Raw genomic sequence first — 144,179 nt, forward strand, 5'->3', positions numbered from 1 at the left:
AAAGAACTCTGTAAGAGCAGTGTCTCCAGAGCTTAGTAAATGAGCAGAAGGTCTGCTGACTTCCATCATCCAATCATGTGCAAGCAAAAGTGCTGTTTTTTTTTTAATTTTCTTTACATGTGATTGAGTACTCTTTGCAAAGTGAATCTTTACTTAATTTACTAAGCTCTGGAGCGACTACACTTGCAGAGTGCAACTGTACTTTGAAAAGTGCACAGTCTATTTGCATCTAGTAAATCAACGCCATAGTGTTTTGCTTTTAGGCCAAAAATTTCAATTTTGGTCTCATCTGGCCAGAGCACAAACAGCAAACTTTGGGACTTCTTATGGATTTCTTTCAACAACGGCTTTCTTCTTGTCACTCTTCCATAAATGCCAGATTTGTGGAGTGCACAACTAATAGATGTCCTGTGGACAGATTCTCCCACCTGAGTTGTGGATCTCTGCAGCTCCTCCAGAGTTACCATGGACCTCTTGGCTGCTTCTCTGATTAATGCTCTCCTTGCCCGGCCTGTCAGTTTAGGTGGATGGCCATGTCTTGGTAGGTTTGCAGTTGTGCCATACTCTTTCCATTTTCAGGATGATGGATTGAACAGTGCTCCATGAGATGTTCAAAGCTTGGGATATTTTTTTTTATAACCTAACCCTGCTTTAAACTTCTCCACAACTTTATCCCTGACCTGTCTGGTGTGTTGCTTGGCCTTTTTGATGCTGTTTGTTCACTAAGGTTCTCTTATGCCTCGTTTCCACTGAGCGGATCGGTTCGGTACGGTACGCTATTTTGGGTGTTTCCATTATGAAAGCGGCCCATACAACCGAACCGTACCGTTCCATTCAGGGTCCTGCTTCAGATGTGGGGCCATAGAAAATGGAACGGTTCGGTTAGGGCGGAGCTACGATAAATTCCACTGATTGGCTGACAGAAAACCCTCTGCTGTGCTATGCTGAGGCATTTTTTCTAAACCCTGTATGGCCCCTTGTGGTCCCACTTGCAGTGGAAACGCTCACCAGAATAGACCGGACCATTCTAGGCCTATCTGTACCGACCCGAACCGATCCGCTCAGTGGCAACGAGGCATAACATACCTCTGAGGGCTTCACAGAACAGCTGTATTTATACTAAGAATAAATTATACACAGGTGGACTCTATTTACTAATTAGGTGACTTCTGAAGGCAATTGGTTCCATTAGACTTTAGTTAGGGGTATCAGAGTAAAGGGAGCTGAATACAAATGCACGCCACACTTTTCAGATATTTATTTGTAAAATATTTTGAACACCTCTATCATTTTCCTTCCACTTCACAATTTGTGTTGGTCTATCACATAAAATCCCAAAAATGTAAAAATGTGGAAAATTTCAAGGGGTATGCATCCTTTTTCAAGGCACTGTATATAGCGCCATCAATTTACTCATATTATACACCTATTGCACTGACACCAGTCCCTTCCCTCAAGGAGCTTATAATATAAGATCCCTAACTAACATTCATACATACACATACTGGGGCCAATTGTAGACAGGATCCAATTAACCTACCAGCATATCTTTGTAGTGTGGGAGGAAACCGGAGTACCCGGAGGAAACCAACGCAGGCACAGGGAGAACACGCAAACTCCAGGCACGGAGTGCTGTGGTTGGAATACAAACCAACGATCCTAGTGCTGCCATTTTTTTTTTCACACAATTAGAGCTACAGCTAATCACAAGGTACAGAGTGCTGTGATTGGCCCAGGTACCATGTGATAGCTGTTGGCCAATCACAGCATCACAATAGTAAGCAAAACAGTCATGAATGGAAGCCATTCTTAACTGTTTTGTTTACATTGATTCCTATGACCAATCATGCGATCATATGATACCCTGCCCGCTCACAATGACTGGACCCCAAGCGCTGAGATTGTGCCAGTGCGCGTGTGCTCAGCGACGTACCGATACGTCGCTGAGCCTGCAGCTGCCCCCTGCCACAGTAAATGTACTGTGGAGAGCTGGCAAGTGGTTAAAATCACACATTACCATTTTTTTTCTAATGCAGCCTTGTGGCATGTTATAATGAAGTACATTAGCTTAGTTAGCCTTACACTGGTGGAATTTTGTTCAAAAATTTTCATCTTAAGAATGTTTGTTTGATTCGTAATTGTTAATGGATTTAAATTGACCGCAGGAAGGATGGCCGATCACATGACTGCTTTGATTGCTTGTGATTGGCTGTCACAGTGGTCACATGATTTGGAGTCGGCGGGACCAGGTCCTGATCATGTAACCACTGTGACAGCTTATCAGGAACATGCAGAGCTGTATTCTGAATAGACAAGCTCTCTGCTAATCTCCCTCTAGACACCCTCCCTGACATAAATTTTTAGCTCGTGTTATCTCATGTGTCGGAGAACTTATCAAAAGTGACTCTGCTGAATTTCGGTTTTGCCTGAAAAATAAATTTAGTTACTCCCGAAATTAGTTTTTATTTATTTTGTTTCGTTAAAAAATGCATTCGTACGAAATTCTGAATCAATTAAGGTCAAATCTGTCAATTGAAGGCTTATGGTATCTGTCGGATGTTCCAAGAAGATTAGACGAAGCAGCTAAACTGTGCGACGCAGCGATCGTACATTTCTGGTGGAATGCTCCGCCCACAAGCTATAGTAGTATTAGAATGTTGTTCGACTAGTAATAATTATAATTATTAATTATTACTAGTCAAACAATATTAGAAATTTTCGATAGCCTATGGGTGAAGCATTTGACGTAAATGTGCGCTCGTGGCGATTATGTTTTAAGCTGCTTCATCGAATCTTCATGTCTCTATAATGTCGAATCTTTTCTCTCTATGTTGAATAATCTTGGACTAATAGAGTTCGGTTAGGCACATTCGACCACAGGTCCGATTGACACAGATCACTATTGTCACCGTCATGTCGAATCTATCTGTATCGAACTGTTGTCGCAACTATACGAAAATATAATGGATACGAAAATAAAGCATTTTTTTATTTCGTATCTTTCGGATTTCGGATTCTGCTCGTTTGTTATTGTTTAGTTAACCACTTATGGACCGCCGTAAGCTGATATACGTCCAAAGTTTGAAGAGGAATATTGTTGTTGTGGCAGCAGCTAGCTCCCATAACCCCGGTATCCTCTTGTTCAGCCGGCGGTCCGCTTTCCAATAAGAGTGGTTTCTGCGGCGGATTCGCTCCCGTGCCCTCCGCCACTTACCGGAGCCATCAGCAGCAGCGGACGCGATCGGATGTTACCCCTTGCTGGGTATCGAGACGAGTGAGGGGAAGATGGCCCCCACCCGTCTCCATAACATTGCAGGGCGAAAGCGACGTCAAAACGTCACTTCCGCCCATAGCTCTTAAAGGGCCATTTAAAAAAAAAATTTTTTTTAATGAAATTTTTTTATTTTTTTTTTTTATTGGATTTTAGTGTAAATATGAGAGCTGAGGTCTTTTTGACCTCAGCTCTCATATTTAAGAGGTCCTGTCATCTTTTTTTTCTGTTTACATTCCTTGTAATAGGAATAAAAGTGACACAATTTTTATTTATTTTTTTTTCAAAAACACTGTAAAAAGAAAAAAGAAAAGATAAAATAAATAAGAAAAAACTTTTTTTTTAAACACGCCCCGCTGAGCTCGCGTGCAGAAGCGAACACATTAGTGAGTAGCGCCCGCATAGGAAAACGGTGTTCAAACCACACATGTGAGGTATCGCCGCAATCGGTAGAGTGAGAGCAATAATTCTAGCCCTAGACCGCCTATGTAACTCAAAACATGCAACCTGTAGAATTTTTTAAACGTCGCCTATGGAGATTTTTAAGGGTAAAAGTTTGTCGCCATTCCACAAGCGGGCGCAAATTTGAAGCGTAACATGCTGGGTATCAATTTACTCGGCATAACATTATCTTTCACAATATAAAAAAAATGGACTAACTTTACTGTTGTCTTATTTTTTAATTCAAAAAAGTGTATTTTTTCCAAAGAAAGTGCAATTGTAAGACCGCTGCGTAAAAACGGTGTGACAGAAAGTATTGCAATGACCGCCATTTTATTCTCTAGGGTGTTAATTAATTTTCTAACAAAAAAACCTGTGTAACTATGTACTTGTATAAAACACATCTCAAAAAGAGGCTCGGTCCTTAAGTGGTTAAAACGAACACGAAAATCCCCGAAATTTGGACAAAAATGCATTCAGACGATAACGAATGCAGATGTCTACTGATAACAGAGGAATGGAGCAGCAGAGAGAAATGACACTTAGATCTTTGGAGAAAGACAAGTAAACACTACAGATATATGTGCTTGGGCCAAATTTCATGAATGGTTTACAACCATTTTAAGGGACTTTGAGTACTATACTGGCCCATAATATGAAGGAACTCTTCTCAGAGACCAAGATGTTATATTTTTGGTAATCTGTTGGAATACTCTTGTGTTTCTGTGTTTGTTTGCATTGTGGTGCCAGGGAGTAGTCTGACATAAAAACGGTCATTCTCCTTCCTTTTTCGTACCTGTGGTCATAGGCCTTATTCAAGTTACTGGTTGCTACTATTCATTTTATTGAAACTCTATATGCATAGTTATCCTGTTTATGTGTGCTGAGAGTTTAATACTAACTGCATTTTTTTTGCCTAAGCCATATTCAGTTGATTTGTCTGATTGATTATGCCGCGTACACACGGTCGGAATTTCCGACAACAAATGTTCGAGGTGAGCTTGTTGTCGGAACTTCCGACTGTGTGTAGGCTCCATCGGACATTTTCTGTCGGAATTTCCGACAACAAAAATTTGAGAGCTGGATTTCAAATTTTCCGACAACAAAATCCGTTGTCGTAAATTCCGAGCGTGTGTACACAATTCCGACGCACAAAATTCCACGCATGCTCGGAATGAAGCAGAAGAGTCACACTGGCTATTGAACTTCATTTTCCTCGGCTCGTCGTACGTCTTGTTCGTCACCGCGTTCTTGACATTCGGAATTTATGACAACATTTGTGTGACCGTGTGTATGCAAGACAAGTTTGAGCCAACATCCGTCGGAAAAAAATCCAGGATTTTGTTGTCGGAAAGTCCAATCGTGTGTTTGTGGCATAAGTAGAATACTTGATTACTGTGTCACAGTCTGATGTCTGTATAATTTCATTGTCATTCAGAAATGTCTGAACCCAGGGTGTCAGAGGTGTCGGGAGACTTGCAAGGTGAGGGCAATCTTTGGGGTCAATCATCTTCAAGTGGCCCTTACAGGGGGTGGCGCTACATAAATAATTCCTGGTGTCCAGCTTTTAAAATAGCAAGTCAGTGAATAAAAGCTGTTGACCTGTTACTATAAGCAACATCACCTAACTTTAACCACTTCCTGCCCAGCCTATAACAGAATGACGGCCGGATGGTGGTTCAGTTATCATATGACGTCTTTCAGGATAACAAGCCGGCGCGTGTCAATGGGGGTGCGCAGTGTGGCGATCGGTGGTTTGTCACTCTGACACACCGCATCTCCGACCGTGTTAAGGAGCCTCTGACGGAGGCTCTTTACCACATGATCAGCTGTGACCAATCACAGCAGATCACAGCGTGAACCAGGAAGTGCTGGTAATCGGCTTTTCCTCAGTTCCCACAGACAGGGAGAGCCGATCGGCAGCTCTCCTGTTGGGGGGGGAGCTGATAATCAGCACATTGATTATCAGCGCAACCTCCATCAAAGGTGCCCATCAGCTGCAAATCAGTGCCCATCAGCTGCCAGTCAGTGCCCACCCAAATCGCCAATCAGTGCCCATCAAAGTGCCAATCAGTGCCCCATCAGTAACGCCTGTCAGTGCCTTTCAGATGCCCATCAGTAATACCTGTCAGTACCTCCTCATCGGTGCTGCCTATCAGTGCCATCTATCAGTGCCGCCTATTAGTGCCATCTATTAGTGCCCATCAGTGCTACCTATCAGTGCCCATCAGTGCCACCTGTCATTGCCCATCAGTGCCGCCTATCAGTGCCCATCAGTGCTGCATATCAGTGCCCATCAGTGCTGCATATCAGTGTACCCTCACGGTGCCCATTAGTGCTGCATATCAGTGTCCTCTATCAGTGCACATCAATTCTAAATATTAGTGCCTCCTCATCAGTGCCCATCAGTGCCACCTTATCAGTGCCACCTCATTAGTGCCCATTAGTGCCGCCTCATCAGTGCCCATTAGTGCAGCCTCATCAGTGCCCGTCAGTGAAGGAGAAAAATAAATTTTATAAAGGAATCTAACAAAAACTGTTTTTTTTTTCAAAATTTTTTAGCTTGTTTAGCAAAAAAATTAAAAACCTAGAGGTGATCACATACCACCAAAATAAAGCTCTATTTGTGAGAAGAAAATTATAAAATTTAGTTTGGGTACAGCGCTGTATGGCTGCGCAATTGTCATTCAAAGAGTGACAGCGCTGAAAGCTGAAAATTATCCTGGGCAAGAAGGGGGGAAAAGTGCTTGGTATTCAAGTGGTTAATATACTATATGGAAATAAGAAAGTCCTGGGTAGATTCTGATAAAGAAAGTCAGGAACAATATAGACACTTACTGCAAGTTAAACTGTACATTTATATATACAGAAACCTACATCAAATGCAAAACAGGGGCATTTGTCAACCATGAGCACATTCAATAAGATTTGCCCCTATTCATTAATGTCACTTCCAATACCTCCGGCTTACACTCTCCTATTACCATGTATTCACAGCTACAGCGTATCTCGTGATCCCTCTAAACAAAAGGCCCAAACTGCAAATCTGCTGCACGCTTGGTTTCCGTTAATTACGATTCTCCAAGTCAAGGTTATAAGCATCTGCTGATATTATGCTGAAGCCTAAGGGAGTCCAGGAGAAGGGGATTGGGGACCAAACTGCATCCATCTCATTTGCATCCTCATAATTGGAATCCTTTGTGGAGCACTGTGAATCTTGGCTGTTCCGAGCGAGCCACATGCAAGATATGAACATTCAATGAATAAGTAATGTCAGGACTCTAGTCATTCTTATTGTGTCTGCTGTATTTCCCTAATCATTAGAAAACAGTGACATTTCATCCGAAATCAGGAAACGGCCAAGAGTGATGAGTGTGCTGGCCCCTTCCCAGAATTCTTTGTTTTTAAAGTTTGGTGTTGGGGGGTCGATTGTTCTTCTAAATACATTAGATAGTATACTACATCTGTACACTGTGCTGTATGCTACAGATTCCACACCACCCCTCGCTGCATTCTGCTGTACATTCTCTACTTGGCACAGCTATACCCACTATTGTCTACTGTCCTCATTTAGATTTGCCAGATACAAGGATGTGTTCATCCATAAAGACATGGACAAGCAAGTTTGGGGTAGAGGAACTTGAATGGCCTGCACAGAGTCCTGAGCTCAACCTGATAGAACACCTTTGACATAAATTAGAGCGAAGACTGAAAGCCAGGCTTTCTCGGTCAACATCAGTGCCTGACCTCACAAATGTGCTTCTGGAAGAATGGTCAAACATTCCCATAGACACACTCCTAAACCTTGAGGACAGCCGGTGTGCATGTAAAGGCAGGTGTCCCAATACTTTTGACAATATAGTGTAACTGTCCTGTTTGTTCAATGCAATTGAAGTTTTTTTATAGACATGCTTACGTAGGTATCACATTAATATTTCAATTGTATTTTTTATGGTAACAAGGGGCATAACATAGGCAGGCTAAATTGTAATCAAGACTTGAAAGAATGCAACATGTAATAAAAACAGTATTAAAGTGGTTGTAAACCCATTATAACCACTTTAACCTACAGGTAAGCCTAGATTAAAGCTTACCTGTAGATGCAAGAAATGTCTCCCAAACCTAAAAGATTTAGGAGATATTTGCAGAAATAGCAGCACCGATGTCTACGGCGCATGCGCCGTAGACATCGGGCACACTGAGCGTGCCGTTTCTAATGGTGATCATGCCGTTAGTGGCGGCACCAGCGCGCATGCGCGGGAGTGACGTCATCGCGGCTCCGGCCAGTCACAGCACCGGAACTGCGATACCTAGGAGTCACTCCAGGATACATGGCGGCGTTGGAGGAGGCGAACGAGGGCCGATGCAGGGGCTTCGATCTGAGGTAAGTAATTCATAATGAGCTAGTATGCTATGCATACTAGCTCATTATGCCTTTGTCTTGCGGGGTGTATTTTTTTTTTTTTTTCAGAGGCTTTACTTCCTCTTTAATGCAGTGTGCACAGTGAGTGCAGTGTGCAATACTTAGGCAAACATACAAAATAGAATACAATTATATACAGATTTTACAATTTCCTTAACATTATGTACTTTGATAAATAAAAATCTGATGGAAATTTGAGCTCTTCCCCCGCTCTATCCAAAAATATAAAAGTTGGCTGCCATTAAGCCTCATCATCATCACAATAAACTTCAGTGAAAAGGCCTAAAATACAGAGCCTTCATCGCACTCCACACCTAGAATTGTGCTCCAACTATTACATTCTAATTGAACATTCATATACTGTATGTTGTCACCTATTATAGCTACTAATGCTTTTCTGAGCAAAGTGAAAAATGACCGTCTTAAAGTAATTTAGCCTGCTTTATTATTTAAAAGCTGTAATATCGCTCATTTGCGATAAGTGTGTAATTTGCACTGAGCTGTTAAACAGGGGATGGGAAATGGTCAAATAAAACGTGTGGTTTTTTACCAGCCCCCCTCACACGGGCCAAACAAGCAATTAGGCAAGGCCGGGTTATGAGGCCATAAAGTTGACAAAGCAATGACTCGTCCAAGATGAATTACATCCCGAATATCTGAAGGAAGTAGCAGAGGAAATAAGGAGAAGAAAACAGCCTCAATAATTTGCTGTTAGATCTTTGCAGGCCAGGAGACTTGTAACAAAGGCCCTTCTGAAAACGACCACGTAATGGAGCTGGGCCGTCAGCTGAGGAAGTCTCCCTTCAAACCATTATTTGCATTGTGGTGTGACAAAGCGTTGATTATTTTGCCAACCGGGTGGCTTCCTGATAACTTCTGGGTCACAACAATTCTGAGTGGAGAAGCCATTTGTTTATCTAAAGGACCCATTTCTAAGAGCCCTCCGCAGATTGTTCAGCCACTGTCTATCAACACCATTATTCTATGTGGCCACTGGGGAGCATGGGAAAAAATGGTGAGCCTTTAAGATGGAAAATGGGTTCAAAAGTTCAAAAATAATATTGCAATTACTAAAACAAATTTGTCAGCGTGCTTCCAGACGTCCGTGGTTAGTATCCGAGTCAAGTTAAAAATATTGATACAAGGGCTGTCCCGAAATGAATGGAAAATTGGGCATACCTTTTTTTTATTAACTTACATAGGTCTTCCTCTATAGTCATTTCTGCTTCTTTCTTCTTCCATCTTTCTTCTTCCTTCCTTCTTTTTTGATTCGTCTTTTTTCTTTTGACTTCCTTCTTTCTTCTTCTTCCCTCTTTCTTATTCTTCCTCCTTTTTTCTCCTTTCTTCTTCTTTTTCTTCTTTCTTTTTTCTTCATTCTTTCTTCTTCTTTCTTTTTCTTCCTTCTTCTTTCTTTTTCTTTCTTCTTCTTTCTTTATTTCTTCTTTCTTTTTCTTTCTTTTCTTTTTTTCTCGTTCAAAGGTTTTTATTGAAAGATCAACATATGGTAACAAGTATAATGTATCAATTAAAGGTATTTTAGTAGTTACATGTAAAATAAAGAAGCATGTTACGACATTGTATTAATATAATAAACAGATGGTAAAATTAATTTTAGATAAGTTCCCTATTTATTTCAATATTAGCTTACATTAATATTTAGAGGATCATTATCAGTTAATGAAAGAAAATTAGGTCTAATTGTGTCTGAGTTCTTATATGTGTTAAACATTTGAATAAAGCATATGTATCAAACTACTGAGTGTGATATTTTAAATATAATCCATATAACCTGTTGCTGTTAGGTACCTTATGAAATGATAATAAGAAAGAAATAAGGAAGAGAAGAAAAAGAAAGAAAGAAAATAAGGGTACAGAAAGGGGGGGGGGGGGCAGAGGGCGTGGGGTGTTCCGGAGGCATAATCTATTCCTTATAGTTTTATCATTGTTGCATATAAAAATGTTAGTTACCATGACTGGAGTACCTGGTGGTCAAAGTTTATAGGTAAACAATGTGTGATCCATGGTTTCCATAGACCTTCATATCCTTTCAGATTTTCTTTATCTAGGGCTTCTATCTTTGAATGCAACAAATTCATTGTGTGCTTGGTTTCTGCTATGTTTAGTATGGGAGTTTTCCATGCTTTAGTTATTGTCTGTTTCGCAGCCGTCATAAGTTGTATGAATAGCTTCTTTTCTTTTTTTCTTCTGCAGTATTTTTCTTTCTTCTGCTTTCTTTTTCTTTCTTCATCTTTTTTCTTTTTTCTTTTTCTTTCTTTATCTTTCCTCCTATTTCTTTATCTTTCTTCTTTTTTTCTTCTTCTTCTTCCTTTTACTCTCTCTCTTTCCTTCTTTTTTTTTTTTTCTTTCTTCTGTAAAAATGGTTTCCAAGCAAAAGCAGCATGCTGCCATTGAGTTCTTGACAAAGGAGGGGTGCAGGCAGGCCAACAACCACAGAGGGCTACAGAAAGTTTACAAGATATGACACCATTGCCAAGAGTCACCAATGATACGACATTGCTCTTGTCAATGGTGACATCTCCATAAACATTTTGTAGCCTTCTGTGGAATACAGACAACCAGAGCCCTTCTTTTGTCAAGAACTCAATGACGGCATGTTGCTTGTGCTTGGAATCCATTATTTACCTGCAATGATACAAAAAGAAGAAAGGTTACTATAGAGAAAGAGTTACTGTACCAACATGTTAAATTTGAACGACCTATGTAAGTTAATAAGAAAGTAATACCCACTTTTCCATTGCTTTTGGTAAAGCTTTCATATTTGCAGAAATGTGCCCCTAAATTAAAAGACATACATGTACACTGAAAGGGGCTACAATGTAGGAATAATGCTGTCATGCATAGATTTTGGGCAGGGGCCCTCCAGAGGCAGAGGCATGATGGGATTTGTAGTTTCACCACAGCTGGAGGGCCGAAGTTGCCTACCCCTGATCTAGGGTCACATGATAATGCAAAACAGTAGACATGCAATCTGTTTAGTTGTGAATGCAGACTAAATTTTCGTTATTCGGAGATTCGGATGTATCCGGATTTCTGAATCACAATAGTAACGATTGTCAACTAATCTGAAAAAAATTATAATGAAATGAAATAACATAACGAAATAACGAATTCAATCAATTTGAAAATGAATTTGAGTTTGAAAATTTCAACAATGATTTTGAAAAATTTGAAAATTAATTTGACCTCAAAATGGAAACATATTGCAATAAATACAGTAGGGAATAAAAACTAAACAGGATGATGATAAGAATGGAAAAGAATAGATTAGATGAGGATAGAACGAACACAGCCATCTTCCGAAATTCAAATTGATTTGAAAATAACTAATATAGTTACCGAATCCAAATATACGAAACAAATTCAAATATATGAAACACATTCCGAAAACTAAGTATTCTAACATAACGAATATGACGAAACAAAATGATTAACTTAACCACTTTCCGCCAGCAAGGACGTCCATGGGCATCCCCCGGTTTCAGTGGTTATTACGGAATGATACAGGCATCATCCTGGTATGTAAATTTTCAGCAGGCGATACTCTCTCTTGCAGAAGTGATCCGAGTAGCTAATTATGGTCCCACCCACATCCTGCTACCGCCTCTCCCGGGCTCTGCTGTACGATTGCGGTGCCTGGGAGTGATGCGGCTGGTGGCGATGGCTGCCCTATACAGGGAGAGAGAGAAGAACTGACGTTGTTGCCCTTTCTCTGTAACCCTGTAAACCGGGAGCAACGTGTTATGTCGTTACTTCCGGTTTTGGCTCTTTGTTTACCTGGCCACCAGCGGCCAGGAAAGCAGCCAATCAGACCGGCCAGTGTCTGATTGGCTGCATGGGAGGCTAGAGGAGAGATCTGGGGTCTATTAGACCCCAGATCTCTCCATAAAGAGGACCTGTCACGGCCCATGCTATCACAAGGGATGTTGTTCATCCCTTGTGATAGCAATAAAGTTCATCCAAAAAAGTGTAAAAAAAAAAATTTTGTATAAAATAGATAATAAAATATAAAAAAATATGTAAAGCGCCCCCATCCCACCGTGCTTACGCACTAATGTAAACGCATACGTTACTCCTGCACGCAGTGGCGGAACTATCGCCATAGTGACACACGCGGGCGCTATGGGGCCCGCAGCCAAGTGGGGTCCGGTGGGGACAGGCGGCTCCGCAGGTGAGAATGGGCGGCTCCGTGGATGAGAATGGGCGGCTCCGCGGGTGAGCTCCAAGGGCTGTCAGGCGGCTCGCTTGGTGAGACGACATCATCTCTCACCGCCCGGCGCCCTCCCTGCATCCCTGCAGTGCAGTTCCCCCTTCACTGTGCAGGCAGCCTCCGGAAGCAGAGAGATGACATTATCTCTCTACTGCCTGACTGATAATCTGCTGCCTGACACAGCAGGAAAGTGACACAGCAAGTGACAATCCGTAATGTGTGCCAAGTGACAATCCATGATGTGGCAAGTGACAATCCGTAACATGTGGCAAGCGACGGGGCAAGTGACAATCCGTAACATGTGGCAGGCGACGGGGCAAGTGACAAACTGTAATGTGTGGCAAGTGACAATCTGTGACGTGGAAAGTGACAATCCGTAATTGTGGCAGGTGACGTGGCAAGTGACAATCTGGGACGTGGCAAGTGACAATCCGTAATGTGTGGCAGGTGACATGGCAAGTGACAATCCGTAATGTGTGGCAAGTGACGTGGCAAGTGACAATCTGGGACCAGGCAAGTGACAATCCGTAATGTGTGGCAGGTGACGTGGCAAGTGACAATCCATAATGTGTGGCAGGTGACGTGGCAAGTGACAATCTGGGATGTGGCAAGTGACAATCCGTAATGTGTGGCAGGTGACGTGGCAAGTGACAATCCGGGACGTGGCAAGTGGACAATCAGCAACATGTGGCAGGTGACATTCTGCAACATGTGACAAGTTACACTCTGCATCTGGTGGTCAGGCAACATGGCAAGTGGACAATATGCAACGTGTGGCAGGTGATATGACAAGTGACATTCTGTGACAAGTTGCATCTGGTGGCAGGCGACGGTGGCAAGTGACACGCTTAGGGCTCCCACTGATTCTGCATTATGGTGAGTTGAACTATTTAATTTTATATAACAGAACAGAAATTGGTTAGAAGGCTGGAGGTCAGCAATGTGTGTTCTTCAGGGGCTGCATACAGTATACTGCATACTTTGTTGTTCAAAATTAATATAAGCTGTTGCCTGGGTACTGTGCCACATGGGTGTGGTAATCTGTTTTTCAATGGCATTAGTTCATTTTATTTGTGGGGGGGTGGGTGGCTGTTTGCAGGGGGGGGGGGCCATACAACAATTTGCTATGGGGCCCTGTGATTTCTAGTTACGCCCCTGCCTGTACGCATATGTAAACGGTGATTGTACTACACATGTGAGGTATTGTCGCGAACGTCAGAGCAAGGGCAATAATTCTAGCACCACACCTCCTGTGCAACTCTAAACTTGTAACCTGTATAGGCATTTAAAATGTCACATATGGAAAATTTTAAGTGCTGTAGTTTGCCGCCATTCCACGGGCAGATGCAATTTTAAAATGTGACATGTTAGGTATCTATTTACTTGGTGTAACATCTTCTTTCACATTATACAAGATGTGGAGGGATACAGCTGCTCCGGCCTCATAAGCCGATAATCTTTATTTAGACCCGGCAGCCTGGTTTCAGAGGCGGATTGGTATACAGCCTCTCTGCTGCTTCTTCAGCCAATGAGAAAGCATTATACTCTCCCCCTTCCTCAGCCCGTCTGATTTGACTTCTAAGCTAAGCTGTATCAGGAGTAGGTGCTGGCAGATCAATAGGAGGGGGACAGGAGAAGAGTGGAGTGAACACAGCCTGCTATGAAGGATGGATTATAAGAGGCAGACGGATCATTTCTCAGCCTCTGCATTGAGCCTGTGAGTCTAAAGAAACACCTTCTGCCAGCAATGAGAGTGTGTGATACAGAAAGTTAGAAGAGCAGCATCATGAAAGGATGTCTGTGTGTTCTATCCCTCCATCCATCCATCTCTCTATCCATCCCTCCATCCCTCCATTTATCCATCTCTCTATCCATCCTTCCAGCCATCCCTCCATCCATCTCTCCGTCCATCCCCCCATCCATCCCTCCTTCCATCCATCCATCCCTCCTTCCATCCCTCCCTCCATCTCTCTATATTCCCTTCCATCCATCCATCCCTCCTTCCATTCATCCATCCATCCCTCCTTCCATCCATCCATCCATCCATCCATCCATCCATCCATCCCTCCCTCCATCTCTCTATATTCCCTTCCATCCATCCATCCCTCCTTCCATTCATCCATCCATCCCTCCTTCCATCCATCCATCCATCCATCCATCCCTCCCTACATCCATCCCTCCCACTATCGATCCCTCTATCCAACTATCCCTCCCTCTATCCAACCACCCCTCCCTCCAACCATCCATCCATCCCTCCCTCCATCCTCCATCCATCCATCCATCCATCCATCCCTCCCTCTATCCCTCTCTCTATCCATCCACCCCCCCCCCCCCCTATTTACCATCCCTCCCTCTATAAAAACCATTCCTCCCTCCATCCATCCATGCCTTTCCTCCATTCATCCAACCATCCCTCCCTCTATCTAGCCATCCATCCAACCATCCCTCTATCCAACCATCCCTCCCTCCATCCCCCCAACCATCCCTCCCTCCATCATCCAACCATCCTTCCCTCCATCCATCCCTCTATCCATCCCTCCCTCCATTCATCCCTCCAACCATCCCTTCCTCATCCATCCCTCCAACCATCCCTTGCTCCATCCATCCATCTATCCCTCCCCCCATTCATCCATCCCTCCCTCCATCCATCCATCCCTCCCTCCCTCCAACCATCCCTTCCTCTATCCACACCATCAGGCCAGGGCTCTTGCACACAGGTGGCTGAGCCCATTCAGTGTAACAGCCTGTCACTGACATGAATAGTTGTGTGCTGCTGTATTACTCTATACAGTGATCATAAACATGAGTACAGCAGCGTACAACTATTCATGTCAGTGTACCTGGGCTTGGGAGGCTTGGGAGGGTTTCATGACAAAAATTCAAGAATCCCAAAACTTTGCAGAAATTTCAGAAGTAGACCTGGATCGAGCCTTCCTCAGACTACAACGTTTGTTGGCGAAAAAAGTCAGAATATTTTGGAACAAAAGATATTTTGAGAAATATACAGAAAACAAAACTGTCCCGTGGGGACTGAGGATTCAAATCTTCCTCAATTTGAGAAAGATCGATGAATCTCTTAGACCCCTTTCACATGTGCGGACAGTATGTCCGTATTTCATCCATCCGTTTTCGGATGAAATACGGACATACATGCATCCCTATGGGATAGCGGGTGTCAGCGGATAAACATCCGCTGACACCGGATATCATCTATCCCCGCTATGGTCCGATTCTTCAGACGGAGGAAAATCCTATTTTTCTATCCGTCTGCAGAGCGAATCGAATGAACATGGACAGGGGAGAGCGGAGACAGTGTGCAGGGACCACCCTGTCATCCGCCGGCTCACCGGGGATCAATGGAGAGATCCCCGCTGAGCAGCGGATGTTCACGGGGTGGATCTGTCCCATGTCAAAGGGGCCTAAAGCAAATGTGGGAACATAATTTGCAGACTTGTTCTTTTGGGATGATCACCATTTTATGCACACAATACAAGCGAGAAATAACCATCCTTGCAGAAATAGTACAGTGATTATTGTCTTATTGTTACTAGTCCTAGTTTTAAAAAAAACAGGAACAAGAATTGAGGGAACACATTGAGGAATATACCATGGATATCATTCGGACAAAGGAGAACAAGTTTGCACGTGACAGCAATGCCCATGCTAATGGGTTTGCTTACAAATGAAATCAGAATGTTAATACTAGACCTTTTATTAGACAAACTAATCAAATGAATACAAAAACTGATGAAGTTGTACCTAATTTATCATCTGCTTCTTCCCTATCCTCTAGTCAATCTACAATATACCGCGATCTATCTGAGGACAGACTCCCTAAAAAACGGAAAGGAAACTCTGATGCTGCTTCTACTGAATCCCTACGGCACCAACTCGGCACTACTCTGCCACGTCAGTCACAACTGGTCCTCTCTAACCAAGCACCTTTACGTTTACCTTCTATATTCCACCCATCACCACGATCCTCACGTGGCCTTCAAATGTTGGCCTCTCAATCTATCACTTCCACTACACCACTCACTCCAGTCTCTGTACCCTCTATGCACTTAGACACCACCATTAAGGTGACTAATTCGGAAATGAATGCTTCCCCCTCAGGTGTTTCACTACCAGTAGATACCAAGTTAGCCCCTATTTTTTTAGGAAAAGGTCAAGATCCTACTCAGACTCAGAGTCTAGACAATCAGTCTTCCAATGTGACAATGATAATACAGAGTTAGAAATTATTAATTTATCTTTTTTTTTTTATTCCATAGTATTTTATTGAAGTGAAAAAAATTAGGAATAGTCGAACATGTATACTACAGTAATTACATGGACCCAAAATAATGTATCTTCTTATTCATTATCTGATGAGGAAATACAAGTACTAAAACTTGGCCTGACATTTTGCCCCAATTCACATATGTAAAAATTACGTTTGATAAAGTATATACATCTCTTTGCTCGAAGGTTGATGTATAAGGTACTATATGTCAAACCCGATTTAAATCCACCATTCCAACATGACTTATTGACAATCCAAGAAAACATGGATGAATGTCGGGCTTTGGAAGACCTGATGGACCTCTGGGAGGAGGGACACGTTGAGGACGACATCCCCTGGTAGACTTTTCCTCCCGGGATATCTGCTGGGAGCGTGGCCTTCCCCCCACCAGTGTCCTTCAGGCCCGAATCCAGAATGTTCCCTTTATTAAATACCAACCCTAATATCTGAGCTTTTGTCCAGCAAACCACCAAAGAGATCGAAGATTTGAATTTGAACTATCACTGATATACCAATCTCTCACGGGCACAAAAACTGGCTATTAAATCTCTACAGAACAATTCCGAAATAATCATTAAACCCGCTGATAAAGGGGGAAACTTAATGATTATGAACATTGCACAATATGAAACCATGTGTAAGAACATCCTAACAAATAAAAAATGGTATCGGCCCATCTCTAGAACAGTATTTGAAAATTTCTGCAACGAATACTGTGCTATAATCTTTAGAGTATATCCACAAGGGATCACTGACAAAAATACCTGGAGTTTTTTAAACACTAAAGATCCAAAAATTCCAACGTTTTATGCCCTACCAAAAATGCATAAGTCCGCCACCCAGCCACCTGGCCGCCCTATAATATCTAGCTGTGCCAGTTTAACCGAAAATGCAAGTTCTTTAATTGACAGCTATCTGTATCCTCATGTTACTTCCTTATTTTCGTATATTAAAAATACTATAGATCTTTTGAAAACAATTGAAGGTATTCACCGCCCCAAAAATACATGGCTTGTGGCATTGGATATAGAGAGTCTGTACAATGCCATTCCTCATGCCAAGGGGGTGGACATTGTGGAGAGTCACTTACGTGAAAGAGGACCTCCCTGTTACAAATACAATCAATGTGTTATTGAACTGCTCAGATTCATGCTCACGCATAATGTATTTATGTTTGGCTTGTCCCATTACCTCCAGGTGCAGGGGGTTGCGATGGGGACTAAATGTACCCCATCGTATGCCAACCTGTATCTGGGGAGATGGGAAAGAGACCTATTTGCTCGTGAAGATCTCCCTGATTTTCTTGCCAACATTAAATCATGGTATCGTTACATCGATGATGTACTTATTTTCTGGTCTGGTACTGAGGCTGAACTTGGGCAGTTCTTACAAGCTAGCTCCATTAATGATTTCAACTTGAACTTTACAATGAATTGCAGTCAAACTAAAATTCGTTTTTTGGACTTGGAAATATCCTTGGATGATGACGGTATTATAAACTCCTCTGTCAGGAATGGTGTCATCTCCGGTTTCACCTGCTGGTGGCACTATTACATTCAGCACCAAAAGGGTGTAATTCCAGTGGCCACCAGCAGGTGTCTCCCTGCCTGGACTTCAGACTTGCCATCAGCACACCTGTCATGGGTCTGCTGGACTATATAGACCCGCCCTGAACTAAGCCTCAGTGCTTCAGAATTCCTCTGCTAAGCCCTTGTCCCTGCCAGTACCTGCTCTTGTTCCAGCCTGTTCCTGTTTGTTCCTGGACCCCGTTTGTGTACCCTGTCCTTGAGTCCTGTTTCCTGTTCCCTGCTCCTTGGTCTGCTTCATCATTCCTGGTTTCTGTCCCTTTGTCGCTTTTGCCCATGCCTTATTTTTATTTCATGTTTATTTCCTTGCTCGTGTATTATATTAGTTAGATAGATAGTTAGGTGGGTTTGGGGGTTTGCTGTGTTTTCACCATTTACTTGTTTTTGGTTTGATTTCACGTGTATCTTTATGATTAATAATAAACATACTTTTTTTATTTATTTACTCGTTTTTTCCCTGATTCCTTGGTGCAGCCCAACGATCTGATCACCTACATTGGATGTTGTGTATAACATCCCCTGACATCCTCCCTTTATAGGAAGCCCTCAGCAGGCAGCACAATTTTACATGCCAGGAGTTCTCATCCTAAGCCTCTCCTAAAAAGTATACCCTACAGGCAATACCTACAAGTTTGAAGGAATTGTAATAAGGAAGAAGATTTTAAAAAAGCCACCAAAGATTTATATTTTAGACTCAAAGATCAAGGCTACAGTGATGTTTGCCTTAAAAAAGCGTACGATAGGGTAACCCAAAAGGACAGAAATTCTCTAATCTTTTCTACCAGATCTCACAAGGAATCTGAATCTGTTAGAATAATCACTCGTTATTCTAATCAACATCAACAGATTAGACAAATTGTTGGAAAATTCTGGCCTCTTTTGTCAGCAGACCCAACTATAAAGAAATATGTAAAAGATTTTCCAGAAATTACATATAGACGAGCACCGTTCCTGAAAAACCATCTTGTTCATAGCCATTTTGATACATCAAGCCCAGTTGAGCCGAAAAGTCTAGGTACTTTTTCATGCGGACATTGTGATGTTTGCCCATTTACAGTATGATCAGTCGTGATTTTAGGCTTCCAGATGGCCGTACCCATTCTATCAAACACAGAGCCACCTGCCAATTGCTGGGGGTGGTCTACCTAGCTAGATGCCTGTGTGGGGGCTTCTATATAAGGAAAACTAAGCACCCATTTTTTAAGCGCATTAGAGACCACATCAAACCCATTCATAAGCGCAAGATGGAGATGGCCATCAGCAGACATGTGGGCACATATCATCATTTCAAATCCAACATGATAAAATGTATGGTTTTGGAACACATACCAATACATGTTAGAGGGGGAAGTGTAGATAAAACCCTGCTACAACTTGAGGCTTTGTGGATTTATAATTTGAAATTTGAAACCTATTTTTTCCGTGTTGCCACAGAGAATCACAGCTCGCTGGACATCCAAGCCTCCCGGACATTCACAAAGGCTCCACCACTATTCCGTTTCCCAGCGGCTTACCATCTCCACCACTGTGACCCAGTCAGCTTCCCATCCCACGGACTGCATCTCGGACCGCCAGGTGACCCCGCACTCTGCACCCTGGACCCCTTACTTACTGTATGTGCATGACACCATTCCCCTTTTGTGAGTAGCCATTTGGCTTATTTTGTCTATTAAATGATTACTAAAATACTACACTGAGTCTGGCGCACCTTGTCCTTTCCTCAATAAAACAGAGAATGGTGACCCTAGTTCTTAGTGGTATTCAGCTACATCTTTGGATCTGATTTATGAAAACTGGAACCAACTCTGTTACTAGTCTGTCTGTCCTGAACAGTCTTTGGGAAACAGCTTGGCGATTAGTCTGCTACTCTTTGCTGTAGTTAAAACACGTCAACTGGTTTGTTTTCATCTGGCAGTCGCAGGGTTAATCAGCTGATTACTTCCATTTTTGGGATTATCATATAATACCAGATGAAGCAGGTGTTTCTGTGTTAATCCTTCTACGTGCCCCCCAAGAGTCTCTGTATTTCCAGCCTGGTGGGATTGTTATCATGTTCTCTGGTGTATTAGCTCATTGTACACCATTTGTTATATTCTGCAGGAAACTCCCCTATTCCCCCCAGTGTTACAATATAAATCCTCATGTATCGTATTTACTAGCCCCCCACCCCCTACAGAAGAGTCTGTCTATACAACTGCTGAATGCCTACATCCACAAATGAAGATAATTCAGAAGAAGATGGCTCCAGTGTTATGAAACAACACAAATCTTAAAAATCCCTATATCGACATATTAGGACGCATTTTCTTTAAATGTAATTAAAGCTCGCCATACTCACCAGATGACACCTTTTTAACCACTTGAGCTCCAGCAGGTTTTATCCCCTTCATGACCAGGGCATTTTTTACTATTCAGCACTGCGCTATTTTAACTGTCCATTGCGCGGTCATGCAACACTGTACCCAAATTAAATTTGTATCTTTTTTTTTTTCACGCAAATAGAGCTTTCTTTTGCTGGTATTTAAACACCACTGGGTTTTTTATTTTTTGCAATATAAACAACAACAAATACCAAAAATTATGAAAAATACTATACTTTCTACTTTAAAACATATCCAATTAAAAATAAAAATAAATCAAATTTCTTCATACATTTGGGCCAAAATGTATTCTGCTACATGTCTTTATTAAAAAAAAAACAAAAGAATCCCAATAAGTGTATATTAATTGGTTTTTGCGAAAGTTATAGCGTCTACAAACTATGGTATACACTATATTGCCAAACGTATTGGGACACCTGCCTTTACACGCACATCTTCATCTCTTCTTGGAAGGCTGTCCACAAGGTTTAGGAGTGTGTCTATGAGAATGTTTGACCGTTCTTACAGAAGCATTTGTGAGGTCAGGCACTGATGTTGGACGAGAAGACCTGGCTCACAGTCTCCGCTCTAATTTATTCCAAAAGTGTTCTATTGGGTTCAGGTCAGGACTCACTGTGCAGGCCAGTCATTTTCTTCCACCCCAAACTCGCTCATTCATGTCTTTATGGACCTTTCTTTGTGCACTGGTGTTGAAACAGGAAGGGGTCATCCCCAAACTGTTCCCACAAAGTTGGGAGCATGAAATTGTCCAAAATGTCTTGGTATGCTGATGCCTTAAAGTTTCCTTCACTGGAACTAAAGGGCCAAACCCAACCCCACACCATAATCCCCCCTCCACCAAATGATTTGGACCAGTGCACAAAGCAAGGTCCATAAAGATATGGATGAGCGAGTTTGGGGTGGGGGAACCTCAACGCGATAGAACACCTTTAGGATGAAATAGAGCGGAGACTGCAAGCCAGGCCTTCTCATCCAACATCAGTGCCTGACCTCACAAAAGCGCTTCTGGAAGAATGTTCAAACATTCCCATAGACACACTCCTAAACCTTGTGGACAACCTTCCCAGAAGAGGTGAAGCTGTTATAGATGCAAAGGGTGGGCCAACTCAATATTGAACCCTATGGACTAAGGCTTCATGTACACAGGACGTTTTAAAACCTCTCCTGAATGATTTAACTTGACAGAAAGTAACCAACATTTAAAAATGTCTGTTCTGCCACGTTTACTTGCCGCGTTTAGAAGCATTTTTTGCATTGCAAATAGTCAAAAATGTATCTCTATTAAAAACGTCTGTAAACGAAATGCAGCTAAACAGGAGTTACCGTGTTACAAGCTGTTACAGGCATTTGGCGTTTCAAAGGCCTCTGAACATCCGTCCTGAATGCATTTTTTTTGCTTTCCGAAAAATGCTCCTAAACGCAACTGCCTAGAAACGACTATAAGCGACCCTGTGTACATGTACTGATAAGATAACATTGAGAAGAGTTCAGGGGCAGCTGAAAAAATGCTCAACTGCTCCTAAACATCTGTTTACCAGCAGCAGTGTACATGAGGCCTAGGACTGAGACACCATTAAACTTCATGTGCACGTAAAGGCAGGCGTCACAATACTTTTGACAATATAGTGTATAATATATATATATATATAATACTTTAAGTGTGAATGAGCCCTAGGGGTGCTGAATGCAACTAAGGGCTCATTCACTAGTGCAGCACAAGTGCTGCTCCTCTGAAAAGCGATCCGAGTATGTGTTGATAGGTGGTAAGGAGGTAATATGTTGCCTTCTCACCACCTGATTTAAACCCATGATTGCCGTGCAATGCACACAATTGCAACACGGTAGTGCTGCAATTAGAGGTTTAAATCAGGTGTGAGCAGGCAACACTGTGCGGTGATCTTTGACTTCTCCCATGTTGTTCAAGTAGATCTTCACCTCTTTAAAGAGGGAGTCCACCTAAAAAAAAAATATTAAAAGCCAGCATCTACAAATACTGCAGCTGCTGACTTTTAATAAATGGCCACTTACCTGTCCCAGGGTCCAGCGATGTCGGCAGCCGACGCGTTGCTGCTTCACTTCCCGGTTCCCTACTGCACATGCGCGGGTCGCGCTGCGCGTCGTAACTGCTCCCCGCTATCTCCTGGGAGCTGTGTGTTTCCCAGGAGACAGCACGGAGGGACAGGAAGAGGCATAGACTCCCGTGGGAGTCTATGCCAGAAGTGGGTGCAAATACCTGTCCTAGACAGGTATCTGCACCCCCCTCCCCCCTGAAAGGTGCCAAATGTGACACCGGAGGGGGGGAGGGTTCCGAAAAGCGGTAGTTCCATTTTTGTGTGGAACTCCGCTTTACGGTTGCCTACCTGTGCCTTAATGCAATAGGCTGCGCACACCTATGCTACCTAATATACCGTATATACTCGAGTATAAGCCAAGTTTTTCAGCACATTTTTTCGTGCTGAAAAAGCCCCCTCGGCTTATACTCGAGTCACTATGCCCATCTGCAGCCTCATGCACCTGATCTCCCGGCGCTGTGACATGCAGTCTAGTCGGCGGCCGTGCAATGTAACAAAGCCCCGCCTTCTCCTCATCCTTATCCATGATAGGCGGAACACTGACTCACTGCTGGGAAACTGAATCAGTGTTCCGTCACGGACGAGGACGAGGAGGAGGCGGGGCTTTGTTACACTGCACGGCCGCCGACTAGACTGCATGTCACAGCGCCGGGATATCAGGTACATGAGGCTGCAGATGCACACAGTGAGGCAGGGAGATGGCACAGTGGGGCATGCAGATGGCACAGTGAGGCATGAAGATGGCACAGTGAGGCATGGAGATGGCACAGTGAGGCATGGAGATGGCACAGTGGGGCATGCAGATGGCACAGTGAGGCATGCAGATGGCAAAGTGGGGCATGCAGATTGCACAGTGAGGCATGAAGATGGCACAGTGGGGCATGCAGATGGCACAGTGAGGCATGAAGATGGCACAGTGAGGCGTGGAGATGGCACAGTGGGGCATGCAGATGGCACGGTGGGGCATGAAGATGGCACAGTGAGGCTGCAAATGGGCACAGTGAGGCTGCAGATGGGCATTGTTGACCCTCTTTTTCACTTACAGTAGCTGCTGCATTTCCCACCCTAGGCTTATACTCAAGTATAGGTTTTCCCAGATTTTTGTGGTAAAATTAGGTGCCTCGGCTTATATTCGGGTCGGCCTATACTTGAGTATATACGGTATCTCACCGACATTCAGATGCCATTGTTACAACACAATCAATGCTATTATTATTATTATTATACAGGATTTATATAGCACCAACAGTTTATGCAGCACTTTACAACTTGAGGGTAGAGAGTACAAATACAATACACTTTAATACAGTAGGAATCAGAGGGCCCTGCTCGTTAGAGCTTACAATCTAAGAGGGAAGGTCAAGAGATACAAGAGATAACTGGGGGGTTGTGCTGGTGGAGAAAATAAATGTACAGTTGATAGATGGGGGCCAGATAGGCTTCTCTGAAGAGATGAGTTTTCAGGGATCGTCTGAAAGTGGACAAAGTAGGAGAAAGTCGAACAGATTGGGGTAGAGCATTCCAAAGGATGGGAGAGGCTCTGAAGAAGTTTTGAAGGTGAGCATGGGATGAGGTGACAAGGGAGTTAGAGAGCAGGAGGTCTTGGGAGGAGCAAAGAGGACAATTAGGTTGGTATTTTGAGACTAGGTTAGTGATGAAGCTGGTGGCCAGGTTGTGGATGGCTTTGTAAGATATTGTTAGTATCTTGAATTTAATTTGTTGGTTGAATGGAGGGAATGGCAGAGGGGTATAGCAGACGCTGAGCCTGCAGGTGGATAAGCCTGGCAGCAGCGTTCATGATGGACTGAAGTGGGGATAACCTATTTAGAGGTAAGCCAATGAGGAGGAAGTTGCAGTAGTCGAGGCGGGAGATGACCAGGGAGTGGTTTAGAAGCTTTATGGTGACATTGGTCAGGAAGGGGCGTATCTTGGAGATGTTGCGGAGGTTGAGGCGGCAAATTTTGGATAGCGATAGGATGTGGGACCGAAAGGTTAGTTCGGAGTCTAGGATTACACCTAGGACCTTGGCGTTGGGGGGACAAGTTGATAGTTGAGCCGTTGATATTGACAAAGAAATCAGGGGAAGTGGCACCTGAGGGAGGAAATATCATGAGATATTCACTTTACCTGTCAGTGGTCATAATGTTATGGCTGTTTGGTGTACATGTGTTATGCAGTTGGCAAGAGGTTAAAAATGAAAAGTGAAAACACATTCAACCTTTCCCAGTACATAAAATTACATTTTTCCGATTGAAGAGGGAGAACTAACAACCTGATCAAACCTAGAGATCCAGAAAGCGGAGAACCCCCTTGTTTCTCTGCCAAAATATTAGCATCACCCACACGCCTACGGAATATACTGCCTTCATTACAGCTTGCACTTAAAAGAAAATTGATATTTACTGTCTAATGTTTGCCAAACCGTGATCTGTACAGGCAAAAATTTTTCATCAGATTTCTCTGATCCCCGCCTTATAAACTTCAAACAAAGGAGGGAATCACACATCAAAAACGTATGTTCAATGGATTATTGTGCGGGATTCCCCCAGAGTATATTAGTGTACAGTAATAAAGACGCTACCTTTGTAGAATGGATTTTTTTTGGAGCCTAATGTGATCGTAGTGAGCGTTGCCTGGCAACATGTTCAGATGGGATCTATTAGACAATGAAGGCTGCACCTCATTTTGGCATCATTTTTAGAGATTGCCGTCCAAAAGTCCCAACTTGCCAAAAATTCTTTCATATAACTGATTTGTCTTGCCCAAAACATAAGACTGTAATTACTGTGATTTAACATTGTATAGCGCTAATGTTTATGCTTTATTTCCTTGGGATGCAGATGCATGGATTAACCCCTTGTCTACCACGGTGCCTTAATAAATGTCCCAGTATTCAAGGGGTTTAATTTTACAGGGTCCTGAAGGTACAGCTCCCCACCCAACGGCTGAAGCCACGGTGGTTCCTGGGCTCTACCATTCCTCCGGTGAGCCTGGGATTGCAGTAGACTCTTCTAACCGGTGGCACCAGTAGATTTTTTCGAACAAAGATTCTATGTATGTTCTATTACTGGACCAATGTAGTTCCAAAATACACAAAAGTTTGTTTGCTTTATCGTTCACTTTTGGAAATATTCAAATGTTAGAACTTTGTTAATTCAAGAAAAGTTTTCCACCCTGCTCCTTCCAATTTTCTCTTCAATCTGGTTGAAAGCAAATATCAATTTGACTGCACTATTAGAAAATCAAATGTTTTTAAAATGAAAGAGTTTGAATGAAATTCCACTAGTGTATGGGCCAGTTTAAAAGCAAGAGGGAGTCAGGGAACATCCCCAATCCCCCCCCCCCCCCCCGCAACGAATGAACCCAGAAATGACATGTATTACGTTACTTCTGGGTTCAGAGGTGTCATTCTTCAGTTACTATAGCTAAGGATGCAAATAATCAAGCACAATCTGACTTCTCCATAAAGAGGACCTGTCACCTGCCCAATTATATCACATAGGAGTCTTCTTAGCAATAAATGTAAAGTAGAACTATATGTAGCAGAATCTCTAACCTTTTCCAGTCTAATGAAAACCTTTGAGGCAACAGACTGCTGACATCCTTTGGGTTGTGAGGCATAGTGGGTGAAAAGGTGGTAAAAGTCATTGGGCGCCAGATACTTCTTGGATGCAAAAGAGGTTTTATTTCTTTTAACAGCCCTTTTATATTTTGCAAGGGAAAGAGGATTGGGGCCAGGACACCCTTAAGTAGTTTCAATTTCAATAGGCAGACTGAGAGGCTTCAATAGGAGGACAGCCGTACAGGGAAAGGCCCCAGCAAGGTGCTACTTCTGCACATGCAGGTTTGCTGTCCCCTATGGCTACAGTACTTAAGAGTTCCTAATTCAAACATAAGAGTTCTCTCAACTTTACTACAACTTCTACTTGTAGTTCTTCAGCCCCTTGAGCTCCTGGTTTCTTACTGGTCCCTCTGATTCACTAACTCTGAATCCCGTGAGCTCCTCAAGGCTTTTGCTGTGGTATCTCCCTCAAGCATCACCTACGCTTCCCTGCTCGGTCGATAGCTTGGCACCTCGGATACCTTCAAGCTTCACCCCTGCTGACCGGCTCGGTCCCTAGCTTGACACACAAGGCTGCTCTGCAAGCGTCACCTCCGTTGGTTGAGTCCTTGACTCACCACCTGAAGTTATCTGATTCTCCACCGTGCCCGTTCGGAGAGAATACTGCTCCGGTACTTGCTTCAGTTACTCACTGTGGTCCCTGGTAAGAGTGGTTGGTCTCTTACTGGCGACAGCTTCTCTTCTACCTCCAACCACGACAGGTTCTCTGTCCGGCAGAAGCTTCACTTTTGCTTGGACTGCAAGCCGCAATCCCAACCCTGCGCTGCCCTCTTACTTCTAGATAGGCCCTCAGACAGCCTGGCAGCCAGATGCCCCGGGATAGGCCCAATCTCCGGCCTAGCAGTCCGGGACAGATGGCACAAGTCCACCCAGATGGCAGTCCGGGTGGCACAGACCATAGATCACCTGACTCCACCCGAATATATAGGCTCTCCCACCAGGCCAAGGGATTCAAGAAAACCCCTGCCCATTGGCTGAGATACCCCACATATTCATAACCTGACCTTGAGTTGTTCTTCTCATATCTAGTACCACCAAGTGCCCGGCCACCTAGTGGTAGAAGCAAAATTGCAACAAGGCCATATTTAGGGAGAAATCAATGGATCTCTAACAATTTAACTATGGTAGCTACCCCTGACAAGGAATTTGGTGAGGAGCTCCCTAACTAAACCCCAGGGCGCTACCTCTAGTCAAAACTTTTTTTAATTTTTGGATACAGTAAGGGAGGGTTATAACTCCTGTAAGGTTTATTTTTGCCATCTGTGTCCCAATGGTGAGATTTACCTTTACTTCCTGTCCCATAGCCAAAATGGGAAGTGAGAGGAAATCCCTGCGATTTAAGGGAATCTCTTGGGGCCTCTCTAGTGTCTCATTGGAAGATTTCCTCTCTATTACTTTTCTGGGGACAACCTAAATTTTGGGATTTTCTTTTACTTTCACTTTTAATGAGAATGGTAAACAGGACAAATAGAGAAGAGGAATCTCCCTAATCGGGACACAGACAGCAATTTAAACCTGACAGGGGTTCTAATCCCTCTCCACTCTATCCAAAATAAAAAAAATAAATAAAAATGATTTGGCTTTAGTTATACCTTAAAGTTTTTCTAAAGCATGAACATTTTTACCTTTATGCATTCCCTGCATTAAAGTGGTTGTTAAGGCACTCTAACATCTTTATACAATCTGGGCTGTCTCCTAATCCTGTGTCCCCCTGTGTGTGTGATTTATAAAAAAAAAATGCAATATATACCTCATTTCAGAGCGCTGCTCTCACGTGACCGGCTGGCTCTCTCCTCTCCCTGTCTTACAGCTGCAGCAGGCAGGGCCGAGATTCCCCTGCTGACATCAGTTGAGAAGGGAGGAGGAGAGGAGGAGAGACCCGGCTGGTGGCGTGAGCACCGAGACGCGCTCCGAAATGAGGTACATACCAGGTGTTACAGGGGCCAAATTACACAACACAAACACTGTGCTGTATAACATGCTTTAAATGGACAGAATGCTTTTTTTTAAGGTAACAAACAATTTAAAGTTAAAAATGTCCCCCTATTTCTATTGCCACCTCATTCCCCTGTATACTTACTTGAGCCCAATCTCGATCCAGCACTGTGACTGTCTGCAACAGCTCTCTTCTCTCTCTCTCTGCTAGCAGAGGCAGCAGTGAGAGCCATTGGCTCTTGCTGCTGTCAATCAAATTCTGTGAGCAGAGAGCAGGGGGTGGGGCTGCAGCAGGCAGGGCCGAGATTCCCCTGCTGACGTCAGTTGAGAGGGGAGGAGGAGAGACCCGGCCGGTGGCGTGAGCGCCAAGACGCGCTCCGAAATGAGGTACATACTGCATTCTTTTCATAAATCACACACACAGGGGGGCACAGGCTTCGGAGACAGCACTGATTCTGGGAGCAGAGAGCAGGGGGTAGGGCTGATACAGATAGCCCCAGCCTGAGATCAAGCCCACAGGTGTTCCACCATAGGAAGCAGATTCCTATGGTGGCGTACTCAGAAGAGGAGGGGCCTAGAGTGCCAGCAGGGGACCTGAGAAGAGAAGGCTCAGGGCCACTCCTTGCAACACTATTGCACAGGGCAGGTAAGTATGACATGTTTACTATTTAATTACAAAAAAACAGCTTTACACTCACTTTAAATAAAGAAAAAAAAAATAAAAAGTGGTAAAAAAATAATAAAATAAATAAAAACAATAAAAAAGAAAATGTAAAAGTCTCCCATCACCCCTGTACACACCCCAATGCAAACAAATGTCAATATTCCAGGGACGTGCAGTCAGGGGAGGCAGGGGAAGCAGAGCCTCACCTGACATGAACATTAAAAAAAAACAAAAAAAAAGCTTTGAGGGTCATAGCTTGGCGAATTTGGGGTGGAAGGTAGCTGAAGTCCTACCCCACCACTGGTCAATTTGAAGCTCCTGCCACCTATAGTTCTGGCGATATGGGGCTGCTTGTGCAGCCTGTCAGAAGCTACATACAGAGCGGACAGTTTAAATACAAGCTGGCACACTCTGTTTGCAGCAGACTGAGAGGATGAGCTCACAGTGCCTCTCACTTCTTGCCAGAGTCACTGAGCTTAATGGACAGTTTGGAGCCGTGAACCAATGGCAAAGCACCATTGGAACAAGCTGTCCAATAAAAATGCTGCAGTGGAGGCTTTCCTCACACTGCAGTGTCATAGAAGGGGGCATGTGTCTTAACTAGAAGGAAAAAGCATGGGTTTATGGGTATAAGGTTTACCCACAATCCCATGTTTTTCTCACACAGTTAAGGGGCCGAATGAGAATCCGCTGCTTGCTGAAAAGGTACTGTTTTAATCAAGCTAAATCATATATTATTATGCTATATGTTATAACATAATCATTTATTATTTATTTATTTACTGTGAAAATACTGGTTGGAAGTTATAACTTCAAACTTCAGTAATTTGTCCTTTAAGCCACCTGCTTGAGTTTTTGAAAATATAGTAAATTACCTTAAAAACAATATATAATAATTATATATATATTATATATTATAATATATATATATTAGCAGACACCCTAGGGAATAAAATGGTGGCCATTGCAACTTATTATGTTGTATTTGCGCAGAAAATTTTCAAACGCGTTTTTTGGGGGAAAATAAAAATATAAGAATATAAAAAAAATCACTAAAGTTAGCCCGATTATTTTTTGTCTAATGTGAAACATGATGTTACACCGAGTAAATAGATACCTAACATGTCATGCTTGCGCACACTTGTGGAATGGCGCCAAACTTCGGTACTTAAAAATCTTCATAGGAGACGCTTTAAACATTTTTACAGGTTACATTTTTAGAGTTACAGAGGAGGTCTATGGCTAGAATTATTGCTCTCGCTCTAACGATCGCAGCGTATGTAACCTGTGTATATCTGGCTCTGATACTAGCCAGTGCCTCACCAGCCACTGACCTCACCGCACGTTCCTGCAATATTCCTATTGCACACATTCCTGGAATAAGCTTGAGAATAATGGGTGCTGAAGCAACAACCAGCTGGAAACTAGAACCATCATAGAAAAGTGTACATATTTGCCAACACACCATGGATCTTCAGATAAAGTCCAATCGTTTTTTATCGAACAATGATCACAGCAAAGAAATGCAATGTTTTGGAGCCATGCAGGACCCCTTCATCAGGCATGTGACCCTAACACATAGAGTAGGGCGTGCACTTCAAAGTAAATATAAATGACACCACACATGTGAGGTATCATCAACATCGGAGTGAGCAGGGCCGTCTTAAGGCAGGGCAAAAGGGGCAGCTGCCCTGGGCCCTGTCATTGTTGTGGGGTCCAAAGCAGCTGCCTCATACTTGCCAACTATCCCAGTCTAAATTCCCTTGTCCTTTGGAGTTTTAGTTCTGTGTTGTGTCCCAATATCTCAGTGTGAAGTGCTGGTACTAATACTGCCCAGCTCTGCCTTATTGTTGTGTACAGGTGACTCACCTGCAGACCCTGTGTTTACATGTAAATAACAGGCATTCATATGTATATAGCGCCGCATTCATAAGTAAATAGCTGCGGCCGGCGGCATTGATATGTAAATAAAGGCGGCATTCATATGTATATCATGCCCCCCTGCAGTGAGGCGATGATGTGCTGTAACCTCTAGCAACCAATCAGTGAGCAGTAATACTGTACAGTAATCTCTAGCAACCAATTAACAAGCAGAAATCATTTGCTGTAACCTCTAGCAACTAATCAGTGAGCCGAAATGTGTGCTGTAACCTCTAGCAACCAGTCAGTAAGCAGTAATGATATGCTGTAACCGCTGGCAACCAATCGCAATTGCTGCCTGATCTGATATAGTAAACTGATTTTAAGTCTAGCTGCTATTTATTCTATGTCTCAGAGCAGATGGAGAGTGAAATTGAATGGGGGGGGGACCAAGAAATTTTTTTTGCCCAGGGTCCAATCAATATTAAAGACGGCCCTGGGAGTGAGAGCAATAATTCTAGAGCCAAGATCCATGGTTTGCATTAAAATTAATTTTAGCATATACATTGCAACACAAAAAATTGCAGTTGCCACTATTTATTTTTTTATTCTCCAAGGTTCTGTTTACATAATTGTTTAGGGGTTTAAATTGATGTTAACGTGTGAAAAAAATTGTAAAAAATTGCCCCGATTGACAAGCGGCTAAACGACAAAGCATGGGACAATATACAGAATTTAATATAATTTCATATTCTTCTTTTTTTGTGTTTCTAAATAATGACTTCATGCTTTGGAATTATAAAGTAACAATATTGTCTCGCTTATACCACCCTTCGGAATATGCAGAATATTGGTCGTGGAGCCAATTTTTGTTTTGATGCCGTGTAGAGTATGAAAATTAGTTCTGCATTTCAAGTTCACTTGGAAGAACCCTTGACTCATCAAAATAAATCATGTAATATTCCGCTTTTCGTTTGGTTTGTTTTTTCATTGTCTGGTTTTAGTTTTAGTTCTGGGGGTTTTTATTGCTCCGGTTTCTTGTTTTGTTTTGTTTTTTTGCTTTCTTTTGAAATATTTTTCCTCCCTTAAAACACTGTGCAAATATATCAAGTATAATGGAAAATGCCCAAAAGTTTCACCAAAATTTCCATTGTTTTTATTCTCGTTAAACTGTTTATTATTGGCTCTTAAAGTGTACTTAAACCCCAACAATGAACTTCTCTTGGTTGCTCCCTTTAGGTCCATTTAGTATACCATTGAAAGCAATGTATTATATCCGTTTGATAAGTGAAAGAATATACCTGTTGATCCTGCCAGAAATCCAGTGCTTACCTATGTCCTTTGCAGTTGTATCTCAAGCATTGTTATCACATATGCAATTCTCCTCTGTAAACTACATAACACCTCCTCCCTATGTTACTGAGATGAGAAGAATGGGAGGAGTCATGTAGCTCTTTGACACTTCCTATCCTAAAGTGATAACTCCTCCATAGATACAGTACAGTGAGTGTGCGTTGTGACCCTAGGACAGAAAGTGTGTTATGGTAAAGGTCACCAGGTAAACAAAAAGAGAACAAAGCTTGAAAAAAATAAAACAAATGTAGCCAACACATCTAAGGACTGGTAAGCTGCAGTATATTACTTTAGATACTCTTTAACCACTTGCCGACCGCTGCATGCCGATATACGTCGGCACAATGGCAGCGGTGGGCAAGTGGGCGTACCTGTACCTCCCCTTTAATTGGCGGGGTTAGCGGGGGCACGCACGCCCGTCACGTACAACGTGACCGTGCCCGCTCTGCACCTCGAGTCAACCCTTTTTAAAGTCAATTAGAGCCTCTGGCTCTAACCACATGCTTCTAAAATAAAAAAAAAAAACCATTGGAATCCAATGCGTCTGCTGCCCTGCTTATAGATTAGGGGCCGGGCGCATGGATTAGGGGGTCCGGTCACCACTGGTGTGCGTGTGCATGTGTCCACAGTATATATGTATATATATGTAAAAGAAAAAAGAATTGCGCTAGGAGATAAGCAAAAACGATGATGATAATAAGTGAAAAAAAACATGAAGGTGGTCCTGCAGCTGAACACTATAACCCCAATACAAGGGCACATAGAAAAAGTTAAAAAAGAGAGCAGAGCAGCACTGGACTAATAACCAAGTGAATAAATGTGTTGTTAAACACGTGTAAAATAGTATGACCAAAAATTATTAATCCATTGAAATTAAACAGCAATGGTGAAAAACAACAAGTGATATTAGCTAGTGAGGAACCATACCATATAAAGTGTATAAATGGTAAAACACAAATGCAAATGATTAGAATAAAGTTCATAAATGTAATAAGAGAAAAAAAGTTCATATGTGTGATAAAGGAAAAATCAAATCCACAGAGAAGCCAAAGCAGAGTTCTAAGTCACGTGGTCCACCGCTAGTATAGCCCGCCACCAGATGATAAAAATTGGAGGCTTACCAGAGAGCCTGCGACCGCCCTTACTCAGGGGGGTCAATACAGGCTTAGTAGTGGAGGGTGGACTCCTGGGGATGTCTCACAGTGGATTCCATGGGTTATCCTGTCGGTCTCCTTCCTAGGCAGCTGATCAGCAGTAGCAGGGGCACCAGTGTAGAGGGAATGCTCCCAGAGGCGCTTCCAATGCTTCTTCCCAAAGAGATCAGGCAAAGATGAACCACAGATCCCAAAAAAAGAAAGGGGGACTCCAATAGTGTAAAGAAACTATAATAGAGTATATGTGAAAAGGCTGGATAATACACGCAGTAGTTGAACAAGTAGAAATAATTCTACAATCTATCGAATCCAAATTGGGCATACGGAGCTGCCTAGGATGAAATTAGAGTCGGGGCTATGTACGTAAATGAAAAATGTCCCACGCCAGAATGAATGGATACTTTGGACTATAAATCTGGTATAATGCATACAAGCATGAAATTGGTCAGCACCAGACAATCCTCAAAGAAAAAGGTCTGATAGATGTAGAAATAGTTCACCTGAGTAGCGTGGCATGTGCGGTCCAGCATGTGTACAGCAGCCGTGTGTGTATATATATATGTATGACCCCGGCACATTGATCTCTCTGCCGGTACAATGAAAGAGAAGTGTGTAAACACTTCTCTTATGGCAGAGTCCAGTAAGAAGGAGATCCTTCCCATGTTCCTGGTGGCACACTGTATGTACCATACCTGTGGGATCTCTCTAGAAGCTGGAAATCAGTACAGTAGTCACCGCTACTACAGTGACCTCCACTAGCTCGCGGGTCCCATGCCGAGCCGCTACCCTCCTGCTTAGTGAACACAGGAGGTTTCTCGCTTGGCATAGGCACCATTCAGAGAACACTTTGCATTTTCCCAATGAATGCAAAGTGTTCTGTTTGGACAATGTGGAAACCATCTCCCCTCTCCACCTAACCCAAGCAAAGAACACTATGCATTGATTGGGAGAATGCACAGTGTTTCCTTAATGGCGCCCTTGCTGAGCAGGCTACCGATCGTCTTCACAATGCAGCAGGACAGCAGGACCCGGAAGCTGGCAGTGATCACCGTAATAATGTTGCCTACTACATTGATTTCCAGCATTCACGGGGATCCCACAGGTATAACACAGACATACTTACATTGGTCCAAACTGGATCAATGTATCATTGTTACCAATGTAACTAAACTAAAATTGCCAAGCCTTGACTTCAGCTTTAAGCAATTCTCAATTAATTAGATATTTCAGACAATGAGCAAGAAGAAAAATTAAGAAGCAATCAATGAACTGATGCTAACTGTGCTACAGTTAGAAAATGCATTCTTTTAAATAATATGTAAACCCAACATGTCATATTCCAGATATGTGTCTGCTGTACCATGTACTTGTATGAAAAAGTATCCTGTCTTTGAACACGCAATTTTGATGCGTTTTTGCATGCAGTTTTCCTGCGTTTTGCATTTTTTTTTTCCTTAATCACTTTAGCCCTGGAAGATTTGCCTGCTTAATGACCAGGCCATTTTTTGCGATACGGCACTGCTTCAATTTAACTGACAATTGCGCGGTCGTGCAATGCTGTACCCAAACAAAATTGACGTCCTTTTTTTCCCAAAAATAGAGCTTTCATTTGGTGGTATTTGATCATCTCTGCGGTTTCTATTTTTTGCACTATAAGCAAAAAAATAGCAACAATTTTGAAAAAACAGAATATTTTGTACTTTTTGCTATAATAAATATCACTATTTTTTAAAAAAAAAAAAAGCTAATTTTTTCCTATGTTCAGGCCAATATGTACTCTTCTACATATTTTTGGTAATAAAAATCGCAATAAGCGTATATTGATTGGACCATTGACATTTATACAGCGATCATTGCTATAAAAATGCACAGATTACTGTGTAAATGTCACTGGCAGGGAAGGGGTTAATGCTAGGGGGCGATCAAGAGGTTAACTGTGTTCCCTCGTGTGTGTTCTAACTGTAGGGGATGTCTGTCTCTCCTCACAGAACAGAGACGTGTGTGTTTACACACACACATCCCTGTTCTTGCTCTTGTGCCTGCGATCACACGTGGCCGGCGGTCATCGCGTCCACCGGCCATGCGCATCGGTTTCCCCGCAGTGCTGCGGGCAGGCACACACGCGCGCCTGCCACCCCCGCTTAAAGGGCCGATGTACAGCTACGATGGCTTGTGGGAACCTGCCGACCTGCCGCGGTATAATGACGGCGGCTGGTCGGCAAGTGGTTAACAAACTGTGAATAGCTGGTTGTTAAGGAGTGGGTGGCTACCACGTCCTTAACAACCGATGAGTCTTCAGCTGTCAGCAGGATTTCCCGCTGACAGCTGAATGTAAAAAAAAGAATTGCCAGCAAAGAAAAAATAAGAAAAAAAACAGCATTGGGGTCCCGCCCCCCATTCAGCTCTGGTATGTTGATGGAGACAAGGGCCTTTTGTATTGTAGTGTCAAAAATTACAGTAGGCAGTTTTTGACAATTCCTTTATTAAAAAAACAAAAACAATGTCCCCCGAAGTAAATCCATCATCAATCATGATGCCCACCGACGACCCAAAAAAAGAAAGAAAAAAAAGCTCAACTCTTACCCTCTGCCAGCCCCGTCTGACCGTTCTTCAATAACTAAGGGTCGGGGTCGCCTGCTGATGTAACCGAGTGAACCTGCCCCTTATGACATCATTGACCCAGCATGCCCCTGGCCAACAATGTCACAAGGGGGCGTTTTCTTTTTTCGTTTTTTTAATAAAGGAATTGTCAAACACTGCCTACTGTAATTTTTTTAAAGAGGAGGGCCCATCAAAAAAAAAAAAATTAAGTATTTGTAGCTGCTGACTTTTAATTGGACACTTACCTGTCCCAGGGTCCAGCGATGCGGGGGATCGAAGCCCTGCTCATCTCCCTCTCCGTTCAGCGGCGCCGGCATTGCAACTGTGGGCGCCGGGCTGTGGCTTCACAGCCTGGCACCCACTGCGCATGCGCGAGCGGCGCCGCTCGCCGTGATTGGCCGCTCAGTCACCTGGGACCTGTAATGGGTCCCAGATGATTGACAGGAGAGAGGGAGCAGAGCTGAGCCCTTCCTGTGCCGAGGGGGAAGTGATGTCACCAGCCCAGGCACTGGAAGAGGCAGACTACGAGGGACCCCCTAGCAACAGGCATTTAGAGGTAAGTAAAATAAATATCCAAATGTGTTTTTTTAGGCACAATCATGACTTTTTTTTTTGTAGGGTGGAACACCACTTTGACTAAACTTTTTTTTTGGTGAATGAGTAGGAGTACTATGTCCCCAATACTCATTTACATGGGGGGGTGGGATCCAGATTCCAAAAGCCTCCCGCCCGCAGACCCCCACATCCACCCGCCAGGGTTGTGGGGAAGAGGCCCTTGTCTCCATCAACATGGGGACAAGGTGCATAGGGAGCAACCCCCCATGTTGAGGGCATGGGGCCTGGTGTGGATTAGGAGGGGGGGAACCCTTTCCTGGCCTGTCAGGCTGAACGCTCTGATCAGGGTCTGATATGGATTTTGGAGGGGACCCCACGCCATTTTTTTTTTAATTTTGGCGTGGGCTACCCGTCAAAATCCATACGAGACGCGAAGGGCCTGGTATGGATTGAGAAGGACCCCACTCTGTTTTTTTTCTTTCTTCTTTGCTGGCAATTCTTTTTTTCCATTCAACTGTCAGCAGGGACCCCTGATGACATCTTATCGGTTGTTAAGATGCAACCAGCTCCTATCAGTGAGGAGGGCCAATGATGACTATGTCACCTGAAAAATGGATCGCAGAGAGACAATGCTGGATTTGATGGGCTGGTGAGTATGTGTCAGGACCTGGGCTCAAACCTGGGATTGCTTCTGTGTCTGGTATTAATTCTTCTCCCTGAGCTATCTGGGATGATGGACAGCTCCCTGCCTGATCTATTGGACAATCCTGCCTGATCCGTTGGAAAAACCTGCCTTGTGTCTTGATTGCTGTTGAACCTTGAACCTACAAAATTCTCTCCTGCACCGACCTTGGCTTGTGACCCAAACACTAATCATAGGTCTAGCTATTCAGACTTTCCTATCTTTTGCAGACCTGAGAACTGAGCTTGTCTGACGTTGTCAACTATTGGTCTCCACTCATTACAGGTATTCTGCTAAAAGTATGTGTTTTGAACAGCACCCAACAATACAGGTAAGAGGGGAAAGAGATACACGGGGAGTTAAGGTTCTCCTTAACCACTTCCTCCCTGGAAGGTTTCACCCCCTTCCTGACCAGAGCATTTTTTGCAAATTGGCACTGGGCTACTTTAACTGGTAATTGCACGTTACAATCATGCAACGCTGTACCCAAACAAAATTTTATGTCTTTTTTTCCCCCACAAATAGAGCTTTCTTTTTGTTGTATTTGATCACCTCTGCGTTTTTTCATTTTTTGCGCTATAAACAAAAATAGATCGATAATTTTGAAAAACATTTTTTTTTTACTTTCTGCTATAAAAAAATATAAGAGAATTTTTTAAATCAAATTTCTTCCAATATCTATTCTGATACATATTTTTGGTAAAAAAATAAATGCCAATAAGCATATATTGATTGGTTTGCGCAAAAGTTATCATGTCTACAAACTACGGGATATTTTTATGGCAGTTTTATTTTTACTAGTAATGGCGGCGATCAGAGATTTTTTTTTTTTTTTGTGCGGGATTGCGGCGGACAAATCTGACACTAAGGGGTTGATTTACTAAAGGCAAATAGGCTGTGCACTTTGCAAACTGCAGTTGCCGTCTGCGCGTGCAGTTGTAGTAAATGAGGTAAGGCTTCACTTTGCAAAGAGTACCCTGGTCCCCAAAAAGTGTCACTAATGCCGCGTACACACGAGTGGAATTTCTGACAGAAAGAGTCCGATGGGAGCTTTTCATCGTATATTCTGACCCTGTGTATGCCCCATCGGACTTTTTCTGTCGAAAATTCAGACGGACTTAGATAGAGAACATGTTCTATATTTTTCCGAAGGAACTAATTACTATCGGAAAAAACGCTCGTCTGTATTCTGTTCCGACGCACCAAAATCGACGCATGCTCTGAAGCAAGTACGAGACGGAAGCTATTGGCTACTGGCTATTGAACTTCCGTTTTCTAGTCCCGTCATACGTGTTTTACGTCACCGCGTTCTGGACGGTCGGAATTTGGTGTGACCATGTGTAGGCAAGACCGCTTGAGCAGAATTCCATCGGAACTCCGTTGGAAAAACCTTCAGAGTTTATTCCGATGGCAAAACAGGTTGTGTGTACAGGGCATTAGGGGTTGATTTTGCTAAAGGGGAAAAGACTGCACTTTGCAAAATGCCATTGCACTCTGCAAGTGCAGTTGCTCCAGAGCTTAGTAAATGAGCAAAATCTCTGCTGACTTCCATCATCCAATCATGTGCAAGGAAAAAAAATGCATTTTCGCTTGCACATGGTTGGATGTCAGCAGAGTTTCTGCTCATTTACTAAGCTCTGGAGCAACTGCACTTGCAGAGTGCAATTGCATTTTGCAAAGTGCAGTCTTTTTCCCTTTAGTAAATCAACCCCTAAGTGACACTTTTTGGGGACCAGTGATACCAATACAATGATCAGTGCTAAACAAATGTACTGTCACTGTACTAACGACACTGGCAGGGAAGGAGTAACATCAGCGGCAATCAAAGGGTTAAATGTGTTTCCTGGGTGTGCTTGCTAACTGTGGGGGGGATGCTTTGACTGGGGGAAGACAGAGATACGTTTTCCTGCTTAGCAGAAACACAAGATTTCCATCTTCCCCTCTGACAGAACGGCGATCTACCTTGTTTACATAGGCAGACCGCCGTTCCGCGTCTCTCAGGAGGGATCGCCGGGTGCCGGCGAACATTGGGTCCGCAGGACCCATTGATTGGCTGATTGGACACAGCGGGAGCAGGTCACCGGCAGCACGTGCGCCCCCCCAGACCCAGAAGAAGGCGTGACATACCTGTATGTTATTTTACGCTAATGGCCCTGCCACAGTAAAAGTACATGGGGCGGTCCGAAAACAGCTGAAGACTATGAGAAACGTTTCATAGTCATGCAAAGGGTGTGTTTAAGACTTTATTATCTGCATCACTAGCAAGTGTTCTCAGATCATCAACTTACCAACCACAATGGGTGAGGCAGGACAGCTATACCTGAATGAAAACCCAAAGCTCTGAGCAGGTAGGCTCTACTCCATCTATTCCTGAAGACTGAATTTTTAATTTCTGTAGCCAATGCATAAGATCATTTTAAAAACTGACTCAAAATACATATTCTTTTTGCTAATTGTTACAATACTATCCTACAGCTGGCTGCCTCCTATTACTGCCTTCAATGGTCTAACTATAAAACAAAAATTCTCCACGGTTTGCTTTTTTATATCACGACAAATGGAATGCGCAGACCTGGGCTTAAACTTTTGATTAAAAACGTCTTAAATATCTGGCCGCTTAAACACGCTATAAAATGCTGGTGGCCTTGCAACTTCCTCTTGATAAATCTTTGCTCATTTTTTTTAATTCCTTTACACAAAGATCCCCCGAAGACCTCCAAATGTTAATGAAAATCATTGTTGGCTTGGTAAGGTTACGATTAGTATGCCATCCACCTACACTCCCAGGGTCCTTTAGAACAGCAGATTCCAGACTGCCTCTCCACTGTCTGATCGCCAAGGAGACCTGTTGACAAAAGATGTTCTGTGGCTCTTAAGGTTTACATCATCGACAGTTATTCTTCCTAAGGTTTCCTCGGTCACATTGTGAGCAGTTTATAATGGCAGGGAAGGCTCAGCTTGCCTCCTTAGTGGAGGACAATAAGCGGCATTTTTTAGGCCACTTAGGAAACAGCTTGGCTGCTGCGATGTGTTCCCAGACTCCTCTGGTTTACTCGCCTGTCTTTTTTCAGGCCTGGTCAGTTTCTACTCGGAAACCCAAATTCAATGAATTTGGTACCCTAAAATAGGTCTACTTACTATAGGCTTATGTTAGAGTATGGCAATATTTGATTTTGTGAGTAATTTTGGTTTCCTGGTCTTCAGTTAAATTGACAGATGCTTGGCCCTCAATACTTGTGAAGTTTCTACTCGCTCTTCAGTGCTCAACAAGAAATGACTTCCCCCTAGGGTGGTCCCATCTTCCTGGGTGTGTGGCTCATTCCCTGAGATATTTAATGGAGGGAGGCGCTATGAATGGAGAGAAAGAATGGAGTATTTTTTTTTTTTCCAGCAGGATCGTTTCCCACTTGGCCATTGAGCCTGTGGAATGAGAAAAACCAAGCTAAAGTGTTACTAAAACCCAGGACCCTGCATTCATTATATCTGGTCTCATACACTGCACATATAGCGGTACCTCCATAGGGGCTGCTGAGTGTTGTGGCCCGTCTGTCACCCTGCCCAGCCAGGCACACAGTTCTCATTCATCCTCAGACAGAAAACCAGTTCTCAAACTTTGTTTGTATTTTTATTGAGGGGAATAAACTTGGATGGGGATGGGATATTCATGAGATGCCCATCTGATTGCAGAAAAATACATGGGACAAACTATATACACCTCCGGTATATACAACTCCTGCACATCACACCAGCACTTCACTTGCTTGCAGATTATCTCTCCTCAACACCTCCAGCACATCATTTGCTTGCACTTTCCTGGACCAGCTAGCACCGATTTGTAGGCCTGACACTGGCTCAACCAGGCCTAAATTGTATGCCTTTTGCAGGCAGGGACCGCTGGCCCCTTTGGTGTAGCAAAATGTAGAAAGTCCCAGTGCTAGCTGTCCATGTGGCTACTGCTCCCAGTACCACATTGTCAAGCCCTGCCAGCTCTCCTGGCTGCAGCTGCCTCTTTCCACTGCCCGTGCCACCACAGTCCACTCCACTGGCTCTGCACCCATCTCAGACTGCTATCTCCCAGCCCTTTCAAGCGTGCCTCCCCAGTCCTCTCCTGACTGTGTGTCACTCATCAGCACTCTTGACTGCGACCTGTTGTTCCTCTCCTGGAGATTTTGCCTGGCAGTGCTCTCCCACTGTCCTCTCTTGCTCCCGTGCCACCTGTCCAGGACACCACCTCATGAAAAGGGTCCTGTCTGCCCCCCCCCCCCCCCCCCCAGACTGGGGGGCTCCCTCAAAGGCCACGACAGCCTAGTACTCCATCTCCAGCTTCCACCCAACAACTCCTCCACAGCTGGGCTGACCCTGGGTATTTAAGGAGGCCTGCCAAGCCAGATTGGGGATAGGTCAGGTCTCCTCAGAACACCCCAAGCAGCTCCATCTCCTTTTCCAGAAAAGGCCAGAACATTCTGTATAGAAGTGGGGGTCTTCGTGATGCTGCCTGTGAGTCACCCAGCTCTACTCTGAGTTATTCCCAACCCAGATCAAAATGCACTCAGTCTTGGCTGCCAGTTAAGCCTGCAAATTTACCTACTCTCATAAAACATGCACTATCCTTCTAGCACACTAGAGGGTGCTACACACAGAACACGGAAATGCAATAATTTTAGTAAATATAAATGGCTAAATACCTTTCCTCATCAACCATATATAGCAGTCTTGTGACTTCTATCAGTGTCTGGTTAAAGCTTGTAGGAGGAGTTCATTCTCATCTGACTGTCCTATGAGGCTGCAGGACTCCTGAACCTCTGTCTGGACAGTGCTGATTGGCCCTGTGCTGATCACATGCACTCTCCCAAGAAGAATTAAAAAAAAAACTCTCTAGCAATACACACCAAACTGAGCATGTGCCCCTTGCCCCCAAGGCTCTGCACTATCCAGAGATAGATTGGGGACAGAGGAAGAAGGGGAGAATCAGAGGAGACAGTATCAAGCAGTCTTTTTACACAATGCAAAGGGTTAACCCCTTAGCTTCCACAGTGAGTATATCTACAGACTGACTTTACTGTTGTGGGTTTAGTAACACTTTAAAGTAAGGAAATCTGAGCAGCACCATGTACAGTCTATCATAAGGCCTCGTTCACTATACGTGCATGAAAACTGAAGGAAAAACTGGTTTTCATGCATGTTTCAGTGAGTTTTTATGCATGTTGATCTCATTTTTCATGCATGTCTTTTATGTGCCCTGTTCACATCACAATGTTGATGTCACATCAGTTCTTTTCCATGCAGAAAACTGCATACACGTTGCAGATTCCTGCTCAGAAAAGTGTTGCATGTGATACTATTGTTGTGGTGTAAACAGGGGACATAGAATACATATGTTTTCTTTATGCCCTTGCAGAATACGTGCAGAAAAACTGACATCTCTGCACATGGTGTGAATGATGTCTATTTCTGTAAAACCCAAGATGGGGTCAGTTGTGTACGTTAAGAACCACATACTTTTTCCATGTCATTTGGATTTTCCTTAGAAAAAATGCTTTGGAATACAACTGCCATGTAATTGGGACTGTCCTTGTTCAAGTTCTGTGCTAGTTAAACTGGAATAAACAGTTATATTGACGACATGCCGGGAATGCTAACTGTCACATTTGCTTGTGCTCTCAACCAAACTGTCAAACCATCAAATGGCTGATGTCATAACTGATCACATGTGCAGCATCATGGCAGTTGCAAATCAAACGGATGCCAAGATGGCAGCTTCCTTGGCTGAAAAGGATAGGAGGGTTTAGTTCCACTTTAATGTAGTAGACATTTGCAACCAAGGTTTTGCATTCTAGTAAAGAAACATAAATTGTGATAAGCCTATGGCGAGAACAACAGTGTGAGAGCCTTACAATACGCTGGACCTGATTGTGGTCTTAAAGCGGAACTTTACCCATAAGAACTTGCTAAAAAGTAATGTTCTTTAGCAAGGAACATACATTCCACATTAATAATTATGCTACCAAAATTAGTGTGTGCTGTAAATTGCCTCCAGCATGGCTCCTGTTTCTTCTTGCTGGAGGCTGCCATTTTGCTGAAGCCCAGAGCCCCTGAAAAGAAGTAAATCATAAAGTGGAACTAAACCCATTGATTTAACAGTTTTAAAATACAGTTACATTCCTAGAATGTCGGGATTGCTTACTGTCCCATTTGCTTGTGTCCTCAACTAAACAGTCAAACCATCCAATGGCTGGTGAATGGTGATCAAACAGAAGGGGCTTCCTTGGCTGTAAAGGATAGGAGGGTTTAATTCTGCTTTAAGGCTGTCAGCAGATCGGCCTCTACAAATTCGTCAGTGCCTAAAAATAGAGAGCAACTCGGCATTTGCAGAGCAGGGTGAGACAGTGTATTACTGGATTTTAAACAGTATAGGCACTTATTTATACTTAGTTCCACCTTAATTAGACTTGGTGAACAGCCAATAACTTGGGAATCTCCAGTTGAAAGTTGATTTGGGGTAAGTGTGCATAGCTCCCAACTGTCCCTGATTTCGAGGGACTGTCCCTGATTTGGAACAAAGTCCCTCTGTCCCTCTTTCCTCCTTATTTGTCCCTCATTTTGGTCTGATTTGTATAGTTGTATATAAAATGCATTTTTTATCTTTCAAAAAGTGTTTCCCAGTGCTAAACCTTTCATACAATTTCTAAATTGTCGCATTTGTAAATTCCAAAAGCCAGTATAAAGGAATAGTAGAGGTAAAAAAAAAGCACTTGTGGGTTAAACCTATAATTTTTTTGTACAATTCTCCTTTAAGGGGGCGTGGCAGGGGTGTGTCCTATGCCTACATTCTTTTGCTAATAGGTGTCCCTCGTTCCCATCTCAGAAAGTTGGGAGGTATGGGTGTGGTGGTGGTTTGGTTGCACAGAAGGTTCCTCCAGTACATCAGCCATGCTGCCTGGGCACCTGTGCCTCTTTGGCCCCAGGTATGGGACATGGGACTGAACTTGGAGCCACGGATGTAGGAAAGGTCTTTCATGTAAAGTAGGGCTGTTAGTGAATAAAATTCTCCTGTTTGATTCATCGATTTTTTTAAAATCGATTAATCGACTAATTTCGATTAATTATAACGCACATACAGATCCAACTACTTTTAGCTGATGTCATGTGTAGCTCCTCCCCCGTACGTGTTACGTTCAATCAGAACTTCCTCAGGGGGGCTGGGCTAAGGCATCACCCTACAGTCTATTTAAATAGCACTGTTGTGCATCCTGGGACCGATGGAGAGCCAGAGACATCCATCACCTGCTGAGACAGCAAAGTGTCGGCTCTTTGGAAAAAAAATGCCCTCATCATAAATGTTTCTTGATTGCTGGATAACCAATCAATGTCAGTTCATCGTCAAATTGACAGCCAGGAAAGCCCTCAGATATGTTGATTTTCATAGCCAAGTCCAGGATTTACATCAATCAAGATCAATCAAATCGCTAGGATCTGTCTTCCTCAATTTATGATTTCACGGACATCAACGTCACCGGACTCCTCCCCCCTTCCCTTCGTTAGCAAACGGAGGCACTTGGGGAAGAGGGGAGGAGTCCGGTGACGTCGATGTCCATGACGTCACCGGATCTCCGACGGAACTCCCTGAAGACACGGAAGCCGGCGGAGAGGTGAGTACGGATCAAAATAATTTTGATCGATCAAAAAAAATTAACGATTAATCGAGGAATTAATCTTTCATTTTCCTAGCCCTAATGTAAAGTGTATCAAGTACCCCGCCTAGGCCTAGGGCCAAAGAAATGGAACCTGAGACAGTGTGTTTGGGAACTGGGGATAGTGCAACATTGTATCTTCAACTCCTCACCCTGCTGTACTGAGGACCATATTCAGAAAATGGCTTAATGCAAATGGCAGGGGGTCTTTAACCACTTGACGACTATGCAGCTTTACTGCTACAGGGAGGCCACTCTGAACATAACCATTTTATATATATAACTACCCTCTTTTCACACTTGTGGTAGTGATTACTGCCCCCCCCCCCCCCTAAAAGAGATCCGTGGTAAAATGCTTTGCAGAGGATAGTGAAAGGAGGTTTGCAAGTGTTCAGGGGGCAATACCGCTGCCTCCTGAAGCCCTCTTCTTTCTTTTCTTTTTTTTTTTTTACACACACAAGGCAGTTGCAGCACAGCCCCATTCATGGGTGCGTTTTACAGGTGTGAAAATAGCCTCACAGTATTAGCAAGGGGGTTGAATTACTAAAATTGAAAAGTGCAAAATCTGGTGCAGCTCTGCACAGAAACCAATCAGCTTCCAGGTTTTATTGTCAAAGCTTAACTGAACAAGCTGCATTTAGAAGCTGATTACCATGCACGGCTGCACCAGATATTGCATTCTCCAGTTTCACACTGAGGCGGTTTTCAGACGCTTTAGTGCTGGAAATAGCCTCTGCTAAGAGCCTGAAAACCACCTCCCATTCATTCAAGTGTGACTTTTCACACTCGGGCGGTGCGCCTGCGGGAAGTTTTAAAAAGTCCTGCATTAAAATTAGAAGAAATTAGATTTAACCTTAAACTACGTAGAGGGTTCTTTACTGTAAGAGCGGTAAGGATGTGGAATTCCCTTCCACAGGCGGTGGTCTCAGCGGGAAGCATCGATAGTTTCAAGAAACTATTAGATAAGCACCTGAATGACCACAACATACAGGGATATACAATGTAATACTGACATATAATCACACACATAGGTTGGACTTGATGGACTTGTGTCTTTTTTTAACCTCACCTACTATATAACTATGTAACTATTGTGCAGCAAGCTTCAGTGGCTCAGCCAATCAGATAGCCAATCTACCATGCACACTTTCAATTAAAATTAAAAAATAAACAATCCTTAAGCCCAGTTACTGTTGACTTACAAATAATGACCACCCCCCCCCCCCCCCCCCCCAAATGTTCTAACACAAAAATAAAGCATTCTATTGCATATACTTAGGATATTATTTATCACTGGAAGGTTTAAATATACAATCTTTGCTTCTTTTACTACTATCAGACACAATCTCCCCTGTACAACTTGCTGACTCCAAGAGAAAAGGAAATTGCAATACTAATTTAGCAACCCTGTTATCTTAGCACACTTTCCTCCTATCACTTTTTATGACCCTGTGCAGGTCAAAACAAGGTGTGGCATTTGTTGGGGGGGGGGGGGGGGGGGGGCGGAAATGTTTAATAAAAAGCCTCCAGGGTCTCTAGCTTCTCCCTAACTCCTAATTCTGGATCATCTCAGTTTTATAAAACAAGTCAAACCATTTAGATTGTAAGCTCCCGCAAGCCGGGCCTCCTGTTTTAAATTATATTGTAATTTTACGGTTTCCAATATTTTGAAAAGCACTGTAAAAACTGTTGGTGCTATATAAATCCTGAATAATGGTGATCATAAAAAGTTTATGTAAACAGTAGGGATGAGCCGAACACCCCCCGGTTCGGTTCGCACCAGAACCCGCGAACGGACCGAAAGTTCGCACGAACGTTAGAACCCCATTGACGTCTATGGGACTCGAACGTTCGAAATCAAAAGTGCTCATTTTAAAGGCTAATTTGCATGGTATTGTCCTAAAAAGGGTTTGGGGACCCGGGTCCTACCCCAGGGGACATGTATCAATGCAAAAAAAACTTTTAAAAACGGCCGTTTTTTCGGGAGCAGTGATTTTAATGATGCTTAAAGTAAAAAAAAAAAAGTGAAATATTCCTTTAAATATCGTACCTGGGGGGTGTCTATAGTATGCCTGTAAAGTGACGCGTGTTTCCCATGTTTAGAACAGTCCCTGCACCAAATGTCATTTTTAAAGGAAAAAATCTCATTTAAAACTGCTTGCGGGTTTAATGTCATGTCGGGTCATGGCAATATGGATGAAAATCAGTGAGACAAACGGCATGGGTACCCCCCAGTCCATTACCAGGCCCTTTGGGTCTTGTATGGATATTAAGGGGAACCCCGCACCCAAATTAAAATAAGGAAAGGTGTGGGGCCACCAGGCCCTATATACTCTGAACAGCAGTATACAGGCGGTGCAAACAAGACAGGGACTGTAGGTTTGTTGTTAAGTAGAATCTGTTTGTAATTTTGAACATTTTTAACGTGTTTAGCTCCAGCCAAAAAATCTTTTCTAAGCTTTTTGGAAAACATAGGGAAGGGTTATCACCCCTGTGACATTTGTTTTGCTGTCTTTCCTCCTCTTCAGAAGATTTCACCTCACTTTTTTGTCCCAATGAAAAATGTTTTTTGAAAATTTGGGTTTTTTTGTGGAACAAGGATTGGAAAGCATCAGTGGAAAGGAGAAATTGTTTTCCCATATTAACTCTTACAGGAGAGAATTTCCCTTCCTAGGGGTAGATTTCATCTCACTTCCTGTTGTCTCCTTCCGTTTGCAAGTAGGAGTCATTTGTAAGTTAGATGTTTGAAAGTAGGGTCCTGCCCTATATACTCAGCAGAAATTTGGGCCTTAGGTGTTGCTGTGGCCACAACACTGTAAGCCCTCACAGGGCCCTGCTGTGAAATATTAGATCAAGAATTGTAATTACATGCCCCTGTTGAACAGGAGCTGAAAAATTAGGCCTTAGGCACTGGTGCTGGTGCCACAACACTGCAACCCCTCACAGACACTCTAGTTGGAACGCAGGAACGAGCCCTGCTGCAAATTATTGCTTCAAAAATTGTAATTACACGCCCCTGTTAGACAGGGGCAGAAAAATTGGGCCTTAGGCACTGGTGCTGGTGCCACAACACTGCAACCCCTCACAGACACTCTAGTTGGAACGCAGGAACGAGCCCTGCTGCAAAGTATTGCATCAAAAATTGTAATTACACGCCCCTGTTAGACAGGGGCAGAAAAATTGGGCCTTAGGCACTGGTGCTGGTGCCACAACACTGCAACCCCTCACAGACACTCTAGTTGGAACGCAGGAACGAGCCCTGCTGCAAAGTATTGCATCAAAAATTGTAATTACACGCCCCTGTTAGACAGGGGCAGAAAAATTGGGCCCTAGGCACTGGTGCTGGTGCCACAACACTGCAACCCCTCACAGACACTCTAGTTGGAATGCAGGAACGAGCCCTGCTGCAAAGTATTACATCAAAAATTGTAATTACACGCCCCTGTTAAACAGGGGCTGAAAAATTGTGCCTTAGGCACTGGTGGTGGCGCCCAGAACCAAAAATGTTCTTACAAGCTATCAGCGTGATGATTGAGGAGGAAGAGGATAATTACTCAGGGATAGTCACTCAGCATCAGCATAGGCAGTCTTTGAAGGGATCTGAGATTTCAAAAAAAATTATTCGGTTACATCAGCATCAGGTGCTTGGTAGCTGGTGGTGATCCAAGACTCATTCATTTTTATGAAGGTCAGCCGATCGACCGAGTCGGTGGACAGACGCACCCTGTGATCGGTTACCACGCCTCCAGCAGCACTGAATGTGCGTTCCGAAAGAACGCTGGATGCAGGACAGGCCAGTAGCTCAATTGCATACTGTGCAAGCTCTGGCCAGTGATCCATCCTCAAGACCCAGTAACCCAGAGGATTTTCGGTGGGAAAGGTGTCCAAGTCTGATCTTGCCCCTAGGTATTCCTGCACCATGTAAAACAGACGCTGGCGATGGTTGCTGGAACCGATCATACCTTGGGGCTGCGGACCAAAAAATTGTCTGAACGCATCGGTCAGACGGCCACCTTCTCCACCGCTCCTTCTTTGACTGACCGAAGCCTCAGCAACACGTTGTCCAGAAACAGGAGTTTGTAACCTCCCAGTCTCTGGGAACGCGTTGCACAGACCTTTCTGCAAGGCCTCCCGAAGATGTTTCATCCTCTGCTCCCTCTGCGATGGCAAGATAAGGTCCGCAACCTTACCCTTGTAACGTGGATCAAGGAGGGTTGCCAGCCAGTATTGGTCCTTCTCCTTGATACCACGAATACGAGGATCCTTACGCAGGCTTTGCAGGATCAGGGAGGCCATGCAGCGTAGGTTTGCTGAGGCATTCGGTCCGGAGTCCTCTGGGTCACTAAGAACGACATGGTCCGCAGCCACCTCCTCCCAGCCACGTACAAGTCCATGTGTTTCTTGGGACTGATCCCTTAAAGACTGCTGCTGATGCTGAGTGCCAGGCTCCACCTCCATACTGACACAATCTTCCTCCTCCTCCTCTTCCTCCTCGTCCTCTTCCTGTGTGATCGGCGGGCACGCAGGAACACTGTCTGGATAAAGGGGGCCTTGAGAGCTAAGGAAGTCCTCCTCTTCCTGCCTCTGTTCTGCCTCAAGTGCCCTGTCCATTATTCCACGCAGCGTGTGCTCCAACAGGTGGACAAGGGGGACAGTGTCACTGATGCATGCACTGTCACTGCTCACCATCCTCGTGGCCTCCTCGAATGGTGACAGGACAGTGCATGCATCCCTGATCATGGCCCACTGGCGTGGGGAAAAAAAACCAAGCTCCCCTGACCCTGTCCTGGTGCCATAGTCGCACAGGTACTCATTGATGGCCCTCTGCTGCGTGTGCAGCCGCTGCAGCATGGCCAACGTTGAGTTCCACCTGGTGGGCATGTCACAGATTAGGCGGTTCTTGGGCAGGTTAAACTCCTTTTGGAGGTCCGTCAGCCGAGCACTGGCATTATATGACCGGCGGAAATGCACACAGACTTTCCTGGCCTGCCTCAGGACATCCTGTAAGCCCGGGTACCTGCCCAAGAACCGCTGCACCACCAAGTTAAGGACGTGAGCCAAACAGGGCACATGGGTCATTTGTCCCTGTCGGAGGGCAGAGAGGAGGTTGGTGCCATTGTCGCAAACCACCATTCCTGCCTTAAGTTGGCGTGGCGTCAACCACCTCTGAACCTGCCCCTGCAGAGCTGACAGAACCTCTGCCCCAGTGTGGCTCCTGTCCCCCAAGCACACCAGCTCAAGCACCGCATGGCATCTTTTGGCCTGCGTACTTGTGTAGCCCCTTGAACGCCTACGGAGCACCGCTGGTTCCGAGGAAGAGGCCATGGAGGAAGAAGAAGAGGAGGGGGTGGAGGAGAGAGGTGTGTCACAATCAGCATTTTGGAGGCGTGGTGGCGGAACAACCTCCAACACTACTGCACCTTGTCCTGCATCCTTCCCAGCTGCCAGCAGAGTCACCCAATGCGCCGTGAAACTTAGGTAACGTCCCTGTCCATGCCTGCTGGACCATGAGTCAGCGGTAATATGCACCTTACCGCTGACCGCCCTGTCCAGCGAGGCATGGACATTGCCTTCCACATGCCGGTAGAGAGCCGGAATCGCCTTCCGTGAGAAAAAGTGGCGTTTGGGTACCTGCCACTGAGGAACCGCACATTCCACAAACTCACGGAAGGGGGCAGAGTCTACCAACTGAAAAGGCAGCAGTTGAAGTGCTAGCAATTTTGCCAAGCTAGCATTCAACCGCTGGGCATGTGGATGGCTGGGAGCAAACTTCTTTCGGCGGTGCAGCAGCTGGGGCAGGGAAATTTGCCTGGTACAATCTGACGTCGGTGTACCAAAAGCAGATTGCCCACAAGTACTTGGCTGTGACACACCTAATTCTACACCTTCATTCCTCTCACTGCAGGTCTCAGAGAGGACTGAAGGTCTAGTGGGGTTGGAAATCTCAGCTGATGAGGAGCAAGGAGAGATCCTCTTTGTTCTTTGGTGTGGGTCTTTTAGATACGCTTGCCAACGAACTGCATGGCAGGTCAACATATGTCTGGTCAAGCATGTGGTACCCAAGCGGGAGATATTTTGGCCACGCGAGATACGCTTGAGACATATGTTGCAAATAGCAGCGGTGCGATCTGATGCACTCGTCTCAAAAAAGGCCCACACCAAAGAACTTTTTGAATAACGCGCAGAGACTGCAGCGCCCTGCACATGTGGAGCTTTGGGGTGTGATGCAGTCAATGTGCTGCCCTTAGGCTGGCCCCTGGAGGGCATCCTGCCTCGTTGGTGATGTGCTGCCGCCTCCTCCTCCTCCTCCTCCTCCTCCTCCTCCTCCTCTCTCCTATCAGGCACCCACGTTGAGTCAGTGACCTCATCATCCCCTCCCTCCTCATCACTGGAGCAAACCTGGCAGTATGCTGCAGCAGGGGGAGCATGACTGCCAGATTGCTGTCCTTCTTGGGCACCCCCTCTGTCCGCGCTCATGTTACTGCCTTCATCGAGCTCAGTATCGTCATCAGAGCCTTCCAAACGCTGGGCATCCTCCTGGAGCATGTACCCAACACTGTGGTCAAACAGTTCGAGGGAATCCTCATGAGGACATGGTGGAGCTAGGGAAGGAGTCACTGATGACATTGAGCTGAGGGAAGAGGCCGCTGCTTTGCCAGACAAAGCACCCTGGGCATGGGTGAGAGAGGATGAGGAGGATGAGGACGGCTTGGTCATCCACTCGACCAAGTCTTCCGCATGTTGCGGCTCAACATGGCCAGCTGCCGAAAAAAAGGCCAAGCGTGTCCCATGGCCACGTGCTGATGAGGATGCACCGTCTCCACGACCAGCACTAGACACAGAGCCTGCTTGCCCTCTCTTATTGGCTTGTGACTGTCTGCCTCTCCTTCTTGGCCTTCCAGACATACTAATGGCCTGTAGCTGCACTAAGCTGGGATAGAACACCTGTAATTTTCTTCAAGTAGCTTTATATACTGTAACCAGACAAGCCTGCCTGTCAGTAGGAAGATAACAGGAACGGATCTAGCTGAACACTGTGAGCAGGACGCACTGTACTAAATGTAAATAGTCTAGCTGCCTGACCGTGGTACTAATAGGATCAAATAGAACACCTGTAATTTTCTTCAGGTAGCTTTATATACTGTAACCAGACAAGCCTGCCTGTCAGTAGGAAGATAACAGGAACGGATCTAGCTGTACACTGTGAGCAGGACGCACTGTACTAAATGTAAATAGTCTAGCTGCCTGACCGTGGTACTAATAGGATCAAATAGAACACCTGTAATTTTCTTCAGGTAGCTTTATATACTGTAACCAGACAAGCCTGCCTGTCAGTAGGAAGATAACAGGAACGGATCTAGCTGAACACTGTGAGCAGGACGCACTGTACTAAATGTAAATAGTCTAGCTGCCTGACCGTGGTACTAATAGGATCAAATAGAACACCTGTAATTTTCTTCAGGTAGCTTTATATACTGTAACCAGACAAGCCTGCCGGTCAGTAGGAATTTAACAGGAACGGATCTAGCTGAACACTGTGAGCAGGACGCACTGCACTAAATGTAAATAGCAGGAACGGATCTAGCTGAACACTGTGAGCAGGACGCACTGCACTAAATGTAAATAGTCTAGAAGATAACAGGAACGGATCTAGCTGAACACTGTGAGCAGGACGCACTGCACTAAATGTAAATAGTCTAGAAGATAACAGGAACGGATCTAGCTGAACACTGTGAGCAGGACGCACTGCACTAAATGTAAATAGCAGGAACGGATCTAGCTGAACACTGTGAGCAGGACGCACTGCACTAAATGTAAATAGTCTAGAAGATAACAGGAACGGATCTAGCTGAACACTGTGAGCAGGACGCACTGCACTAAATGTAAATAGCAGGAACGGCTCTAGCTGAACACTGTGCGCAGGACGCACTGCACTAAATGTAAATAGCAGGAACGGATCTAGCTGAACACTGTGAGCAGGACGCACTGCACTAAATGTAAATAGCAGGAACGGATCTAGCTGAACACTGTGAGCAGGACGCACTGCACTAAATGTAAATAGCAGGAACGGATCTAGCTGAACACTGTGAGCAGGACGCACTGCACTAAATGTAAATAGCAGGAACGGATCTAGCTGAACACTGTGAGCAGGACGCACTGCACTAAATGTAAATTGCAGGAACGGATCTAGCTGAACACTGTGAGCAGGACGCACTGCACTAAATGTAAATAGTCTAGAAGATAACAGGAACGGATCTAGCTGAACACTGTGAGCAGGACGCACTGCACTAAATGTAAATAGCAGGAACGGATCTAGCTGAACACTGTGAGCAGGACGCACTGCACTAAATGTAAATAGCAGGAACGGATCTAGCTGAACACTGTGAGCAGGACGCACTGCACTAAATGTAAATAGCAGGAACGGATCTAGCTGAACACTGTGAGCAGGACGCACTGCACTAAATGTAAATTGCAGGAACGGATCTAGCTGAACACTGTGAGCAGGACGCACTGCACTAAATGTAAATAGTCTAGAAGATAACAGGAACGGATCTAGCTGAACACTGTGAGCAGGACGCACTGCACTAAATGTAAATAGCAGGAACGGATCTAGCTGAACACTGTGAGCAGGACGCACTGCATTAAATGTAAATAGTCTAGATAGAAGATAACAGGAACGGATCTAGCTAAACTGAATACAGTGTATATATATATATGCAACACCTGGGATGCATATATATACACAATACACTGTAAGTGCAGCTAACTGACTGACTGTTCTGCCTAATCTATCTAACTCAAATCAAATGACACTGTCTCTCTCTCTCTCTATCTCTCAGCACACCGGAACACACACTACACAGGGCCGCCGTGCAGGCGGCCTTATATAGTGTGGGGTGTGTACTAAATCCCCTGAGCCATAATTGGCCAAAGCCACCCTGGCTTTGGCCAATTACAGCTCTCTCTACTGACGGCGCTGTGATTGGCCAAGCATGCGGGTCATAGTGCATGCTTGGCCAATCATCAGCCAGCAATGCACTGCGATGCCGCAGTGAATTATGGGCCGTGACGCGCCACACGAATTTAGCGCGAACGGCCCATAACGTTCGCAATTCGGCGAACGATCGAACAGCCGATGTTCGAGTCGAACATGGGTTCGACTCGAACACAAAGCTCATCCCTAGTAAACAGTAACAATAAACTTTTCTTATCTGGTCCTTTTTAGTCTGTTAACCCTTCCCCCCACCGCCTCCTGTCCCTTTAAGTGGATTGGAATGCTAGAAGGTGGAGGCGGGCATTCCAGTGATGTTACTGTTGTGATTGGCTAGCACAGCGGTCACATGATTGAAAGCTCCTGATAGCAAGTATGCATCGGGAGCTTTCCGTGACAGTTTAGTTTCTGTGCTGGGAGCATGCTCTCAGCACAGTAAAATGTATATATATATATATATATACATATACACACACACATATATGCAACTGCTCTGCATTACTGATAACTTCCTGTGTTCTCTTCCTGGGCTGAACTCTTTATCATTTAGTATTGTTTCCAGCTCTCTGTCCAAACTACAGAACCTCTCCTACTATGTTATGAATGAGGAGGGGGAAGTGTTCTGTAGTCCTAACACACTTCCTTTCCTTGACAACCCTGCTCCTCCATAGATACAGTGCTATAGCTCCCAACTGTCCCTGATTTGGAGGGACTGTCCCTGATTTGGAACAAAGTCCCTCTGTTCCTCTTTCCTCCTCATTTGTCCCTCATTTTGGTCTGATCTATATAGATGTATATAAAATGCACTTTTTATCTATCTAAAAATGTTTCCCAGCGCTAAACCTTTCATCTGATTTCTAAATTGCAATAGGAGTGGTAAAAAAAAGCAATTATGGGTTTAACTTTTTTGTATAATTCTCCTTTAAGGGGGTGTGTCCTATGCTTACAAACTTTTGCTAATAGGTGTCCCTCATTCCCATCTCAAAAAGTTGGGAGGTATGCAATACAGTGACAGCGTTGTCACCTTGGGACATAGGGGAGGTTATTTACTAAAGGCAAATCCACTTTGCAGTACAAGTGTACTTGGCAGTGCAGTCGCTGTAGATCTGAGGGGGACATGCAAGGAAAATAAAAGAACAGCATTTTTGCTTGCACATGATTGGATGATAGAAATCAGCAGAGTTTTCCCTCATTTCGATCTTCCCCTCAGATCTACAGTGACTGAACTTCCAAGTGCACTTGTAGTGCAAAGTGGATTTGCCTTTAGTAAATCAACCCAAAAGTGTGTTAGGCCTTGGGTGTCCTTCAAGATTTACTCCACCTTTGTTGAGAAAAAAAACATTCCCCTTTGAGTGATCTATGTACATTGCAGGGATTTTAACAAACTTTTTTTGCAGATGAATGAATGAATGAATGAAAGAAAGATTTGTAGAGCGCTGCAAATGCGAACTGAATCGCCTCAAGGCGAAGATTCTTACCTTTTGCTATTCTGAAGAAATCCCTTGTTTTTTATATACTTTGTTGATAATTTATCTTCCTATGATGACTATATAATACTATTTGGGTTGGTAAAGTCCCACCAAGGGGGGGCTTTTCTTATAAATGTTTTATTTTTTTTACCCTCATGGGCCATGACAGCCTATCAGCCGGATGGCGGGTGACGTCATTTCCAGGGGACAGAGACATCCGGTGGGGTGTAGCAGCATGTGGTTCCGGCTGCTGGAATGAAGGAGGAAGGGGCGGGTCATCTGGCCGGGACTTCCTTCCGCTTCTGAGCGAGGGACACGGGAGAAGCTTCATTTAAGGAGCACACAGGCGGCTGCTGCGACGCTCATGATGGAGGAGACAGAGTCGTCGGCAGTGATGGCCGATGCAGGCGCCCAGGTTCCCGGGCAGGCCCAGGTAGGAGAGGTGCAGAGGCACCTCTTTCCTTTCTTCACTGGGTGTTTTTTTGTCTGGTGTGATGGTTAGAGCCTGCATCTGTCTGCTATGGTGACACATCCATTAGCAGCTCAGCATGGAAGGAGACTCTGGGGCACGTTGGGGAGTCTGCTTTGGGCGCTGTGTTTTAACTCTCTGTTCCAGTAGTATCTTGCTTTAATAAGGGGTATGGGTTTTTTTCTGTCTTATAGAATGCCACCGCCAAGACAGAGAGAACTACAGGAAGAAAATGCCCTTCATGCAAAACCCATTAAGGGACTCATGGGCCAAACTGCTTTGCAGATCTTGCAAGGGAAGAGTCCACACAAGAGTGTAAGGAGCACTTTTCCTCAGTGAGAAAGGAATTAGCAGAGACCCTAGGGACAGTGCATTTCCTTATGTAGAAACAGGGCCAGAGTTCCAGCCAGGAACAGAGCTCCCAGTCCAGTCTTCCTCCTACCACTTCAAGACCAGTTGAAAGTGAGTCAGAGGTGAAAGAGAGTATTTCCTCCTCAACAATTGACTCTGAGGAAGATCAGGGGGAAGAGGAGACAAGAATGTCTATATACAAACTAACGATAAAAGAGGTGGATGACTTACTAAAAGCGGTCTATACCACTTTGGAAATTCAAGAAGAAAAAGCCCAGCTATCATTACATGACAAGATGTATCAGGGGCTAGAGGAGCCTAAACACAGAGTTTTTCCTGTCCATAATGTTCTGACCGAGACAATTAAGAAGGAATGGAAGGATCCAGAAAAAGGACAGTTTTTTTCTAGAGCCCTCCAAAGGAGGTTTCCTTTTGAGGAGAACGAAGCGTTGGTTTGGAATAAAAGACCAAAAATTGATGCCGCCTTTTCCCAAGTGTCTAGATGGACCGATCTGGCATTTGAGGACATGGGCGTACTTAAGGACACCATGGACAAAGGAGCAGATGTGCTATTAAGAAAGCCTGGGACTCGTCCTTATCTAATCTAAATCTAATCCTTATCTAATCTAAAGCCGGCGATGGTAGTAGCCAGAAACATGGAATGCTGGCTGGAACAGTTTAAACGCCATGTGGTAGCAGGCACCTCTAGGAAAGATTTGCTAGAGACCTTCTCTACCCTTTTAAGAGAGGTCAAATACACGGCAGTCGCTTCCATCAGGATGTCGGCCGGATCTTCAGCCCTAGTTAATTCAGCCAGAATGGCTCTTTGGCCTAAAACCTGGTCAGGGGACTCAGCGTCAAAGGTGAAGTTGTGCGGAATTCCCTTTACAGGAGATCTGATGTTTGGGCCAGAATTAGAGCCTGCCTCGATAGAACGGCGGACAAGAAGAAAGCTTTTCCACAGAAAAAGAAAGTGGTGCAGCAAAGGAAGCCCATAAAGAAAAAGATCAGACCCAGAAAAGACCCTGGAACCCTCAAAGGGGGAGAGGCAGAGGAGGGGTGTTCCTCAGCCCCCCCGAACAAACACCAAAAAAGCAATGACGACTGTCTCCCAATAGGCAGGAGGCTGCAGGCCTTCCTACCAGGTTGGGAAAAAGCAACAAAAAGCCCCTTTGTTCTGAATCGAATCAGTCAAGGCTATCGGCTAGAATTTTCACAGACACCCCCAAGCCGTTTCTACATTACAAACCTTCCGAGGGATCAGGAGAAAGCCCTGGCTATGACGTCTGGCCTGAGAGAACTGATGCAACAGGGTGTTGTTTCCCAAGTCCCGAAGGACCAGGAAGGGAGGGGTTTTTACTCCCACATTTTTTTGGTCAAGAAACCATCAGGGAAATTTCTTCTGATTCTCAACCTGAAGATTCTGAACCAGTCTATAAAGTACAAAAAGTTCCGGATGGACACGATTTTGTCTGTGAAGAATTTACTCACCCCTAGCTGTTACATGGCATCCATCGACCTAAGAGATGCTTATCTCCATATACCAATTGCAGCTTCATCGCAGAAATTACTGTGACTAGCAGTCAATTTGGGAAGGGGAGAGATTTGGCACATTCAGTTCAGGACGCTGCCCTTTAGCCTTTCCTCCTCTCCCAGAGTATTCACAACAGTGATGGCAGAGGCTTTGGAGTCCCTGAGACTGAAGGGGATCTCCATAGTGCCTTACCTGGACGGCCTACTACTGTTCGCAGACTCAAAAGATCAGGTAGTGGTCAATCTGCAAGTAACCCAGGGACATCTAAACAACTTAGGTTGGCTTCTGAACCTTCAGAAATCATATCTGGTACCATCTCAACGAGTAAGGTTCCTGGGATATGAAATACCGTATTTTTCCGTGTATAAGACGCTACTTTTTCCTAAAATTGTTGACTGAAAATCGAGCAGCGTCTTATACACGATCAGGTCAGCCTGGGAGAGAGCCGCGCGGGTGCGTAGCTGGTCATAACGGCTTCCTCCAATCACGAGCCAAATGTTAGTGACGTCAGCTGGAGGTGGAGAGTACGCAGATGCAATCCCGTTCGACGTGGAGGCTGCGCAGATGCATCAGGGAGCGGAGCGGAGAGTTTTGACAAGATGTCACAGAATAGTAAAAGTAAGAGATTATCTTATTCTGCAAAATTCAAACTTAGTGTAGTTAGCTATGCAAAAGAGCATGGGAATAGAGCTGCAGAGAGACAGTTTGGACCTCCCCCCACTGAGAGTATGATCAGACAGTGGAGAAAGCAGGAAGAGCAACTCCTTAAGATGCCAAAAAAGAAGAAGGCCTTAAGGGGAAAACCAGCAAAATGGCCAAATTTGGAGCAGAGGCTTAAGACTTGGATTTTAGAGCAGCGCCAGAGTGGCTTATGTGTGTCAACCAAACTTATTCAATGTCAGGCAAGAATGTTTGCAAGCGAAATGAACATTGTTGATTTTACAGGAAAGGCAAAATGGTGCTCCAATTTCATGAGGAGAGAAGGGTTGGCCATGAGAACACGAACAAAGTTAGCTCAGAAAATGCCACCAGTTTATGAGGATAAAATCCAACAGTTTCACTCCTATGTCATACAACTTCGGAAAAAATATGATTTTGAACCAAGTCAGATTGCAAACATGGATGAGGTTCCTCTCAATTTTGATGTGCCTTCCAACAGAACTGTTGATGTGAAAGGAATCAAAACAGTGGCAATTAAAACAAGTGGCCATGAAAAGACACACTATACTGCTGTGCTTTCATGCTGTGCAGATGGTACTAAACTGCCTCCTATGCTTATTTTCAAGAGAAAAACCTATCCTAAAGAGACCATACCACCTGGCATTATTGTGCAAGTTCAAGAGAAGGGATGGATGAATGAAGACATTATGGCCATTTGGTTTGCAAAGGTTTGGTCCAGAAGACCTGGAGGGCTCTTAAAGAAGCCAGCTCTGCTTGTCTTTGATCAATTCCGCGCACATTTAACAGAAAAGACTAAAAGGGTTGCATCAGATTTGCGAACACACCTAGCAGTTATTCCTGGTGGACTTACAGGTCAGCTACAGCCACTAGATGTTTCAATAAACAAGCCTTTTAAAGTACTGATGAGAGAAGAATGGAGTAGATGGATGCAAAAAGCAGATGATAACTTGACACCGGCAGGAAGAGTGAAAAAAACAACCATTACTGAGGTCTGCAATTGGGTCCTAAACTCATGGTATGGCGTCAAACAAGAGGTGATTGTGAAAATATGATTTTGAACCAAGTCAGATTGCAAACATGGATGAGGTTCCTCTCAATTTTGATGTGCCTTCCAACAGAACTGTTGATGTGAAAGGAATCAAAACAGTGGCAATTAAAACAAGTGGCCATGAAAAGACACACTATACTGCTGTGCTTTCATGCTGTGCAGATGGTACTAAACTGCCTCCTATGCTTATTTTCAAGAGAAAAACCTATCCTAAAGAGACCATACCACCTGGCATTATTGTGCAAGTTCAAGAGAAGGGATGGATGAATGAAGACATTATGGCCATTTGGTTTGCAAAGGTTTGGTCCAGAAGACCCGGAGGGCTCTTAAAGAAGCCAGCTCTGCTTGTCTTTGATCAATTCCGAGCACATTTAACAGAAAAGACTAAAAGGGTTGCATCAGATTTGCGAACACACCTAGCAGTTATTCCTGGTGGACTTACAGGTCAGCTACAGCCACTAGATGTTTCAATAAACAAGCCTTTTAAAGTACTGATGAGAGAAGAATGGAGTAGATGGATGCAAAAAGCAGATGATAACTTGACACCGGCAGGAAGAGTGAAAAAAACAACCATTACTGAGGTCTGCAATTGGGTCCTAAACTCATGGTATGGTGTCAAACAAGAGGTGATTGTGAAGTCCTTCAAGAAATGTGGAATCAGCAATGAAATGGACGGAACTGAGGATGATCTCACATATATAGACTCTGAAGAAATTCTGTCTGGAACTAGTGATGAAGAAGAGAACATTGATGCAACAGAGGCTGAATAAAGTGATATGCTGCATAATATACTGGTATGTAAAGTTTACCTGCGGTAATTACTAGATAAAACTGTGTTCTGTTTAAAATATTGATTTCTTAATTTTTGGGTTGGAAAAGTGGGGGGCGTCTCATACATGGGGACGTCTTATACACAGAAAAATACGGTAGATTCAATAGAACAAAGAATCTTCCTCTCACAAGAGAAGATGGAAAAAATGCAGATAGCTCTGAGAACACTTCAAACCAACACAGAGGTTTCAGTAAGGGAAGCCATGCCAGTTCTAGGCCTGTTGACAGCAGCAATCTCTTCAGTGCAGTGGGCCAGGCTTCATGCTCGACGTTTGCAGTCAGACATTCTACTGAATTGGACACACCAGGAGCCTCTGGAAAAGAAGTTCAAAATAGGAACAAAGGCAAAAAGATCACTTTGGTGGTGGAGAGACCAGAGGAACACCTCCAAAGAACTCCCCTGGACTTTTCCGGTAACTCAGAGATTAACGACAGATTTGAGCGGATGGGGGTGGGGAGCTCACCTCGAGGAACAGACAACACAGGGCGTATGGTCCAAGCCAGAGGCAAGAAGGTCCTTAAATTGGAGGGAGTTAAAGGCTATCCATCAAAGCCTCCTATTCCACCAGCGGCTCTAAGGGAACAGCACGCCCAGGTGTTATCAGACAACACGACGGCGGTATTATACCTAACAAAGCAGGGGGGCACAGGGAGCAAGACCCTGATGGAACTAGCTCATCAAATCCTGAGCTGGGCAGAGGACAATTTGGCCTCGTTGTCCGCAGTCCATCCCAAAGGCACAGAAAACACCCTAGCAGACCTTTTCAGCAGGAGGAAAGTAAGGGAAGCGGAATGGTCATTAAACCAAGAGTTATTCGAGACGATTACTGAAAGTTGGGGCCTTCCTCAGGCAGACCTCTTTGCAAACCAAATAAATGCAAAAACATCAGCCTTCTTTTCCCTTCGGAGATAGGATCAAGCACTCGGAGTGGACACGTTAGCTCACAAATGGGACTTCCCCTGTCTTACGCCTTCCCCCGTTTCAGTTAATACTAAGAGTTTTAGCAAAGTTCAGGGCAGAGCTCACAGATCTGATACTAATTGCTCCCTATTGGCCAAAGAGACCCTGGTTTTCAACCCTAATGAATCTCTCAGCAAAACCTCCCTGGAGATTACCAATCAGGGAGGACCTTCTGGGTCAAGGTCAGATTCTTCATCCAGATCCAGCATACCTCAATCTAACCACGTGGTTTCTGAGGAAGAAATTCTAAGAAAAAGGGGACTATCAGAAAAACCTATCAACACCCTTCTAGCAAGTAGGAAGAAGGTCACCAGGGCTATTTACTTCAAAGTCTGGAAGTATTACAATGCCTGGTGTTCCAGCATTACCTTTAATTTCGTTAGCACTATTTCAGTTTTAGCATTTCTCCAGGAAGGAATGGAGAAAGGTTTAGCAGCAAGTACTCTCAAGACGCAGGTAGCTGCATTATCAGTTTTTTTTTTAAAAACCCTGTCAAGGGAACCCTTGATAATCAGATTTTTTAAGGCTATGGCAAAAAGTAGGCCCAGGTCTCTTATTAGTTTTCCCAAGTGGGATTTATCTTTGGTTCTTCAGGGACTCAGTAAGTTACCATTCGAGCCGCTAGAAGAGACATCTTTTAAGATTCCTGACCCTAAAGACAATGCTCCTGGTGGCAATGACATCTGCACATAGAATCAGCAAATCACAGGCATTATCAATCAAGGGGGTGTCTGTCGGACAGGATAGTGCTGAAGACAAATCCAGCCTTCCTACCTAAGGTGTCCTTGATTTTTCATCGCACACAGGGGATCATACTCCCTACTTTCTGCCCCATACCTTCGGGGCCAGGAGAAGAAGCCTTCCATACTCTAGATGTTAGAAGGTGCCTCATAAAGTACTTGGAAGTAATGAAGAATCTTAGAAAATCATCTTGTTTTTTTATCCTAATGGAAGGAAGTCACAAAGAGGATAAAGCTTCCAAAAGTACCCTAGGAAGGTGGCTAAAACAAGTCCATTAAAGAAGCATTCCTGTCCTTAGGTTTAGAACCTCCAGAGGGAATATTGCCTCACTCTACACGGGCAGTGGCGGCTTTGTGGGCAGAGAGGGCCAGGGCATCACCAAAGCAGATATGCAAGGCTTTCACGTGGTCCAGTTTTTCAACCTTCATAAGGCACTACAGGTTGGATCTACTGTCAGCCTCAGACCAATTCTTTGGCAGGAAGGTTTTACAAGCAGTGGTCCCACCCTGAAGTAAGTTCTCGGTTATCATCTCCAAGGTGCTGTCCTGAAAGGCGAAGGGAAAAAACCTTAGTTAGACTTACTTGTGACGGTATTTCTATGAGCCTTTCAGGACACCAGCCTACTTCCTTCCCTAGGTTATTATATGGTGGAAGCAGGACAGTGCTGAAAGCTGAAAATTGGCCTGGGCAGTAGGGGGTTTAAGTGGCCAGTAAGCAAGTGGTTAAGCTTTGAGGGAAAAAAAAAACCTGGAAGCTGATTGGTTTCTATGCAGAATGGCACCAGATTTTGCATGCTCCAGTTTTAGTAAATCAACCCAATAGTGTCAGTATGTACTAAGAAGTATATCCACTTGGTCTTTTTCTGTTGTTAGCCTTCCATGTTTAAAATAAACTCAAAAATCTGTACTCTGTTATACATTATGGTTTTCTTTTAAACTGAAGAACAATCCTCAGATGTATCTGTGACCCCAGTTGGCAAGAAAATGGATGTGGAGCTTACTTTCATGTACTGAATGACTAGATAAATACAAAGCTGACATCGTCCAAGATGGCAGAGCTCCAGATAAGCACTTACCACCCATCTCTCCTTTCATGGGGCGCTCAGCATGTAAACAGGAGGCATCGCCAAGTGAACTTATGTCCTATTCAAACTGAGAATTAAGACTTTCCTAACAGGACTACTCATCGTTTGTCTTCTGTTACTGTCTATTGCCAAGAAGCATCACTCGGGAGTCGGGATCGGAGACTTACAAAGGCTGGACCAATTTAGTCTTTGTATATTTATTATGCTCATCTCCTATATCTTCCCTACTTTTTACAATTTTGCACTAGTTCTAAATACAAAGGACACAGGTTTAATAATATTTTACATATTTCATTGCCTATAATTCTCCTAAACAGTACTAAATAGGGGTGGGCTTGAGTACAGTCCGAACCCAGGAGGCAGTTGGCAGTGCCAGGCCAGTAGACTCTGGTTGGCGTATTCTCCGCCCTGCAGCTGCAAGTACACAAAGAGGCATGGGGCATTTCCCTGCAACTGCATGTACATAAAGGAGAGAGATGCTTATGATATCATTGTCATAGTAGAGCCCCATAACCATATTTTGTCAATGACATTGTCCTAATATCACCATACAGCCATATTAAGGCAATGTAAGTGACCAAATATGACCATTATATTTGGCCATATTAGGTCAATGTCACCGACCAAAAATCAGTATGTGGTCATATTAGGTGGTCAATGATGTCACAAGCATCCCTGCCCCTTTATGTATATGCAGTTGCAGAGAAATGCACCATCAGGCTTGTGGCTGACAGTTGGCACCAAACTGCTTAAAGTGGTTGTAAAGGTAGAAGGTTTTTTTTTATCTTATTGCATTCTATGCATTAAGGTAAATAACCTTCTGTGTGCAGCAGACCCCCTTATACTTACCGGAGCCCCATCTTGATCCGGCAATGTTGCACAAGAGACTCGACTATCCGGGACTCTCCCTCCTGATTGGCTGAGACACACAGTGGGTGCCATTGGCTCCAGCTGCTGTCAAAGTCAGTGAGCCAATGAGAAGACAGAAAGGACAGGGCCTAGCCACAGCTCTGTGTCTGAATGGACACACAGAGCAGCAGCTCGGCCTGGGTGCAACAAGCAAAATAAATGAGGAAGGCAACCACACTCCAAGCTTCAGAGAAGGGTTATGATTAAGCGCATTTCTTTGTGAAACGCGTTAACCATGCTGCTGCTGTCCTTATGTGTCCTGATGTTTTGATGTCTCATTTGGATTTTATGGAATAAAGCTAATTTTTCTCTGAAGTTTGGAGTGCGGTCGCCTTCCTTACATATTTTGATTGTTACAACCAGACCGCGGACTGAACCAGCACCTACCCTTCAGAGAGGGGGTCATATCACCTGGAGCGGTGTTGCTCTCTTATTATTGCTTGTTTGGCTTGGGTGCCCTCATAGCAAGCTGCTTGCTGTCAGGGCAGGAGGGAGGGGCCAGGAGTGCTGGTAAAGGGACCTGAGAAGAGAAGGATCAGGGGCTGCTCTGTGCAAAACCAATGCACAGAGCAAGTAAGTATAACATATTTGTTATTTTTTTAAACAAAAAAAAAAACAAGACTTTAGTATCACTTTAAGCTCCCATCCCACTTCTTCTTGAATAGGACAACAACCCACATGCAGGTAGATGAACGCCTTTGTCATATTGTTCCAAATTCCTGGCCTCAGGCCTGCTCACAACATCCTTGGCCTTAGGCCTTAATATTAAAGAATACTTGAATGTGCTCTGGAAATTTTCAAGATGGCAGTGACATCTAACAGCACATTGACATACCGACAGAACCCTTCGGCACAATGTGAAGGGGAGGAGCTAGTGAACCACTGAAAAAACCCCAATACACCTGCCAACATCCCAATATGCAATTAGAAAGGAAATTGCCCCAACATGGACTTTATAGGCAGGTAGGGGGAGTGTGAAAGAGTATTAAAAAGGTATAAAATATAACAAAGTTTATTCATCACATAAAGTAAAAACAATTCACAAAAGAGCGACAGTAAAATACATAGAAGCATAGCATGATGATATAAATAAATACATAACAAGCACCCAAATTGTGAGGTAGGCTGTAGCACAGAGCCGGCCAAGATGGAGTAATGGCCCAACAGGCTTCAAGGTGTTCACAGCTGACCCCAAAACCCAACGCATACATGATGATTACCTATCTTGTGCATCCTTTTCTTCTCCCCTGAAGAAGAAATATACAAAACATTTCCGAAATCATTGGGTTTTGGGTTCAGCTGTGAATACCTTGAAGCCTGTTGGGCCATTACTGCATCTTGGCCAGCTCGGTGCTACAGCCTACCTCACAAATTGGGTGCTTGTTTTGTATTTATTTATATCATCATGCTATGCTTCTATGTATTTTACTATCACTCTTTTGGCAATTACCTTTCTAGAACCCTTCGGTACAGAACACCATACACAGGAACAGACATTCTGTAGCAGTCATTTAGGCGCAGGTGCCAGCACATAACTTGTGAGCCATCTTCTTGGAGTGAGGAGGTAACCTCCTTGGGAGCACCACAGAGTTGGGACCCCTCTTCATATATATGTAGCAATAACTCTCGGTGGAGCTGCTGGTTTAAGCGGGCTTGTTACCTTCACTCTCCTTCCCTCTGTTTCACCGGCACTGGGTCTAGGGTTCCGTTGAGTTTACCTCTGGACGACACACGCACCAACACTTGAGTACGTTTTCAATGCTTTATTAAACAATTTACTAAGGAAGTAACAGGAAAGAGGCAGAAAAGAAACTGCAGAAGAAACTCAAATATCTTCTTGTAGGATTCTTGACAAATGTCCTGGTAGAATTTGGATATTACAATAGAAAGCGCTCCCCTCGTGGGACACACTCCTTGCTCGCCTGGATAGGCCTCTCTCACTTGCCTAGCAGTCAGTACATAGCACGAACAAAAGTCTCTGCCACAGACTTGTTTGGGATAAACCGGTACGATCCTCTGCCACAGGAAGTATTGTTTTTTTGCAAATGAACGTCAGTCACAGTGCTTGAACCTTTAAGCCAACCCGGCAACATTATGCTGTATAGTTACTTTAGGATACGTCCTCCAACCGAGTCACCAGGCCCCTCTCCAGACCAGCACTTTGTGTGATCCTTCCATGACGGGTCCTCCCCTGGGATCTCCTCCGTTGTCCAGCTTCTTCACACGGATTAGACAGCTCAGGACCATTCCTCGGCCGCTGTGGTAGGCCCCAGACAAGCTTCTGGGCCCACCCCAGCGCCGCAGCGACATGGGCCTCCAGAACGGAGGACCACGAGGTAGCTCTCTAACGCATACCTGTCGGCCAGGAGGGCCAGCAGGTGGCTGTAAAACGAACCCCACAATATGGCGTCTGTCCCATAAATACCCTCGCCCAGGATGCAACTCGGAGGACCACCTCCACCGAGTTGTCTCCGGGACAGAAGAGCATCCATACGCTTCGACACATTGCCTTTCCAACACTAACCAGTGATAACAGCGACACCCACCGGTCAGTATGGAAACACACGCAACGTCAGCCAAGCTGGAACAGAGGCAAACCTAACCTTTTTAACGAACAAGTTACTAAATTTACCTAACAAATGGTAGATCACAAATCTACCAGCGCTACATATATATATACTGTATCTGCAGCATTCAGACAGAGATATCAAGACTGGACAAGAGCAAACTAAGAGGTGCACTGGTGGCTAAATATTGACTCAAACGATGCAAGATGTGTTCACATTGCAACTAGTATGTACAAATGTCTGATGTGAAGTTGTAATTAGGTAACAAGTAGGTAGAACTACATTGTACACTACACATATACCCAGGTCTTACACAAATCACCACAAACATTTCTGCACAGGAGATTTATATGATGAAACATAATTAATTACAAATTAACTGTAGGCAGATCTACCAACATAGTGGCTACTTTGAGGCCTGTATCTTGCTACTAAGGGGCTGTGGCTGTTTTAGATAAAATAGGGCCTGAGGGTACGCTGAAGAGGAAGTGAAGGGAAAATAAATCCCATTGTCAGTATCAATGGGAGCAAGATAAGTCTCATCATTGGTGTCAGTAGGAAAAAAGAAATAAATCCCAATTGATGTCCATGTGATAAAATAATCCCCAATTGGTGTCAGTGGGATAAAATAAGCCCCAATCTCTGCTGTCAGTGTAAGTAAAATAACTGCTGATGATGGGTGTCAGTGTAAGTTAAATAAGTGGCAATCATTGGTGTCAGTGAAATAAATTGAGTGCCAGTTCTTGGTGTCAGTGGATGTAAAATCAGCTTTAATCGTTGATGTCAGCTGGAGCAAAATAAAATGGCAATTACTGATGTGAGTGGGAAAAAATAAGCCCCAATTGTTGACAATATTGAGATAAAATAAGCCCCACTGATGGTGTCAATGGCAGTAAGATAAGTGTCAATCCTTAGTGTGAGTGGAAAAAAAATAAGCCCCAGTCACTGGTGTCAATGGGAGTAAAATTAGTGACAAGTGTTCATGTCCTCTGGGGGAGATAGTCAGGAGTTGGGCTTCATCAGCTCAGAAGCAGGTCTCGGTGCATCCATAGCCAATAACCCCATTGCACAGGAGACTTCTCCCTCTGAAATATTGACTAACAACTCCTGCAGCACAAACAAAAACTCTAAAACTGAAATGACTAAACGTACTGTTATAAAACAAAAAACTCCCCTGGCATTTTTCTTCAAATTTCACTGAAATACTAAAAAAAAAAATCCCTAGGAATATGACATCAAATGAAAGCTATGACGGTAAGGTTATGATTCCCTCTCTACGCTCAGTCCAGAGTAGAGCACCACAGAATAAACTTTACATCAAAACAGATTGCACCACCTCTGGTCTCCAAACCACAGACAAAACGACCGTTAGTAAAACCACAAGTTGTTTTTCCCATTACTACTGAACTGAAGTGCAGAGAAAGGCGGTGACTAACCTCACCAAGGTTGCTTAACTTCAGCTGCGGTTAGGAATTGGCAGGCGTCCACATCCCCTGAGTGATCGATGGCCCATGTAACAGTGAGGAACGTGGAACACAGCTTCGGTTAAGGCCCTGAACAGGTTCACCTCTAATTCATCTCAGATACACACTATTGCAGTCTGTAGAAAATACACTTCGTACAACTGTCAAAATGGGTAATCAATTTCCACCGCACATCATGATCAGAGACACCATAATTGATCTGATAGCTCCACAGATCCATAGTTGATAAGGTGCTCTCATGAGGGTCTGGCCCTTTAGGATAGGGTGACCAGATGTCCCTGGTTTCCGGGGACTGTCCCCAATTTCATCCCCAACTTTACCAACCATGCATTGTCTGCTAACCCTCTCTGCAAGTCTCTCCACTGGCTTCCGCTCACCCAAGGAATAAAATTCTAAATTCTAACAACTTGCAAAGCCATCCACAACTCAGCCCCCAGCTACATCACTAACCAGGTCTCAAAATACCAACCAAACCACTCTCTTTGGTCCAGGGACGTACAGTCAGGGAAGGCAGGTGAGGCAGAGCCATGAACATTCGAGGGTCATTTGAGGGGTAGGTAGCTGAAGTCCTACCCCACCACTGGTCAACATTTGAGGTTCCTATCATCTATGGTTTCAGAGATATGGGGCTTCATGCACAGCCTGTCAGAAGCTACATACAAAGCAGCCAGTTTAAATACAAGCTGGCACACTCTGCAGCAGACTGAGAAGTTGAGCTCACAGTGCCTCTCACTTCTTGTTGGAGGCAGTGAGCTCAATCGACAGCTTGAAGTCTTAGACCAATGGTAAAGTACCATTGACCCAAGCTGTCCAATAAAAATGCTGCAGTGGGGGCATGCCTCTCAACTGCAGTGTCATAGAAGGGGGCATGTGTCTAAAAGACAAATACTCCCTTCCAGCCCAGCCCTCTTAACTAGCAGTAAAAAACATGGGTTTATAGGTATAAGATTTACCCACAATGCTAGGTTTTTCTCATACAGTTAAGAGGGAGAATGAGAATCTGCTGCTGCTGAAAAAGTACAAGCTAAATCATATATCACTATGCTATATGTTATAAGATAATTATTTATCTATTTACTGTGAAATTACTGGTTTAAATGTATAACTTCAAACTGCAGTAATTTGTCCGTTAAGCCCCCTGCTTGAGTACAGTTTTTGAAAATATAGTCAATTTCCCTGAAAACAATAAATAATCATTATTTGTATATTACTTACTTATGGTAATTAACCCCTTGCCACCCAGGCCAATTCTGACACTTCTCTCTACATGTAATAATCATCATTTTTTTTGCTAGAAAATTACTCAGAACCCCCAAACATTATTATATATATTGTTTTAGCAGACACCCTAGGGAATAAAATGGTGGTCATTACAACTTTTTATGTCACACGGAATATGCGCAGCAATTTTTTTTTGGAAAGAAACGCTTTTTTTTTTTTTGGAAAGAAGCTGTTTCATGAATATAACAAACAAAAAAAACACTAACATTAGCCCGATTTTTTTTTGTATACTATGAAAGATGATGTTATACCGAGTAAATAGATACCTAACATGTCATGCTCTAAAATTGCCCACACTTGTGGAATGGCGCCAAACTTCAGTACTTAAAAATCTCCATAGACGACGCTTTTAATTTTTTTTACAGGCTACATGTTTAGAGTTACAGAGGAGGTCTAGTGCTAGAATTATCGTTCTCGCTCTAACGTTCACGGCGTATGTAACCTGTGTGTATCTGCCTCTGATACTAGCCAGTGCCTCACCAGCCACCGACCTCACCGCACATCCCTGCTTCGGTCCTCTCAAGACCTCCTGCTCTTTAGCTCCCTGGTCACCTCCTCACATGCTCGCCTCCAGGACTTCTCCCAAGCCTCTCCCCTCCTTTGGGACTCCCTACCCCAATCTGCCCGACTATCTCCTAATCTATTCATCTTTATGTGATCCCTGAAATCCCTTCTCTTTAACCACTTGCCGACCGGCCTCAGCACATATACTGCGGCAGGTCGGCTCTATTGCGTAAAACGACGTACCAGTATGTCATTCCGTGCAATAGCCAGCGGGGGCACGCACAGGGGGAGCCAATCAGCCAGGTCTGGTGGACGTGAAGTCTGCCGGCCGCTCGCGATCGATCCCCAGAGAGACAGGACGTAGGTCTGCCGATGTAAACAAGGCAGATCGCCATCCTGTCAGGCATGAACAGGGAGATCTTGTGTTCAGGAACCACGGATCTCTCTGTTCAGCCAGTGAGTCCATCCCCCACACAGTAAGCAAGCACCTCCTAGGGACACACTTAACCCTTTGATCGCCTCTGGTGTTAACCCCTTCCCTGCCAGTGTCATTAGTACAGTGACAGTTAATATTTTTAGCACTGATTACTGTAATAATGTCACTGGTCCCTAAAAAAGGTGTCCAATCTGTCCAATGTTGCAATCCCGCTAAAAATCACTGATCGCCACCATTACTAGTAAAAATAAACAAAAAAAAGGCCATAAGGCTACTTTCACACTGGGGCAGGTGGGCGCTGGCAGTAAAGTGGCGCTATATTTAGTGCCACTTTTCTGTCGTTTTAGTGACGCTAATCGGCCACTAGCAGGGCGGTTTTAACCCCCTGGGTTAAGGGTTAAAGCAGCGCTTTGCCGGCAGGTTTGCGGTGCTGCCCCATTGTTTTCAATAGGAAGGGGCGCTTTAGGAGCGGTGAATACACCGCTCCTATAGCGCTGCAAAGATGTGGCTTGCAGGACTTTTTTGACTGTCCTGCAAGAGCACCGCTCCAGTGTGAAAGCCCTCCGGCTTTCACACTGGTGACACAGGATAGGCGCTTTACAGGCGCTATACAGGCGCTATTTTTATCGCTGTAGCGCCTATAAACCGCCTCAGTGTGAAAGTAGCCTAAATCTATCCCATAGTTTGTAGACGCAATAACTTTTGTGCAAACCAATCAATATACGCTTATTGGGATTTTTTTTACCAAAAATATATAGCAGAATACATATTGGCCTAAATTGATGAAAAAAATTTGTTTTTTTTACATTTTTTTTATTGGATGTGTATTATAGCAGAAAGTAAAAAATATTGTTTTTATTTCAAAATTGTCGCTCTTTTTTTGTTTATAACGCAAAAAATAAAAACTGCTGAGGCGATCAAATACCATTTGTGGGAAAAAAAAAAGGACATCAATTTTATTTGGTTACAGCGTTGCACGACCGCGCAATTGTCAGCTAAAGTAACGTAGTGCTGTATCGCAAAAAATAGCCTGGTTATTAAGGGGGTAAAACCTTCTGGGACTGAAGTGGTTAAAGAAGCCTATCCTGCTTCTAACTAAAGCTGGCCATACACCATACAATTTTCTTATTCAATTTTCTATAGATTTACCTTCAACTGTAATTCAAACTGTAAAATGTAGTGCAAGGGCCTGCCTGACTGCATACACATTGAAAGTGTTTAGGTTTAACCTCATATTTTATGGTTTTGGTAAATCTAAAGGAAAGTTGTACAAGAGAATTGTATAATGTATGGCCAGCCTTACACATTGTGTTTTTTACTTTCTCGATCAGCTCATCCCCCCACAGTTATTACCTCTTGTTCCACTTGACCCTCCTAGATTGTAAGCTCTAACGAGCAGGGCCCTCTGATTCCTCCTGTATTGACTTGTATTGTAAATGTAATGTCTGTCTTCATTTTGTAAAGCGCTACGCATATTGTTGGTGCTACATAAATCCTGTAATGTAATATGATAATAATAATCCCCCACTAAAAGAATGTAGCCCTGATTTCTATCCAACCTAATATTTCTGTGATTGTCCTAATTAGGGTTGCCATCTGTTCAGGATTCACCCGGACAGTTCGGGTTTGGAATCATGCGTTCGGGTTTCTGACTGCCTGAGCAGACCGGACTATGGCTTCCCAACAGGGTTGCTGGCTGCAGTTTTGTAAGCCGAGAGTGTCTGTTACACTCTTTTTCACACTGCCCAAAGCCAGCACTAATGTCCAATCACAGCCGGTCACATGTAAATGCGGAAGTGCCGTTAATCAGCTCTCCTTGCCTCACACTGACAGATTGTGTGGCAAGGAGTGCCGATCTGTGGTATCCCCTCGCAGGGGAGACCAGGGCAGGTAATCAGGGCACTGATCATCAGTGTCCTGATTACAGTAAAGCCCCAGCAGTGCCCATCAGTGCCACCAATCAGTGCCCATAAGTTACATCAATCAGTGCCCATCAGTGACACCAATCAGTGCCCATTAGTGGTGCCAGTCAGTGCAGCCTTTCAGTGCCTGCTCATCAGGGCTGCCCATCAATGCCTCCCATCAGAGCCCATCAGTGCCTACCAGTGCCGCCCATCAATTCCCACCAGTCCCACTTATAAGTGCCCACCAATGCCACCTGTCAGTGCTCATCATTGCTACATATCAGTGCCACCTATCAGTGCCCATCAGTACGGCATTTTAGTGCCTCCTCATCAGTGCCACCTAATCAGTGCACATAAGTGCTGCCTCATCAATGCCCATAATTGCAGCCTCATCAGTGCCCATCAGTGCAGCCTATCAGTGCCCATCAGTGCAGCCTCATCAGTGCACATCAGTGAAGGAGATAAATTACTTATTTACAAAATTTACTGACAGAAACTAAGAAAAACTTTTTTTTTTTTTCAAAATTTTCAGTATTTTTTTTTTTTTCAGTAAAAAAAGAAAAAACCCAGCAGTGATTAAATTCCACCAAAAGAAAAAAAAGAAAATGATTCAAAATAAATTTGGGTACAGTGTTGCATGACCGCACAATTGTCATTCAAAATGTGAAAAATGGCCTGGGCAGGAAGAGGGGGAAAGTGCCCTGTATTGAAGTAGTTAAACAACATAATCAGAGTTTCTTGCAGGAAGCTGCCAATGTTTAGACCTCAAAGGGCGAAAAGCAACAGCGTCCTTTGGAGAGTCAAGTTGTGAGTAATTATCTTCTGGCTGTGACTCCAGGGCCACAGGTAAATGGAGATCAACTGGACCATCCATACCATCTTCACGTGGGCCCAAGACTGTTTACTCGGTTGTGCCTGGACAGACGGTGGAACTTGCAGGGGTTGCTGGATTGTCCATAGTTGCTGCACTGGGGCTTCCCATCTCTGAGTCTGGAGGGACTGGAGGCTTGAGCAGGAGAGGAGGCAGACACCATTCAGCAGGAACCTCTTGTACTGGTGGGATGTCCACAGGGTCAAATACTTCTCGGTCTCCAGCTGGTTTGGTAGAATAGTCGCCACTTTGCACACAGGGCCTAAGCAGGTTGCGGTGGAGAAGTCTGTTGATGGGATTGGGTCCTTCTGAGACCATGTTATATACTGGGATTGGAGGAAAGGGCTGTCGCTCAACCCGGTAGGAAGTATGTTCCCATTTGGGCTCCAGTTTACTGTCGCAGTTCCTCTAGGACAGAGTCCTTGGTGAAGTCCTTGTTTCTATCTAGCACCACTTGCTTGGCTTTCTATAGCCTATCTCAATGCTCCTGTACCCAAGTGCTAGGTGTCCAGGAGGTCGCATCCTCTGGAGAGCCCAGTAGAAGATCCACAGGTAGTAGGTCATAGCACCCGACCATCAAGAAGAAGGTTGTGTGACCTGTATTTCGGTGAACGGTATTGTTGTGGGTCCACACCACAGCCCCCACATGTTGGTGCCATCTATCTTGTTCGAGAGTCTGTAGTATACCCAGCAGGGTGTGGTTGAATCATTTACAAGTTTCATTACCATACAACTTCCAGATACCACTGAGACTGCACAGCTCGGACATAATCACATAAAATTCAAAATTTGTCCGTGGGGTATACGTTTGGGACACAATAACGTAGCTGTGGTTGGGGCTGTTTGCTAGTGCAGACTAACACCACAAACTTGATGAAGCGGTAGACAAAAACTAAGGCAAAACAATATCCTGAAGGTGAGCTGGAGAGTGTTAAAAAGTCCATCGTGACCAGGTTAAGGGGGTTCGAGGTGGTGATGGTCAAGGGAGTGGTCTTTTCAGGCCAGGTTTTATGCACAGAGCAAGTTTCACATTTCCGGAAAACATGGACTCAATTTGCCAGCCACGGGCAGAAGTAGTACCTCCTGACCAAGGACTCTAGTTGACTCCAAAGAGTCCACATGGCCCAACAATAGACAACCAATATAATGAGTATTCATCTCACTGGCAACCAATGTAATGGACATTCTTCCCATGGACCACCAATGTAAGGGACATTCTTCCCACTGACCACCATTCTAAGGAGTATTTGTCTCATGTACCACCGATGTAAAGGACATTCTTCCATCTGACCACCAATGTAAAGGGGCCTTTCTCCTGCTGTCTACCAATCTAAGGGAATCTTTCTACACTGACCATTTATGTCGGGGATGATTTCACTGACTGTCAATGTAAGGGGGCACAACTCAACTAGCTTACTGTTCTCGCCAATGTGCTATGAGCTGTAGATACACTATTAGCCGGGGTTCCCTGAGACCTAAAAGTTATTCCAAGAGTTCCTCCATGTTGAAAAGGTTTGGAAAGGCTGATATAAGTGCACCCATCTGCTACTTTAGTCGGTATTTGTGCAGAAATCACACAGAGAACATGGGAGAATTTTGCAAGATTGAGGCCATGACTGACCTAGCTATGTAAAAATGTAATAAACCTGTGAGAAAAATCTTTGTAGGAAGGAAACACCCAGGTAATAAAATGTATTGCTGGCTAACAGATGTATTGATTTAAAATAAAAAGACAAAGGCTTGACTAATAATCAGAGCGCTCAAAGAAGAGCAGTGTTTGTCATGTGTGTATAATGTGTATTTATGGAGTCCAGAACAGAACAGTTTTAAAGTGTACCTGTCACCCAGATACAAGACCATTCTCGTGCTGGAATATACCAGACATGACATCCAGAAACGGATGATGTCACTTTGATATGAGGTAGAGCTTTTTATACCAAAAACAGACATGTCTCTTAGAGCTTTTCCCTTCTTAATGTAGACATCTGCTGTAAAACGTATTTCACGTGTAGCGCATCCCCTACAGGGCCGCTGGTAGTTTCCTCCCCATAGCGCACACACAGCCAGGCACTTAGCATTTACGGTAGCCTTTCGCTGGCTCAAGAATCAGTTCAGGCTATCTTTTTTTTGTGGTTTTTATTGAGGAATGATGAACTTGGATGGGGATAGGGAGCATGAGATACCCCAGAACTGTAGAACTTGAACAACTGCTAAACTTCTAGCTACTCTTGCTCAGCTCTTGAAATCCTTGCACAACTTCAGCTGCACTTGTACAACAACCGACGGTATTTCACCCCTGCTTGGCTGTACTTGCACAACTTCTCCCAGCAAAAGTCCCAAAAAATCTCTGTGGTGTCTGTGACCTATCCTCTTCCCAGAAATTAAAACACCACCCTGTCACACTTGCAGAACTGGGGCCTTGTATTCACTCAGCCACAGGATAATCGATTGCCTCCTGCCAATATCCACCAGGCTCGTTCCCCATGAGAGAGATGAAGATGAAGCCTCTGGATAGCTCTCTCCCAAAGCTTGCTTCCTGGTTTTCTTCCTGTGAGTTTTCTCCTAACCCCTTGGATTCCTGGAATGTTCTGAGAATAGGCCCTCAGCTAAGCCCAGCCGGAACCTTGATGTCTTCTCCTGACTCTCCTTCATGGCGGCTGCCTAAGAAGGCAAGGCCCCTTAACAGTGTCTCCTCCTGGGATGCTCTTCTACCCCAGTATGCTGCAGAGTCCACCCTGCCACTCAGGTTCATATTATTTATGGGCTCCCCCCACATTCTGGGCACACCTTCCCAGGGATTGGTTGAAGCCCCATAAATGTTTGGACTGCAGCCTCTGCTTTACCGTCCACCCAACATAGACATCCACTGATGATTCCACCTAGCATCTATAGCCACTCTGGAACTATTACCATGCAACATGAACATCCAATGTGGAGGCTTTTCCAGCCAATTTCACCCAACATACAGTAGAATGGTACATGTAGATGGGGCCTAATAAACAATTTGACACAGTTATACTGCAGCCCAAATCCTCTAAAAGCCCTATACTGTATGTAGCGCTACTCCCGTAGGGGGCCAACTTCTGCCCCGCAGCCAGGCACACAACAGGCTCATTCATTCTTTCTCCAAATGTAGCTTGCCTGGTCTGGACAACTGAAGGAAATCTGTAGCACAAATCTATAGTCCTGACCAGGCAAGCTAAAATTTTGTATATTGACATGCTATGTGTATATATATAACTGCATGATACTGCCTTATCTACAGTGACTATAATATATTTATACACGTTTGCCTTTCATGTTTTGCAACAGCACCCACCCAACCAGTCCCGAGGAAGTGAAAAATCTTTGCGAAACGCGTTGACTTGCCAGATTGTTTTACCTACTCAAGTTGTCTCATGTACCAATAAAGTCCACCATTTTTAACCTATAGGGTTCCTATGCAGTCTAGGGGATGTTATTTTTTTTGTTTTTATTTTTGGAGAACCTGGATAGGGATGAGGGGAGTGGTGGGATAATCCAAAGATAAAAACTATGTACAACTGAGGACATTGTTTTCCTTTCTGAGCAAGCTTTAGTGAAGGTGGGGCTTGTAACAAACAGTAGACTTCAGCTTAAGTAGTAGTAGAGCCACTAGCGCAAAGTCCTTTTTTTTAAAGTGGGCCAATATCTGGACAAAGTTCTTTGGGACACCATCCGGTGCCCCCTTTAACCAGTGGCGGTGCGTCCATTAAGGGCGCACGGGCGCCGCCCCTCTCTCCAGCCACCCCCCTCTATGACTAATGGATAGATTCATGCATTGCCACCACCCCCTATTCAGGCGTCCGGACCCTTTTCGGACGCCGGGCGCCTGAATTACAGCGGTGGGGGGGTCCATTAGTGCTTTTTGCATTTTGCAGATTTGTACTACAGTCCATTTAACATGGTTTCCTATGGAACACGTTCTGTTGTGCAAATCTGCAAAATGCAAAAAGCACTAAAAATGCATAGGTGTAAATCCAGCCTAATAGCTCCCCGTGTTTTTTTTTTTTTTTACAGTATGTCTCTCTTTTCTTTTAATTAATTTTATTGCTATCATAAGGGAAGGACATCATCCCTTATGGTTGCAATAGGCATGACAGGTCCTCTTTATGGAGAGATCTGGGGTCTATTAGCGGCTATTTAGCAGCTGCAGCCATGACCCTGGTAGAACCGCTAAGACCTGGTTCACACCTATGCAGGTTGCAGTTTGCATATTCCAGTTGCATTTTGCGTTCTTCAATACATGTTTTTGATCCATTGATGTTTATGGAACCGAAAACCAAAAAAAAAAGTTCCTGGCCCTTTTGAAAAAATGCACAGATGTGAACATGACCCATAGGAAACCATGTTATATGGACTGTAGTGTGTTTCTGCAAAACTGAAAACGCGCTTAAAAATGCATAGATGGGAACCAGGCCTAGGCTCGATTCACACCTATGCATGTTGCTTTTGAGCGTTTTTGGAGGTTTTTTTTTCATGCTTGCCACGTTTTTGAGCAGCGTTTTTGTAGCGTTTTTGCGGCGTTTTTGCAGCGTTTTTGCCGCGATTTGCGTTGCAAAAACGCAGCAAAAACGGTGCACTTGCGTTTTTGATGCTTGTCCATTGAAATCCATTACATGCAAAACGCTGCTTTTTGCATGAAAAAAAGTCCCCGACCCTTTCCAAAAATGCAGAGAAACAAAAAGGCATTGATGTGAACATGTTCCATAGGAACCCATGTTAAAAAATTCCCATGCATTTCTGCAAAATGCAAAATGCATCAAAAAACGCGCTAGTGTGAATGGAGCCTTAGGCTCGATTCACATCTATGCATGTTGCTTTTGAGCGTTTCTGCAGTGTTTTTTGCGGTGCTTGCCGTGTTTTTGAACACGCGTTTTTGCCGCGTTTTTACCTCGTTTTTGCCGCGTTTTGCGTTTTTTTTTTAATCTTTTTTTTACAGTGTTTTTCTTAATGCGAAACGCTGCAAAAATGTGGTAAAAACGTGACAAAAACGCGGTACTTGCGTTTTTGGATGCGGGTCTATTGAATTCTATTACATGCAAAACGCTGCATTTTGCATGAAAAAAAGTCCCCGACCCCTTCCAAAAACGCAAAGGCACAAAAATGCATTGATGTGAACATGTTCCATAGGAACCCATGTTAAAAAATTCCCATGCATTTCTGCAAAATGCAAAATGCATAAAAAAAACGCATTAGTGTGAATGGAGCCTTAAACCAGAGGATGTAACAGTACGTATATTAGACATATGCACTGCCGAAAAATTTGTTCGTTTTCGTTTCATTCATTTTTTGTTTAATTTTTTTCATTTTTCGGGTCATTTGTTATGATCGCAATTCAAAAATCCGAAAATAAGAAAGAAAATCCGAAAATTCGAAAGAATAACTGACTAACTAACTAATAATAACTAACTATTAAATTATAGGTATTGGAATTTTCTTTCAAATTTGGCTGTCAGTGAACGTAACGAATACGAATTTATCTGAAGTTACGAATTACCTGAAATAACAAATGCCGCATCTAAACAAATGGAACAGAACACATTTATAACAAATAATAATAATAATAAAAAGTTTTTTTTATTATTATTATTGTTATTTATTATTATTATTTCGTTACGTTCCATTCGTTTAGATACAGCATTCGTTATTTCGGATAATTCGTATTTGTTACGTTCACTAACAGCCAAATTTGAAAGGAAATTCCAATACCTATAATGTAATAGTTAGTAATAGTTAAGTTATTATTAGTTAGTTATTATTTCAGATTTTCGAATTTTCGGGTTTTCGGATTTTCTCATTTCTAATTTCAGAATTTCAGAATTTCAGAATTTTCAAATTTACGAATTTTCGATTTTCGAATTTACGAATATTCGAAAAAGTTCGTTAAACAGGTTTATCCAAATTAACGGAATTGTCGAAATTCGTTAACCACTTGCCAACCGGCTCACGCCAATATATGTCGGCAAATTGGCACGTTCCCGCAAAACAAGGTATGGGTACGTTGTCCCCTATAATAGGAGCCTGCCATCTAGATGCGTGTGGCCGGTGGTCGTGATCGCTGCCGGCCACCCGCGATTGCGGGCACGAGGGCCAGAACGGGCATTTGTGTGTGTAAACACGCAAATCCCTGTTCTGTCAGGGGAGAGGAGACAGATCGTTTGTTCCCGGTAAGTAGGAACAGCGCTATGTCTCCTGCCTCAGTCAGTCCCATCCCCGTACAGTAAGAAACACTAACTAGGGAACACAGTTAACCCCTTGATCGCCCCCTAGTGTTAACCCCTTCCCTGCCAGTGGCAATTACACAGTAAATTAGTGCATTTTTATAGCACTGATCGCTGTATAAATGTCAATGGTCCCAAAAATGTGTCAAAAGTGTCCGATCTGTCCGCTGCAATGTCTCAGTATCGCTAAAAAAACGCAGATCACAGCTATTACTAGTACAAAAAATAAAAATGCCATATATCTTTCCCATAATTTGTAGACGCTATAACTTTTGCGCAAACCAATCAATATATGCTTATTGCTTATTGCTTTTTTTTTTTTTTTTAACCAAAAATATGTAGAAGAATATATATTGGCCTAAACTGATGAAGAAATTTGTTTTTTAAAAACATTTTTGTGGATATTTATTATAGCGAAAAGCAAAATAAAATGTTTTTTTTTTTCAAAATTGTCGCTCTTATTTTGTTTATAGCGCAAAAAAAAAAAAACCGCAGAGGTGATCAAATACCACCAAAAGAAAGCTCTATTTGTGGGAATTAAAAAGGACGTCAATTGTGTTTGGGTACAATGTCGCACGACCTCGCAATTGTCAGTTATAGCAACGCAGTGCCGTATCGCAAAAAATGGCCTGGTCATTAAGCAGGAAAATCTTCCGGTCTGTAAGTGGTTAAAAAAAAAAATTCGGAAACGAAACTAATTGCACACGTCTAACGTACATACGGGGCAAGTGGCCAAACAACGAAGGTAATAAACCGTATATCCGTTTGCAGAGTTTTCCTAAGCGGCTCAGTGACCGTTATTGAGAGTTTCCATTTAGTAGGAAGTTTAAAATCGGACACAAAATCAATGTTACTGAAATCTCAAAACTCACCCCTAATCACTAGTGTGGAAGAATCCGTTTTAAACTTGTTTTGACCCACCTGTGTGATTTTTAGCTCATCACACCTGACCGGACACGCTAAAAACAACGCGGTCCCCGTCCAGATGTATTGTAGGAGATATTGAGGCATTCCCAATGTTTATTTCTGTATCTGAGGATACCGGGTGGCAGCTATTTTTATCCTCTCCGCTCTCTTTGTGATGTCATTTAACGCCGATACACTTTGTAAAAACAGACGTAAAAGATGAATCACCCCAAAAATAATAATAGTATCAAAAAAAGAGAGCGGCCAACGCAGGGCGAGGCCAGGTAAACAAACACTCAGCCTCCTTCTTCCAGGGACAAAACCATCAAACGCTTCCCGTCAGCAAACAGCGCTTGTGATGTCACCGTGTTATGTGACAATCCTGCCAGGTGTCCCTTTGTGCCTGGCACGGGAGCCGACCAAGTGTGCCGTGGAGGCCTACACAATAACACCGGGTCTATTTTTGTTCCTTGGAATCGTATCAATCGACATTCCGGCCACCTTCCACCTGTGTGCGGCTCCGCTTGGTATTGCTTTGCATCGCTTCTTATGTGTTATATCCGAATCGCCACCCAAAAAATAGAAAAAATATTCTTCCAGGCAGTTAGAACTCGGGGCTTTCAAAAGTCACACCGGCCAAATAGTGTACACTGATTAAAAAACAAAAAAAAAAGTTATATGCTTTAACCACTTCAGCCCCAGAAGGATTTACCCCCTTCCCGACCAGAGCACTTTTTGCGATTCGGCACAGCGGCGCTTTAAATGACAATTGCGCGGTCGTGCGACGTTGCACCCAAACAAAATTGTTTAAACCAATCATGTGTTTATTTTTTACTCATATGAACATTTGTTATATTATTCTGATCATCAACAATTTTTAATGCAATAGGAAGACCTACAGGTGGTGCAGTTACTTTTCTCTCCACTATCATGTATTATCATGTTCCTATATGTATATAGATCAATTATACTGTGACATTAACCGCTTCAGCCCCGGAAGATTTTACCCCCCTTCCTAACCGGAGCACTTTTTGCGATTCGGCACTGCGTCGCTTTAACTGACAATTGCGCGGTCGTGCGACGTTACACCAAAAGAAAATTGATGTCCTTTTTTCCCACAAATAGAGCTTTCTTTTGGTGGTATTTGATCACCTCTGCGGTTTTTATTTTTTGCGCTATAAATAAAAAAAGAGCGACAATTTTGGAAAAAAAAGCAATATTTTAACTTTTTGCTATAATAAATATCCGCCAAAAATATATAAAAAAACAATTTTTTCCTCAGTTTAGGGCGATATTTATTCTCCTACATATTTTTGGTAAACAAAATCGCAATAAGCGTATATTGATTGGTTTGCGCAAAAGCTAGAGCGTCTACAAATTAGGGGATAGATTTTTTGGCATTTTTATAATTAATTATTTTTTATTAGTAATAGCGGCGATATGCGATTTTTATCGTGACTGCGACATTATGTGCAGTTACATCGGACACTTTTGACACTATTTTGGGACCATTGTTATTTATACAGTTATCAGTGATATAAAAATGCACTGATTACTGTGTAAATGACACTGGCAGGGAAGGGGTTAACACTAGGGGGCGATCAAGGGGTTAAGTGTGTCCTAGGGAGTCATTCTAACTGTGGGGGGGATGGGCTTCCACTGACATGACAGCGATCACTGCTCCAGATGACAGGGAGCAGTGATCTCTGTCATGTCACTAGGCAGAACAGGGAAATGCCTTGTTTACATCTCGGGCATCTCCCCGTTCTTCCGCTCTGTGACACGATCACGGGCACCCGACAGACATCGAGTCCGCGGGACCCGCGGTCACAGTCACGGAGCACACAGCGGGCGCACAGCTCACAATGCTGCATCTTAAAGGGGACGTACCTGTACGCCCATTTGCCCAGCCCTGCCATTGTGCCGACGTATATCATCGTGCGCTGGTCGGCAAGTGGTTAACCTCTTGACGACTGTGTAACACATATATGTGGCGGTAAGAAAGAACAAATGTGTCCATGGTGGCTTGAGGCTGTGTGCTGGGAACACGCTCAGTGCACGCTCCCAGCACACTGACCGATCTGTCACTGACAGGGATCTCCAACCTAAGGACTGCTGCAACATTTAATGCATCCTGCAGCTAGGATCAAGGGTCTCTCACAAAAGTCTTACACAGATCTTCAGGTCAATCTTTGGTCTTTGTTTCCCCCTAGCTTCCACATCACCGAATCCCCCCCCCATCACCATCCTCTCTGGACTCCATCAAAGGTCATGGGGCATCCCAACAACCAATCATATGCTAGCCCTAACATGCACAGGAGAATGACTCTCAGCCATGCTGTAAGTGTGCAAGGGTTTACTCTGATGGGGACTCTGATGTAAGGGGGAACTCTGATGGGACTCTGAAGAAGGGGGGACTCTAATGGGGACTGTGATGTAAGGGAGATTCTGATTGGGACTCTGAAGTAGGAGGGGAATCTGATAAGGTAAGGATATAAGTGGGGAACCTGATGTAAGGGGGGACTCTAATAGGGACTCTGAAGAGGGGCGAGCTCTGATGGGGACTGTGCTGTAAGGGAGACTCTGATTGGAACTCTGAAGTAAGAAGGCGATCTGATAAGGGCACTGATATAAGGCGGACTCTGATGGGGACTGTGATATAAGCATACCTCCCAACATTTTGAGATGGAAATGAGGGACACTCACTACCAAACATATGTAGGCATAGGACACGCCCCCTGTCACACCCCCTTAAAGGGGAATTAACCAAAAAAAAAAAGTTCAATAAATCCACAAGTACTTTTTTTTTAACCACTATTATTCCTTTATATTGGCTTTTAAAATTTACGAATGCAGCAATTTAGAATTTGGATGAAAGGTTTAGCACTGGGAAATACTTTTTGAGAGAAAAAAAGTGCATTTTATATACATCTATATAGATCAGACCAAAATGAGGGACAAATGAGAGGGACAAAGGGACATTGCTCCAAATCAGGGACAGTTGGGAGCTATGATATAAGGGAGACTCTGTGGAAACTCTAAAGTAAGGATGGAAGGGGGGAACTCTGAAGTAAGGGGGAGGGGCTGTAATGGGGACTGTCATGTAAGGGAGACTTTGATTGGGACTCTGAAGTAGGAGGGCAATCTAATAAGGACACTAATTTAAGGGAGGACTCTGATGGGGACTGTGATGTAAGGAGGGACTCTGATGGGGGACTCTGAAATAAGGGGGACTCTGAAGTAAGGGGGGGCTCTGTGATTCCTGGTGTGAACCAGCCCTGACTCCAGACTGCACTGTCCACTGCTAACTCTTTCCCGTGAACAGGAAGTTCAGAGAAGCAGCACTGAGGAAGCAGGAGCCAGCAGCATTGAAAGTTGTAAACTGCAAGTGCCGGCGTAAGAATATTTAACAAATAGTTTGCTTTATTGTGTTCAATGTGTTAAGCTAAGAGTTACAATTGTGACAGCTAGCAGGGGGAGAAGATCCCTCCTAGAGTGGGGGATCGGGGGGGGGGGGGGGGATGGAGTAACATGTTACATTTTACACCCATATTCAGAGTGTAACAACGTACCGGACCCCACTCCCCCGATCCCCCACTCTAGCAGGGATCTTCTCCCCCCGCTAGCTGTCACAATTTTTTAAAAATGTAGCAGAGTGTCCTGTAGATGGAAAACTACAAGGTCCAGCAGCCTTTGCAGCTGTCGGCTTGTAGTTTTCGATGAACTATCACGGTGCTGTGGAGCGGGATGTACGGGCGCACAGATACATTGGCAGATCTGCTGGAGACCTGCATGGCACCAAAGATCTGCTGATCACGAATACAATGCTTTACAGGCTCCAAAATAAATAATAATAATAATAATAATAATAATAAATACACATTTTTACCTACAAAAAAAATGTGCATTTTAATTTTTCTTCTAAAAAGTGAACTTATCCTTTAACCACTTCCCGCCTGCGCTATAGCCGGAAGATGACTACAGCAGGGCTTACTTTGCTGGGAGGGCGCCCATGGCCGTGTGGGCTGTGCGCTCTGTGATCGCTGCATCCTTCAGACACAACTGATCACAGATCGGGGTAAAGGGCCAATCAGCGGCCCTTTACCATGTGATCAGCTGTGTCCAATGACAGATGATCATGATGTAAACACAAGTCGGTTATCGTTTTTCATTTCCTCGTGCTGACAGAATAAGGGGAGGAGAAAAGAGCTGATAACTGGCCCATCAGTGTCACCTATCAGTGCTGCCCAGCAGTGCCCCCCATCAGTGCCACCTATCAGTGCCTGTCAGTGCCACCTATCAGTGCCCTTCAGGGCTGCCTATCAGCGCCCTTCAGTGCCACCTATCAGTGTCCATCAGTGCCACCTATCAGTCCCCACCAGTGCCGCCTCATCACTGCCCACCAGTGCTGCCTCATCAGTGCCCATCAATGCCCATCAGTGCCTCCTCATCAGTGCCCATCAGTGCCTCCTCATCAGTGCCCATAAGTGCCTCCTCATCAGTACCCATCCTCCTCATCAGTGCCCATCAGTGCCTTCTCATCAGTGCCCATCAGTGACTCCTCATCAGTGCCCATCAGTGCCTCCTCATCAGAGCCCATCAGTGCCTTCTCATCAGTGCCCATCAGTGCCTCCTCATCAGTGCCCATCAGTGCCTCCTCATCAGAGCCCATCAGTGCCTTCTCATCAGTGCCCATCAGTGCCTCCTCATCAGTGCCTCCTCATCAGTGCCCCTCAGTGCCTCCTCATCAGTGCCCCTCAGTGCCTCCTCATCAGTGCCCATCAGTGCCTCCTCATCAGTGCCCATCAGTGCCTCCTCATCAGAGCCCATCAGTGCCTTCTCATCAGTGCCCATCAGTGCCTCCTCATCAGTGCCCCTCAGTGCCTCCTCATCAGTGCCCCTCAGTGCCTCCTCATCAGTGCCCATCAGTGCCTTCTCATCAGTGCCCATCAGTGCCTCCTCATCAGTGCCCATCAGTGCCTCCTCATCAGTGCCCATCAGTGCCTCCTCATCAGTGCCCCTCAGTGCCTCCTCATCAGTGCCCCTCAGTGCCTCCTCATCAGTGCCCATCAGTGCCTCCTCATCAGTGTCTCTTCATCAGTGCCCATCAGTGAAGAAGATAATTACCTGTTTGCAAAAGTTCTATAACAAACTATGACTTTTTTTTTTAATTTTCGGTCTTTGTTCATTTGTTTAGTAAAAAAATAAAAGACCCAGCGGTGATTAAATACCACCAAAAGAAAGCTCTATTTGTGTGAAAAAAATAAAAATGTCACATGGGTAAAGTGTAGCATGACTGCGCAATTGTCATTCAAATTGCAACGGCGCTGAAAGCTGAAAATTGGCCTGGGCAGGAAGGGGGTGAAAGTGCCCGGTATTAAATTGCCTAAATATTACTTTAAAGCGGAGCTCCGCCCACCCCGTGAAAAATGTAAAGTTAGAAGCTACAAATACTGCAGCTGCTGACTTTTAATTAAAGGACACTTACCTGTCCAGGGCGCCCGCGATGTTGGCACCGCAGACAATCTTCGGATCGCTTGTTGGGTGCAGCCGTTGCCGGTAAGAGATCACGGCAGTGTAGCCTTTTGGCTTCACAGCCAGTTCCCTACTGCGCATGCGTGAAGCACGCTGTGCTTTCTAATGGGCCCGGCGGCGGAGGAAGGAGAAGTGGGGGCCGAACTTTCGAGAGACGTCTCCAGAAAATGGGGAAGAGGACCTGTCAAAAAACAGACGAACAAGCGGAAGTTCAACTTTTGGGTGAAACTCTGCTTTAAGGTCTCCTTTTTTTTTTATGTGTTCCGGAGTTCAGCTTTACATGACATTACTAAGTTCTTATATGAAAAGTCCTTTATATAAAGACCGGCTTTCTTACTGGATGGACTTTTCAGGAAGATGCCATCTGAACAAATTGTTGTTCTCGGGATGGAATGTGTTGCTGTGGTTTATAGACGGTTGGGTCTCCTTGCTCTACAATGAGGTATGTGGGGATGGGGAGGTCGGCTGATAAGGGGTTCTGAGATAACAGACATTTCAAGTCTCTTGTAATTAATGATGTGTTGTTTGTACAAATTCCTAAGTGACTGATTTACTATGTAAGATGTTTCTGTCTTGGAGGGTCCTACATGTCCAGGACTGGAGCTTAGTCTTGTGTTTGATGTAGAGGTCAGATCCTCCGTACACCTGCCACATCTGAGCATCTCCATGCACAATCATTTCAATCCTTTCTATTCTTTCCTTTTTTTTTTTGTAACTTTTTTCCTTCTAGATGAACTTTCAGAACCTTTAGGGTCGGTTCACACCACAATTTCTGTGTTCCAGATGTGTTTCTGCGGTGCGTTTTTGATGCGTTCCATTGCGTTCCCCCTCTTTTTTTCTTAAAGTGGTGTTCCGGCCGAAATTATACTTTTTAAATAAAAATACCCCTATAATACACAAGCTTAATGTATTCTAGTAAAGTTAGTCTGTAAACTAAGGTCTGTTTTGTTAGTTTATAGCAGTAGTTTGTTATTTTATAAACTTACAGCAGGCCGTGGCCATCTTAAGTCTGGGCATCTGAAGCCAGACTGCATTTCTTCCTGGATCTCATCCTTGCAGATCTCGCACATGCTCAGTGCAGCACAAGCAGTGTAATAGGTTTCAGGTCAGGTTTCCATAGCAATGGCAGTTTCAGAGGAAGTTGCCGCCCCTTCCCAGAAGGCATTGCAAACAGGAAATGATGCGATGGGCCGCGGCCAGGGAGGAGGAAGTGAAAAATGAATACAGCAAATATACAGTAAGTGCTGAGAAAATAAATTTTAAAATATCCAATTCGTTTACAGTGCACAGTTTAGTGTGGGATGCTGAAGAGTTGTAAAAGTGGGTGGAACTCCACTTTAATCTTAATGGAGGGCATGTGCGTTACGTTGAATCACAATATACTGGCCAAGCAACAAAACAGATTTTAGCATAGCAAGCACATGTGAATGTGTGTTGTAGTAATATGATGGCTGAGTTGGATTTGGAGAGGTCCACTATATTACCAAAAGTATTGGGACGCCTGCCTTTACACGCACATAAACTTTAATGGCATCCCAGTCTTAGTCCGTAGGGTTCAATATTGAGTTGGCCCACTCTTTGCAGCTATAACAGCTTCAACTCTTCTGGGAAGGCTGTCCACAAGGTTTAGGAGTGTGTCTATGGGAATGTTTGACCATTCTTCCAGAAGCACATTTGTGAGATCAGGCACTGATTGGATGGTTGGATGAGAAGGCCTTGCTCACGGTCTCTGCTCTAATTCGTCCCAAAAGTGTTCTATCTGGTTGAGGTCAGGACTCTGTGCAGGCCAGTCAAGTTCCCCTACCCCAAACTCGCTCATCCATGTCTTTATGGACCTTGCTTTGTGGACCAAATCATTTGGTGGAGGGGTTGTTTCCCATAGACACACCTAAACCTTGTGGACAGCCTTCCCAGAAGAGTTGAAGCTGTTATAGCTGCACAGGGTGGGCCAACTCAATATTGAACCCTACGGACTAAGACTGGGATGCCATTAAAGTTCATGTGCGTGTAATCGCAGGCATCCCAATACTTTTGGTAATATCGTGTAGTTGTTTACAGGCATATTAGAAGAGGAGCGTTTACAGGCTGAAAAAACCATCACCAGTATGTTTGGGGGAGGAGCTTATGAGCAGAAAAGTGTCCCCATTGGAAGATTTCCTCTCTATTTCTGTTCTGATCACAACCTGAAATTTGGGATTAACTTTCACTTTCGGTTATCATTTTAAACAGGAGAAATAGAGAGGGTGGCCCCTCCGGGGACATAGACAGCAATCAAAAACCTGACTGGTGTTCTAATCCCTCTCCACTCTATCAAAGACTAAAAAAAATAAATAATTAGCAGTATACAGTACAACAGAGCTCAGACTAGAAGAGGGAGAAACAGCACAAGGAGCCAGTCACATGTTCTGCAGTGCAAGGCATATGCTGATAGGAGGTGAGAGAAGAATGACCGAGGGTTGATTAGTGTGTGTGTGTGGCATGTCGTGTGTGGTACATGTGTGTTTTGTGTGTATGTTGTGTGCATGTGTGTATGTTGTGTGTCTGTTGTGTGTGGTGTGTATGTGCAGTATGTGTTTTGTGTGTATGTTGTGTGTGGTGTGCATGTGTGTACATGAGCGTCCCCAGAACTTTTTTCGGAGGGGGGGCATAATTTTATGGACACTCATGCTCGGACCCTTGGTCATAACAGATCATGTACTGCTATACATTGCAAATACATTGCAAATTTGCAATATCCACTTGAGCCCCGGACCATTATGCTGCCTAAGGACCAGAGGACTTTTTACAATTTGGCACTGCGTCGCTTTAACTGCTAATTGCGCGGTCATGCAATGCTGTACCCAAACAAAATTTGCGTCCTTTTCTTCCCACAAATAGAGCTTTCTTTTGATGGTATTTGATCACCTCTGCCGTTTTTATTTTTTGCGCTATAAACGGAAAAAGACCGAAAATTTTGAAAAGAAATGATATTTTCTACTGTTTGTTATAAAAAAATCCAATAAACTCAATTTTAGTCATACATTTAGGCCAAAATGTATTCAGCCACATGTCTTTGGTAAAAAAAATTAAATAAGCGTATATTTATTGGTTTGCGCAAAAGTTATAGCGTCTACAAACTAGGGTACATTTTTCTGGAATTTACACAGCTTTTAGTTTATGACTGCCTATGTCATTTCTTGAGGTGCTAAAATGGCAGGGCAGTACAAAACCCCCCCAAATGACCCCATTTTGGAAAGTAGACACCCCAAGGAAATTGCTGAGAGGCATGTTGAGCCCATTGAATATTTATTTTTTTGTCCCAAGTGATTGAATAATGACAAAAAAAAAAAAAAATATTTACAAAAAGTTGTCACTAAATGATATATTGCTCACACAGGCCATGGGCATATGTGGAATTGCACCCCAAAATACATTCTGCTGCTTCTCCTGAGTACGGGGATACCACATGTGTGGGACTTTTTGGAGCCTAGCCGCGTACGGGGCCCCGAAAACCAAGCACCGCCTTCAGGATTTCTAAGGGTGTAAATTTTTGATTTCACTCTTCACTGCCTATCACAGTTTCGGAGGCCATAAAATGCCCAGATGGCACAACCCCCCCCCAAATGACCCCATTTTGGAAAGTAGACACCCCAAGCTATTTGCTGAGAGGCATGTCGAGTCCATGGAATATTTCATATTTTGACACAAGTTGCGGGCAACTTGGGGGGGGTCATTTGGGGGGGTTTTGAACTGTCCTGGCATTTTATGCACAACATTTAGAAGCTTATGTCACACATCACCCACTCTTCTAACCACTTGAAGACAAAGCCCTTTCTGACACTTTTTGTTTACATGAAAAAATTATTTTTTTTTGCAAGAAAATAACTTTGAACCCCCAAACATTATATATTTTTTTAAAGCAAACGCCCTACAGATTAAAATGGTGGGTGTTTCATTTTTTTTTCACACAGTATTTGCGCAGCGATTTTTCAAACGCATTTTTTGGGGAAAAAACACACTTTTTAAACTTTTAATGCACTAAAACACACTATATTGCCCAAATGTTTGATGAAATAAAAAAGATGATCTTAGGCCGAGTACATGGATACCAAACATGACATGCTTTAAAAACTGCGCACAAACGTGCAGTGGCGACAAACTAAATACCGATTTAAAAGCCTTTAAAAGCCTTTACAGGTTACCACTTTAGATTTACAGAGGAGGTCTACTGCTAAAATTACTGCCCTCGATCTGACGTTCGCGGTGACACCTCACATGCATGGTGCAATTGCTGTTTACATTTGACGCCAGACCGACGCTTGCGTTCGCCTTTGCGCGAGAGCAGGGGGGTCAGGGGTGCTTTTTTTTTTTTTTTTATTTATTTTTTTTTGCTTTTTTATCTTATTTTTAAACTGTTCCTTTCAATTTTTTTTTAAATCATTTTTATTGTTATCTCAGGGAATGTAAATATCCTCTATGATAGCAATAGGTAGTGACAGGTACTCTTTTTTGAAAAAATTGGGGTCTATTAGACCCTAGATCTCTCCTCTGCCCTCAAAGCATCTGACCACACCAAGATCGGTGTGATAAAATGCTTTCCCAATTTCCCAATGGCGCTGTTTACATCCGGCGAAATCTAAGTCATGAAATGCTCGTAGCTTCCGGTTTCTTAGGCCATAGAGATGTTTGAAGCCACTCTGGTCTCTGATCAGCTCTATGGTCAGCTGGCTGAATCACCGGCTGCATTCTCAGGTTCCCTGTTGAGACAGGAGAGCCAGAGAAAAACACGGAAGACGGTGGGGGGGGGGGGGGCATTCCCTCCCACTGCTTGTAAAAGCAGTCTAGAGGCTAATTAGCTGCTAGGATTGCTTTTACATGAAAGCCGACCGCTGGCTGAAAAGAATGATACCAAGATGATACCTAAACCTGCAGGCATCATTCTGGTATAACCATTCAAAGTCGTGAATGGTGTACCTGAAGACAAAAAAATGGTTAACAATAAAACACAGTAAACGGTAAAGTATAAAAAATTGCATACCTGAAAAGCAAGCATGATAAAACATAATAACAATAAAACATTGCAGAATAGAATACAGTAAAAAAGAGCAGAACAATAGAGAGAGAATAGAGAAGAGAGAGAGCAATAAAACGACAACTATTTTTTAAAATTTTATTTATATATTTTTTTTATTTATTTTTTTTTTACACTTTTTTTTGTAACAGTAACTTTTATAACTGTAACCGGTTCCAGGTTCGGGTCTCTCAAAATGCGATGGCATCTTGGGAGACCCTGTGAAAGTGTGTCTAGTCTGTGCAATGCTGTACCCTACGCTAATACACAACTAGTGAATGGTAGCGTTCAAAACATTCACCAATGCAAAGACCAGGATTGTCAGGACAGGAGGGACAATAATAGCGGGTGTCACGCCTATATCCGCGCTTGCTGCAGACACAACATCTTTTTTGGGGGGGGTTCGTTGGGTAGGGGTACTCGGGAGAACATAAAGAAAATGCCTCTCATGCAGCCGACTGCATTTGGTTGGGGATGTGAATGGGGGAAGTGCGGGCGCTGCAGAAGTGGTGGGTTCCCAATTAGGATTGGCGAATGCAGCAGGAAGGGCACTATGGGCACGACGGGCCTGTTTGTCTTCTTCTTGGTGGCAGCGGGACTCTACTTGTGCTTGCCACCTCACCAGCTTGAACTGCACTTATGGAACTCGCCACGTCACCAAGTGTTACTGCAGTGCTGGTTTGACTACGACCGGAGTGTACTAGGCCGCTGGTGCTTGCCAGTTCACCAAAACGCTACCCAAAAAACTGTTAGCGATCGCAGGGATCAGGCCTGACTCTGCGAACGTTGCAGTTATGCATTTAGTGTTTTGTAAGTGACCGTGATCGATCGATACTGCACTTGGGTGGGCTGGGCTGGGCCGGGCGGAGGGGCAAAACACAGGTGCTAGCAGGTATCTGGGCTGATCCCGCTAACACTGCCTTTTTGGGAACCCTAAACTGCTGGGGACGCTAGTATAGATCTGATCGGATCAGATATTGATCCGTTCAGATACTATACCACTAAGGGAGGCGTATGCTGCGTGCGTGGGTGTTAGCGGTACTGGCTCTAATCTGACGCTGCCTGGGGCGACGCATATCACCACCGGGCGATCAGGGGGCTAAACCGTTATTCGGTAATAAACGGCGGGTGCCCTGACACTATAAAAAATAAACAAACTAACCAGCGTCACCCGTCACAGTTATACGGTGATCAGTGGTGAAAGGGTTAACTAGGGGGCACTCAAGGGGTTACAACATTTATTAGATAGTATATGGGGGTCCCTGTCGCTATAAAACGCTGACGGCGAACCTAAATATTTACGTCCCTAACTATCGTCACCAGTGACACTAATACAGCGATCAGAAAACTGATCTCTTATATAACACATATACCTTTCAAGCATAGACAATGTACATCTTTTTGTATTGCAATACATCTGTTGTGGCCATATTTTGATCAAAATATGGCCACAGCAGATGTATTGCAATACAAAAAGATGGACATTCTCTAGTTTATAAAAATCCTCCTAACTGGCTGCTGTTACTTGTGGTTCCTCAAGGTTCTTATGTTGCCTAGGCACTGGCACTGCAGCATATCACTGGGCGGCTTGGCCACTGACTGCACTTGAGTGGGCGGATCTTTACGCACTACACACAGGCAGGCGGCCAATCACTGATGAGGAGCGCAGTGACAGTGTCAGTGTCAGGAGTGGACAGAGGCTGACTGCACTTGTCACTGAGTGGGCGGATCTACACACTAGGCAGGCGGCCAATCACTGAGGACAGTGTCAGGATAGCCAGCAGGGTAGCGGAGCTAGAAAAGGACTGCGGCGGCTACGGCCATGGTGGACACTTTAACACACAGTGCAACTGCAACATCAACACAATCTTGATGATTCCGGGGGGGGGGCAAACCCCCCCCCCCCCTTGCCCCTACTTGCGGACGCCCATGTGTGTGTATGTTGTGTGCATGTGTTCTGTTTTGTGTATCTGTTGTGTGTTCTGTGTATGTTGTGTGTGGTGCCACTGCCTGTGTGTGTTTTGTTAGTATGTTGTGTGTCTGTTGTGTGTGGTGTGCATGTATGTGTTTTGTGTGTAAGTTGTGTGTGGTGCATGTGGGCATGCATGTGTGTTTTGTGTGTGGTATGCATATGTGTGTTTTGTGTGTATGTTGTGTGTATGGTGCGTGTGGTGTTTTTTTGTGTGTTTTGTGTGTATGTTGCATGTGGTGTACATGTGTGTGTTTTGTGTATGTGTATGTTGTATGTTGTCTTCTCCTTTCTTCATCCATGTGGGCCATTCCCTGGGGAATACTGTCTCCATCTGGCGATCCATCTACGCCCGGGGTTGTCCACCTCAGCTCCCGGGACTGATGTTGTTTCCGGTCGGCCCTCCGGCCCTCCACGCCTGCACTTAGTCTTATTGACATTTCTGTAAGTAGTTGTGGTAAATTGGGGTTATCTCCCCTCTCCTCTTCCTATTTACAATAATGATTATTTTATTTTATAAATTAATTATGTGTTTTAATACATATAGACATCTACCTCATACTTGCTCCTGAAGAGTGGCAGTCGCCACAAAACGCGTAGAGCCAATAGATGCCTTTCTGCTCATACTGTACTATATCAGCACTCACCATACTTACCAATTGGATCGTACCAATGAACTAGAGATACAGTTCTTTATCAGGGAGACACGCTTTTATGAAAATGGTTCTCTATAATGCGCATGGTATGAACTCATTATGCTATTATTGTTGTTGTCATTATCATTGTTATATTATAGTTATCCTAATGTACTTTGTTCTATATAATGTTTCACATTATGAACTTACTGTGTCATTATTTTATTATGGTATTATTATTATTATTATTGTTATACTTTTATATCAATAAACCATTGACTGCCAATTGTTGTTCTGCAATGCTGTCAATAAATGTCCATAGTTCTGTTATACCTAGTACCGCCCATTTTTCATATATATCGTGATTTCTCCAGGGGTGCATTCTTCATATAAAGTCCCACTTTCCTTCCTTTTTATGTTGTGTGTATGTTGCGTGCAGGGCCAGATTAAGAGCATCATGGGCCTGGTGCTGAGGATTTTGGTGGGCCTTTTTATGGAAACAAAATGAAAATGCAAACAATTTTTCGCTAAAACAAATTAAATAAACTCTCAGCAGTAATATCAGCTGTGCAGCCTCTGAGCAGCAGCAACACCACCAATACCACCTGCTATGCGGTCTCTCACCAGCAGCAACATAGGGAGACCACATTTCCAAACTGTCATTCAGAGACAACCCCCTCTTCCCAAAAAAAGATGAGGGTGGGGGATGTAGTCTCAGGGTTGGCGGGGAAATTGGCGGTGGAGGTGATTTGTCAGGCAAATGGCTGGTGTTAGTACATAAAATCAATCATCCTGACACCATGCTTGATATGGTGTCAGGATGATCAAATTCCATTATTTCAGTTACTACATTGTAATATATAGTGAAATAGTTCAACTCACCATGATGCAGAATCAGTGGGACCTGAGCTTGTCACTTGCCACCAGATGCAGCTTGTCACTTGCCACCCATAGCCTGCCACCAGATGTAGCGTATCACTTTCCACAGTTGCCTGCCGCTAGATGCAGCATGTCATTTGCCACCAGCAGCCTGCCACCAGATACAGTGTGCCACTTGCCACCAGATACAGTGTGCCACTTGCAACCAGATACAGTGTGGCACTTGCTACCCACAGCCTGCCACAGATACAGTGTGCCACTTGCCACCAGCAGCCTGCCACCAGATACAATGTGCCAATTGCCACCAGCAGCCTGCCACCAGATACAGTGGGCCACTTGCCACCAGCAGCATGCCACCAGATACAGTGTGCCACTTGCCAACAGCAGCCTTTCACCAGATACAGTGCGCCACTTGCCAACCACAGCCTGTCACCAGATACAGTGTGCCACTTGCTACCGACAGCCTGTCACCAGATACAGTGTGCCACTTGCCACCAGCAGCCTGCCACTAGATACAGTGTGCCACTTGCCACCAGATACATTGTGCCACTTGCCACCAGCAGCCTGCCACCAGATACAGTGTGTCACTTGCCACCAGCAGCCTGTCACCAGATACATTGTGCCACTTGCCACCAGATACAGTGTGCCACTTGCCACCAGCAGCCTGCCACCAGATACAGTGTGCCACTTGCCACCAGATACAGTGTGCCACTTGCCACCAGCTCCCTGCCACCAGATACAGTGTGCCACTTGCCACCAGCAGCCTTCCATCAGATACATTGTGCCACTTACCAACCACAGCCTACCACCAGATACAGTGTGTCACTTACCACCAGTAGCCTTCCACCAGATAGTGTGCCACTTGCCACCAGCAGCCTGCCACCAGATACAGTGTGCCACTTGCCACCAGCAGCCTGCCACCAGATACATTGTGCCACTTGCCAACCACAGCCTGCCACCAGATACAGTGTGCCACTTGCCTCCAGCAGCCTGCCACCAGATACAGTGTGCCACTTGCCAACCACAGCCTACCACCAGATACAGTGTGTCACTTACCACCAGCAGCCTTCCACCAGATAGTGTGCCACTTGCCACCAGCAGCCTGCCACCAGATACAGTGTGCCACTTGCCACCAGCAGCCTGCCACGAGATACAGTGTGCCACTTGCCACCAGCAGCCTGCCACCAGATACAGTGTGCCACTTGCCAACCACAGCCTGCCACCAGATACAGTGTGCCACTTGCCAACCACAGCCTACCACCAGATACAGTGTGTCACTTACCACCAGCAGCCTGCCACCAGATACAGTGTGTCACTTACCACCAGCAGCCTTCCACCAGATAGTGTGCCACTTGCCACCAGCAGCCTGCCACCAGATACAGTGTGCCACTTGCCACCAGCAGCCTGCCACCAGATACAGTGTGTCACTTACCACCAGCAGCCTTCCACCAGATAGTGTGCCACTTGCCACCAGCAGCCTGCCACCAGATACAGTGTGCCACTTGCCACCAGCAGCCTGCCACGAGATACAGTGTGCCACTTGCCACCAGCAGCCTGCCACCAGATACAGTGTGCCACTTGCCAACCACAGCCTACCACCAGATACAGTGTGTCACTTACCACCAGCAGCCTGCCACCAGATACAGTGTGCCACTTGCCACTAGCAGCCTGCCACCAGATACAGTGTGCCACTTGCCACTGACAGCCTGTCACCAGATACAGTGTGTCACTTGCCACCAGCAGCCTGACCCCAGATACAGTGTGCCACTTGCCACCAGATAGTGTGCCATTTGCCACCAGCAGCCTGCCACCAGATACAGTGTGCCACTTGCCAACCACAGCCTACCACCAGATACAGTGTGTCACTTACCACCAGCAGCCTTCCACCAGATAGTGTGCCACTTGCCACCAGCAGCCTGCCACCAGATACAGTATGCCACTTGCCACCAGCAGCCTGCCACCAGATACAGTGTGCCACTTGCCAACCACAGCCTACCACCAGATACAGTGTGCCACTTGCCACCAGATAGTGTGCCACTTGAAACCAGCAGCCTGCCACCAGATACAGTGTGCCACTTGCCAACCACAGCCTACCACCAGATACAGTGTGTCACTTACCACCACCAGCCTTCCACCAGATAGCGTGCCACTTGCCACCAGCAGCCTGCCACAAGATACAGTGTGCCACTTGCCACCAGATAGTGTGCCACTTGCCACCAGCAGCCTGCCACCAGATACAGTGTGCCACTTGCCAACCACAGCCTACCACCAGATACAGTGTGTCACTTACCACCAGCAGCCTTCCACCAGATAGTGTGTCACTTACCACCAGCAGCCTGCCACCAGATACAGTGTGCCACTTGCCACTAGCAGCCTGCCACCAGATACAGTGTGCCACTTGCCACTGACAGCCTGTCACCAGATACAGCGTGTCACTTGCCACCAGCAGCCTGACCCCAGATAAAGTCTGCCACTTGCCACCAGATAGTGTGCCACTTGCCACCAGCAGCCTGCCACCAGATACAGTGTGCCACTTGCCAACCATAGCCTACCACCAGATACTGTGTGTCACTTACCACCAGCAGCCTTCCACCAGATAGTGTGCCACTTGCCACCAGCAGCCTGCCACCAGATACAGTGTGCCACTTGCCAACCACAGCCTACCACCAGATACAGTGTGCCACTTGCCACCAGATAGTGTGCCACTTGAAACCAGCAGCCTGCCACCAGATACAGTGTGCCACTTGCCAACCACAGCCTACCACCAGATACAGTGTGTCACTTACCACCACCAGCCTTCCATCAGATAGTGTGCCACTTGCCACCAGCAGCCTGCCACCAGATACAGTGTGCCACTTGCCACCAGCAGCCTGCCACCAGATACAGTGTGCCACTTGCCAACCATAGCCTACCACCAGATACTGTGTGTCACTTACCACCAGCAGCCTTCCACCAGATACAGTGTGCCACTTGCCACCAGCAGCTTGCCACCAGATACAGTATGCCACTTGCCACCAGCAGCCTGCCACCAGATACAGTGTGCCACTTGCCAACCACAGCCTACCACCAGATACAGTGTGCCACTTGCCACCAGCAGCCTGCCACCAGATACAGTGTGCCACTTGCCAACCACAGCCTACCACCAGATACAGTGTGCCACTTGCCACCAGATAGTGTGCCACTTGAAACCAGCAGCCTGCCACCAGATACAGTGTGCCACTTGCCAACCACAGCCTACCACCAGATACAGTGTGTCACTTACCACCAGCAGCCTTCCATCAGTTAGTGTGCCACTTGCCACCAGCAGCCTGCCACCAGATACAGCGTGCCACTTGCCACCAGCAGCCTGTCACCAGATACAGTGTGCCACTTGCCAACCACAGCCTACCACCAGATACAGTGTGTCACTTACCACCAGCAGCCTTCCATCAGATAGTGTGCCACTTGCCACCAGCAGCCTGCCACCAGATACAGTGTGCCACTTGCCACTAGCAGCCTGCCACCAGATACAGTGTGCCACTTGCCACTGACAACCTGTCACCAGATACAGTGTGCCACTTGCCACTGACAACCTGTCACCAGATACAGCGTGTCACTTGCCACCAGCAGCCTGCCACTCCCTCCAGGACTCTTCCAGGATGGGTAGAAGGGACAGGGCCTGCATAGCCAAACAAATCCCTGGAGCCCCCACCCCTCCTGATCTGGGATGGTATGGTTGTGTGTAAAATGAATGCCAGGAGTATTGATCAGACCAAGTTCTATAGAGGGGGGTGTGTACAAGCCTTTGGGCTCACACTGGTTTGCTGCAGTTTGGGCGCACTGCTTGTGTATCTGCAGTTTAGAAATCAATAGGACTATGGGTAAAACGCAGGAAAACTGTGGATACACCAGCAATGGGCCAAAACACAGCAAAGCAGTGTGAACCCACCTAAAAGCACAAGGAGCCGAGTCTACATATTGACTGCAGTTATAACAGCCATTGCTGAAGATAAAGGTAAAAGAGGGGGAGAGAAGGGAGATAAGAGTCCAGTCACTGAGCTCACACTTGGATGGTCAGAAGCTCATCACTCAGATATGTGTTCACCTTCTATCTGCCGGTGTCTTGTCAAATACAGTCCCCTATCATATAGTGTCCTCCCTGTACTGCGCAGGCGCAGTACGGAGGACAAACGAGACGCCAAAAGTCTCCGAAGTTTAACAGCTGATCATCAGCTGTACACGGCGCCTGCGCTTTTATTCTCACCCTATGTCCAGGTTCATTCCCTACTATCCAAGTGGACATAGAGTGAGAATAAATAGTTGCCGAGCGCAGCGAGGCCATGCCCGAAGCGTGGCGAGCGAAGCGAGCCCGCGAGGGGCCCTCTTACACAGCCATCGCTAAGAACTGCCGAAGCGCCATGTACAGCTGATGGTCAGCTGATCAACTTCGGACATTTTCGGCATCTCCTTCTGCTCCGTGCTGCGCCTGCGATAGGAGGACACTATATGGCAGAACACCGGCTGCAGTTGCTCTGTTTCCCAGCCCACACGGCTCCTTCACTGCAAACGGAGAGAGGGGAGGGGAGGGCGAAGGCAGAGCCATTTGTGTAGGGGGGAACTGTGCACTGTGACACTGTAATAACCACAGTGAGCCAACACAGATGCAGCCAGACACCCCTACATTTACACACAGCTTCTCCTGTCCCAGAGAAGTTTATGGACATGAGAAATCAGGCTTATACTGCTGGCTGTGAGGGCCGATTTTAAGGCAGGGGCCTGGAGCTGCAGCTCCATCAGCCCCTATGTTAATCCGGCCCTGGTTGCGTGTGGTGTGCATGTGTGCGTTTTGTGTGTATGTTGTGTGTGGTGCGTGTGTGCGTTTTGTGTGTATGTTGTGTGTGGTGCGAGTGTGTGTTTTGTGTGTATGTTGTGTGCCTGTTGTGTGGTGTGTGTGTTCTGTGTATGTTGTGTGTGGTGCCTGTGTGTGTTGTGTGTGGTGTGCATGTGTGTGTGGGTTGTGTGTAGAGATGCACCAAAAATTTCAGCCGCTGAAACATATTGGCCGATATTACCACAATTTGACTGTGCTTATGGTGTTTTTCATAGGTCATGTGACTCAAAAACCGCATCAAACAGGTAACACAGGTGCGTTATTGATACATTCTTGCTGCGTTTGCAATGCATTTCAATGGGAAGGTGTGGTTTTTTTAACTGACCAAAAATGCAGCAAGCAGGATTTTTAACACTACAACAGAAGCTCAACGGACCAGTGTGAATACATACATAGAACTTAAAGGGATGCATTTTCCTTGAGCTTTTCTTGCGCTACAGGTGTCAATAATGGCCAGCAGTAAACTCATATTAATTTAAATTCAAGATAATAATTAAAAAGTTGAATCTAATACAACTATATATAAAATATATACATTTTTTTAAAACTGTTACTTTCAGTTTTGGTTTTTGGCCAAGTGAATCCTGCATTTTCAGTTTCGGCACCAAAATTTCCATTCGGTGCACCTCTAGTTGTGTGTGTATGTAGCCAGGTGCTGGGCTACATCAACATGGAGAAGGAGATTGCCTTTTGTTCTTCTCTCCCACTACTAAGATTTACTGATGTTATGCTGCACCACTCTCCTCCAGCCAGCAGGGGGAGAGCTAAAGCCAAACAAGCCCATAAACTTATATTCAGAGCGCTGAGAATCCTGGGAGTTGTAGTTAGAGATGGCAGGCATATAATGAGACCAATAGACTCCTTACACTACAGAGCCCAATAGGCACTGTGCAGGAGGAGAAGTGGAGAGATGATTATTATTAAACTGCCCAGACTTAGTGGGACACTCCATTGTTCTCACACACAGTAGAGTGGTCCGGGTCTCCAGCGTGATGTCAGGAATACAGAGATTGTGAAGATATCGGAGCGCTCCGGTGAAATCTTGTCTTATTCCACACTCTGACCTCCCTTTAAAAATAACATTAGAAGTACAGTTGGCCTTTAATATACACAAGTCATATCATGTTGGATTATTCTATATAAATCCACTATTAATCCCGTCCCTCACATGATTTTCCTACTTAAAAAAAAAAGAATTGCTCCCCAGACTATCGCCAGCTGAACGTCTTATCTGATGTCTGTAAGTGGAAGGAGCGCTCATTAATCTTCATTGCCCAGACACAGAACCCGAGCAATAAAGAAGATTTATGGCGGAAAATAATTTATATTAAACCAGAACAGATTGTCCTAATTGATAAAAATCGGAGGGGTCATCTCATGCTGCTCGCATTGGAATTAATATCTGAAAATAGACCTTGCAGAATCATTCTGTAACCTTAACATCTGAAAATAGATTGATTTCCATGGAAATCAAAACAGAAAATGTATTTTTAAAGATAAAAAAAATAATACAAACACAGAACTATTTAGAGACCACACATTGGGGGTTATTTCCGAAAGGCAAATCCACTTTGCGCTGAAAGTGCCCTTGGAAGTGCAGTCGCTCTAAATCTAAGGGGTAGATCTGAAATGAGGGGAAGCTCTGCTGATTTTATCATCCAATCATGTACAAGCTAAAATGCTGTTTTTTATTTTCCTTGCATGTCCCCCTCGGATCTACAGCGACTGCACTTCCAAGTGCACTTGCAGTGCAAAGTGGATTTTCCTTTAGTAAATAACCCCCACAGTGTGACTCTATTGGGATTTTCTTTTAGGTTCCGTTCACACTAGTGCGATTTCACATGCAACTTGAGTCACACGGGATCACATGACAACGGAAACCACATTGTTTACAATAGTGCCCTGCCCGTTCACATCAATGCAACTCAGCAGAAAGCAATTTTCGAAAAATTTCCTGTATGTTAGGAACTATAAACCAGACGGAGACAGAAAATGCAGTTAAAATCAGACCTTTAATAAAATAACAAAAAATAACACTGTTCAGGAGCGTAGTCAAAAACTGAAGCTAGGGTTTGGATGTCAGAGCGGGTAATCAGACGAGCCGGGGTCAGGAAGCCAGAAGTCAGCGTAGTGAGGAGCAAAAAGAGGAACAAGTATTGGAAGAGAAGTCAGCCAGGCCAAGTCATACACAGGAACACACTGGTGATCATAGGCCACACAAGGACAAGGAGGAAATTAGCAAAGCTGTTTAACCACTTGACCTCCAGAAGGTTTTACCCTCTTCGTGACATTTTTTTTGCGATACAGCACTGCGTTGCTTTTTACTGACTATTTTGCAGTCGCGCGACGTTGTACCCAAACAAGATTTATGTCCTTTTTTTCTCGCAAAAAAAAAGGGGGGGGACGGGACTTCGAATGAAGCACGCAGTCAACAGTAGGGGGTCAAAAAAGGTGTATTTAATATGTATCGTAATAAAATTCATACAGAGTAATAATTAACCACTTGCCAACCAGCCGCCACAGTTTTACTGCGGCAGAATGGCGCAGCTGGGCGAAACGACATTATGTAACATCACTTCGCCCTGTGGCAACTAGGGGCGTGCGCTGCTCGCCCCCGGAGCCGATGCGAGTGCCCGGCAGGCGCAATGACCGCTGGGCTCCCGAGATCGCTCATGACACACCAACAACCGGGATCTGTGTGTTTCTCTGAGAGGAGAAGGGACTGATCGTGTGTTCATACAAAGTATGAACAGCGATCTGTCATCTCCCCTAGACAGTCCCATCCCCCCTTCAGTTAGAACACACACTAGGGGGCGATCAAGGGGTTGTGTTCCCTAGTGTTTAACCTCTTCCCTGCCAGTGTCATTTACACAGTAATCAGTACATTTTTATAGCGCTGATCGCTGTATAAATGACAATGGTCCCAAAATAGTGTCAAAAGTGTCTGATGTGTCCGCCATAATGTCGCAGTCACGATAAAAATCGCAGATCGCCGCCATTACTAAAAATATTAATAAAAATGCCCTAAAACTATCCCCTATTTTGTAGACGCTATAACTTTTGCGCAAACTAATCAATATATGCTTATTGAGATTATTTTTACCAAAAATATGTAGAAGAATACATATCGGCCTAAACTGAGGAAAAAATTATTTTATTATATATTTTTTGGGGGATATTTATTATAGCAAAAAGTAAAAATATTGCTTTTTTTCAAAATTGTCGCTCTTTTTTTGTTTATAGCGCAAAAAATAAAAACTGTAGAGGTGATCAAATACCATCAAAAGAAAGCTCTAAAAAGAACGTCAATTTTGTTTTGGTGTAACGTCGCACGACCAGGCAATTGTCAGCTAAAGCGATGCAGTGCCGAATCGCAAAAAGTGCTCTGGTCAGGAAGCGGGTAAAATCTTCCCGGGGCTGAAGCGGTTAATGTCACAGTATAATTGATCTATATACATATAGGAACATGATAATACATGATAGTGGAGAGAAAAGTAACTGCACCACCTGTAGGACTTCCTATTGCATTAAAAATTGTTGATGATCAGAATAATATAACAAATGTTCATATGAGTAAAAATAAACACATGATTGGTTTAAACATTGCATGTACAGAGGCTCGACGCGTTTCGTGGAGTTTTATCCACTCTTCAGGAGCAAACATGTGTATATCTGAAATGAAATATATGGGTTTCTAAATCACTGCCTTTATAAAGGAAAAAACAAAAGAAAAAGTGTAAATCGGGGGTATCCTATTGGCTGGAAAATACTCACAACCGCCATATGAAGAAAGTGCAGCATAAAGAACAGGAAGCTCCCCTGAGGGCACCTTCTCCAGGAGCTGCAGCAGCATGTGGCGCATGCAGGGGCCCCCACATGGCAGCACCAGGGGAGGACAGTTATCCATGGAGTGGTGGTCCCTGAACGTAGTTGCAAGTATAGCCAAAACCATCTTGGAGGGCTTTCTCACAAATAGAGCTTTTCGTTTGGTGGTATTTGATCACCTCTGCTGTTTTTATTTTTTGCTCTATAAACAAAAAAAGACCGACAATTTTGAAAAAAAAAAAAAATAATTTTCTGCTATAAAACATATCAAATAAAAAGATGTAAAAAATCTAATTTCTTCATCAATTTAGGCCAATATGTATTCTGCTACATACTTTTGGTAAAAAAAATCCCAATAAGCGTATATTGATTGGTTTGCATAAAAGTTATAGCGTCCAAAAACTATGGGATATATTTATTGAATTTTTGTTTATTTTTTTACTAGTAATGGCGGCGATCAGCGACTTATAGCGAGATTGCGATATTGCAGGGCGCATGCCCCCTAGCCCGACACACAGATTACATACTAGGTATGTGATCCTGCACAGGAGAGCCGCCTTGCCGGCGTATATGTACTGTATATAGTCGGCAAGCGGTTAAATAGCCAAAAGGGGCTGGCTGTAGGCTGGACTAATGAGGCAGGTAATGGCATAGCTCCAAACTGTCCCTGATTTCGAGGGACTGTCCCTGACAAAGTCCCTCTGTCCCCCTCTATATATATATCTATATATATATATATATCTATCTATCTATATATAGATAGATATATATCTATCTATATATAGATAGATAGATAGATAGATAGATAGATAGATAGATAGATAGATAGATATATATATATATATATATATATATATATATATATATATATATATATATATATGTTTTTTTTTTAAAGTATATATACTGTATGTGTATGTATATATTTTTTTGTGGTGCACAGCAGCAGTCATAGAAACAGTATTTCATCAGGTTGATTAGACACATAGGGGGTTATTTACGAAAGGTAAATCCACTTTGCACTTCAAGTGCACTTGAAAGTGCAGTCGCTCTAAATCTAAGGGGTAAAGAAAATAATCCCTCAAAAAGTGGTGGGACTTTGAAGGCAACGGAGTAAAAATAAAAACAGTTTTATTGACACAAATATACAAAAATATACATATCAAAAAAATTTTTTTTTCAAATACAGTCGTATAGATCAATTTAACAGTAAAAACAGGATTATACTGGTGAGCGAACCAAATGTGTGTTCATGTAGTCTTCTACCTGAGCCTACGCGTTTCGGGACTACAGGAGTCCCTTCATCAAGGGCAAATGGTAGGCGGACTTTACACCAAGCATAACCAAGAAGAGAGGCCGACTGTCGGAGCAATTCTCGGGGGCAACAACACACAGGACGCCAGGAATCCAAAATAGGAAACGGGCGTGTCTCTGGCCCCGCCTTCTCCACACTGGTCCCAATGTGCCACCCCAGGAGGGAATTCCGGGAGTGATAACGCTACCCCAGGAGGGCCCAGCAAGCGAAGAACCAGAGGGGGGGGGAAAGAAATTAATTATCCCAATATTAGTATATGAGGGATATGGTGATTAGATGTGGGTAGGTGTCCCCAATATGCAAGCAGGGGGAGCGGGTGTGCCTTGAGCGCAAGATCAGCTGCAAGTATTATCGGGAGTAGCAACTTTATACAGAAGACTCTTGTCTCTAGTGTTGTGTTGCAGTGTCATTAGTGGCTTAAAGCCGTCTCCAATCACCACCGCCGAGTCAGACAATGACTTGTATATTTGTGTCAATAAAACTGTTTTTATTTTTACTCCGTTGCCTTCAAAGTCCCACCACTTTTTGAGGGGTTATTTTCTTTTCTCCGTATGTTAGGGATGGCGGCAACTCTTGTGACACTATTGGATGGTACCTCCCCCCCTTTTTGATTCTAAATCTAAGGGGTAGATCTGGAATGAGGGGAAGCTCTGCTGATTTTATCATCCAATCATGTGCAAGCTAAAATGCTGTTTTTTATTTTCCTTGCATGTCCCCCTCGGATCTACAGCGACTGCACTTCCAAGTGTACTTGCGGTGCAAAGTGGATTTGCCTTTAGTAAATAAACCCCATAGTTTGAAGAGTTCATGACATATTTAAATGACAGCGCTGTGTATTATTAGTACATCATACAATAAAATTATATATATATATAATTTATTTATTTTTTATTCATCTTTTTTTTCTTTCTTTTTTTTATGTATTCATTTTAATGACTTATTTTTGATTTATATGGTCATGCTAGGAAATCAATTTAAAAGGGGATTTTTTTTTCCATATCTATAATAATACATAAACACAAGCTCAATACTACAATACAGCACGACTTCTCTGTGAAAGTGAGAAGAAATACTGACAACAGTAAATGATTAGGATAGGACGGTCGGAGCTCCGCAGAGATAACGGGATCATTGACAAGTATTAAACCCTGTCAGGGCCTGAATTAAACCCTCTATACCACACCTGATCCCATAGACCTGGTATCTATCCTGCAGCCGACCATCTGCCAATTCATGTCAGATCAATTCCATCAGCTATCTGTTGGCTCCTTTGTTTAATATCTCTTTGGCCTCGAACGTGGCCTCGTCCCTCAAACCCCCCCCCCCCCCCCCCCGCCCTGCCGCAGGAGACAGCGCCGAACATATAATATTAAACCAACGAAGCCTTTCTTCAATTTAAAAAAAAAAACAATCTTTTTGTTCAAATATTGAAGTGGGATTTTTTAAAGCCTTTTAAATCCACACCATGAAAAGCTCATTTATTGGACAATGGCCTGTTACAGAAAAATAATGATAAAAACACATTACCAAGATTTTGTTTTCGAATCAAAATGTATCAGCTCTGCTTGGATTTATACAGGCTCCACAATATGAGAATAAATCAATAAAAAGTTATCAACATTTTTTTAATGATTTGGCAGATTTAAAAAAAGGGCTATGAATGCTTGACTCCGCTTACTGTATGTACTAAATAAAACCAGAATCCAAGGGTTTATTCCTATAGGCTGGGACAACCATAGACCTAAGGCTTCTATCACACTCACAGTAAGCTTACTGCTCTCTAGTGCCGATTCACACAGGGGCAACACGACTTCAGCGCGACTTTGCAAGGCGACTTCAACGCAGCTTCAACGCGACTTTGGGCGACTTACAACACGGCTTCAAGTCGCCCCCAGGACACACGACTTTGCCTGTGGCCAATCAGAGCTAATCAGCTCTTGTGACATACAGTACCTACCCGCTCCAGCGCGATCCCATTGCGCTGGTTCTCGGTGACAGGGTACTGTACATCTGGCGCTCGCTGCAATAGGAAAAACACATTTTCCTATTGCAGCGAGCGCGAGAGGGAATTCCCCTCCAGGAACATACCAGGCTCTTAGGTCTGGTATGGATGTTAAGAGGAACCCCTTACACCAAAAGAATGGCGTGGGGGTCCCCCCAAAATCCATACCAGACCCTTATTCGAGTACGCAGCCTGGCCGGTCAGGAAAGGGGGTGGGGACGAGCAAGCTCCCGCACCAGGCCACATGCCCTCAACATAGGGGGGTTGGGTGCTTTGGGGAAGGAGGTGCCCTGCGCCCCCCCACCCCAAAGCACCTTGTCCCCATGTTGATGAGGACAAGGGCCTCTTCCCACCAACCCTGGCCATTGGTTGTCGGGGTCTGCAGGGGGGGGATTATCGGAATCCGGGAGCCCCCGGATCCCGGCCCCCCACCCTATGTGAATGAGTATGGGGTACATCGTACCCCTACCCATTCACCTGGGGGGAAAAAGTGTCAATAAAAAAACACTACACAGATTTTTAAAGTAATTTATTAGGCAGCTCCGGGGTCTTCTTCTGACTTTGGGGGTCTTTTCCGACTTCTCCGCTCTCTACGGCCTCTTCTCCCGGTGTCCGGTTCTTCTCCTGCTCTCTGGTTCTTCTACCGGGCTCCTCCCCATGTTGAGGGCATGCGGCCTGGTACGGTTCAGGAGGGGGGGGGGGCGCTCGAACGTCCCCACCCCCTTTCCTGACCGGCCGTGCTGCGTGCTCGGATAAGGGTCTGTTATGGATCTTGGGCCGTTTTTTCAGCGTAGGGGGTTCCCCTTAAAATCCATACCAGACCTAAGGGCCTGGTATGCTCCCAGAGGGGGAACCCATGCTGGTTTTTTATTTAAAATTTGGCGTGGGGTTCCCCCTCATAAATAATAATTTTTCCTGTAAAGTCGCTTCACTATAGATGAGGATCTGACTTGAAGGCGACCTCCATTAAATTCTATGGGTACAGGTCGCCTAGAAGTCGCCTTGAAGTTGTACAGGAACCTTTTCTGAAGTTGGAGTGACTTCAGTAGTGTACGTTAAGACGGTTCTCATTGATTATAATGCAATTCCCAATGTCAAGCGACTTGGGGCGACTTGAGGGCTGACAAGTCGGATCCCAAGTCGTTGTAGTGTGAACCGACCCTAAATGTCCAATCACATGGGATGCTTTACTGCGGGCCCCGTGCTGATCTGTGTTTTCCTAGCACAGGGATGCACAGGTGTTGCATGCACCCCCGTACCGGCATCCTATTCATTCCTAATGGGGCACCAAGCTGCACGGACACAGACGCTGTGTCCTAATATGATATGAGGGTGAGTGTGGGTGTGTGTCTCCAAACCCATATTCATGTCAATTGGGACACAGTGGCTGTACAGACACAGCCATTGCTCCCAGTTTGACATCTGTGCGGGTGCAGGTCCCTGAACGCACACTGTCGGCCCTTGCAGAGGCATACACTTACATACACCCATGAGTATGAAGCCTTCATTTTTAGGGCAGTGGTGACTTGGTAGCCTGGCAGCCTTGTAGTGTAAATAACAGGTGCTGTAAGCTGTAAGAAACCAACTGACTTTAAATCTCTGTTGTGGATGTAGCACCCTGGTTTTTAGGCAGGATTGCTAATAAATTTAGTTTGTCCTGTATTAATCATCCTGGCTGACTGTTAGAAGATCCAATGATTCCTCTCTAACTCTGGATTGCTGTATCTTTTCTCTTCTGCCACTAGGTGGCGCTTGCTGGTGGCATTAGATTGACAAGGGTGTAGCAAGGTCAGACTATGGATGGATGGGGTGTCTCAGCCAATTGGCCAGGGTTTCCTTGGTCCCTTAGTCTGCTGGGAGAGCCTATTTATTTGGGTGGAGTCAGGTGATACGGGTTCTGTGCCACCTGGATGGCTGTCTGGATGGACGTGTGTTATGTCGCCCCGGACTGCTAGGCCGGAAGCCTGAGGCCTGTTCTGGGGACACTTGGCTGCTAGGCTGCCTGAGGCCTATCCAGAAGCAGGAGAAGCAGCGTAGGGTTGGGACTGCAGGATTGGAGTCCAACCGAGTTGTGAAGGTTCACCTGGACGGGGAACCAGCTGTGGTTTGAGGTAGAAGGGGAAGCTGTCGCCAATAAGGGGCCATCTGCCTTGTTACCGGAGACTACAGTGAGTAAGCTGGAGCCAGTACCAGAGCAGTCTTCTAACTAGCCGGGGACGGTGAAGAAGGGGGAAAGCTTCAGCAGGTGCCAAGCCAGGGACCCAGCAGGACAGCAGAGGTGATGCTTGAGGAGCATTGAGTACCAAGCTAGGGACCCAGCAGGACAGCAGAGGTGATGCTTGAGGAGCATTGAGTACCAAGCTAGGGACCCAGCAGGTTAGCGGGGGTGACGCTTGAGGAGTATACAGCGTGCAAGCTGTGGAAGAACTCAGGAGATTCCAGATTGGATCTGGAGGTCTAGTGAGAGACTGGGAGACCAGTGAGTAAAAATCTACAGTGAGAGACTAATGTAAGAGAAGAACTATTCTGTGTTGCCAATAGTTAAAGAGGGAGTCCACCCAAACCGCAAAAAAAAAAAAAAAAATATTAAAAGCCAGCAGCTACAAATACTGCAGCTGCTGACTTTTAATACATGGCCACTTACCTGTCCCAGGGTCCAGCGATGTCGGCAGGCGACGCCGAGAACCCGCATCCTAGGTGAGGGAATCAGGAAGTGAAGCGTTGCGGCTTCACTTCCCGGTTCCCTACTGCGCATGCGCGAGTCGCGCTGCGCATCGTAAGTGGTCCCCGCTATCTCCTGGGAGCTGTGTGTTCCCAGCAGACAGCGCGGTGGGGACAGGAAGAGGCATAGACTCCCATGGGAGTCTATGCTGGAAGTGGGTGCAAATACCTGTCTTAGACAGGTATCTGCACCCCCCTCCCCCCTGAAAGGTGCTAAATGTGACACCGGAGGGGGGGGAGGGTTCCGAAAAGCGGAAGTTCCATTTTTGTGTGGAAATCCGCTTTAAGTACAAATACCGTTAGTGACTGTTACAAGATTTGTTGCCATAGGAGACAGCGGTCCTACCTATACAGAAGTGATATCCGGCTGGAGGCCTTCCACTGTATAGCTGTCTACCTATAGTAGTCTCGGAGTCTGCCAATTATCATTGCATCTACTTAAGGGTGTCCTGGTCCTAACCCTCTCTCCCACAGTTCTGTTAAGAGACAATAAATCTCTTTTGCATCCAAAAAGTGTCTGGCGCCCATCACTCCATCTTGCATCACACCCATCATGCCTTATAACCCACTCTACAAAGACGGATGTCAGCTATCCCTGACTCTGGAGGTCACCATTAGGCCTTTGGAGGTCTGGGACCTTGCTACATAAATATTTAGGATGAATAACTCCACAGTCCCTGCAGCTATGAAGGTCAGTAAGGGATTTTTTAGGACTCTTTCACACCACAACACAATGTTCCAAATTAGGGACAGTCCCCTCGAAATCAGGGACATTTGGGAGCTTTGGGCTGTGAGTGGCCGGAGTCGCAATTACGTGCGTGGGAGTCTTCTTCTCGGCAAGGCTTACCTGTAAAAAGCAAGGCAAAAAGTAAGGCAAAAGCATACTAGCTCATTATGCCTTTGCCTTACAAGTTTTTTTTTTTTGTTTTTTAGGGCATACAATCGCTTTACCTTAATCCCATAAACAACATTTCCACTGGATTTGTGAAGAAGGCTTCAGGGCACCCAAGATAGTCCAGCAAGCACCAGGACTGTTTAGCTCATTATAAAAAACGTACCTTAAAACGAAGCGCCCGTAACCACCTCCCGGTCACCGCTAAGGGAGCTGACATGTACCCTCAGCGTTTCTTCCGGGTTCGCGGCTCCGGCGCTGTGAGTTGCTGAAGCCGCAATGACGCGCAGGAGTCCTCTTTCCGACAAGGTCCGGCAGCGTCCGTCGAACCTTCAGAGCGCATGCGCCGCTGACGTCAGCGGCTGCATGCAAGGTGAATATCGTACGGTTTAGGAGATATTCATTTTACCTACAGGTAAGCCTTATTATAGGTCACTATACTGTGTGTGCAGTTCTTTAGCATCATCTGTAAACTAGATTTGAACACAGTGGGGGTGATTTACTAACAACTCTGCTTAGAAGCCAATCAGCTTCTAACTTAAGCTTGTTTGATTAAAGTGATATTAAAGTCTTGTTTTTATATTGTTTAAAAATAACAAACAAACTTATACTTACCTGCTCTGTGCAGTTGGTTTTTCACAGAGCAGCTCCGATCCTCCCCTTCTCGGGTCCCTCGCCGGCACTCCTGCCACCTCCCTTCTGCCGAGTGCCCCCACAGCAAGCTGCTTTCTGTGGGGGCACCCTGCTCTGTGTGCCCATTTAGACACGGAGCCGTGGCTCAGCCCCGCCCTCCTCTCATCATTGGCTCACTGACTTTGATTGACAGCAGTGGGAGCCAATGGTGCCTGCTGCTGTGTCTCAGCCAATGAGGAGGGAGAGTCTCCGGACAGCCAAGTCTCTCCTGCAACATTGCTGGATTGAGATGGGGCTCAGGTAAGTATTAGGGGGCTGAGGGGGGTTGCTGCACACAGAAGGCTTTGTATCTTAAAGCAGAGTTCCACCCAACTTTACTACTAGATTTTAAACGAAAGACCACCCTTACACCCCTCGTTTCTGGATATATAGTTTTTTATTTTATTTATTTTTCTTACCTTTTATTAAGTACAAAGGTGTACTTCCATCCCAGCCTTGCCGCGGTGAGGTACGTCATTTCCTCTTCTGCCTTGAACCCTCCTCCTTCCCCCCTGATGACTTCTGGTACCTGTGTGTGTCCCAGAAGACGACGGGGCCATTTAGAAAAAGCGCCGCGCAATTCGCGCATGCACAGTAGAAAACCGGCTGTGAAGCCTGAAGGCTCCACTGCTGGTTTCCCTTAGTTGCAATGTCGGCACCTGCACCCGTGTCGATGGATGAACCGGCCTCAAGGGGGGGGGGGTCAACATCATGGGCGTGTCCTTATTAAAAGTCAGCAGCTACAGTATTTGTGGTTTTGAGGCTGGAACTCCGCTTTAATGCATATAATACATAAGGATGAAAAACCTTCTGATATTAGAATAGGGTTGCCTTCTGTTTGGAATTCACCCGGACAGTCTGGGTTTGGAATCATACAGTATGTCCGGGTTTGAAGCAGACTGAAACCCGGACACATTATTCAGACTGGGCTGTGGCTCCCCAAGTAACCAAGATAGTCAGGCAGAAATCTGTTGCTGTCCGGGAGCAGCGGTCAGCTGTCTGGGGGCAGGTTTGGGCAGCAGGGCGATGATGACAGCAAGAGCACTTTGCCCACACCCACTGTTCGCTGCGGCACGCTATGCGCACAGCCACTAAAGTGTTCAGGTTTGGCTTAAAGAAAAGGTGACAACCCTACTTTAGAACCACTTTAAGGTTTGACAAAAAAATCCTGGAAGCTGATTGGCTTCTCTGCACAGCTGCACCAGATTTTGCACTCTCCAGTTTTAGTAAATCAACTCCTGTCTGTCCTATCACAGGGTTAAAAATGTAGAAACCGTCCCCCCTGTATTGTATGTTAATGAAGGATAGCTTAGTCTGCGTTGGGGCAAGACACTGAGACTGCTCACACATTATAATAGAATCCGACATGATACCATCTCATCACAGAAACATCCAAAGGTAAGATTTGTATTTATTTATTTTTAGAAAAAATGGAGATATGCTGTGTGAATTGCAAAACAGGAAATATATTGGGGCTGATTTACTAAAACTGAAGAGTGCAAAGTCTGGAGCAGCTGTACATGGTAACCGATCAGCTTCTAAATTCAGCTTGTTCAATTAAGCTTTGTCCAAAAAAAAAAAAAAACCTGGAAGCTGATTGGTTTCTATGCAGAGCTGCACCATATTTTGCACTCTCCAGTTTTAGTAACTTCCCCCCATAGTGGGCTTTTCTTAAATTTGACTGCAAAAGTGGAAATACCCTTTAAATCGTCTTGTTAAACATACATAAATACCTCACTGTCCTTAGTCTGGGCTCAGGTGCACTTTAAATTCAACCAAATCGATCGGTCTTTTCTTTGTTGTGTTGAACAATTTTTTTTTTAATCCATCAATCATTTAAAATGATGCAATTGAACTTCAATTATCATTATGTGTATGGCAAGTATTAGATAAACATACAAGAGTCTTGAAATGTTCCATTTGTTCAGATCATGTCTTCTGTCTATAGGTGGCCTAGAGCTACACAAACAGTTTTTTAATCTCAGCGATGGAGAAAAATCTTCTAGAGAGCAAATTGTTATTTTGTGTTGCTGCAGGAGATCTCACTCGAATCAATTTCTCCCGGGAATACAAATGGGTAACATTACCCAGCAATCCTATAAATGAGCAATTCATCTCCTGCTCCTATTCAGGTCTATGGAGGTGAGGAGACGGATCAGTAATACGTTCCGGCATGAGATTAAATTGTCGCATTGTATGATCGCAGCAGACTCATTATTCAGTTGTGAAGGTGGAAATAGTTATTGGGCTAACCTCAAAAAAAAGAAGGAAAAAGCAGCTACATACAAATGTGACAAACATATGAAAAACTAAAAAAGTGCAAATGTAGCGCTAACAGGTAAACACAAATATCAGAATATGTGTGAGAAAATGAAAAATACAAAAGTCCATCTGCAAACAAAGGTGATCAACCAAAAAATAGACCCCTAATATAAATATTATGGGAGAGATGTTGTCCAACTGTGTAAACAACATCAGATGATATAAATTCAAGAGCGGTGAAGTGGGAACACACTCGGCAGGTGTATGGATATCCAAACTGTTCGGACCTCCGGGATGGGATCCAGGGGAACCGAGGGTAGCTTCCGAATCGACTTCCAATCCAAGGACCGTCAGAGCTGGATCTTAGTGGCAGGTTCAAAGAACAGCGCATCCACTCACATCCGGATGGTATGATGAGAAAAAAGTATGCTTCCACATAGTCCAGGTCAAAAAGGTTATTTATTTCTAAAAAAAAACGCCATACAGATAAATAGGCCATCGGTCGAAACGCGTAGGGAAAGTTTATCACTCTCTACATTGCCCTTTATTTTATTATATCTCCATGTGATCACTATTTATCTGTATGGCGTTTTTTTAGAAATAAATAACCTTTTTGACCTGCACTATGTGGAAGCATACTTTTTTCTCCACATACCATCCGGTCGATTCGGAAGCTACCCTCGGTTCCCCTGGATCCCATCCTGGAGGTCCGAACCATTTGGATATCCATACACCTGCCGAGTGCGGCACACTGCCTGTATGACTCTAAGTCGCTGACATTAGAGTCCACCCTTTCCGGTAAGAGCATCCACATTTCATTCAGTTTTTGATGATCTCCCATCTTGATGTCTCTTCAACGGACGGAGTTGTGTTCCCACTTCACCGCTCTTGAATTTATATCATCTGATGTTGGACGTTTTTGTTTACATAGTTGGACAATATCTCTCCCATAATATTTATATTAGGGGTCTATTTTTTGGTTAATCACCTTTGTTTGCAGATGGACTTTTGTATTTTTCATTTTCTCACACATATTCCGATACAGGCATACCCCACTTTTAAGTACACAATGGGGCTTATTTACTAAAGCTGGAAAGTACAAAATCAGGCTCACTTCTGCATAGAAACCAATCAGCTTTCAGGGTTTATTACAAAAGCTTAATTGAACAAGCTGGGGTTAGAAGCTCATTGGTTTCTATGCAGAAGTGATCCTGATTTTGTACTTTCCAGCTTTAGTAAATAAATCCCATTGTGTACCTAAAAGTGGGGTATGCCTGTATTTGTGTTTACGTGTGTTAGCGCTACATTTGCACTTTTTTGTTTTTCATTATTCAGTTGCATGACCGGAAGTCTTTCTGGTATCAGCCAAGATTTGAAAAGTGATGCAAACAGAAAAGATCAGGAAAAGTTTCACCAGCTACACCTTGTCAGTTAATCCATAATGGGGAACGTTGGTGCCTGGGGTAGGTTCCTGTTCATCTATACACTCCTACCAAACAATCCATCAGGACCTGCATACAGCAATGAATTCCAATATATATGAAATATGAGTTATAGAGAGGTGGAGTCAGGAAAAGATCAGGATAACTGATTTTATTAAAACATTTTTTTTTTTTTTTTAAATAAATACAATTTCCCGTGATTGATATTTGATACTGTAGGTATAATTGTAGAATATATATCAGACTCCTTCTTTTTAATGTGTATTTTATTTTATTGTTTTTTTTTTGGAAAGAACATTTTTTGAAAAATGAATAAAATGTATAAAAGAAAAAATAAATATAGGAGAAATTTAAAAAAAAACTTAAAATGTTTTTTTTTTTTTAATTTCTCATATAATATACTGTAGGTATAATTGTAGAATAGATATCAGATTCTTCCTTTGTAATGTGTATTTTATTTTTTATTTTTTATTTTTTTGAAAGAACATTTTTTGAAAAATGAATAAAATGTATGAAAGAAAAAAATAAATATAGGAGAAATTAAAAAAAAATTATAAAAAAAAAAACTTAAAATGTTTTTTTTTTTTAATTTCTTATATAATTTACTGTAGGTATAATTGTAGAATAGATATCAGACTCCTTCTTCTTAATGTGTATTTTATTTTATTGGGTTTTTTTTTTTGGAAAGAACATTTTTTGTAAAATGAATAAAATGTATGAAATAAAAAAAATAAATATAGGAGAAATTAAAAAAAAACAACTTAACATTTTTTTTGTTTTTTTTAATTCTCATATAATTTACTGTAGGTATAATTGTAGAATAGATATCAGACTCTTTCTTTTTAATGTGTATTTTGTTGTTTTGTTTTGTTTTTTTTGGAAAGAACATTTTTTGAAAAATGAATAAAATGTATGAAAGAAAAAAATAAATATAGGAAAAATTAAAAAAACAAAAACTTAAAATGTTTTTTTTTTATTTTTTAATTTCTCATATAATTTACTGTGCATATAATTGTAGAATAGATATCAGACTCTTTCTTTTTAATGTGTATTTTGTTGTTTTGTTTTTTTTTTTTTGGAAAGAACATTTTTTGAAAAATGAATAAAATGTATGAAAGAAAAAAATAAATATAGGAAAAATTAAAAAAACAAAAACTTAAAATGTTTTTTTTTTTAACTTCTCATATAATTTACTGTGCATATAATTGTAGAATAGATATCAGACTCCTTCTGTTTAATGTGTATTTTATGTTTTTTTTTTTTGAAAGAACATTTTTTGAAAAATGAATAAAATGTATGAAAGAAAAAATAAGATATATGAGAAATTAAAAAATTAACCTTAAAATAGTGATAAAGCAAAAGATTTTTTACCTTCATGCATTCTATGCATGACGGTAAAAAGCCTTCTCTGTGCAGCAGCCCCCCCCCCCCCCCCCCAACTACTTACCTGAGCCCCATCTCGTTCCAGCGATGTCCACCTGAGCACTCCTGATTAACTTTTGGCAACAATGGAAGAAATTGGCTCCCGCTGCTGTCAATCACAGCCAGTGAGCCAATCGGGAGATGGAGGGGGGCGGGGGCGAGCCACGGCTCCTTATGTGAATATACACAGTGCCGCAGCTCTGCACCGCGCCTGCTTGGGTGCAGCTTGCTGTGGGGGGCACTCGGCAGGAGGGAGGAGCCAGGAGCGCTGGCGGGGGGACCCAAGAAGAGGAGGATCTGGGCTGCTTTGTGCAAACAAGGCTTTAATATCAATGTAAGCGGTATTAAACCCAAAACCAAAAATTACATTTATTGCAGCTTACCAATCATTATATGTGGTGGCTGCATTAGTTTTTTTGGTGGGGCTTTTTCCCTTTGTTTTCGCCTGGTGATCTGACCAATAACACACCTTCTGTATTAGAGTGCCTCCACTCTAGATGAAGGAGCACAGGGGGTGGGGCACTTTTGTACAGCAGCATTGTCAGTCTGGGGGGAGGGGAGTGGAAGGAAGGAATCCCCAAAGCCGCACATCCATGCGTGTAGTGTGATGGTGGAAGAGACAACCTCAGCCTGGGCTCCAACCAGGCCATGCACCCAACGCGTTTCGCTCCTCCCGAAGCTTAGTCGTGGAGAGTGCTAGATACAGTATACTAGCAGATTAAGATACACTAACAAACTGAACTCGGGCCTTTCACTCCGGATTGGTGCAGATACAGCCATTGGCTCCTGCTGCTGTCAATCAGAGCCAGTAATGAGGGTGGCGGGGGGAGGGGCCGATCCCTGCTCTGACACACCCCCAGTCCCCCCATAACAGGTGGCTTGGTATGGGGGCACTCACATACCTCCCAACATTTTGAGATGGGAATGAGGGACACCTACTGGCAAATGTATGTAGGCATAGGACACGCCCCCTGCCACACCCCCTTAAAGGAGAATTAACCAACAAAAAGGTTAATTAAATCCACAAGGGCTTTATTTTAACCACTACTATTCCTTTATATTGGCTTTTAAAATGTACAAATGCAGCAATTTAGAAATCAGATGAAAGGTTTAGCACTGGGAAACACTTTTTGATAGATAAAAAGTGCATTATATATATATATCTATATTGATCAGACCAAAATGAGGGACAAATGAGGAGGAATGAGGGACAGAGGGACATTGCTCCAAATCAGGGACAGTCCCTCGAAATCAGGGACAGTTGGGAGCTATGCACTCAGCAAGGGGGAGGAGCCAGGAGCGCCAGCAGGGGACCCGAGAAGAGGAGGATCGGGGTTGCTCTGTGCAAAACCATTACACAGAGCAGGTAAGTATAACATTTTTATTTTTTAAGCAAAAAAAAAAAAACTGAGCCTTTAGTATTACTTTAAGTAAGCGCAAAGTGGGAACCAACGCAATTCCAGTGCCTGTTCCCGCATCGCATAGGACTCGCAGGCAGTTCACGCTGCCCTATGCAAACTGCGCTGCGGGTGTCAATAGAAAGTCAATGACAACCCCAGATCGGTTCGCATATCGCAATGCGAACTGTCAAATGGTGCAGGAATCGGATCGTACGAGTATGAACACCCATGCGATCCGATTCCAGTGCGATCCAAAAAAAAAAAAGGGCCCTGCACCAGATTGGTCCGAACGCGATGCAAATTTAGCCGTATCGCATCGCACAGACATCGCATGTGATCTGCACAGCATTGCGGTTGTGAATCACATGCGATGTCTGGAATCAGCGCTAGTCTAAACCGTCATTAAATACCATCTTTGGGCCAAAAAAAAAAAAAGTTTCCCGTGCGGTAAGGCTGTGCCTGGTACCGCCCCATTGCGAGGGAAAACTTTTTTGCCCAAAGATTGGATTTCAGGTGGAGATTATATTATTTTATATTTTTAAATATACATTTAACACAGATGAATTGGAGGACGGTAAACAATTTGATCAGTTTGTGTTCATGTAATAAAAAAATCTTCTGTTAGTAGGTGATCATTATCTATGTATATGGGGGCAGACATTTTGATGCTCTTATCTTACTGCTGATTGAAAACAACAGACTTTCCTTGGTTATTATTGGTAGCCAGAAACCATGTGACTGCCTAGGCAGGAATAGCAGGTTTTTGATTTCTCAGAAGTACTTTTATTTTGCTGAAAGTATGTGAATCAGACTCACTTGTCCTACTGATTGCGAGTTGTACTGATCGGTTCTCTTTGATCATATTAATCAGTCCTTGAATGTTAATTGCTTAACAAATGGGTGGATTTGTGGGATTTGTGGGTTGTTTGTTGTTATTTGTACACCCCTGGCCAAAATAAATCTTGCAATACTGCCTTTCGTCTCTAGAAGATTAAAGCGTAACTCCACTTTTGTTGAGAAAACCCCCCCCCCACCCCCCCACCCCGGGTGATCTCTGTACATTGCAAGGATTTTACCAAACGTTGTTGCAGATTCCTACCTTTTGTTGATCTGAAGAAATAGCTGATTGTTTGTCTGTGTCCATGTGCTCAGTGGATGTGAATGGTGAGTGGTTTTATAATTATCAGTCAGCTGCTGCACCTGCAGGGTTCTAATGAGGAAATTGGCAGGGTCTGCATCCCTAGTTGTGATTTCCTATTGGAAGCGTCTCACCAAAAGTGACATTTTTGTTGCAGAGGATGCCAAAAATCTGACTTGTATCTTAGTGCAGACTTCTGGGAAAATCAGTGAGCCAATCATAAGGAAGAAATGACATTACTGGGGGGCGCATTTTGTACATCATGTGTCTACAGAGCACCTCCAGATGGCCATATTGCATTTTGCTGAAAATTACAGAGCTGTCGATTGAAAAGGAAAGGTCATTTTCAATAACATTAAATTACAATATAACTTTGTCGCAATTATAAATGCTGTTTTATTTTTTTTCGTAGCCATTTTTTTCCCACGAAAGTGGAGTTACCCTTTAACCACTTGCCGCCCTCCATATAGCAAAATGACGGCGGCAAAGTGGTTACGATATCCTGACCGGGCGTCATATGACGTCGCCAGGATATTAAGCCGCTGCGCGCCCCCAGGGGCGCACATCACGGTGATCGTTGTTGCGGGGTGTCAGTCTGACACACCGCAACTCCAATCTAGGTGAAGAGTCTCTGACGGAGACTCTTTACCACGTGATCAGCCACGTTCAATCACGGCTGATCACAGTGTAAACAGGAAGAGCCGGTGACCGGCTTTTCCTCAGTCGCGTCTGACAGACACGAGTAGAGGAGAGCAGATCGGCTTCTCCTCTGACTGGGGGGGGGGGGGCTGCGCAGATAATCAATCAGCACAGACACCCCCCCCCCCCCCCCCCGTCAGAGGAGCAGCTGATCTGCTCTCCTCCCCCCGAGGATGCCCACACTGGACCACCAGGGACGCCACTAGGACCATCAGTGCCCACAATGGATGCCAATCAGTGCCCACAATGGGCATCACTGATTGACAGGCATTATTGTTTGGCACTGATTGGCATCCATCAGTACCATACATTACAGTACAGTATGTATGGTATGGTACAGTATGTATGGTACAGTACAGTACCATACATCAGTGCCCATCCATGCCCATCTGTGCCACCTATCAGTGCCCATCAACGCCACCTATGTGTACCGATCAGTGCTGCATATCAGTGCCCATCAGTACCGCCTCTCAGTGCCCCATCAGTGCCGCCTATCAGTGCCCATCAATGCCACCTAAATTTTGTAACCGAAACAAAAAAAAAAAAAACATTTTTTTTTCAAAATTTTCGGGCTTTTTTTTTTGTTTAGCAGAAAATAAAAATCCCAGAGGTGATCAAATACCACCAAAAGAAAGCTCTATTTGTGGGAACAAAATGATAAAAATTTAGTTTGGGTACAGAGTTGCATGACCGCGCAATTGTCATTCAAAGTGCGACAGCGATGAAAGCTGAAAATTGGTCTGAGCAGGAAGGTGTATAAGTGGCCAGTATTGAAGTGGTTAAAGATGTATGAAAACCCTTACAATGAACACTTCATATTTGTTCCTTTTTGGCCTAATAAATATACCATTGATTTTTTTATTTTTATATCAATAAGTGCCAAAAAAAAAAAACACTGATCATGTGAAATATTTAGGATTTGAGTCATTTAGCAAAAGACAACTGGGCAGGGCTGACACCTCTCATTTTACAAGGATGCTGTGTTTTACCAGCCCATAGTAGGACTTGGAAGCTGAGTGCATTTTTGGCAGATCTAAATGTATTTTCAGTTCCTGCAGGGTCAATAAGTGTTAAAAATAACCATTACTCCTCCCAAATACCTGTAAATCCTGCCAGAAATCCCATGAAGTCTTAACCCTTTCACAGCAGCAGGGGTTGTACACACAATGTATGTAAATCTGACAAGCCAACTGTCAGCTTTCAGATCGCCCGATCGCTTCCATGGACCCCCAAAAGTGTGATGACGATCAACTTAACAATCGCATCCACCATGTAATCTCATAATCTGATTGGATGAAAATACAATCATATTCATGAACAAAGCATCTCAGTGCTGCCAATCAATGCAAAACAATTGATAATATCCCACCCTGGCCGATCGACTCTCGTTTGATTGAACCTGATTGATATTTAGAATAATTCAGCCAAAAAAAGGAAGCATTGGCCAATCAACCATTGACAATTTGACCATCTTGATTGAATTGCACATCGATTAGATACAAAAAATGATGCAGTAGAAACGTGTTTTACGTCTCTTCCATACAGGCGGTCGGGGGCCCTAAAAATGGGTGGCCCCGCCCTCTGGTCACCCCCCCTAAACTGTAAAATAACAGCTGGGCATGGCTGTTTAGTTGCCGCAAGCCACTACACTTTGCGGGACGCAACGTTTCTAAGTCTGGGTGCAGATTTTCACAAGGGGCGTGCAATCGCAGTGTGGTGGAACGGCATTATAGGGTTAAATCAGACGGTGAGGAGGCAATATAACGTCTCCTTACAACCTGTCAAATACCCTGTGAAAAGCAATCCAAACACAGAACGCTCTTTAGAAGGCACCACACCACACTGCAAATATGAAAGAGCTATTAGTGTATGTTTCCTCTCTCTTTTTTTTTTTTTTTTTTTTACAGTTTCACGTACTGTACCTTTAAATTTCCCTGCTTTAAAAAAACTGACAGTTTTTTAGTTTCAGATGCTTGATATTTATTACCTAATTATAGTTTTATTTTTTTTATATTTTGTAAGCATTTTGAATATCATGTCAGGCTTGTGTGTGATAATTATAGTTTTAGTTTGTCAATTTTATAAGGCTCCATGCACACTGGACGTTAAAATAATGTTATAAAAACGCCAGTAGCTTTGCAGTGAGTCTTTCCACGTTTTTTAACGTTTTTTGCAATAGCGTTTATTAGCGTTTTTTAGCGTTTTCCATGTCAGCATTTTTTAGCTTTTGATTTTTATTTTTTTTAATTTAATTTTTTTTTTCAATGGATCAAAAACATTAAAAAAAAAACGCTGGTGAGCCTGCGTTTATAAGCGTTCATGAGCGTTTTGCGTTTTTTGTGGTCAGAAAAAAACGACTCCTGAATGCGATTCTATGGCGTTCAGAAAACAGCCTCTAAACTCCACTGCTGATAAACGTCCAAAAACGTCCATGTGTGTATGGACACCTAGGATAACATAGAGGGGAGTTTATGGGCTGTTAAAAAGAAACGCCAACACTCCCAAAAACGCTTGTTTATGAGCTTCAGGGTGCATGGAGGCTAAATATTTTCACAACTGTCGATCGATGAACAAGATCAGCAGCGTCATCTTTGAAATTTACTAAAACAAAAAAATAAAAAAATAAAAATAGCAAATCTGATTTGGCCACCGATATGATTCAGCGGAAGCACCTGTCAGAGAAAGGGTTAAAACAGACCCTCCCCCAAAATGGTCATTTTCACGTGTAAATCCTGAAACAGTGACAGGTTTCTTTTTTTTTTTTTTCATAATATAAATTTTAACATGAAAAGAAACAATATAGAATAATAATAATAATAATAATAGAAAAAATAAATGTAAAACAACAAGCAAAAAACAAAAAAAACAAGAAAAAGGTTTAAAAATAACGATCAGCTCATCATTTTTCATTTTTAAATTTGTAGCTGCTTTTGTTCCTGTCTGTACCCAGCAGTTCATAGTCAGGCCCCATAACTCAGGCAGTGGATGCATTACAGTGTGTGGGGGAGGGGGATCCATTAGCTTGGCTCCCTGCAGATCTTCTCACTGTCATAATGAGAACACAAATTTCTACACCTTTTGGTGTAAACACCAACCCCACCCCCTTCATCCGCGCCTGCCTGTCTGATCTATTAGCTTGATTTTTTTTTTTATATACAAAAATATTGCATATAATAAGGTTTATTTTCTTATATATGTACGCATGAGCTTCTAAAAAAAGAGAACCCTGGTAATATTCAGTTTCCCGCACTCATCAGTTTAGGGCTGGATTCACACCTGGGCATTTTTAGTGCTTTTTGAATTTTGCGGATTTGAACTACAGTCCATTTAACATGATTTCCTATGGAACACGTTCTGTAGTGAAAATCTGCAAAATGCAAAATGCAGTAAAAATGCATAGGTGTGAATATATATATATATATATATATATATATATATATATATATATATATATATATATATATAAATAAATAAATATATATATATATATATATATATATATATATATATATATATATATATATATATATATACACTTTTTTTTTTTTTTTTTTTTTTTTAGCAAAGCCCCTAGAGAATAAAAATGGGGGTCATTGCAAATTTTTATGTCACACGGTATTTGCCCAATTGGCTTTTCAAATGCAATTGTTTGGTGGCACTTCAGCCCCGGAAGATTTGGCTGCTGAATGAGCAGAGCATTTTTTGCGATTCCGCACTGCGTCGCTTTAACTGACAATTATGCGGTCATGTGACATTGCACCCAAACAAAATCGACGTCCTTTTTTTCCCACAAATAGAGCTTTCTTTTGGTGGTATTTGATCGCATCTGTGGTTTTTATTTTTTGCGCTATAAACAAAAAAAGAGCGACAATTTCTAAAAAAAAAAAAAAAAACACAATATTTTGTACATTTTGCTATAATAAATATCCCCATTTATCCCCTAATTTTTTCTCACTTTAGTCCGATATATATTCTTCTACATATTTTTGGTAATAAAAATCTCAATAAGCGTATATTGATTGGTTTGCGCAAAAGTTATAGCGTCTACAAAACAGGGGATAGATTTATAGCATTTTTATTATTTTATTTTTTTTTTTTTTACTAGTAATGGCTGCAATCTGCGATTTTTATCGTGACTGCGACATTATGTCGGACACATCGGACAATTTTGACACATTTTTGGGATCATTGGCATTAATACATCGATCAGGGCTATAAAAATGCACTGATTACTGTAAAAATGTCACTGGCAGCGAAGGGGTTAACACTAGGGGGCATTCAAGGTGTTAACTGTGTTCCCTAGTGTGTGTTCTAACTAAAGGGGGGATGGGACTTGCTAGGGGAAGAGATAGATCGGTGTTCATACTCTGTATGAGCACACGATCAGTCTCTTCTCCCCTCAGAGAACTGGGATCTCTGTGTTTAAACACAGAGATCCCGGTTCTCGCCGTATCACGAGCGATCGCGGGAGCCCCGGCGGTCATCACGACCGTTGGGCACTCACATCGGCTCCGGGGGCGAGCAGCGGCGCACGCCCCTAGTGGCCAAAAAAAGAAGCGACGGAAAATAACGGCGATTCGCGCAGCCGAGCCATGTTGCCACAGTACAACTACGGCGTCTGGTCGGCAAGCGGTTAAAGAATTAAAAAAACAAAAACAGTACGTAACCTAATTTTGTTTGTACAATATGAAAGATGATGTTACCCCGAGTAAATGAATACCTAACATGGCATGCTTTGAAATTGCACACGCTTGTAGAATGGCGCCAAACTACAGTTTTTAAAAATCTCCATTGGTGACACTTTAAATATGTTTACATGTTTTAACTTGGAATTTTATCATTGTTTGTACAATAAAAATGTCCTTTTTTAAAAAATGTTTACAGGTTACCAGTTTAGAGCCATGCAGAGTTAGAAACTCGCTCATCCATGTCTTTATAGACCTTGCTTTGTGCACTGGTCCATATCACTTGGTGGAGGGGGATTATGGTGTGGGGTAGAGATGGGCTCGGGCGTGTTCGGGATCTTAGTTTCCAACCCACCTGTCCAATCCCGCCAGGAAGCCTCCACACCGCTAATCACAGGCAGTGAGACATTTCCCGGTCGCAGCTGCACAGATCGGTGGAGGAACTTGACTGGCCTGCACAGGGTCCTGACCTCAACCCGAGAACACCTTTGGAAAAGAATTAGAGCGGAGACTGCAAGCCAGGCCTTTTCATCCAACATCAGTACCTAACCTCACAAACGCACTTCTGGAAGAATGGTCAAACATTCCCATAGACACACTCCTAAACCTTGTGGACGGCCTTCCCAGAAGAGTTGAAGCTGGTGTAGCTGCAAAGGGTGGGCCAACTCAATATTGAACCCTACGGACTAAGACTGGGATGCCATTAAAGTTCATATGCGTGTAAAGCCAGGTGTCCCAATACTTTTGGTAATATAGTGTAGATGTCTTTCATTAGCAGAATGCTTTTTCCAGGTCAGTTCCTCCTTACATAGTAGTAGGATCAAGATGACAGCCCTGGAACCTGCACTGTTTCATAAAAGTCAGCTGTGTCAGCAGTTTCCTTACAAATGTGTAATATTCCAGATGGGTCCATGTAGCCGGGTAGGAGGCAGCGAGGAGCCTCCCCCATTCTCTGGATGATGGTACGAGCTGGCTTTCCTCAATATAAAGCCCTTTAAAGAGTTCCCAGTTCCTCCCTCATTATACAGCCTGGTGATAAATCATTGGGCACTGATAAGCAGCACTGTGCAATCACTGATTGGGGGAAGAGTGTCTGCAGTTTTAGTGAATATACATCATTTAAAATGGGTGCTGATAACAATTAAGGCTGAACAACCCAGGCCATCAATCATTTTTACATTCTTATTGCCTCCTACAAAAATGACTCTGATCTGACTTCATGACTACAGGATTACTCAGCATTAAATACTGTACAGTGTAGATCCTCTACAGACTGACAATATGGTCCTCCAGGGTGAGAGTAAATGGGAGAGCTTGACCCGATTAACGGGTGGCTGGATTTGGCTCCACTTCTTTAGACTGAGAGGCTGTCTCAGAGATGACACAGTCAGGCAATTCTTTGGTGTGTTGACAAATTTCTGACACAGATCAGCCCCTGCTGCAATCTCTCACTTTCTGACTTGCTACAAAGAGGGAGAGGAGAAATGGTTCGGCCTGCATGCAGCAGACTGATGACATCCTCTCATACTAGGCAAAGCTAAGCAGCCCATACATTTCTCTCGTTCAACCAAAGGGTTGCCACCCATCCAGGATTTACCTGGACAGTCCGGGTTTTGAATTATGTGTCCGGGTTTCACTATTAAGGGGAGCTTTGCAGACTCTGATGTAAGGGGGGGGGGGGGGCATTGGGAACCCTGATCTAAAGGAGGGATTCTGGTAACTCTGATGTATGTGGGGGCTTTGGTTAGCAGCAACCCCCTTATAGCAGAGCCCACAGCATCCCCCCTTATAAAAATAATTAGAAAACAAATTGGTGTGCGCCACTAAAGTGTTCGGGTTTGGCTTGAAGAAAAGGTGGCAACCCTATTCAACCAGTGGGTTGTAAAAAACAAAATGGCTCAGTCCCCCCCCCCCCCCCACACACACACACACAAGTTCGAGACGGATGGGAGAATCATTCCCACTGAGCTGTTGTATTCTAACAGGGGGGGAGGAGACTTACCTGCTGTCAGAATACACTGATCAGCATTGCAGGCTATAACCTGTGGCGCTGATCGAGCAGCATTTAGTCTTGGTTCTCATCTATGCAGTTTGCTTTTGATCCGTTTCTGCATTGCTTTTTCACATTTTTGTACATGCTTTTTTTATGTGTTTTTGCACATATTTTGAAGCATTTTGCATTTTTTATGCTTTTTTTTTTTTTTAAGGGGAGATGCTTTTGTTGTTAGGCAGATTAAAAAACGCAAAATGCAATGAAAAACGTACTACATGCGTTTCAGCAGCATGTCCATTACAGTCTTTTGAACTGCATTGCGTTTACAAAAAGTCCCTGAACCTTTCCGAAAATGCATTGGCTGAAAAACGCATAGATGTGAACGTGTCCCATAGGAAACCATGTGAAATGGACTGTAGTGCGTTTCTGCAAAATGCACTAAAAAAAAAAAAAAAACGCATAGGTGTGAACCAGGAAGGCTGGTTGTACAGAAGTCGATTGGTAGACTCTTTTCCCCACACATGGATGGAGAATTTCCTGCCACTGCAGAACCCATTGCATTTAGATCCTTGTATGGCCAGCTTTACCAACTGAAGTTTAACCACTTCAATACCGGGCACTTTCACCCCCTTCCTGCCCAGGCCAATTTTCAGCTTTCAGCGCTTTCGCACTTTGAATGACAATTGTGCGGTCATACAACACTGTAGCCAAATTAATTTTTTATCATTTCCTTCCCACAAATAGAACTTTCTTTTGGTGGTATTTAATGGCTGCTGTTTTTTTTATTTTTTGCTTTAAAAAACGAAAAAAGACCGAACATTTTGAGAAAAAAAAAAAAAAAATTTTTCTTAGTTTTTGTCCGAAAATTTTGTAAATAAGTAATTTTTCTCGTTCATTGATAGGCGCTGATGATGATGCACTGATGTGCACTGATGAGGCTGCACTGATGGGCGCTGATGAGGCTGCACTAATGGGCGCTGATTAGGGTGCACTGATGGGCACTGATTAGGGTGCACTGATGGGCGCTGATGAGGCTGCACTGATGGGCGCTGATGAGGCTGCACTGATGGGCGCTGATGAGGCTGCACTGATGGGCACTGATGAGGCTGCACTGATGGGCGCTGATGAGGCTGCACTGATGGGCGCTGATGAGGCTGCAATGATGGGCGCTGATGAGGCTGCACTGATGTGCGCTGATGAGGCTGCACTGATGGGCACTGATGGGGTGAAGATGAAAAATATATTATAAAAAAATGCACAACCTGGATCAACCACTTAAATAACTGACAGGCAGTTTATTCCTGACATTGTCCTCGCTGTTTAACCCTATCACCATGTAATACATCAATGTAAAATGGGAGGGCAAGGGAACCTTCCAAGCAGGTCACATGAGTGGAACACTATGGTTATTTGAAAAAACTGCTTTATTTGTAGAAAATCGCACTATACAAAAAATACCAGTAAATTACCTTCACCAACCAATATTAAAAAAGACATCGTTGTCTAAAATCAGGATTTGCAGCTGTGCATCCACCCATACACATGGCCAATCAGACTCGATTATTATGGAATTGCAGGGAATGAAGCTGCAACAGTCCTAAACTAAGGGGATGGCAGTAAGACCTTGGATAGTCCATCCTTAGCAGACTTCAAACATAGTAATCTTTTATCCGAGCATTGATGGGGTGGCACTGATGGGGTGGCACTGATGAGGAGGCACTAATATGCAGCACTGATGGGCACTGATAGGTGGCACTGATGAGCACTTATAGGTGGTACTGATGGGCCATGACAGGTAGCACTGATGGGTGGCACTGATGGTGGGCACTGATAGGTGGCACTGGTGGGCACAGATGCGTGGCACTGATGGGCACTAAAAGGCAGTACTGATTGACATCAGTGATAGGCACAGATTGGCCTCACTGATGGGTACAAACTGGCATCACTGATGGGCACTGTTGGGGCTGCATTGTATTTAGGGCACTGATGATCAGTGTCCCTGATTACCTATACAAGTCTCCCCTGTGAGGCGATGCCGCTGATCAGCTCTCCTCTCCTCACAGTCAGTGTGAGGAGAGGAGAGCCAATTAACGGTATCTCCTTGTCTACATGTGATCAGCCGTGATTGGACACAGCCGATCACATGGGTAAAGAGCCGTGGCCGCAGCTCTTTGCCAAGATCGGGGTCACGTCATGTCCCTGCAATTGCCTTGCGGCGCGCCCCTGCGAGCATGCGATCATGGCAAGACTGGGCGCCGTCATATCATGTCGTCCCACAACGAGACCCGCCCCACTCGTCCCATCATTTGTCTATATGGCGGGCGGGAGGCGGTTAAGGACTTTTTTTTCTTGTGATAAAAGGTGGCCCTTTTCTGAAAAATTCTACCGTTGTATACTGTGACATATCAGAAGCATATTGATGATCTACTAGATTCAATACCTTCAATACCTAGGTGTTGAGTGAGGAGCAAAATGATTACATTGAGCCACTAAAGGCACTCCATAGGAGTAAAGGCAACGTTACTATAGTCATTTTAAAGTTGGGATTTTTTTTTAAACAGAGACACTAACATAAAATTGGAGCCAAAGATAACCCTTATTTCGAAAGGAAAAACATAATGTATAAAGTGCAACAACCCAAAGTAGTCAGTTAGCCTCCCTTCAAACCGCTGAAACTTGTCATGCAATTTGACAGGTCAAATCGCATGACAAGTCGCTCCCAATTGTCAGCAATGGGACTGTTCAAATTGGTGCCGCAATAATTTGAAAAAGTGAAGACGCACAGATGTCAGCCTAGTCGCACGTGAAGACGCACTGTCATGTGGCTTTGAAAAAGGGCGATTTCAAGTGAAGTCGCACGATTTCAAAGCCGCATTCAGTGTGAACCTGGACTTAGAATTGACCTATGGCTGCCCTTAGGCAGGCCATACACGATTAATTTTTTTTTTTGTTCAGCTAGCGGGTTGAACGGAAAAAAATGAACCAATTCCCCCATTAGCACATTCGATGTGGATGGAGGAATCACTCACACTGAGCTATTGTATTCTGCTGGTTTTTAATTTTGTTATGTGGGGGAGGCAGATGAGAGGAACCATAAAGAAAGGGTGAAGGTCCGCTTCAAGCAGCTGAGCGCTTTGGACAGTCCTACACCTGATGGAAGAAGCACACGCCCTGGCTTGTTCTGGGAAGGCTCAGACATGTATCCAAAGACCACATAGCCTCCATGCCTGTTTTGCATGACAGAACAGGTTCTCTTGTTTGACCATCATTAGATGGTTTTGTGTTTTTCACATGGATATGTCTGGTACTTAGCAGACAGTAAACAATAAAGCTCATTGGAATATTGCCCAGAAGAAGTCCCCAGGCCTTCATTCAGTCGGTATAATGAGTTTCATCAGTATTTGTGATTTCTAAAGTCTACCTTACCAGAGTCCATTGTCTTGTATTGACCCCACCGATCTAGAATTGGACTGTCGTAGAGGGTGGCTGCCTATGATCCACCTGATAACTTTGATACTGAAGTTATATGTGGATTGCAGAATACAGGTCCGGACATGTTAGACTGGTTTTCAGGGGCAAAACAGGTTGTGGGACTTTGTACCAATTGTATCTATGCGCAAGTTATGGGAGGCTTCCAGAGGAAAATGAAGAAGGAGAATGTACTGGCATGTAAAAAGAACTAATTACACAGACGTTTCTTGTATTGTTTTAGCTGATTGTATATTTTGTTGTATATTTGCATATTGTCCTTTAAATTTAAAGGATCCCTGACATTTCACAACCTTACAATTTCTTTTGTCCCTCGGTGAGTTGGACTCTAATGGTGAGATTTTGGCACTCAGTTCACTGATCTGCAACCCTGTTGTGTCTATTATGAAGGTCTTTCGCTTTCACCACCGGGCTTGTTATTTATACTGTATAAACAGATAGTATCAAGTCCACAGTTACTTATATAAGCATGTATAAATACTAAAGCAGCGCTACTGTCATTTCCGAATATGACCAGCTTTCATATGATTTTAAGCACATGAGAAAAGGGTGAATGACAGATGGTGATAAAAAGTCCAGAAGACACAGGCTGTGGTCCTAACGTTGAATGGTTGAAGTGCACCTCACACCAAGATCCTCGAACCGTGAGTCACACTCCCCTTAGGGGTTCTCACTCACCAGATATAAGCATAATTCAAGCCTTGAAATGCTTAGATAAACGTCATCCAGATCCTGTGTTGGATCACAACTGTATAACACCTCCGCAGGTACTCATATAAGTGGGAAACAAACACCACAAAGGGTAATTCCGTTTACCTTTTATTGTGATTTCTAACTTCTTAAAATAACAATTTTCAATAGATTTGGAATTGATATAAGTGTACAAATATACAAAGATCAGAGTTTCAGCAGTACATGTTAGACGCAGGAATTGATACTGTATCTAATGATTGCTTGTTAATCCCTTAACAAGCAATCATTAGATACAGTAACAATTCCTGCGTCTAACATGGACTGCTGGTAACGCTGATCTTTGTATATTTGTACACTTACATCAATTCCAAACCTATTGAAAATTGTTATTTTAAGAAGTTAGAAATTACAATAAAAGGTAAACGGAATTATGCTATGTGCAGTTTGTTTGCCAATTATCCGAGTACCTGCGGAGGTGTTATGCGGCTGTGATCCAACTCAGGATGTGGATGACGTTTTTCTAAGCATTTCAAGGCTTGAATTATGCTTATATCTGGTGAGTGAGAACCCCTAAGGGGAATGCGACTCACGGTTCGAGGATCTTGGTGTGAGGTGCACTTCAACCATTCAACGTTAGGACCACAGCCTTTGTCTTCTGGACTTTTTATCACCATCTGTCATTCACCAGTTTTCATGTGCTTAAAATCATATGAAAGCTGGTCATATTAGGAAATTAAAGTAGCACTGCTTTAGTATTTATAGGTGCTTAGTATCAAGTCCACAGGTACTTATATATCTGTTTATACAATTTTTATTATTTTAGGCAGCTGCTGATTAATGAACTGTACGTGATTTATATTTACCAGTATGTGGATTGTTATTCATATTTAAGCTCCACAGCACTAAAGTAGTGGAAGGAGGCTCGTGTTTCACTTTTTTAATATACATTTGTTATTTATATTACATTTTGGAGATGTAACAGGAAGCCCTGGGACTCAAAGGTGGGTGGAAGCACCAAAACACAGAGTTGGTCATCATCCAAGTGAACAAGGTCAAAGAGTGCCAAATGAAAAATCCCTACATGTCCAAAGTCTTTATTTTTCAAATGGTTACAACCGGCAGGGCAAAGGACCTCCAACGAGTGTTAAAAGCAGACTGATCTGTAGGCAGAGGAGGTTAATAAACAACATTCAGTGCTGGTAGTCACAGTAGTAAGAGACTTGGGGTCCCTGAAGTGTATTGGGAGCTCTTTGCCCTGCTTGCTGTAACTAGTTGAACAATAAAGACTTTGGACTTTTAAGGATTTTTCATTTGGCACTCCCTTTGACCTACTACACTTGGATTTCACATCTTTGGTGAATGTCCTCTCCTGGGAGGTCCCTGTTTTTTTTGTTAGCTGCAGTTGGGCTCAAGTAATGACTTTGGCCACATTTTATAAGCTGTGAAAATTTGAGTCCAGCATCCCTCTACCAGTGCCTTGAGGGTTGGTTGTTATGGCCAGTAGGATGTTACTGTTCAAGACAAGGAATTGGTCTCACACTGGAACTCCAAATTATCTCGATGTCATCTTTATTGTCAAAAACGGGTCAGACAGATACAGGCAATGGTAAATGGTACCATTGCCTGTATCTGTCTGACCCTTTTTTGGCAATAAAGATGACATCGAGATAATTTGGAGTTCCAGTGTGAGACCAATTCCTTGTCTTGTTCGTCTTCCACGGTGGTGAGCCGAGGTCTGCACCTGTGATCCATCCTGCACCTGAGTTTGCCTGGAGCGGTGTGCTTCTCTCTGTTCTTTGCTAGGATGTTACTGTTGTAGTATCCAACATTCACAAGAGACCAGTGGATGCTCCAACCCATCAGGCTCTGCCTATAACTAAAATTTTTATTTTTAGTGGACTGGCCCTTTAGGTTCTGACACCACATTTTTGGCAAGTTTGATATCATGAGGCAGAATAGCAAATTATTCACCTTTGTAAGTAATTTATTGCCTGCTTTTTTCCTTTGTGCTTGTAGGAATTCTTGAAGCATGTCCTGTACCCACAGGGTTTATTATAAAAACAATCCCCTGCACTTGAATGTGGTGCTAAGAGTCTAATCTGCCCTTCCACTCTTCTGGCTTTTGGGTATAGTACTAGCATGCCTTGCCACCTTCCTAGGGCTTTGGGTATCCCTTTGTGTACAGCACTAAAAAACAAGAAAGAGAATGTGCACCAGCCTACTGGCATATAAAAGAACCAAGAAAAGACTGTTTTCAGATCAACAAGGTATGACCTATGGCGCATGAAGACTTTTCCTTCCAATATGGCTTACGTGTTACAGCGTCTTTACATGGGTGGCAAAAGTTTTTTATGAGGTAGGAAACCACATCTTTCATCCACCTTTGCAATTGCTCTACTTGGCATGCAAAATATGTCAACATGCATAGCCAAGTTGTACACACATACTAGTTCCAATTTGGACAGGAACCTACAAGCACACGTAAGCCATATTGGACGGAAAAGGGGTTTTTCCATTCTATTTCAAAATGAATGGACTTTACCGAAAACTACATACGCTGTTAGTAATTTGTACATTCGAGACATATTTTCTATCCTGCGCCTTTGAATTTGCTTGTTACTGTGGTTACAAACGAGTATCAATTTGACCCCATTGATGATTAGAAAAATGAACAAATGTTCTTATATTGTTCTTGCATTGAAAAATGTTGAGTGAAATTCTACTAGTGTATACCCAGCATTAGAGAGACTCAGAGAGCAATAAAAAAATGATAGAGATTATAGCTTCTCATCACTTTCTACAAAAAAAAGAAGAAATTTTGGATTTATTTATTGAAACCATAAGGTCAGCATGCAAGCCTTGAATATACAGAGAAGTCAGCAATAGAACCCTTCATATTTGTACCAGGAAACTGTTTCCTATAAAGCTGCCTTTCTCAACCAGGTTCCATGGGACGCCAACCTAAGGTTCCTAAAGAGCTTGTGATCCCTGATGTTTGTGTGCCGCTCAGGCTCACTGATATGGGGAATGTATGTGGACTCCTCTGCCTCTGCTGCAGGGAGTGCTGGCAAGGGACAGTCCTGGCCCTTAGCTATAGCTCAAGGGAGAAATAAGAGGTGATCCCTAATGCCGCACATTCATGTAGTCCTACGGTGGTGATGAGAGAGACAACCTCAGCCTGGACTCCAACCATGCCACGCCCCAACATATTTTGCTCCGCCCCTTCAGAGCTTGCCAGGGGTTCCCTGAGTAGTGAGCAATTTCGGACTCCCAGGTAAGTTCCCACTGATCTAAAAGAGGTGGACTCTTCCCATTGACAACAGATGTAAGGAGCATTCTTCCCCTGGCCATCACACTAATGGATTGTGAGCTGTAGTTATAGTAATTATTAGCAGGGGATTCCTAAAACCTGAAATTTATTTCAAGGGTTCCTATGTGTCAAAAAGGTTGTTTTAAAGAGATTAAAAAAAATTGTGCACTTACAAAATCAATGATTTTTAGGTGCCGACTCACTGTGACCTTTGTACTTGGAATTTGCTCTCTCCTGGGGTCTAAAGATCACTTTGGAAAGGTCAGTTAGGAATTCTGTAAGGTTATAAAGAAGATTTATTCAATTCTTCAATACATGTCATAGCTATAATTGTCATATAACAAAGCAGCCTCTGAACATTTGTTTAGTTCTGTCTCAGTTACAAACACTGAATAAATGTTTGGGGAGCTGAAAAGACAACGCAACATGCAATGCTAACGTGCAAACATCAGAAACCAATGACATTTCATCTTTTTTTACTTTCAAAAGGTTTTTTATTTTATTTTCCATAGAACAGAAATGTAAAATAACAATAAGACAACAAAAAAGTTGTACATACACTTAATGATGTGTGACAATATCAAACATATTCATAACGCAGTTACAATGAATTCAATAAACATGGTACCAATAAGCTGTATAGCCCCGCCCTCAACAATCACTGTATACTCCTGTTATCGTTGATGGGGGGATCAACAAGGGAGGCAGAGGAGCACTCGGGGCACCCCTTCTGGGGATCGTGCTGTGGACAATACAACTATATACCGTGGCCAGCGGTTACTGTACTCTATATATAACCATTGCACTTTGTATTACACAATTCCATAGCTCCCAACTGTCCCTGATTTCGAGGGACTGCCCCTCATTTTGAACAATGCCCCTCTCTCCTCATCATTTGTCCCTCATTTTTGGTCTGATCTATATAGTTGTATATAAAATGCACTATTTATCTATCTAAAAGTGTTTTACAGTGCTAAACCTTTCATTCAACTTCTGAACAGGGCTGGACTGGGACAAAAATTTGGCCCTGGACTTCATCCAGACTGGCCCACTTTGACAGGTCTCTCCCATGACGGCTTGCCACCCAATCCCCCCCCACTAGCCATTAGCCGTTCTACATTATTTCTCTTATAGGCAGTACCAGTAGGGAAGCTAGACATTATTTCACCTGGGGCAAAGAATCAGTTTGGCGCCCCCCCCCCCCCCCCCAATGGGACAAGATTAGGCAGGAAAGTGAGGCCGCCCTCCTTCCAGATCGTATGATGAGCTTCTCAGTGTTGACTCCTGAGCATCATGTCTGTATTCAGGCGCGCTGCATAACTAGCCAGGGAGAGGAGGTGAGCACTGCGGGGGGGGGGGACAGAGGACCGGAGGGAGGCAGCGGTCCACTGTCACTGAAATCGGCCCACTGAGCCATCGGCCCACCGGGAAACTCCCTGTAGTCCCAATGGCCAGTACATGCCTGCTTCTGAATTTCTGCAGCTGTAAATTCCAAAAGCCGATATAAAGGGATAGTGGTGGTAAAAAAAAAAACACTTGTGGGTTTAACCAATCGTTTTTTGTATAATTCTCCTTTGGGGGGGGGGGGGGGGTGGCAGGGGTGTGTCCTATGCCTACCTACTTTTGCTAATAGGTGTCCCTCCTTCCCATCTCAGAAAATTGGGAGGTATGCCATTCCACAAGAGAATCTAAAACTTCAGATTCATTTATCAAAAAAATGACAAACTGACATGAAGGAGTTGCAGATGAATGGGGTCCCCCACTCCTGCCCAGGCACACTGAATTTTCACAAGCACCCAGAGTCAGAGAACAGTCCATGACTTTGTTTTTGTTATTCATTAGAGGGTTAATAATTTGGAAAGGGATGGGAGGTTATGGGATGCCCACTTGAGTGCAACAACTTCAGGGTCAACTTCCTTTATACATCTTTATACAGGCTCTTCTCTTTCCTCCTGCACACAAACTTGCTTACTCCAGCTAAATCACTCTTGAGATGATCTAACAAGCTCCCAGTTACATTTAGCAATAGCCCATTACAGGCAGGAACTTGCAGTTCCTTTAGGCTGGGTTCACACCTATGGGAATTTACCTATGGGAATTGGATGTGGATTTCCTCGTATCCAAGTCGCATTACAGGAGATTGTGACTGTCTCTCTCTGGAGCTGGTTCACATAGCTCTGTGACGGCTCCGGAGCAGCTTGCACAGGAGTCCTGTGTGTCTTTGGCTCCGTTTCAGGGCCAAATTCAGGCAAAAATTCACCCAGGTGGCGGGCATCACAGGTGGTGGGCATCGCGGGCGGCTTCCTCTTCCCCTGCATGCATCACAGCAGCTTCCGTCTCCTCCCTTCTCCTCGGCGGCCAATCAGAACGCTTCTCCTTTCAGCCAATTCGCTATTGTAGCACACCTGGGTGGGCTCGTAGCGCAGTGCTCTGCACCCCGAGCCCACCCTATTTTGAAGCCTATTAGAGCCTCTGGCTCTAATCAGGTGCTCCAAAAAAAAACACCCCCCATTGGAATCCATACATCCGGCATCCAGCATAGGGTCCGAATGCATGGATGGGAGGGCGGCGCCCGTGCGCCCTTAATGCTCAGGAGATCTCCCAGGGAAAGGCCTGAAGGCTTAAGCACACCGCTGTCTTCAAGGGAGACTGGCTACATGTGGCAGTCTCCCCCCTTTGTTAGCCCACACAGTGTTGCACCACTCACTCTGTCCTCTCTTGCTCCCATGCCTCCAAGAAGGGCTTCCTCCCGTGTGTTTTGACAGGATCCTTTGAGCCCTAGCCCAAGGCAGGACACCCCCCCAGACTACGGGATACCGCTGAGGGCCACCGACAGCCTCCTCAACACTGCATCTCCATCTTCCACCTGACTGCCCCTGCTGGCATGGCCCATGTCTACTTATGGAGTTGACTTAGCCCCCATTCAGCCCACTGCTGAGGATTGGCCGAGGCTCCATTATTATTCAAGGCAGCTCCCCCTAACCCCCACCCTCTAATTCTAGAAGATTCTCCAACCTTATAGACCACGGGGAGGCACCAGAGAGCTGCCAGCATGAGTCTCCCAGCCCTGAACTCTAATAAACCCTGACCCAATTAGGACTCACCAGCTTAGCTGTGAGTCAGAGGGGTTGATTTACTAAAGACAAATAGACTGTGCACTTTGCAGAGTGCTGTTGCCCTCTGCAAGTGCAATTGCTCCAGAGCTTAGTAAATGAGGTAAGGCTTGACTTTGCAAACAGTACCCAATCCTGTGCAAGGAAAATGAAAAAAACAGCATTTTTGATTGGATGATGGAAGTCAGCAGAGCTTCTGCTCATTTACTAAGCTCTGGAGCAACTGCTCTTGCAAAATGCACAGTCTTTTTCCCTTTAGTAAATCAACCCCAGAGTATGGCTTTCCTACACTCATTTCTAGCACAAATTACAGGGTGCTACAGACATCATTTCTACAAAAACTATTTTGGTGTTCAAGGGTCCAAAATCTATTAAAGTAGAGGTTTAGGCACTATAACTCCTACTTTTTAAAGGCTACTGCCCCCACAGCCCCCCATCGCGTTGCATACAATGAAGCACGAATTTTTGGATCGCAAAACCCCCAGGTCTTTTGTTTGATGTGCAGGGCCAACAACGGGACAGAATTCCCCAGAGCAGTGACGTCACCCACCAGCATCCATGTCTTAAAGTGTTCTCGGAGGGGTTAGCATGTAAAAGGTTGGAGTTATAGTGCTTAAACCTCTATTTTAATGACACGTTTATGGCAAAAGAAACAGTCAACATGCTTCGGGGGTCTGACAAATTCCTTGTTCTTCAGGGCTCTCATTTGAATTTCAGTGATTTTTATTTTGGTTTAAAGAAATAAAGAAAAAACACAATGTATGTAGTAATAATACAGAGGATGACAAATATTTTTTTTAAATTAGATGTTCAAATTCCATTGTAACCACTTGATCTCTGGAAGATTTACCCCCCCCCCCCCCCCTTCATGACCAGGTAATTTTTTGTGATACGGCACTGCGATATTTTAACTGACAATTGCGCAGTCATGTAACACTATATCCAAATTAAATTGACGTCCTTTTTTTCCCACAAATAAGGCGTTCCTTTGGTGATATTTGATCACCTCTGCAATTTTTATTTTTTGCGCTGTAAACAAAAAAAGACTGACAACTTTGAAAAAAAAAAAACTCTATTTTTTACTTTCTGCTATAAGACATAGTGTTTATTTACTAAAGCTGGAAAGTGCAAAATCTGGTGCACTTCTGCATAGAAACCAATTAGCTTCCAGGTTTTATTGCCAAAGCCTAATTGAACAAGCTGAAGTTAGAAGCTGATTGGCTACTATCCACAGCTGCACCAGATTCGGAGTGCCCCAGTTTTAATAAATCAACTCCACAGTTCTGCAGTCAGTTCCAGATCACTTCCAGGTCTCTGCTCTGCCACCGCTGAGACCTAACGGAACAGTACAGCAATAGCCCCCTGGGGATTGGAACTCTCTTTGCTGGAGAAAGACCCTCTCACCAGGGTTCCAGGCTATTTATCGGCTTTCCAGCCTCCATCTGGGCACACCTTCCTAGGGATTGGCTAGGCCCTGATTAATATTCAGGATGAGTATTTGAATTTTCCCTCCCAAAGCTCTGGAAACTTCTTCTAGAGGCAAGGGGAAGCAGTCAACCTCCCATCCTGTGAAACCTTGAACAGACCAGACCAAACAATCACTGCCCCCTCGATTACAGAAGAAGTCAAAAGCTAAATTCACCTACCATCCTACTCTAGGAGGGAGTTATACATGGAATATGGCATGCCATTGTAGGTGGATTATTTGCACATGTAATAGGAGAATGGTTTGCAGTGTTCCTCACTCTTTGATAAGCAGCCTATAGACACCCAACCTGGTGTTTGCAAAAAAGATTTTGATTATCCAATGCCTACGGTCTGGGCTTATAGTGTTTTTTTGGGGGTAATGACAATTGCTATTGCTCCCTTACCCAGAAGATAAGCAGCATTGCAAGTATCAGTGTACAACATTCCTCTCCTTCCCCTTCCTCCACTGGTGTGACAATGAGTATTCATATTTATGTGATGGTCCTCTAATGTCTCCTGGGCACCTATGTAGATTCTACACAGAGAAATGTATAAAAAACAATGCAAAAAATATGGGAAAACTGTAAAATATGGAAACATTTTACAGTCCACATGCCCCATTTCAAATCCGGGCAAACATTAGAATAATATTGCCAGCCACAAATATACAGTATGGCTTTGCTGGAAGAAAACCGGCATTCTGGCCATCCCCCACACCTTAAATCAAAGCAAAATTGGACTTCATGTGTAATAAGATGAATCTGTTATTAGGTAGTATACAGAGACAGCCGCCTATGTAATGAAATGCACCCTGCCAGGTTTCAGCTCATGTATAAATGTGCCTCATTATAACTCATGAATTATTTACAAGGAGCCTTTGATGCAGCACAATGTCTTTTTGGTAGCATATTACCCATTACCAAACACACTGTTGTAGATTGAACGTCTTCATTTATTGTGAAAGGGGACCAGTCATTAAATAAAGAAATATTTTCATAGAAAATTCTGGAGCCAAATCTTCAAACACAAGGTGTTCCTGGAAATTTGGGACAGTTGGCAGCTTGGTATGGCAAGTAAGTAGTAAAGAACAGTTTGCTGGTGTGACAGGTGGATGTTAAAGCTGCATTCTTCGCATAGTGAGAGCATGGTGTCGAACATATCCTGTTACACAAATGTAACCTTATGCTGAGTCCCTCACATTGCATGGTACCATGCAGGGTGTGCGTGTTAGAGAACCTTCACTGCTACACATCCAGCTGCATTCAGTAAAGAATTCCAAAGTTTAAAGGTTCCCCCTGATCAATGGTCTTAAGAAAAGATGAAAAAAGTCACAACTTGTGCCATTAGATATGTTATATAGTTGGGTTGAAAAAAGACACAAGTCCATCTAGTTCGATCAATAATAATGTTGGCTGAACAACAATGTTGGTGGAACGGATCCACACAATATTATTATTATTATTATTCTTTATGATTTATATAGTGCCAAGAGTTTATGCAGTGCCTTACAAATAAAGGGAGATGGTACAGTTACAACACAATACAATACAATTCAATACAAGAGGGTTCAGAGGGCCCTGCTCTTGAAAGCTTACAATCTAAGGGGAAAGGCACGTGATCCAAACGGTAACCACTATGGGGATGAGTTGATGGAAAAAGTAAAAGCTCAATTGTTAGGTGCAGGCAGGCTAGGCTTCCCCGAAGAGATTCATTTTTGAGGGATCCCCTAAAGGCAGACAGAGTAATGCTATAGATGGTGCAATTTTCTTTCCTGCAAGCCCGGGTTTCAAGAAATAAAATCGCTTGATTTCCCATCAACACAGTCAGTGTTGATGGGGAAATCCCTCTCAAGGGGGGCTATTGTGTTCTCCCAGCGGGGGGTTGCAGTGAGCCATCCCTGCCAGGAGAACATATAGTGATTATTGCTAGCAGCTACAGCCACTGGCAATAATCACATCAAAAATCTGACATGCTGGTTGCACCCAAATGATTGTACCCAAATGATGTATTAACTTGGGTACAATCAGCCTGCCCATACATGGTTCGAATCTTGGCCAATCCCTGCTGAAAGAAATTATTGAAAAATGGCTGGCTTAAGAGATAGGTTTGGGGTAGAGATAGATTGAGGTAAGGAGATCTAAAGAATGGTAGAGGCTCTGGAGAAGTCCTAGAGGCTAGCATTGCAGAGAGTGACGAGGAACCTAGAAGGCAGTTTTTTTGGGGGAACGAAGATGAGGCAGAGTTGTAGATGGCTTTGTTGGGTGAGTAGAAGCCAGTGGAGGGATTAGAAAAAAGGAGTGGTGTACAATAAGTGGTTGATAAGTGGATGAGTCTGGCAGCAGCATTCATGATAGACTGAAGTGGAGATGTTTGGAGGTAGAAAGAGGAGGAAGTTGCAGTAGTCAAGGTGACAGACAAGTAAGTGGATTAATAGCTTGGCAGTTGATGGTGCTAGAGTTGGTATTCATAGGTAATGCACTGGTCATACAGACTCTTGTCAAACAGGATAGGGATGATCCATATTCTAAGTAGAACAACAAAGTGGAGAGGCAGGGAGCAACAAACTAAATGAAGTAGTAAAGTTTTAATGCCAACACATGTTTGCACTTAATAGAACGATGGAGGAGAATCAGCTTGTTATAAGCCTGAAGAGAAGACAGGATCAAACAGCTCTCCATGGCAGCGATGGGGCTTTGTTCACAGAAGAAATCCATCCTGGAGCCTAACTGAAAGGTGGAAAGACAACACGGCTTTCATTGCTAATTGCTGGAATGGGGGATTGCCTGCAATGTCTTCGGGACTCAGCAGAGATACTCTGCTGAGTTAGAGAGTGATGGCAAGTGTTAAGATTTTTTCTTACACTTATGCCCCGTACACACGGTCGGACATTGATCGGACATTCCGACATCAAAATCCTAGGATTTTTTCCGACGGATGTTGGCTCAAACTTGTCTTGCATACACACGGTCACACAAAGTTGTTGGAAAATCCGATCATTCTGAACGCAGTGACGTAAAACACGTACGTCGGGACTATAAACGGGGCAGTAGCCAATAGCTTTCATCTCTTTATTTATTCTGAGCATGCGTGGCACTTTGTGCGTCGGATTTGTGCACACACGATCGGAAATTCCGACGACGGATTTTGTTGTCGGAAAATTTTATAGCCTGCTCTCAAACTTTGTGTGTCGGAAAATCCGATGGAAAATGTGTGATGGAGCACACACACGGTCGGAATTTCTGACAACAAGGTCCTATCACACATTTTCCGTTGGAAAATCCGACCGTGTGTACAGGGCATTATGCAAATTCTGAAAAATCAGACCATTCTTTCTTGCTATCATGTCAAATAATTCTGCTCAAAAGCCCTTAAAGTTCCAAATCTGCTACTTGAATAGTGTCCCATACCTATTAAACTGGTTTCATTAGAATAGGTATGAGCTTTCCCAAACTAAATCTACATTCAATGTTAAAATTTTATTGGCCTGAGAATTTTTTTTTCATCCTGCTCCTTAAAATTTTTATCACTTCAGTTGAATTGAACATTGATTTGACCCAAGTAATCAATAGAAAATGGAACATTTTTTTTTAAAAAAAAAAGTAAGTTTTCAAATTAAATTATACTGGTGCATGGCCAGCTTTATAGAGTGACAGCAAAGTCTCTCTGTTCAGCTCTGCGCTGTCCTTCCACCTTTCAGACAGGCTCCAGGATGGACTTTTTCCACAGGGAGCTGTTGAATCACCTCTTCAGGCTTATGACAAGCTGATTCTCCTCTATCATTCTTGTAAGTGCAATAATATGTAATTGTAAAATCTCACAATGTTTACTACTGCACTGAGGTCATTGCACCCTTTATCTCCACTTTCCTAATCAATGATCTATAGCAGGGGTCTTCAAACTCTCTAAAGAAAGGGCTAGTTTACTGTCCTTCAGACTTTAGGGGAGTGCCCAGTGGGAGTAAATAATGCTAGATCTTTGGTATTAGGGGAAGAAATAGTTGGTGTCAATGGGAGGAATAGTGCCCCATTTTTGTTGTCAGTAGAAGGAATTATGCCCCATCTTTGGTGTCAGCGAAAGTAATAGTACCCCGTTGTTGGTGTCAGTGGCAGGCATAATGCCTTAAAGGGCCGGATAAAGGCAAGAAAAAGGCTGCATCCGGCCCCAGGGCCGCAGTTTGGGTACCACTGATCTATATGTTTCTATATTAGAACTGCACCTGCAGCTTTATTGTATAGTGCCTGAGCATATTTCAACCACTTTTCGCAGGCCAAATTGAAAAAGAGAGGGTGTAACATTTTCAACATAATTTTTTTCATAAGGTCTTATTTTGATTCTAATTTGCATTAAAAAAAAGCCTCAAACACTGGTATGGCAAATCGAAGAAAAATACTTTTAAATGTGGTCAAAGAGACCACAAAGTTGAAGTGTGTGTGGATAGCCAGCATTCAAGTAACGTTAAAGTGTAAATCAAGCCAAAAGCATTTTCTAGTTCAGGATAGAGTGGAGAAGAATTAGAACTCCTGTTGAGATTGTACTGCTATCTTGCATTCACTTCCTGTCCTACTGGCAATCAGACAGGAGGTGAGGGAAAATTTGCAAAAGCAACAAAAACAGAATAAACATTGGCCAGGGTGTCTAGCCTTTACTCTACCAAGGAAAAGCATCTTTATTGGTCTCTGTGTTGATGCTGGAGAGTTCAATTTAGTTCCTCTCTGTTAAAACATTGACAGCAGGACAGGAAGCAGGGCAGCAGTAAAAAACCCAATGAGTGTTCTTATCCTCCCCCACCCTATCCAAAACTAGAAAAAAAAGGTTTGGCGTGACGTGCACCTTAAGACCAGGTTGAGCCATTACTCCTTTGGGTACCATAAATGACCAAGCAAATTGATTGGTCAAATTAGATAACCTGTCCGAGCACCATTGCTCCCCTTATCATAAGCAGCACTGGCAGCATCTGGCAGAAGCATTCTCTTCCTACCCCTTCCCATAACCATTCGCATTACTAGAAGCATTCATTCGAGCTGCTTTTGACAATTTTGACATTGCTGGCCAATGGTGGTATCCAATGGCACTCAGGTAGTTTACAAATATCTGACCTTAGGGGTATAAAGGCATTTTAAAACAAATCTGTTCTTAACCATGGGAATATTAGGTGCAGCGCTAATACATATTATGTGTGTATATTCGAAAATTGTGCAAAAAGTAAGTAAAACACATTGACTTTGCAAAATAAAATAAAGTGCTAGGTGCAAACAGCAATAAATGAATATAAATACAATTTATAAATTTAAATCACTAAAAAAGTCTATATATGTGAAATGGCATTGTGAATAAATAACCCATGAGGGAAAAAACTGTCCAAACAGGTGAAATGAAATCACAAGTGTTTAGGTAGAAATCAATGTTGAGATTAAAGATTTAATCGACCTCTGAAGGATAGGCCACCATCCAGTAAGAAATCACCATAGATTGTGAATCCACCACTGAAGAAAAAAATGGAGACTCTTACCGGACTCAGTGGACCAGATGCCAGAGGCATGGAGTCAAACAGGCATGGAACTGGGAACGTGGTCACTCTCAAAAAACAACATGTTAGGTCAGCTTCCGTTCAACCTTTTCACTGGACCCAATCATGGACTCCACGAGTCATTAAGAAAAATCCCATCATCTATGGGTTTTATTGTAAAAGGTAGAACACTTACATCAATGATAATATATACAGGCGAGATAAGGTATGTGATCACAAATACTTCCAAGAAGCGCAGTAACGCGGAGCCAGTCCAGTCTACCCAACAGGTTTCATTCAATAGAACAAAATCTTAAAGCGGAGTTGCACCCAAAAATGCAACTTCCGCTTTTCGGATTCTTCCCCCCCCCTCTGGTGTCCCATTTGGCACCTTTTAGACGGGAGGGGGGAGCATATACCTGTATAATACAGGTATTTGCTCCCACTTCCGGGCATAGATCACTGTAGGCACCGGGGTGATCTACGCCATGTCCAGCCTCTCCACCGCCCCCCCCCCCCCCCGCTGTCTTCTGGGAGACACAAAGGTCCCAGAAGACAGCGGGGACCAGTGAGGACGCACAGCACGACTCGCGCATGTGCAGTAGGGAACCAGGCTGTGAAGCCGCAAGGCTTCACTTCCTGATTCCCCTACCGAAGATGGCAGCGCCTCCACCCGAGAGCCGAGGAACAGATCGGCTTCGGGTGAGGTCATCGCGGTCGCCCTGGACAGGTAAGTGTCCATATTATAAAAGTCAGCAGCTGCAGTATTTGTAGCTGCTGACTTTTAAAAAAAAAGTTTTGGCGGAACTCCGCTTTAACCATGCAGAGTAACACTGCAGAGTGGCTAAGTAGTTAGCACGTCTGCCTGGCAGTACTAGGGTTGTCAGATTGAATCCCAGCCATGGTAAAACTTGCCTGGAGTTTGCATGTTCTCCCTGTGCCTGCGTGGGGTTCCTAGTATACTCCAAAGACATGCTGGTAGGTTAATTTGCTCCTGTCTAAATTGGTCCTAGTATGTGAATGTGAGATAGGGACCTTAGAATGTAAGCTGCTTGAGGGCAGGGACTGATGTGAATGTACCGTATATGTAAAATGCTACATAAATTGTTGGGTATGCTTTACTATC

The sequence above is a fragment of the Aquarana catesbeiana genome, linkage group LG06, assembly GCF_042186555.1.
Source record: "Aquarana catesbeiana isolate 2022-GZ linkage group LG06, ASM4218655v1, whole genome shotgun sequence".
NCBI lineage: Eukaryota > Metazoa > Chordata > Amphibia > Anura > Ranidae > Aquarana > Aquarana catesbeiana.